We start from the raw sequence: 127193 nt of genomic DNA on the forward strand, positions 1-127193 counted from the left end.
TGGAGGCTCTAGTAGGCGTGCGTCTTTGTGGGGACAGGTGGGCGCTCCCCCCGTGACCTCCATCCCCGTGGCCCATCTCGGGGGCCTGGCTCCCAGGACACAGAGCGCCACACTCGGTGTCCTGTCAGCCCCGGCCCCAGCATGTCCGCAAGCGCCGGACGCCGACCACACCCGAGGGCAGCGCACCAGGCCGGGTCGATGGAAACACCCCTCCACCCATCCGACCATCCGAGGTGGCCGGGTCACTCTCTGAACACGGCCTCCGGGCGCCGGACGTGGGCGCTCCGTTGGGGACTGAGGGCTGGGCAGGTGCTACCTGCAGGGGGGCAGTGCGTGGTCCCTGCTGGCGTCTGGAAATGCAGGCTGCAGAGCAGTCGTCAGCCCCGCAGTCAGAAGCTCCACCCAAGGGGCTCCCCCAGAAGTCACCCCAGGGAGGCCATGGAGCACACGCTCATGGCCTCTGGGCAGAAAATGAATCACGTGATGAACCACGGCCCCCAGGGGCCTGTTTTTTTATTGAAAATACAGCCAGGGGGAGGTGCGATGGATGAACCTCAGCCCGGCCATCAGCGAAGGCAGGCAGGTGGCCTCGAAGACTCATGGGAGGGACCATCAGCTGGAGGAGGGGGCCACGCCCCCACGTGGATGGGCTGCAGCTGGCAGGAAAGGCCAGCTCTGACCTCTAGCATAGTCCTGGTAGAAAAACAAGACATTTCCCACAAGCAGCAGCTTCTGTGGGAGCCTGCAGGCCACCGGGAGGCCAGGTCATTTCAGAGTGACCGCGTTCTACCATGGAGGAGGTAACTCGTCTTCTCCTCTGAAGAGTTCCTGGTCGAGGAGTCAGGAGAGAGAGGCAGGCCCTCCGGGGTGCAGGACCCAGAAGACCCAGGGCCCTTGCCCTCGCTGGGGTCCACGGGGCCCAGGCGCCCCCGAGCTGCCCGCTAGGAGAGCAGCTGCAGCACCTGCCGGGCACGCTGGGTCCCCCCGGGCGGCAGGGCGCAGGCGCCCGCCTGGTCCAGCTCCCGCATCAGCGCCTCCGCCTTCTGCACGGTCAGCTCGCGGGCGCGGCCCCTGAGCCCCTCCAGGTAGGCCAGCAGGGCGGGGAAGTGCTCGTCAGGGACCTGGAAGGGGCGGGAAGGTGGTCAGGGTTGGTGGGTGGTGCGCGGAGACAGCGGGTGTCCAGGGCTCACCCCGAGGAGCTGCTCCCAGACGGCACCCCCGGCCCCCGCACAGGCTCTCCTTATGCTCCAGGGGCTGGCAGAAGTCGGCCCTCCTGAAACGCCGCGAACAGTAGGCAGATCGTTTTTAGAGAGAAGTCTCTTGGGACAAAGAGAATCCATGAAGAGGTGACAGTGTTCTGGGGCAGAGATGGATGAGAATGCCGGGTCTCAAGAAGGGGAAGCTCAGGCTGAGACCCGGGAGTCCTGCTCAGCCCCTCCCGACCCCCAGCCCCTCCTTCCGGGCTGGCTGCGCAGCCCTTCCAGAAGCAGGAGCAAGGGCCGGGCTGAAACAGGGGCTGGGGTCCAAGTCAGAAGTGGCTGGCGCCCTGCAGACTCCAGAACCTGAGAAGAGGCGGGTGCCCCGCGCGGCCCAGTGGGGAGGGCTGTGGGGAAGGGGCGCGGGCTGGCGTTTCCCGCCTCTGCGCCCCGCGTCCGGCCCCACAGCGCATGGCCTCCTCCACGGAAGAGCCCCCACCCTGTCCTGTGCACTCAGAGGAGGCCCTCGACGTCCCCACCGGGGGAGCCCCTCCTAACTGGGATGACTCTGACAATTGTCCCAATGGATATGACGGCCCCAAAGGAATGGATTACAGCCCGTCCAGGGAAACGGGCGAGTCTAGGCTGATGCGAAACTCGCAGTACACGGTAGGGCGGCAGCAGAAGGAAACAGAAAAGCCCCGGACAGGGTCACTGAGGCGCAGTGAGCGTGAGACAGGAGGCAGCTGCCCAACTCCAGGCGGCCCCCAGGCACGTGCTGGTCACTGAAGGAATCAGGAGTGACGTCACAGGAACAAACCTGACAGCCACCCGAGTCACACGACTGACATCAACGTCAAGCCTCTGCGAACCGGCCATGCCCAGCCCACCACGCCGGGCACACAGGAGCCACGCAACTGTCCTCTGAGCACGCCGGGCCGGGCGGGTCAGGTCAGAGAGGAGACAGGGCAGGTCCCCGGCAAGCGCGGTTCTGCACAGACCCCGCACAGACGGTGGAACCGTTGCCTGGTGGACGCCCCATCGTCAGAGAGGCGCACCGCCGGGTCTGACGGCGTCTCCCGGACACAGCGGAGGAGCCGTGGCGGGGCAGAGTGGGCAAGACCTCCAAGCACGTGGACGGTGGCTTTTCTGGAGTGGCGGCCCCAGAGCCGGGAGCCCCGTGGCTGAGTCCAGCCGCTGGGCAAAGCCGGCAGGGCTTCTGCTCCCTGACCCCCAGGGGCCCTCCCTCTGGGCCCAGTTTCATCTCTGGAAGACGGAGGGCTCAGTGGGGTTCTCCCACGCAGCCTCCATGAGCTCCATAATTCCTTGTCCTCCTAACACAGGCCACGAGGGGGAGGACTTCCCCGCCCCTGGAGGGAGGCCGAGTCCAGTGTGGCCCAAGCAGGCACTGCCAGCCGGTCCTTCCCCTCCATCATGAGGAGACCCGACCGCACCCTCTGCCACTCAAGTGTGCAGAGGCCTCCCCCCACCCCCCGAGTGTGCACAGTCGTGTCCCCCCACCCCCTGAGTGTGCAGACGTCCCCCCACCCCCCGAGTGTGCACAGACATGTCCCCCCACCCGAGTGTGCACAGACGTGTCCCCCCACCCCCCGTGTGTGCAGACGTGTCCCCCCAACCCCCGAGTGTGCACAGACGTGCCCCCCCACCCCCCCGAGTGTGCAGATGTCCCCCCACCCCCCGAGTGTGCACAGACGTGTCCCCCCACCCCCGAGTGTGCACAGACATGTCCCCCCACCCCCCGAGTGTGCACAGACGTGTCCCCCCACCCCCCGTGTGCACAGACGTGTCCCCCCACCCCCCGAGTGTGCAGACGTCCCCCCACCCCCCGAGTCTGCAGACGTGTTCCCCCCACCCCCCGAGTGTGCAGACGTGTCCCCCCACCCGAGTGTGCAGACGTCCCCCCATCCCCTAGTGTGCACAGACGTGTCCCCCCACCCCCCGAGTGTGCACAGATGTGTCCCCCCCACCCCCCGAGTGTGCACAGACGTGTCCCCCCACCCCCCGAGTGTGCAGACGTGTCCCCCCACCCCCCGAGTGTGCACAGACGTGTTCCCCCCACCCCCGAGTGTGCAGACGTGTCCCCCCACCCCCCGAGTGTGCACAGACGTGTCCCCCCACCCCCCGTGTGCACAGACGTGTCCCCCCACCCCCCGAGTGTGCAGACGTCCCCCCACCCCCCGTGTGCGCAGACGTGTCCCCCCACCCCCCGAGTGTGCACAGACGTCCCCCCACCTCCCAAGTGTGCACAGATGTGTCCCCCCCCCCAACATGTGCAAAGGCCTCCCTGCCCCAGGGGGAGGAGCCCCACCTGGTCACGGTCATACATGTGCAGTAGCAGCCAGGTCTGCCTCGTCTTCTGGAACCTCCAGTCCTCGTGCTTCTGGGCCCAGCTGGGGAACAAGGACAGGGGCTCAGGTCCCGGAGGGGAGGCGCAAGCGGTCTCTCCCTGATGAGGGCCAGGGCGTCTGCAGAGGATCCTTCCAGGGAGGGCGGCCCGGGTGGGGGGTCTCAGGGGTCTTCGCCAGGTCTCTGCTCGCCTGCTGGGGGCCCTCAGCCGGGACATCAGGCCCAGGGGGCACAAGGCCACTTTCTTCTAGCTCTTCGTAGCCACTCTTTGTGATTCTAACGGAAATACCCTTAATTTCACAAACTCGGTCCTTCCAGAAACACGATCAGGCAGGGTTACCTGATCGATCAGGCAGGGTTACCTGATCACCTGCAGGGGCAGGCACAGCCTTCCTGCCCTGGAGGATGGGGGAGGGGAGGCAGGGAGCGGCTAGGACCCCCGACCACGAGGGCCACGCAGGGGTCCCCGTGGCCTTGAATGTGCTGGCCCCCGGGTGACCAGGACACTGGGAGGAGCCCAGGCCAAGCAGGAGCCCAGTGGAGACCCCCACACTGGGATGGAGGCCGCGAGGCACACAGAGGTCTGGGCCCCGAGCTGCCGGCCGCGTGGGAGGGGCGGAGAGCGGCTCCGCGGCTGCAGGACGGCAGGAGGGCCTCCTCGGCTGAGCCGCCCGGCCTGTGACCTGGGTGCACGCGGGGCAGGGCCCCGCTCTGCCTTCCCCACCCTCAGGGGCGTACGGGTCCATCTGGGGCCTAGAAGCGGCCCAAGGAAGGGCCGCCAGGCCAGGGAGTCAGCGGTCCCCCGCCACCCCCTCGCGGAAGGCCCCTGTAGGCCACCCCGAGGGGCCCCCGCTGCCCTAGGACCTCTCCGATGGTGGTGATCAGGGAGCCACCTCATCATCCGCCTGGGCCAGTGGAGAACCCCTCCCCTGCACGTCCCTCCTGGGAGGACACAATCACCCAGAGACACGCGACTCTCGGATGGGGCTGCGGTCCCCGCGGCGTAGCGCCCCCTGGCGGGACGCCCGCGAACCGAAGGCTGCCCGCCCTCCCCGCGGGCCGCGCTCCCACTGACGGAGCCTAGCCTCTGGCATCCCCCGCTCTGCAGAGTCCTCCTCCAGGAGGGGTCTGGCTGCTGCTACAGCAGATCGGCCTTTACGAGAAGGAACACCCACCCTGTCCCCCACCTGTGGTTCCACCCCCATCGCACCCTGGCACATTAACCTCCCCTGAAAACTTCACTTCCCCCAGGGGCTCGGTCCCTCCTGAGAGGTCAGAGGGTTTGGGAAGGACGGACCACTTGGGGCGCTGCTCCCTCACTGCTGAGGAGGACGGGCAGGGCGTCTGCCCAAAGCAATGCCTCTTCCCTGACCCAGGGCTCCAATCAGGGTCAGCTCAATGCCCGTGTGGTCAGCGGGGACCCAGAGGTGGCTCCGGGGTCTGGGGGCTTTGAACTGGCTTCAGATGCCCTGCCCTTGGGGAGCAAGGGGTGCTGGGCGGGGCCTTGGGAGTGTGGGGCCCACAGACACACCAGGGGCGGCCCCCAGACACACCAGGACCAGGCGGACATTGCCCCAGTGACCCCGGGCCCCCGGCAGGGGAGAACCTGCAGAGGAAGGATCTGTGTGACTGCTGCAGTGAGCTCAGAGGTCAGCAGGGAGGCCGCGCGTGCGTGCGTGCGTGTGTGTGTGTTGGGGGGGCAGTGAGGGCTGAGCCCCATCCTCCAGAGGGGCTGCGGCTTGGTGAGCGACCCCCACGAGGATGCTTTCCTCCCAGACGGGGCGGAGAGGCCGGTTCAGGCGCTGCCACAGCTCCGGCGACCTCCGGAAGCTGGTCCCTCAGGGATCGAGGGTGGGTCCACCACCCACTCCCTGGGACCACCGTCTGCAGAGCTGCCCCCGAATGCCAGTGGGCCCCGAGTCTGTGGCCGCTGCTGCGGGTGGAAGCGCCTGGATGGGACCAGGTGTACACAAGGGGCCTCGGTCCCAATGGCACCCCACCCCGCAGAGAACCGCCCAGGGTCAGGGTCGGAGAGGCTGCTCCTCCAGGTGGCCTCCTGACCCCTGGGCTCCACACGGTCAAGGGCGGTCACTGCAGGTCGAGGACCTTCCTGTGAGGAGGAGGCACTGAACCGAAGGTGGATTTCCTACAGACAGTGGGCAGGTCTCAGTGGGGAGTGTGGCCCCGCCCCGCGAGGAATCCCGGCAGGGCCAAGGCCCCCCCCCCTCCCCCCGACACCGTCCTGCTCACAGCCTGTGCCCCCCACTTTGTGCCGAGCTCCGATGGGCTGGGGAGAAGGCAGCCCCCAGTCTGTCCCACAGGGCACGTGTGAGCCCTGCCAAGGCAGGGGAGAGGGGGGGAGGGGAGAAGCAGAACGGCTGCCCTGCAGCTGACTCACGGCTGCTCAGCCCTGTCCAGGAATCTGGAGGGTTCCGCTGTATACCAAGCCCCAGGGCGTCTGGGCAGGGGAGCTCCTTCCGAGAAAGCGCCAGAATCCCACCGTCTTCACCGCGCCCTTCCTGGCCGACCTTTGGGTTCACTCTGCACACGTACCCAGGCCTGTCTGCCCTCCCAGACCGCCCTGAGGGCCCCCAGCAGCCCTGCTCCTGAACCGGTTCCAGGCCGCCAACCCCAGTCCCTGGCTGGGTGTCCAGGATTCCAGGAAAGAACAGTTCCTGGAGGGAAGCCTCGAGTGCGCACGACGGTGGGGGCAGTAACGATGCTGAGGGTGGGAACACCAACTTCGAGAGGTGACGGGGGTGGGAGTGACAGGCTGATGGTGGCGCTGAGACGCCACTGCCACCGCCATCACGCGCCCATGAACCTTTCAAGGAAACCCTGAGGGTTAGGGTTAGGGCTCAGCTGATCTTCGTTTTCTTGATGAGATGGAGGCCCCGCTCACCTGCACAGGTATTCCAGGGCCAGCGCGGCCCCGGAGCGCTTGCTTGCCGGGCTTGGAGCCGCAGCGATGCCCGCCTCCCGCAGCCGCCTCCGCGCCTCTTTCTTCCGCTCCTTCTTCAGCTTCCTCTCCAGGACCCTCTGCTCCTCCGGGGACACGTACGCGGATGCGGACCCCTGGAAGCGCAGGAACCTCCGTGAGGGCGTCGGGAGGGGGCAGCATAGGAACTGGGACCCCCGGCCTGTGCCGGGCCCCTCTGCCCAGGACCTGGGGGAGTGGGGGGAGCTGCAAGGACCGTCCCCCAGGCCTGAGGGCAGCAGGAGGGGCCGGGGCGCCAGGGCTGTGATGCAACCCGCCTCGCCCCGCCCCGCCCCCAGGAAGCCAACCGAGAGTGGAGGCCAGCTAGCTGCTCCCGGACCTTCTCGGAAGCCGGACGAGGCGAATTCAGAAGGGTGCAGGCCGGCAGCCCTGGGCGCTGCCCCTGCACATCCCGTGTGCAGAGCCCGCACCCGGGAGAGCGAAGTACAGTGGGGCACCTGGCAGGCAGGTTCCTCCTAGATGCCAACCCCTGACGCCCTGACGCTCCCATGCCACACCCACTCCTCCCGGAATCTTCTAAAACGAGAGAGATGCTCTCCTCAGCTGCTCCAGCCTTCTCCTGAAACCAGCTGGGGTTTACCGCCTCGTGGAGCTTCAGGGCTGCACCCGGTGACACCCGGCAGCCCTGACGTGAACCGCACGGCCCACCCGCACAGAAGGCGCCTTCCCTGAGGTGGGACACGCGCCCCCACACGCACACAGCCCCGCGGGGCCGGGGTGGGGGCAGGGCCCAGAACAGCCGGGAGGGCAGGATGGCAGGGCCCCACGGACCAGACGGCTGCCCCAGGGCGTGTGCACGCTTTAAAGTCACACCAATGCCTAAAACACCAACACCAGTCACAGCCAGACTCCTGCTGACAGGGAATAAAGTCAGATTATGAAAGCAGCATATTCTTCCCTGGAGTGACACTGGCTCGAAACACGGCGTGAGCTCCTACTTCCGAGGACCTCATGGCGTGCATGTGTGCCTCCGCGCTAAGTTGCTCCAGTCGTGTCTGTCTCTGTGCAACCCTATGACCTGTATGCGGCCAGGCTCCTCTGTCCATGGGATTCTCTGGGCAAGAGTAATGGAGTGGGTTGCCATGCCCTCCTCCAGGAGATCTTCCAGACCCAGGGACTGGACCCTGGTCTTGTCTCACGCGCTGGCAGTTTGGTTCTTTCCCACTATCGCCGCCAGGGAAGCACTCACCACCAGCCCTCCCGCTGCAGTTGAGCCTCTTACCACCCCACCCTGCCCCTGCCTCCCTGCTCTGTAACCACCACCCTGTCCTCTGCATCCTCCTGTTTGCCTCCTTGTGCCGCAGATGCCACGTGTGTGAAATCACACAGTGACTGACTCCAGCACAACGCACTCGAGGTCCGTTTATGCTGTCACAGATCCCAAGCTCAGCAGGCTCGGGTCTAGGAGACCCCCCCCAACCCCCACCCCCGGCTCATGGAGAAGCCACACTGGACACAGGGAGCCCGGCCCCTGAGTCACTGGGAGGGCATCGCACTGGCCACCAAGCCCCAAGTCCCGGGGAAGGTCCTGGGGATGGGCCAACACTTACCCCCGAGGGAGGCCAGCAGGTTGGACAGGTCAGGGAAGGGACAGGAGGGGGTCTCCTAGGACATGGGTCCCAGCCACCCGTCTGATCTCACGGGGTGCTGGCTGCTGCCCCCAGGCCAGAGGAGAGGCCCTCATCAGAGACCTGGTGAGGGTGGAGCTGGGTGCCCACCCTGAGGGCTTGTGGGGGGCGCCGTGGGCCCCGTGATGGCCCAAGGTGCCGCTGTCCCCATGGAGGGGGCGCGGCAAGGGGGCTGGCGGGCGGGTTGGCCCCCACTGCAGAAGGGCAGCAGGAATGTGAGCCAGCGTGGGTCTGGGAGGGCGGGACATGGACCCAGGCACTCCCTGGAGGCCACGGGCGGTGGGCAGATCTGAAGGGCCTAACTGCCTCTGCATCAGGACACACGTAGGGCTGGCGCCCTGCCCACACTCAGGTGACCAAGGGTCTCCAATTACAAAGAGGCCTCTTTCAGCCACTCTTCCCTTCCCTCCGCCTCGGGGAGCAGAGTCATCAGCCACGAAAGGAGGCTGGCAGGCCCAGCACAGACCTGGGAGGGCACAGAGGGGTCTGCAAGCCGGGTCAGTGTCCCTTCTCTGGGGCTCTCCTGCACCCTGGCCCCGTGCCACGCTCTCAGGTGAGGCTCTCTTGCTCCATGTGCATGTGGAGATGGCCAGTTGGTGCAGCCCCCAGGGCTCAGGTCCCACCGTGTGGGGTGCCTGGACCACCTCAGCCTCCCAGACCACACACATGGGCTCCCAGTGGAGCCTGGAACTCCTGTCAGCTCCCACCCAGAGGCCCTGATGCTTGGGAAGGGGGCGGGGAGTCTGCCTCTCCACCCTGAGGGTCCCAGGTCTGGGGAGGGGCCAAGAAAGGCTCAGCTGGGACTGCCGAGTAGGGTCGTGCTGGGGGCCCTCACCATCTCGTGATGACGGGCTACACCACAGCTTTGGATCAGCACGGGCCTGGTGGGCTCTCCTCCCTCAGACCCCTGGGCCTGCCGGCTCAGGAGCAGAAGCGCTTGGAGACGGGCAAGTTCCAAGACCCTGAGCTAACCAGGCCCGCCTCTGGTCTCAGGCCACAACCCCGGCCTCACGGCGGCCCGAGGGTGGGATCTCTCCAGCAGCTCCCAGGAGCTGGGGGTTGCAGGGTGGGCTGACCCGGCGAGGGGAGGGCGGTGCCCATCACCCACATGGACCCCAGAAGCCTCCTGCTGTAAAGAGCATCCACCGCAGCCTAGGGGTACAGCTGCCCTCCCCCACCGTCACCTGCAGGTGCCTGGACTTGGCTGGGCCAGCAAGGCATGCCCCTGAAGTGGGATTCTGGGGTGAAGGGGGCTGCTCTTGGCTGATCGCTGATATATAGGGGCAGGGGAGGCTGGGGAGGCTGGGGATGGGGGTCAGCGAGCTGCAGGGCAGCACCCCACCCACCAGCCCATAACCCACCTGCTGTGTCAGGGTGAAACCTCTCAACCAACCCCACACAATCAGTAGACTAGAAAGGTGTGTGTTAAAAATCCTTGTAACATGTAAGCCTGAACCAGGCCTGAGCTGTCAGGTGTGACCTCACCCAGGTGTGAGGACTGGGGTCACGATCACAGTGACCCTGGGGTGTGTGTGTGGGCGGCACAGTCCAGGCCTCTGCTTGGCTGTCTGCGCACAGGCCAGACAGCACCCCAAAGGGCACAGCACCTCTCCAGAACTGCTCAGAGGCCACAGTGCTCCTCAACCACAGGTCTCTGTCCCAACAACCGCCAAGGTCCAGAGCTCTGCCTCCTCTCGCAGAGCTCAGGGCTGCAGGGCGGGTGCCTCCCCAGGCCATGCAGCCTACTCTTCCGGTCTAAAGCCAGGCGTCCTGGCAGGAAGCCCATTCCCTGCCTGCAGCTCCCAGGAGACGCTGCTCCACTGAGAACTAAACTTTCACCAGCTACGTTACTGCAATTATTCACACTCAAAAGGACGACTCTCGCTGTGGAGGGAAGAGCAGCCCTGAAACCCCGTGGACGGAGGAGCCTGGTGAGCCAGTCCGTGGGGTCGCAGAACTGGACAAGGCTCAGCGACCAAGCACGACTCCTCGCAGCAGCCAGTTACTTTTTCCCTTTCTGAAGATAAACAACAAAAGAGAGAATGTTTCCTAGATACTTTAATAAAACTTTGCATTTTGAAATTAACTAGATGCAACCTGGGAGGCAACATACAGATTCCATGAGCCCTCTGCCCAGCCTCCCTACACACTTGCAGCAGAAACAGAGAAGACACTGAGATTTAAGTTACCCCTAAACATACAAAATGCAGGTACAAACCGCTAGGTTCTTGAAGGGCTCGTTCCAGTGCATGATGCTGAGTGACCTTTGCCGATTCAGAAACAGAGCTGCCCGCCCTTTTGTTTGCAGGGCCCTGGTTGAAACAATTCCAAACAACTGAAGGGTGCACAGGTCGCAGGGGGCTGTGAGCAACCTCATGAGCAGCGGGGACACAGGGCTGCCGTGGGTCCTGGCCCTGCAGAGGCGCTGGTGCTGGCGGGAAGCAGACGCGGGCTCTGGCCTCGAGGAGCGCACGGCCGGACCAAGTGAGCTCCTGGAGGACAGGGACAGCGGCTGCCCCTGCTGGGTGGCCCTCGGAGCTGGGCCCTCCATCCGGACGCTGCAGAGCCTTCAGATGAGCGAACCAGGAAACCAGATCACGGCACACAGCCTCGAGTCATCAACCCACCGGGCGCAGAAACACGAGGGTACAGTGAGATGTCCCTGCACCCCCTGACCCCCAGGGCCACTCTCATCCACTGGCAACACGCACAGTGGAAGAGGGGCTAAAACCCAGTCAGCCCCCGAACTGGTGAGACGGAGCCCGCACTTGGACCCCACCAGGCCCAGCCCTACCACGTAGGGCCCCAGGCTCTCCCCAGGAAGGGTGTCCCTTTCCCGAGCCCACTTCCACCCTTCCAGTCCCTTCTTCGAGGGGCTCGGACAGTAAGACAAACATACCAGATCCTCTTTACACACACACACACGAATCCTACGTGAGACCAGCTCCTCAGTCACAGAGGAAGAGGAGAGGGTTTCAGGGGTTGTGGGGGGGTCTCACCATAGCCATGGGCTGATGGCCCTCCCAAACAAGCCAGGGCTCTGGGGAGGGTCTTTCACAGTAATCTCTTCAAACCCTGCGGCCTTGGCTGCAAGCAGGACCTGCCCTCCACCTGGGTGGGAGACACTGGCCCTTCTCAGAGACCAGCTTTGGAACCAAGGCTGAGCCTGGAGGCACTCAGCAGGCTGGGGGCACCAAGGACCAGAATTAACTTTCACCCTGCTTTTCCTGTGACCCAAGAATTAAAACGAACGTTTACATCTGTGCACGGGAAAAGCCAAAAGACACAGGATACACAGATCAGGGTGAAGCCAGGGAGACGGTGACCAGCCGGACAAGTCCTTCCAAGGCCCCGAGAGCTTCAGCCTGTACGACCGGGGCGGTGGAGACCTGCCAAGGCTGTGCTGGGACCAGCTTCTGACTTCCTCTGGCCAGGAGAGGTGCGGTGGTGCTGTCCCAGCCAGGGCAGACTGTGAGCCCTCACCCGTGTCCAGAAGGCCTGGTGCGAGCACCCTGAGACTGGAACCCTGTTTATGAAGATCAGATTATGAAGACCAGAAACAGCAAGTCCTGAGACGCTGCAAATGCTACTTCACTCCCTCTACCTTTTCAAAGGCCGTCCATCTGCTCCTGCCTTTGAACGGACAAGGGAGCAGAGTCATGCTAGAGCTTTCAGGGAGGGTGGGGAGGAAGGACACCCCGCACTGGGGAGGAGCCGTGGGGGATGGGGGAGCCCTCGGGGACTTGTGGTCACCAGAGAGCCAAGAGCAGTGAAAAGACAAACACGCCCCCCTCCCCCCAGTGGTCAGCCAGTGAGGGCAGTGAGCGCCACACCCGCTGGCAGGCACAGAGGCGGTCAGCAGCAGCCCACGAGGCCCAGGGTCTGGACACAGGGAACCTGGTGCACCCAGCACCTCCCCTCCAGGGCGCTGTGTGGACAGGCCTGCGCCTGGTGCCTCAGGGGACACAACAGAGCTGACGCAGGCCTATGGGGGGACGGCTCCGGGGTCTGGGGTGAGGAGCGCCCGGCTCGGGTGGACCGTGGGCGCCCCGCAGGCTGGGGGGACAGGGGCGCGGTGTGCAGTCCCACATGGTTCCTGAGTTTAGAGGTCTCACATGAGACCTCAGGACACACGGCAGAGGGGCCTGGGCGCACAGAACACAGGGCATGGGGAAGACTTCCAGCCCTCCAAGGCAGGGCTGACAGGAGGCCCCACCACCTACTCCAAGCCTGGGGGCAAATCCGCTTCCAGAGAGGCCATCGGCTCCCGGTGAGCTGGGTTCAGCGAGTCCTTAACCAGGGGTAGCGAGGAGCGGCTTGCGTCTCAACAGGGGAAACCTGGCTCCTCACCCAGTGTTCAGGGCCCTTTAAGGACAGGAAGGGGCTGCCTGACCCCTTCCTCCCCCAAAACGCCAAGCTCTCCCACCAGCAGGCACAGGTCACACGCCTGGGCCAAGAGGACCCCACAGCCCCTCCCAGCTACAGTGGGCACACATTGTCATGAACCCTCAAGACCTCATCGCTTCCCAGAACCTCGGCTAGGCTTCTAGGCTGATCTCACCCACATCCAGGGAGCAAACAGGTGTCAGCTGTCTTCTGCAGGGGCTTTGATGTCCATGAGGAGCACTGCCCCGCGGGCCTTCCTTGGGTTTTAGGAACGAAGGTGATGTACAACCCTCCCTGAAACCTTCACTACTAGGAGGCCCTCACAGGCTTGCGGCCCAGCTGCCCTCTGCTCAGTCAACAGCCTGACGTGGGCCATCCCAGCTCTGGGAAGGCAAAGGTCACCCGGGCTCCACGGCCAGTGTTCACAGAAGCTGCTGCGCAGGCCACGGCTACGGCCGCCTCCTCCCTAGAGCGCCCGCTGCCCTTTCACCTTTGTAGACGTGAGGCCTGGGAAGAGTTCAGGCTGCATTTTGCGTTTAACCTGGAAACACCGTTCCAGCTGCACACAGTCAGCACCGGTAGAGCTGAGTGAAAAGTCAAGTACAGGAACTGTGGGCCATGTTCAACATGCAGAAGGCATCATTCCCAGCAACTCCCGAAAAATTAGCCAAGTTGTTCCTAGTTTGGCAGTCCTGATCTTGCCGTTTAAAGGAAAATCAGAATCTTACTGTAAGAAACACGTACAAGACCTCTTTCCCCGCTCAGTCAAGGTGGGCCCGGGCCACCAGGTTTCCCACTCCAAAACTGCTTAGCTCAAAGCAAAGCCCCACATTTCTGCACAGGGTTTTCAATGACGTCTTGGCCCCGCGGCGACCCAGCAGGCTCTGGACTGTCCTCCTCAGCGGCTCCCGAGCCCCGGGCCTTTCGTACAGAAGCCTGCACGGCCGGGGCCGAGTGCTGACGCCTCCGCCCGGGCCTCTCGGGGGCCCGGCGGCCCTCCAGGCACCAGGCTGAAGACTGTTCAGGGGAAAAAGACAAACAAAGCACGTTACTACCCCATCACGTCGTTCGTCGTTAACTGTAATTTCCATAATCATTTCAGAACACTAGGGAACTACTGGTTGGCTTTTTCCCTCACTTCCAAGAAGTCTTGAGTGTAACAATGAATTTAAAAAAAGAAAGTCACAGAACCAAGTAACGAGTTACTCACACCCAAGCGATTTCGCAAGCAAAGCGGTAAATGCCCCGGCGGGTTCCGCCCCCAGGCCCTGACATTTAACGCTGCGGGGGTGGGCCTCGCGGGGCCGCGGAGGCCTCCGGTACGAAGGCCCGGGTGCGGGGCCCCACGAGGGGACAGCCCGGGGGGCGCGGTGCAGACGCCGCCCGCCGGCAGAGCGAGAAGACACGCGGGGGCCCGGAACTCTCGCGGGGGCGGCGAGCCCGAGGCCTCGGCGGCAGGGGAACGGGCCGAGGGGAATGGGCCGAGGCGCAGTTCGGGATCCGGGCCCGCGCCGCGGCGAGCGCGCCCAGGCCGGTCGGGCCTCCGCCCGGAGTCCGCGGTCTGCAGGGCGCCGCCCCCGCCCCGCGGGACGAGCCCCCGAGCCCCCCACGGCCCACTCCCGGCCGGGAGCACTGACCTCCGGGTCCCCTGCCGCCAGGTGTAGCCGAGAGCGCGGCGCCTCCTGGCCGCCGCAGCCCCCGCGCACTGCGCATGTCAGGCCGGCCGGGCTCGGCTAGAACCAGATCCAGCCGGCTGGGCGGTGACGCAGGCGCGGCGCGGCGCGTAGGAGGGGCTGCAAGCGGTCGGGGCGCGTGGGCGGTGACGCAAGCGCGGCGGGGCGCGTGGGCGGGGCAGGTCTGCGCCGGCGGGGGAGGCCGAGGGCCTCAGGCCCGGAGCAGAGGTCTAGAGGCCAGGACAGTTCCTCCAGCTCCCCTCAGTACACAGGGGCCCGGCACCCTGGCGGGGCGCACAGGGGAGCAGGAAGCCCACGCGTTGCAGTCACCTCCGACGCAAGCGCGCCGACCACAGGCTGGGTCCTGCCCGCGGACTGGAGCGCCACTGCAGCCCCCAGCTTCAGGGAGGCCTTCTTGCCTCGCCCACGAAACTAACCCTAGCGTCCTCTGATCAGTGTCTCGACCCCCAGACTGTGAGCTGCCCCGGGCTGGGGATGTGTTTGCCCACCACTGGGACTGACAAAAAGCAGGTGCTCAGTAGAGGCTCGAGGAATCGATGCATGCAGCAGCCCTGCCCCCGAGACAACACCGCAGGCCAGCGTTCCTAGTTGTCCGCGTGCGCTCTGGAGGCGGGGCTGGGTCCGGGGGCTGCTCGGGCCCCCCTGGCCTGAGGACGCGCTGGCCCTGGCTGCTGAGGGCTCTGGCAGCCTCTCTTCATTCCCCCGCTGTGCGCTGGCGTGCTGGCGGGTGTGAGCTTCCCGCTTTGGGCGTGGGTGTCTCAGCTTCCCGGCCGATAAGGATCTCCAAGGTCTGGAGCCAAGACTGCGTCTTTCTGTGCTTTTCCTCTTGGCCATTTCCCCACCGCCCAAGGCCAGTCCACACACACAGGAGGGCTTGGTGGTGCTGGTGGGGGCAGGATCGCAGAGGCCTGGGCCAGAGCTGGGTGGGGGGAGCCGAGTGAAGGACAGGACTCGCTGCTAGCCCAGCCTCGGTGTTAGGAGGTCTCACCTCTGTGATCCTGTTCAATTCCTGGATGCGGGCATCGGTGCTCTCACTTTACAGAGAAGGAAACTCGGAAATGTAAACAAACAGTTTTCACGATCTCCGATTTCGTGGAATGGACTCCACTTGGGGTCTTCTGCACTTCCTGTGTCAGTCCTCTGACCTGAGAACCCCTGATCTGGTCTCCTCCTCCCACGGTCTTGTCCTGGTGATGTGAATGGGCCACCGTGGGAGACTGGGACAAAGGCGAGAACAGGACGGGAAGCGCGGAGAGCTGGCCTGGGGTGGGGGAGGAGCGGGCTGAGGACACGGCACATGGGGACGTGCAGTCCAGGGGGGGGACCTTCCCCCCCCCCCACCTCCACTGTGCAGACGCGTCAAGGGTGTGACGTGGGCCACGTCTGCCTGCTCCCTGTCCAGCCCCTTCGCAGGCCCTCCTCTGCCCAGGGTCCCTGCAGGGCCTCGCACAGAGCAGGTGAAGCTCATCCCCAGCAGGTGCTCCTGGTCGAGCTGCCCCCGGTTGCCCACCCGGAGCCCATATCAGAGAGCACAGGCGTGGAAACACTCACCACTCAACACCCAGTGGGGCTCACTGTAGGAACCCCAAGAGAACAGGCACTTGGTCCAGCCCTGAGGGCCTGTGTGAACCAGGTCCAGCTGGTGGAGTGGGATGGCGTGGCCGAGAGGACTGCCTACCATGTGACTCAGCAGCACTGGGTCCACCCTGAGGGGCTCCAGAGACCCTAGAACCACCCCCCCCAACTTGGCCCAGCAGATCCCAGTCAGGAAGGGTGGGTACACGCAGGCCTGGAAGCATTCCACAAATACTTGTTAGGCAACATCTTCACAGCAGATAGTTAAGTGCTAAGCTTCCTGTGGGGACCAGATCAGATAAAAATGCCTGCTACCTCAGACCATGCTCCAGTGCCCCTGGAACTCCTATATTACACTCCTACCCACCCCCACCCCCTGTGCTGGCACTAGGAGGTGGGGCCTTTGGGGGGTGACAAGATCGTGAGGGGGGCCTCCCCCGACTCACCACTAGAGGACACAGCGAGGAGATCTGGGATGAGAACCCACCAGACACTAAACCTGCCAGTGCCCAGATCTCGGACCTCCAGCCTCCAGAAGTGTGAGAAATAAACCTGCTATCTCTGGGCCACCCAGCCTATGGTATTCTGTGACAGCGGCCCGAACCAAGACACCTGGTCGCAAGGAGGCTGCGTTGGAAGGCTATGACATTAAGGAGGAAAATTAGGTGCAACAGACAGGGAGCGGGTTTCTCTTCGTTCTGTAATTTAAAGCAGTTGTAGGAAGACACAGGTCAAGGAAAACTGCATCAGGAAGGTGACATGAAACTCGGAGGTGAGGACACAGCCCATGGATGCTGGGGGGGAGAGGTGGCCCCGGCCAGGGGTGCAGCAAGCCCATATCCTGGTGGGGCAGCGCACAGGGGCCCGTGGGAGGCAGAGAAGCCAGGGTGGCTGGGGCCTGGGGAGGGGGACAGAGCAACTCTGCCAACCTGGAGTTCTAGAAGCGTGAAGGTGCCACCAAACCCTTCCCTCAAGGCAGTGACAGTAAGCTTTCAAAACCGGGGTGCCAGCGCCCCAAGATCACGGGGCTCATTCTGAGTCATTGAGGAAAGAATAAATACATCCGACGCAGACATCATCAAGCAGACCGTCTGGCTGATCCGATCACGATTTCCCGGGCATGCTGCCTCACTGCCTCCCAGAACCAAGCCCTGGTGTAATTCACAGGAAGTGCTAAGGGGACGGGGCGGGGTTGGGGGGGGGGGTGGTTGGAACACCCGCTGGGACGCCCACAAGCTCCCGCAGGCACCCACCACTTCCCCTGCCCATCGTGCTAGCAGGCCTGCCTGGAGGCACTTGGCTGGTGGGAACTGTGAGTGTGGGTGTGAGGGGAGCCCCAGCCCCCAGCCAGGTGGGGGGAGGGGAGCAGAGTCTGTGAGAGGAGGAAGCAAAGTACTTCTGGAGGCTTCTGTGCGGCCGCCCACTAGCCCTGGCATTCACTAAAGTGACAAGTGATGGCAGGCCTGGCTCCAGAAACCTGTGTCCAAGCCTAGATGGTTTCCCTGGAATTCTATGAGATATTTAAAGAAGCGTTAACACCAATTACACAATCTCTTCCAGAAAATGGAAGCAAAGAAACCACTTCCCAATTTGCTCTATGAGGCCAATGTTACCTTGATACCAAATCAGACAAAAATAGTACCAAAAAAAGGAAAGAAAAATATAGATGAAAATCTCTCATAAATGCAAAAATCTTGTTCAGCAACGTATAAAAAGAATTATACACGCTGACCAAGTGGAGCTTATTCCAGAGATGCAAGGCTGGTTTAATATCCAAGAATCAATCTATAAAGCTAAAGAAGAAATATCACATGATTGTATCCACTGACATGGAAAACGCACTTGACAATTCGAAACCCACTCATGATATACGTTCTCAGAAAACTAGTAATAGAGGAGAGCTTCCTCAACCTGGTAAATAACACACAGATTGGCCCCCCTCCTCCAGCAGGTTGGAACAGGGTGAGGAGATCCACTCTCACTGGCACTATTCAACACAGCTCCACGAGTTCTAGCCAGTGCAATAAAGCAAGGGAGTAAAATCAAAGGCGCTCAGACTGGAAAGGAAGAAATTCAGCTGTCTGTCTACAGGCGGGATGATGGTCAACACAGAGGACCCCAAGGAGTCTGCACATCTTTTTCTCTGCAGTACCGTTTGTCGTAAAGACTCTCCACTGAATTTACTTTTCTTCTCCTTTAACTTACTCTTGTACCTCTGTCAAAAATCAAGTTGCTGATATGGGGTAGCTTCCGGGTCGCTATTCAAATATGTGTCTCTCCCTCCATCAAACCATACTGTCATTGGGTTTTTGTTTACCACTAATAAATATTTATTTGAAAATTTCTAAGCCTGCCAGAGTGGCACTTGCCAAGCCTTAGGGGCAACCTTAGGGGCACCGTCCCTACCAAGCTCCAAGGGGCCACAACAGCCCCCCACACCTTTCCCCGTCACCTCCCCCTGCCCCCCACCAAGCATGCATACCCACCCTTCTGACCCTGCCAGAGAACTAGGGGGCACTCTCCCTCTAGAAGGCATTACCCCTGAGCCCAAGAACCAGGCTGGCGGCCCTCTGGCCTCCCAGATGATGGCAGGCAGAGCTGCTTGCGTGGGATTAGGAAAGAGAATGAGGAGGAAGAGGCACCAAAGAGGGCTCCCTGAAAAACCCCAACGTTACCCCTGGACACAAGAGGTGGCTCCTGCATGGGAAAGTCTGTTCCGTGAATAGTGCAAGCGCCCCAATGATAGGGAAACCCAGCACAAGGCCGGCTGATAGGAATGGTACCACACTGACATGTTAAATGTCAGTTTCCGAGCATTCACGGCTAATGCACAGAAACACAGCTGACTTTGTATGTTGACCTTGTGTCCCGAAATCTAGCGCACAGCTCGGTGACAGCCGGCCGTCCATCACAGGCAGAAGGAGCAGGGCATGTGTGGGGAGCCAGCCTGCACAGATGCCCAGCACCCAGCCTCAGTCCTGAGCCGGTTTTCCTGTGCAGGGGAGTCTGCCAGCTCCCTTCCCCCTACCACCTTCATTTCAACAGGTCCTAGGGGGTAAAAACCAAGACCCTCACCCACTGTCCCCTGAGGCCTCGGTCAGGATCCTGGCATGGAGCAGACTGCCTTCCCCATGGGAAGCCAGGCTCTCTCCAGCAGGGTCCTTGTGGGGGCCCACCCACTGGGGGATGGTCCTCTGGACACGCAGACTGGGACACCTAAGAGCCAGAGAGGCCCCCCTCCCCCCACCCGACTGCCATCAGGCGGTCCAGGGGCTCCTTGGAGGGACCACGTCTTCCAGACCTAAGAAGTGCCACCAAGGCCATGCCAGGGTGCCCATCAGCCTCAGGCCAGACAGAGCACTGGGGCCAGGCGCCCCTGCTGACTCCCGGGCGCCCCCAGAGCCTCGGCTAGGTGCCTGCCTCGGGCCAGCCGGGGGCTCCCAGGGGCCGGGCCTGGTCAGTGCACTGACCTGTCAGAGCCACTGGTCTGCCCCAGGCCAGGGAAAGGCGCAGCACGGGCAGGGACCCTGCAGACGCCCACCCTCGGTACTCCCTGGGTTAGGAACGGGGAGATCTGCTTCCAGGGAGGACAGAAGAGGTGCTGGCAGAGGCCGAATGGGACTGGACTTGGGGGGGCGGCAGATCGTGCAGACCAAGGGCAGTGAGGCAGCTGCACCAAGAGGGGGATGACCCAGGACGGCCACGCAGACTCCGTGGGCCCAGCCGTTCACTCATGTTTACCCCCAGCCCCTCCAGGCTCCCCAGGCTTCCTCATCGAAGTCAACTACAATGACCCAGGCTTGAGCAAGAAGACATTACAGTAACAGAGCCACAGAGATGTCAAAACATGTGACCTTTCCATAAGCCACACTCAGAACTAACCGGTGAGCTTACACGCTCCTTGCTCTTGACTCACATGTCACAGAGAATCACACTTCCCCATCGGTGTGCCGTTTCTGAAAAGGTGCATCTTCAAAAGGAAGACCCTTCTGCCGTGACAGAGGGGGCGGCCCAGGCGGCAGGCGGCCCTCAAGCCCGAGCAGCAGCCTGGAGCCCCCGGGGTGCAGCACCCCCACCCCGGGGTCACTGCTGCTCCAGGGCAAGCGGGAGGGCTGGCCGCGCCTGCAGCCTGGTGAGCAGCCTCCCGCACCACAGCAGAGCGCCAGGCTGCAGTCTCCCTTCGTCCGCAGCGTGGCGCACCCTCAGGGCACCAGCCTGGTGAGCGTGGCCTGTGTGGCTGCAATGGTGGAGGCCTGGGGCCTAGGGGCACAGGACAACTCCTTGGGGGCTTCACCAGAAACAGTGGGGAGGCCGACTCCACGTAGTTCTCAGAAGTCAACCCTAGACATGCAGCTGGAAGCCCCGGGAGTGGGACCAGCTTCCTGCAGCTCTGCCTCCAAGATGGCGCGGCAGCCCAGGCAGCAGGTCGCAGAGCTGAAGGCCCACGGAGCGCGTTTACATTCCCGAGCTATAGGACGCTGATCTGCACCTGGCTGGAAGGTGGGTCCACTCTGAAGATCTCCGACACACACAAACTCTGCCATTCCCCCTGGCCAGGAGCCTGCGTGGTGGAGGAAGTCTTTCTCTCCAGATAAGGCAGTGGGGCGACCCAAGGCCTAGAGGGCCTGCTTTCCCGTTATGATTGCAGCTCTACCAGGTGCAGAGCACCCCCGGCATCCTAGGGTCTCTGACTAGGAATTCTGGGCTCCAAGGCTTTTCAGAAAAAGAGGTAATAACACTCCTTAAGCACATTGGTAGGATGACCCAAAGTCCTAAGAAAGCAAAGGCCACCTGGGTGCAAATTCTGTCTCCGCTCTGCTGTGTGACCTTGGGCACCCTGGCTAAGTTCTGAGCCTCAGTACAAGTTAAGAGGAGGAGGGTACTGTTTTCCATCAACAGTAAGGCATGGCTCCTCACTTTAGCAACTCTAAGATCAGCACACTTCTTATGATGGACAGCATCAGACTGTTTTCTTGTAATGGTCCATTAAGCTCTGATGTACGCAGCGCTGACGGAGTTTCAGACTTGATGAAAGGTGGCTCATACACCTTGAAAGGCTGCTGTGAGGGCCCAGAACAGAAACCTGCATGGAGCCTGTCCTCCTTCCCGGCCGGACGTCAGTGCCGGCTGACCACACCCCTGTCTTCCCCATGGCTGGATACCCACGGTCACAAGGACAGTGCTGGGGTGACAAGCAGGTTACTGTAATGACAACAGGGCCAAGTGGTGGGTGGGGGCCCTAGGGTTCTACAAGTGGCTGTGACAGAGAGGGAGAGGCAATCTGGTGCCCTAGCTGACCGCCAGCTTCCCTCTCTGATCCGTGGTCAGGAAGCTGTCCTGTGAAGCAGGGTAGCCTAAGGAGCCCTGAGCCCAGAGAGCAGGACCCTGACACCACCTAGGGCCAGCCTCGGCCGCGATGCTCATTTTTCTTGTTCCATCAGCCCCTGGTCCCACAGCAAACCTGCGTTAGTGCTGCAACCCGCACACCTGGGTTGTCAGAAAAGAATGTTCTTACTGCCGGAGTCAGAACGCGTTGCTAGGAGCACTGTTACAGCACAAGCCTTATAGCTGAGGAAACGACCTTGTTCTTGTCACTTTTCCAACACCTAATTAGAACAGCAGCTACGGAATTAATTAGGCTGCAAACAGTGCACTGTCTCTTTAAATGGTTTTCCTGTGGCCAGTTGTTTACAAAGAAATTCCTCAAGCCAGGAAGTGAGGGGTGAGCGTGGAGCCAGCAAACACACTTGGGGCAGAGGAGCAGGTGCGCCTGGCAGGCCCCGATTACAACCTTCGAGGGCGGGGTGTCTGTCCCCTGCAGATTAGAGCGCGTCTGACTCAGCGAGCCGGCCCGCCCGCGGACCTCGGCCAAGCGCGCCGGACAACCCGGCTGCCCTGGAGTCTGTCGGGGTAGGGGGACTCCGGGCGGGGCGGGGCGGAGCCACAGCCAGAGCCAGAGCGGAGCCCGGGGTGGGCAGGCTCGGGGGCGGGGCCACCGTGCCGGGGGCGAGGCCAGAGCGTAGCCTGGGGCGGGGCCGGGCGGGCTCGGGGGCGGGGCGGGTGCGGCGCGGTCACGTGTGTACACAGGCCCGCGCGGCGTGCGCGCCGTGAGCCCGCCGCTTCCCGGAGCCCTGAGCTGCCTACTCCCGCGGCGACTGCGCGGCCCGCGGCCCAGCGAGTCGGTGAGTGGGCGCCGAACGTGGGGTGGGGGCGGTGGGCACACTCGGGGGCTCGGCCCGCGCGGGGAGCGGCGCGGGAACGCGGCGGCCGGTGCTCCGCTCCGACTCCCGGGTCCCCTCGGCCCGCCCGGGCGCTGTCCCCTCCCGTGGCTGCCCTCCAGCCGCGCGGCGCCCGGCCGGTCGAGCTGCTGCCCTGCGGTCATTCACCTGTCCGGGCCGCTGAGAGCTGCTGGCCGCGTAGGCGGCTCGGCAGCACCACGGGCTCCTCACATGTCCTGCGGGGGGCTGACCGCCTGTTTCTGGGTCACGGTAGCTGTAACTTTCCTCTCTTTTATGATTACAAAATCTTGGGAAATTCTGGAACAGGATCTAAATGGAGATATCAAGTGTCCTAGGACACTTGATAAAAAGATAAAAACTCCTGGGGCTGGAGGCTCCTTCAAAACTTGAGAAGGCAGTGCCCCAGCCTCAGACCGCCCACTGACCTGGGACAAGAAACCCAACACCAAGCTAATGACAGGAGCATGGTGGCAGGGTTCTCTCAGTGGGACACTGGTCCCAGTCATCTAGTCAAGCTTTGGGGGAACGGAGGGTGAGTCGGGACCTGACGCACACTTGCTTGGCAGCCCTGGGCCATCTGCCAACAACCAGCTCCAAATCTTGGTGGAGCAGCGGCCCCCTCCTCCCCACGGTGTCTGCAGCACCTAGTGAGGCTGGCCTTGAGTTCCCAAGCAGTCAGCAGCCTGCTAGCCAGGCCTGTGCAAACACCAGTGTGTGGACTTGATGACTGACCACACTCCTGGGCTGCTCACACATGATAGGGACCCGACACTCTGCCGTCTCAGCAGGGTCTTCACTGGGGTCTTCGCTGGGGCACCAGTCACCACCGAGAGGAGAAAGAGGCTGTAGTAGTAACTATGCCCTGGGGACAGTCACATGCTCCCTGGCCTGCTGGGTCTGGTGCTCCAAACTGGAACCTCTGGTATCTCACTAAATGAAGAAAGCCTCTAGAGATAACAGGCTTTTTAAAATCATAGCTCCCATCTGGTGCATACATACTGTGCCGAGTCATGGACAGGAAGCTGGGGCCCTGCCCTTGACCACTGCTGTCCTGACGCCGTGGGGGTCACAGAAACATCTAGAGGAGAGATGAGCCCAGCGTTAGTTCTGCATTGACTTGGGGTCCCTGGAACTCAGAAGCCCCTGGCAGGTAGGTGACGGGAGAAAGGCACATTCGTGCCTGGACGTGAGTGGTGGGGTTTTAGATTAGAACGTAGCACTGCTTATCGTTGTAGTTTAGTCGCCAAGTTATATCCCACAGCCTGCCAGGCTCCTTCTGTCCATGGGATTTCCTAGGCAAGAATCCTGGAGTGGGTATCCATTTCCTTCTCCAGGAGATCTTCTCAAGCCAGGGATCAAACCTGCGTCTCCTGCATTGGGAGTCAGGTTCTTTACCGCTGAGCCGTCAGGAAAGCCCTAGAGCTGCTTAAACCTATTATATAGCGAAAGAGGGACAAACCTGACAAGGTTCCTGCCAGCAAATACGCATGCGTGATTCCAGGTGGGACGAGGGGCCAGCCATTTTCCAGGGCCTGAGAGGAAGGCGCTCCTTGGGGAGGCGGCAGCCACACCCTCCAGGCCCTGGGATGTCATCTGGAAACTTCAGCAAACAACTTGCCGCCTGGCCTTTCATGCCCCCGCGGCCCACTAGGGCCGTGTCCTGGGGGTGGGGCTGCCGTGCTCTGCCTGGGACAGAAGCGTGCTTCCTCCTTAAACGGCGTGTGCCGCCATCTCCCCTCGCTGGCCGCCGTCGCCGCCTCTCTCAAGGCTGCAGCCGCCCGCGCACCTGGGCGGCAGCAGGTGTCCGTGGGGTCTCACAGGTGTTGCAGGGCAGGGGAGCTCAGTGCAAGGAGTAGAAGTGAATTTTCGCTCTAATTTGAGATGCTAAAAATGCGATGCTGTCAAGGGGCAGGGTTCAGGTCCCTCCTCCGCCCCCCGGGGACCTGCGGACAGAGCCCCCTTCGAGTAAGCAGCAGGACAGGGTGCAAAGGGCCAGCGGCTCTGTGCTGCCCCACAGGGGTCTCCTCCCCCCACACGTGGTGGGAGGGTAGAGAGCACACAGGAGTTTCCCAGGTTTAATAAGAGTCTAGGAAGCAACTGTTACTATTAGACCAAGTGCAAGGAGCAGAAATAACTGCTGGTTCCTCCCTTGGAAAGAACCACAGGCAGCGATAAGATCTGCGGCTCTGCTCCCCGTGCTCCCCCAGGTAACAGCTCACCAGTGAGGGGCTGGGCAGGGGCCCGCCTGGGTGCCCGCGGAGACGGAAAGTTCTCAGTCTGTTTCCCCTGTTTGCTGGAAGGAGCGCTAACCTCAGAAAATTAGCCAGGAGACAAAAGAGAAAAAAGCCAAGGAATAGTGCTCCACAAGCAGGAGAACACGGGTCGGTATTCTTCCAGGGAGACCCTGGGGCGGGCCAGAACCCGGCCAGCTGCTCCCCCTGCCCGCAGCCCTTCCCAACTGGCGGGCGAGCCCATTCTCTTCCCGGGAGAACCAGAGACGCTGCCTGCTTCACACTCACTGCCCTCTAATTCTGAACCTTAAAAAGCAACAGGCTACAAAAACCAAGACACCCCAAGTGTATGATAAACCGTTGCTTATCGCAGCCCAGGAAGGCACAGCGTCTGTGATACCAATCAGTATGCGTAAGCTCTCTATGTTGAAAACCTATGAAAACATCAGCTTTTCCGGAGCGTCTGGCTCCTACCAGCTGGATGTTAATTGTAGCTAGAGCCTCTGCCCATTATTGCAAAAGGAAATAAACACTCAGGAGTCATTTTCAAAGCGTTTTGATGGCTCCAGAGCACTCAGTTGAAGTCCAGGCACAGAACACGGTGGGTCTCCAGGACATCAGCAGGCAGGCCGGCTGCTGCCCACCAGGACGCACTGCCCTGGCCTCGGGGCCCTGCGCCCACCTCCCGGTCCCTGCTCTGCCGGCCCTTCTGCTGGCGGGTCCTCGAGCTAGCCTTGGGGAAAGGCCTTTTGAGGCCATCTCGCAGGCTGCGGGACACGGGTCACGGAGCTCCCTCTCTGGGGTGCTCTGGGCAGGTGGGAACAGACGGGTGCAGTAGGATGAGGTCAGCGGCCTTGGGTGGGGGTTAGCTGTGCCTCGGTCTGGCAGGCTGTGTGTGCACAGGGTCACTGGGGAGCCCCTGCCCCTCACGGCCCCCGCCACCCTGCTCTGCTGCGCTCCTGGCACCCCTCTTTCCATGGAGGTCACCATGCACTGTAGCCTTGCGTTTGGGCAAAGCTTTTCATTGCCTGTGAACATTCACTTTTGAAAGGTTAGTTTATACAGTTCTAGGCTCTTTTTTTAAAAAAAGACCAAGAAGAAAAGATGCTGACATCTGGCCTCAAAATGCTTCCAGCAGCTAACCCAGGCGTGCAGTCCTTGCCAGCAGGGAATGAAAGAAGGGGTGTCTGTAAGCAGGGCGCCATTGGGGAGGACCCGGACCCCATGGGGCTGGGACCCCACCTCAGCAAGCGCGGCTCCAGAGACGAGCTGTCTGTTCCTACAGCAGCCCTGGGGCCCCGGGCCGCTGAGCTGTGGCAGGACCCCCCGCCCCCTGAGAATCTGCCCTTGGCCTGTGTCCCCTCACGCACTCTGCCCTCCCTCCCCACGCGGCAGCGTAAATGTGTGGGAGGCGAGGACCCGCTGTTCCACGCCCAGCACCAGGGAGGGCTGTGCTCACCGCCTCACCCCCTCACCCCATCCTCCCCACAGCCTGACCGGGGACCCAAGCCAGGCAGCTGCGGGCAGGGCGCCCAGGAGGCTGGTCCTCAACCATGCGGAGTCCTGTCCTCGGCCCGCGGCCGGGAGCCCCCACCAGGCAGTGTGCGCCCCTCCCAGGGGAGGTCTAAGTCGGTCCGGGGGGCGCGATCGAGCTGCTTCCCCAGAGGACTAGAGTGTAAGAGGCAGGCAGCCCTCAGTGCAGCGGGGCTTAGACACGCGCCCCCGGCCCAGTGTCTCCTTGAGTGCTGCGAGGCCTGGTCTGCCCAGCGCGCTGGCTCGGGTCAGCATGGCTGGCACCCGCCCAGGCGCCGAGGACGACACGTCCCGTCCCGGGAGCTCGTGCTCAGGCGCGGAGCGGAGCGGGGGCCGCCTCCCCGATGCCACAGCAGCGCCGCCACCCTGTGTTCACCTGAGCACACCTGTGTTCACCTGAGGGTCAGGTGCCCTCCCCGGGCAGGGCACCCTCTGCTCTGCCAAGCTGGCTGCTCTCCCCTCTCCAGTCCACTGCTGGCCCCAGGAGGGAACTGCCCTGGCCCAAGGCTGTGAAGACCTCTCCACTCCCTGGAACGAGACCAGCCGGAAGGCGGTTGCGTGGCAGTCCCCGGGGCCAGGCAGGGCCACTGCCCCAGGAACGCAATCAGAGGCGACAGACAGACACTCAGTGTGGGGATGCAAGTCGCCTTCAGGCACGTTCACCCTGTCGGGAGAGACAGGGCACGGTGACCACCGGGCCACCACGACGACCCGGGAGTGAACCAGGCTGCCCGAGCCCACCAGCCCTCCCCTGGGGCCGCGCGGCGCCAGGGCCGGCAGTCCTGCTGCTGGCCTTGCTGTGAGACCACGCCACACACCTGCACGCGCCAGGCACGCCCCTGCTCCGTGGACAAAGGCTGGCCACAGGCCTGGCTGGGCACGCCCGCCACAGAAGAGGGGCGCCCACGGGTGGGGGTCCGAGAGTGAGGGGATGACTCCCACCAGACGCGCACACCTGTATGTTCCCTGGGCCCGGCAGAGGGGGCAGAGGGCCTGGGGGAGGCACAGGCCCGGCCCGGCAGAGGCAGGGGTTCTGGGCAGAATCAGGCCCTGGCCAGGCTGGCAGCACGGGAGTCCTGGAGGGCCCTGGAGCAGGGCCCCTGTTGCCCTGTCGGATGAAGGGGCCGTGAAAAGCATCTTGCGCGGACGTGGCTGGTGGGGCCGCTGCCCAGGGAGGCCCCACCACGCACGGGAGGAAGGTGGCCAGGCCAACCGGGGCACCTGCAGGCAGGTCTGCAGAGGCACGGACAGGCCGCCGGGTGGGCAGTGGGCGGGGGTGCTGGTGGGAGGGGCAGGCGGGGAGCCGGGAGGCCCGCGCATCAGTGGGCAGCTCTGACCCGTGTTGTCAGGACAGCCCTGGAGCAGGGTGATAGGACCAGCCTGGACAAGGCAATGGGGCTCCTGGCCCCACCTGCCCCCCAGGGCCATCCTGACACCGGTCAGAGCTGCAGGCGGGTGACAGGCGGCCCAGGCGGTGTTGTCAGCCCTGCCGCGCGGGGACAGCGAGGGCCCGTGGCGCAAGCGAGGCCGGGGGGCAGGGCTCAGCCGCTGAGGGCCCACCTGGCCTTGCCTCCCGCCCCTGGGAGAGCCAGGACCACAGAGAGCCCTGCCTGGAATCCTGGTCTCTGGCTGCCGTCCAATTTCCCCTTTCTCAGGAAGGAAGTGAACCGAGAGCTGGTAACTGGAAAGACAGCCCAGCCCAGCCCAAGCCAGTGTGGCGGGCGGGGGCCACCATTGTTCTCAGGCCCCCTCCTCACAGGGCCTCGGGGGAGGGGAGCCTGTTCCCAGACTCCTGCACGTGCAGAGCCAGAGCACAAAGGGAAGTGGGGTGACTCGGAGGCGGGGGCGGGGATCCGCAGGGGCAGCACAGGGACCCCGGACACGGAGGGACGCCAGCTAGAGGCCTCGCGCTTTGACCAGCTGCTCCACAGCCAGGGTGGGCAGACACTCCCAAAGTGACCGCTGCTGATGGCAAGTCTGGGGGTGCTGGGGCGCAGCTGCTGTTCCGGGTCCCCGAGAGCCTGTGGGCGCCACCCTCCCAGCAAGTGTCTCAGTGCCTCGCCCCCTGCGTCGGCAGTCTGCCTCCTGCCCTTCTCACCCGTGCCCCCACGCGGTGAGGGGAAAAACGCCAGGCACCCCCGACAGGTGTACCCACCCTGGCCCTGCGTGGCACCTGGAGACAAAGGGTCTCCGGGAAGAACACGGGGACAAAAAGCGAAGACAGGCTGAAAGCAAAGGAAACTGGCACTCGTAGCTCGTGAAGTCAGCCGTGTCCCCGAGGTGGATACCGATGGGATGCGCAGTGCTGTCTGTAGTTTGTGGGCAGAGGTTCCAGGTTCTGTGTGTATGAGCTACCAGAAAATAGCAACTCGGGTGGGTTTTTGATTTAAAACCCAGCACTGACCACAGAGACACCACAGCCCCTCTCAGGCCAAGCAAGCTGGCCATTTAAGCATGTGAGCTCTTGAAAAGAGTTCTGAGCAGATTTGCTCCGCGTGACCGCCTCCCAAAAACTGCGCGGATCTCCAGCGGGGCAGGGCCCTGCCAGCATGACCCCCGCTTCCCTCATTCTGCCCACAGGCCTGTGGGGCCCTCTCCAGTGCCCACCCAGCATCGCAGAGGGCCTCCCCTGGCTGAGCCTGCCCTCCAGGTGGATGGAAACCCCCAGGAGGGGCCGGGCCACAGGGGAGCCCGTGGGCAGGGTGCCCATCCCATGTGCCGGACCTTCCCAACACGACCTTCAAGGTTCCAAACTGCCTGTAAACAGGAGGCGCAGCTGCACCTGCCTGGGGAGGAGGGGCACCGTGAGAACCAGGAGGTGGACGCGCGCACACCCACCCCTCGCGGAGGAGCACTCCACACTGGGAAACAGGATCCCACCGAGGCAGGAGGGGAGGGACTGAGGCCCGGGAGCCAGGCGAGGCGCCTGCGCGCGGGGGGCGGGCTGGTTAGGCACGGACAGGATGCTCTATGGACCAGCATCCAGGCCCAGCACCACCCAGGCCTCGGCTCAGCGCGCAGGAGCCTGCCTGCATTCGGGAGGGCAGCGGATCAGCCAGAAGCGGATGGACGAGGGCTCCGAGGACCCCTCAGGCCCGGCCCTGCCTGGGGCTCCTGCTGCACCCTGGACCCCAGGCCTGGGAAGAGGGACCCGAATCCCTGTGGTGGCTCAGAGTAGACGCCCTCCCTGGAGGTGATGAAGCCGGCAGGCGGCATGCGCTCAGCAGTCCAGCCCCGGCCTTCGGCGCTGCCGCAGCGGCTCATTAGGATACAGATGCCCCTGCCCTGTGAGGCTCCTGCCAGGCCCCTCTGTGTCTGGGGGGGGGGGGGGCGGCTCGCAGGCATACACCCTGCAGGCAGGCTCCTGCTCTGTCGCGGTGCCTGGCACACCACATGTGGACACCACATGTCATTCCCTCTGTGACCCCCCACGCCAGGCTCGCTCCCGCGGGGTGGGGGACTGGCCTCCCCTCGCCCCTGGACCTGGGAGGCCAGGGTCTTCCCCAGAGTGTTGCTGGCCTCGCTCTGAGAGTAGGAAGCCCAGTGGGCTCAGAAGACGTAGGATGGAGGGTTCCCCCATGCCCTGCCCCAGGACTCACGCATTTCTCAAGAAGGTCTGTTCTTCCCTTACCACCAAGGCGCCTCCACCCGCCAAGGCCCACCCAGATCTCAGTGTGCGCCCGCCCCGACCCCGCCAGGCTGGGAGGGAGGAAACGGTAAGGACGCCCTTCCCACCCGCCTTGCACCAGGCGCAGTGCAGACCACTTCGGGCCCCTCCCCAGGGCTCCAGCGGTAGCTGGGCTTCAAGACAGGGGTGCCGGTGCCCTGGCGCGGCCCACCGGCGCTGCCCAGGCGGCGCGAGGGAGGCGGGTTGCTGGGCACAGACGCAGGATTCGGCAGTCACCAAAAGGGAGGGAGGAAGGAAGGATAAGCCCAGCAGGGCTGCCGCAGCCTTAGAAAGGCTGAGGATCCCGCGAGGGGGTCTGCGGGGCCAGGCCTGGGGTCCACCCCCAGCACACCCTCTCCCCCTCACCCCCCCCCCCCCCGGCCTTTTTCACGTGGCCCAGGCGCCACAAGGTGGCAGCAGACGCCTTACGGCTCCAGGGCTGTGGGTTTCCCGCCAAACAGGGTCAAGGAAGCCCACTTGGCTGTTAGGGCCGTCACAGCTTCCAGCGATGGCGCCTTTGGTCGCAGAAAACATGCGCAGCCCCGTTTCCCGCCGGCCTCGGGGGCGGGGGCCGCTCTGTGCTCGCGAAGGACTCACGCGCTGCTCTTCCCACAGCCCGCCATGTGGAGCTGCCCGCTCAACGGCACGGGCGGCGACGACCCGCTGCCCTGCCTGCACGTCCAGCGGGCGCTGTCCGCGCTGTCGCTGCTCTACCTGCTGGGCGGCGTCCCCCTCGGCCTGGGCTACAATGCGCTGCTGCTGCTGGCCAACCTGCACGACCCGGGCGGCATGACCATGCCCGACGTCTACTTCGCCAACATGGCGGCGGCGGGGCTGCTGCTGTGCGCCCTGGCGCCCGCGCATCTGCTGGGCCCTGGCGCGGCCGGCGGGGCCACCTGGGACCTGGGCAGCGAGGTGCACGTCTCGCTGCTGGTGCTGTTCAACGTGGCGGCGCTGGTGACACTCTACTCCACGGCCCTGCTGGGCCTGGACTGCTATATCGAGCGCGCGCTGCCGCGCACCTATATGTCCAGTGTCTACAACACCCGGCACGTGTGCGGCTTCGTCTGGGGCGGCGCCCTGCTGGCCGGCTTCTCCTCCCTGCTCTTCTACATCTGCAGCCACGTGGCCGCCAAGCTGGTGGAGTGCTCGCGGATGCAGGACGCGGCAGCGGCCGACGCCATCATGCTGCTCGTCGGCTACCTGGTGCCAGGCCTGGCCGCACTCTACGCGCTCGTGCTCCTGGCGCGGGTCCGCAAAGAGGACACACCGCTCGACCGGGACGCCGGCCACCCGGACCCCTCGGCGCACAGGCTGCTGGTGGCCACCGTGTGCGCGCAGTTCGGGCTCTGGACGCCCCACTATCTGACGCTCCTGGGGCGCACGGTCTTGGCAGCGCGGGGGAAGCCACTGGATGGGCACCACATGGGGACGCTGCTCCTCGCCAAGGACCTGTCCAGGTTCCTGGCCTTCGCCAGCAGCACTGTGCTGCCGCTTTTGTACCGCCACCTCGACAGAAACTTCCCCGGCAAGCTCCGGAGACTGATGAAGAAGCTGCGCCGTGGGCACCAGAGCTGTTCCCCGGACCAAGCCGGGGCGCAGCCAGTGGCGGCATAGACCCAGCGGGGGCACCGCCGGTGACGGCATAGACGCTGCTCCAGGGGCACCGCCGGGGGCGGGGCGGGCCGCACTGGCCGGAAGCACAGCCCGCGGTGATCGGTCCCCTGTGCCCGAGGCTCGCTCCCTCCTCCCAGGTCAGGCGCCCAGGAGACTACGCTGACTCCAGCCCCTGCTCCCTCGCCCCCTGGAGACGAGGCAGAAGCAGGCGCAGCCCGTGGAGTTTCCCAGGCGCCCGGCGTGAGGATGAGCCGTGTCCTCGGTGTGGCCGCCCTCGGGTGTGCTCGTCTCCTGCTCGCACCTTTCAGGCCCGCGCCCGCAACAGCCTGCTTCCCCTCGGGCGCAAACAAAGTAATGAAAACCTAACGCCAGTATTTATACTTTATACTGTTAAAATACCACCCCCCCCCCTCTTGTTTTATGAGGAGACGTTTGATAGGAAAGTCAGAAGCTATTAAAATGAAGGAAGCTCAAACACACTCCGGTGGCGGGCCTCGCAGCCGCGGGGCAGGACAGGGCTGCAGGCTTCCCAGGGTGCGCGGGCCTGGCGGGAGGGGTCAGATGGGGCATCTGCGGCTGCCAGGTGTGCCCCCGCCAGCGCTGGTCCAGTGAGGGTCTGTCCTGCACGACTCCCCAAAGTGTGCACCAAAGTTGAGTGTCAATAAGGTGAAGGGAGGAAAACGCTGTTAGGATTTCTAACCCTGAAAACCAAGGGGCCTGGGCCTGCCCACAGGAAAGATGGATCTTGGCGGGCGGGCTCACGGGGCTGCAGGGCCCGGGACAGGTGGAAGATGCAGCCTAGATGACCCAACCAGCCTGGGGTGCAGAGCCCACCCACCACCCCTCGCCCTCTCCCGCACCCCGCCTTCTGTGTCAGCTGTAGGGGCGCGGGGGCGCCTCCCCTCCCCCTCCACACGTCTTCACGAAGAAATCACAGCCCCCCAACCCAACCCTGTTCTGAACCCAAAACGCCCTAAAAGCAAAGGTATGTTTCTCAAGGCTGCAGTCTGGGTAGGACACCTTTCAGTTCTGGAGGCCTGTGCAGAACTACGGACACACGCTGAACTCGGGCTGCAGTCAGCCTTGGGGGACAGAGCAGCAGGAACCGGTGAGGTCTCTGGATGCTCCTGGCGGTGATGAGCACAGATGCCGGCCGTCTGCTCCAGGGCCCCGGGGCCTGGTGGGAGCGCTCCTTAAATTCCAGGGCCTCAGGCGGATGCCTCCCGCTCTCCCAGCACATCCCCCCATGGGGACCCCGAGACAGCAGCAGCCATGCTGAGGGGGGCTGGGTGCCCTCTTCGCGGTCCCAGAGCCAGTGCCGCCTAGGGGGAGCAGGAGCCCATTAAGAAGCGGCTGTCCTCCCGCACCAGGGGCTCCCTGGAGAGGGTGAGCCCCAAGGGCCCAGATTCTGCCTGCAGCCCCACCCCCACCCCTCAGCCCATCTGGTTTCCCCCACACAGCGCAGGGGGCCTAAAATCACTTTATCAGTTTCTCAGTGGCTCTGGTTGCAAGCTGACTGGTCTCCCGGGGGGGGGGGGGGGGGGCGGTCACACGGTAGCAGCCACACATTTCTGTCCTGTGTCCGCCTCTACTTCTGACAGATGACGAGCCGGGGTCTCGGGTGCAGACCCTTCCACTGCTGCTGCTGCGTTCTGAACCCCCCTCTGCCCGCCAACTAGAGGAGCAAGCCCACCTTCGCCTCAGCCACTAGCATCTCAACAATCTACTTTCCATGGACGTTGGCTTGACAATCTCGTGCTGAATTCTGCATCACTTCTTGCTGCCCCAGCATGTTTGATTCCTAGTACTCCTGCCACAGTTGCTAAAAAATTGAATGAATTTTGAACCATTTTAATGAGATCAGGCAGATTTGGGGTTGTATAGCCGTACATAGACTTGAGGCATTTAGAAGAGAATAAGAGCTATTTGGAAAATGTCAAGGCAGACTGTGCACTCTGTCCTTTTTCTTTAAAAAAGAAAAAAAAAATCCATTAGTATGTATATATTTTGACTGTGTGGCATGTGGGATCTTAGTTTCTGACCAGGGATAGAACCCACAACACCTGCGTTGGAAGCACGGAGTCTTAACCACTGGACCACCAGAGAAGCCCTGACTGGCTTTAATGATCTTATTTTTGTCAACAGACAAACTCACCTACCTTACCATGCTTCATGACTCAGGATCCCCAAAGGTGAATTTAACCTTGGGTTTATTTTATGAAGGTTATAAAACTTACTGTAAGAAACTGGGTCTTTTGCTAATTATGGCAGATGTTATCAAGAAGTCAGGACTTCCCTGGTAGCGCAGTGGGTAGGAATCCTCTTGGCAATGCAGGGGACATGGGTTCGATCCCAGGTCCGGGAAGATCCCACGTGCTGCGGAGCCCCTGAGTCCATGGCCACACCACTGAGCACCTGCTTTGGAACTGGCAAGCCGGAATTACTGAGCCCTCGTGCTACGCCTACTGACGCCTGTGTGCCTGCAGCCTGTGCTCTGCAACGAGAGCAGCCCCCACGATGAGGGGCCCGTGTGCCACAACTGGGGAGTAGCCTGCTCACCAACACTAGGGAAAAACCTGTGTGTGGCAGAGAAGGCCCAGCGCAGCCAAGACTCAAATAATTTTTTTAAAAATTTAAAAAAGTCAAACATTTGTTTCTTTATATAAATGACCTGACAAAGGACAAAGCAGGAATAAGTCATTAAGATGCTAAGTTACACATCAAGTTCTAGAAGTTAAACTCAGTCGGGAAATGCCGGGGCCTCTCATTTCTAACCCATTATATCTGCCCAGACGGCTGGAGTTGCGGCAGGTGTGTCTGAGAAACTGGGGAAGAAAACCCACACGTTTGAAGATTAAATTACTTGATACTTATTAGCCAATTTCTGGATTCTAATGTGTGTGTTTCTTGGGATGTGTGACATGTCAGCTAAACAGCACACAGAGGTATCACAGGACAAGTCTTTCCCCTCATGAGGTAAACAAACTCCAGCGTTTTTGGTTACTCTGCGGCTCCTCTGTACTGGCAGGGCTGACCCTGCACCACGCGGGTCTTAAGTCCGACGCGGATAAGCCCCGAGCTGTCAGAGGGCCCACGTGTATCCATGGGCCTGGTGGTGGGTGGGTCCCACACAGCCGAGGGGGGCAGGGCTCCGGGAGGCGGGGGGGGCGGGGGCTGCTCACACGGCTGTGCCCTCCGTCAACACCGCTCGTTCGGGACACAGGACCGGGCACTTCCTTCCCGCGTGTGGGTTTCCCAGCTGTTCCACGGGTGGTGGAGGGAGGATCACTGCCAAACCGCCCGCCCCCGCCGCCCCGAGAGTCACCAGGCATGTTGCTGAAGGGATTCGGATTCCCAGCGGGCTGACGGGCGGCTCAGTGACCGCAAGCGCGGAGCGGGCGTGTTTGCGGGGCGCCCTCCGGTGGCCGCCGCGGCCCTCCCACCCTGCACGCAGGTAGCGGCTTACTAGCGCGCGGCGCCCCGCTGCTCAAGCGTCCCGTCCGGGGGTTTCCTTCAGAAGCCGAGCTGTGCGGACACCCTGGCCCAGGATCCTCGGGGCCTCGGAGGCCACAGCAAATCCCGCCTTTACAAGACAGGCCCCCAGGGCGTGCCGTGGAGGCGCCCTGCATGGCACCGGGCGCTGCAGGGCGCGCACACGCACGGCCCGGGGGCACCGAAACCACAGGCCGCTTCGCGGCTCTCAGGAGGCAGCCGGCTCCAGTCTCTGACCCCCCGTCGCCTCACTAACGCAGCGCACTGCCCCCTGGGCAGAGCAGCAGAGCCCGGCAGGAAGGCAACTGCGGGCGTCAACCCACCCAGGCGGGGCCTGCAGGGGCCGACCTGCAGGTGAGCACCGCCCCGCCCGTCCCCACCGCTTCCGCAGCCCCAGGGCCCGGCCCAGCCCGCCCGATGGATGCAGGGCCGCGTCCCCCGCGCTCTGCCGCCGTGCAGCTGGACAGGGACCTGCCTCACCCGGGACCTCGGCCCCCACAGGGGCCCGCAGTGGACACACCTGCAGGCAGCAAGGCCCTAAGAAGCCAGTTATGCCGGCGGGCACAAGAGGGGCAAGGGGCCGGCCGAGAGCAAAGGGCTAGGACGCCGGGTGCCCCCCACGCCAGCAGGCTGGTGGGACAGGCGCTGGGCTCAAGGCTACACCCCCGAGAGCTGAGGCCCGTCAGCACACACAGCCCGGGAGGGCGGTAGAATCTGAGCTGGCGGAGACCACAGGGCCGCGCCGTGACAAGCACCCGCAGGAGAGGGGCGCCCCCTATAGGCAGGTGGAGGAGACGCAGAACCACCCGGACAAGCGGCCCGCAAAGCGTCATGCTCGGGCGAAAGGCCAAAACCGAGACAAGAGCCCATCGGAGGGGTGGTGGGTAGCCAGCGCCCACAATGTCCGCAGGACTCTGGAAGCCGGGAAACCCGCAGACCTCGGCGGCGCCCCTGGCCGGACGCGGCTCTGGAAGGAAGCCGGGCAGGCCCCAAGGAGCTTGAAAAGACGCAGCAAGCCAGGACGCCGCCCACCCGAGCCCCACACAGACCACCGGCCTTCTAGCCCCAGGAAGCAGTCCTGGTGAGCTGGGCCAGCTTCCTAGACCGTCTCAGGAGTATTTCAGGAGCCGCGGCCGATAGCCATACAGGGAACACAACATCCTCATGGCCCGGGCTGCTGAAGCTCTCAGGGGACCCTGAGGCTGGACCTTGGCAGCCCTTTGGCAAGGCTGAGGGAGGGGCCCCAGAAGGCCCAGTCCTTGGCCTGAAACTGGCACCAGAATAAGCCAGGGGGGCCATCTCCCCAGGAAATTCCGAGCCTCACATGAGAGCCTCCAAGCAAGGGTTCAGGGAGGTGGGCCGGTGGACAGTCACGTGGGAGGGTGCTGGTGGCTTTACATGCTGACAATGCTACCCTGAGAACCAGCCAGCCTGCCCTTAAAAACTCACCTGAGAAGAGGAAACTCATGTTCAGGTGAAAAACCCACCTGCAGGTTCTGCTGGCAGCTCTGCCTCTAGAAAACTAACCCAACAGCACTCCAGCCAGCCACCATCCACACTGCGAATCCTGCGGGGCACGTCACCGGGCAGCCCGGATGCCCAGCATCTGAGGTGGGTCACGCTTACAGGGCGGATGCCCTCCGACCGTGGACCTCACCGCGGGCATGTCCTGAAACACCAGTGACCCGGCGCCGTCAGGGACTCCCAGCTCAGCACGGGGGGGTCAGGCCTGCGCCAGCGTGCAGCCAACTCAGTGAAAGCAAAAGTCGCTCAGTGGTTGGTGCCCGACTCTTTGAGACCCCATGGACTATACAGTCCATGAAATTCTCCAGCCAGAATACTGGAGTGGGTAGCCTCTCCCTCCTCCAGGGGATCTTCCCAACCCAGGCATCAACCCGGGATCTCCTCCATTGCAGGCGGACTCTTTTACCAGCTGAGCCACAGGGAAGCCCCCTCAGCTCAGAGCAAATCTATGGAGAAAGTGTGGCCAAGGTGTCTGCCTGCATGGGTGCCCAACTCCCGAGAGCCATGCCCCTTTCTGCCCCCCTTTTCCTCGGGGGTGGGGAGGGGAGCCCACCATGAATGCAGTGGAGCCCAGGCTGTGAGCGGGTGGGAGGGGGCGCAGGGAAATGTGGGCGGTTTCCTGAGAGCATCTCAGCGTCTCCTGTTACCTTTCTAAACTCTCACGGAAGTGGAGGTGAGGAGACAGCTGGTTGGCTTGCCCAACGAGGTGGCTGTCACCAGTAAGGTGTGTGCGCCAGGTTCCCACTGGGAGGGGGGCTCGAGGTCCCTGGACCTACCACTCTGCACCGGGCAGCCCCCCAGAGCAGGGACTGAGGGAGCGGGACACCGCACCCCAGGTGGACCCCACCCCTGGGTCTGCGGGTGGTTGAGGCCACAGACTCCCTGTCTGCTCACAAGCCTGAGGCCAGGAGGGAGCAGAGCACTGCCCTGCGGGCCAGAGGGACATGGGGCTCCGCACCCAGTGCCCACCCCAGGCAGGGGCTGTTCCTGCGTCCACCATGCAGATGGGGAGGCTGGGTCCTGAGTTCAGGGGACCTTGGCCACGCCAGGACACCAACTCCCATCTGCGGACCACACTGCCTCCCACCAGACAGCCCACCACGTGGGGAGAAACACGATGCGGTGAAGCCGGGGCTCCTCTAGTCCCAAGGAAGGCCCTGGCCTCGGACAGAAGCCCTGACGCAGGAAGAAGCAGTCCTCGGGCTGTCCCGTCAGGTCTGAGGCTGGAGGCCAGGAGACGCTGTGTGGCCAGGTTCCCCCGGGTGCCCTCCTCCCCGCCCTGCCCCAGGCTGCGTGACAGCTGACGGCCACAGCCGCAGGGCCCGGGGGCTGAAACACCGATTGCTGTGTGATCGGCCAGGATGGCCTGCTGATGCCGTCTTCCGACCTTGCCTTGATGGTCACGAGGTCTTTTCTCCAAGTTGCCTTAATTAAAGAGACAGGCCAACTCGCTTCCTCTCAGTCTGGCCATCCGTCTTAATTCTGACGTTCCTCAGTACCCGGGCAATCGCTCATGGCCTTGAGCATCGGCACATGGAAAACGTCACCGGGGCTCTCGAACCAAAGGAGCCAGACACGGCCCGGGAACCAGCAGGTCCAGACCACTGGCTCCCATGCGCGGGGCGCACAGCGGCATCGGGGCACGCCCAGTTCACTATGGGCCAGAATAAAGCCAGCAAGTCGACGCAAACACACACCACGCAACGTGCACGCAGGGCGTCGGCGTCACACACGCACGTACGGGCACGTGTGACAGGCACACGCATGAGCTACAGACAGCGAGGAGGAGAGCCACGGCAAATCCACGGGTGCAGAGGAGCAGGCGGTCCCGACGCACAGCCTGCGCCCGCCACACACGCAGCCTGCGGTCACCACGTGCCTCTGCCCAGTCTGCCTTTCGGCCTTCCGTGGAAACAGTTTCCAACTTTATTGCTTTAAATTTCCTCTGAACACACAGCAGTGTTCTCTCCCCACTTAAAGTTTGAGGAGCGGGGACATTTACATGGAAACAAGGTGATTTTCCGGCGGGCCGGTCTATGCCTTCGCAGTTATTTAAAGTCCTCCCTCCAGGACTCGAGCAGAGCCCCCACCCCGCAGAGAGGCCGCAAGGGTCAGAATTCTCTGGGTCCAAAGGTGGTGATACCCTGCCCCCAAGCCACTCGCGATGCGGCCGTCGGTCCCCAAAGGCAGATGCCCGGGTGAGACCAGCAGGACGCTCAAACGCCATCCTGGAAACCTTCTGGGGACCCCGCCCCGGCGCACACGAGGCAGGGCGGGACTCAAAGGCACTTGTCCGTACATCAGCGCGGTGGGCGGGGCGGGGTGGAGAAGATGCTGGTGGAGGCTGGGGTCCCTGTACCCACCCTGCTCCGGTGCCACCTGACCTGAGTCTTAACGGGACTCATCACTTCCCAGGCCCGCCCAGTCACCTCGAGAACCGGGTGGGGCCCAGGGGCCTCCCTAACTCGGGGCAGCCCGGCCCTCCCCTGCCCAGCGCGCGCACAGCATTCCATCCAGGGGCGTTCGGCCGTGCAGCTCTGCCCCCCTCCGTTGCAGTGGGTCGCCGGCGCCGTGAGCGCCAGGCAAGCACCCGCTCAAGGCTGGGTGTTCCGGTTACAAACGCTCCCCATGCCTCATAGGAGGCCTGCGCGCAGGAATACCGACGGGGCTCGACGGCCGATGCCTCTCACGCGGGGTGGGCCCTCACACTGGGCTGCAGCAGGAGGGGAGACGCCTACCCATTCGTGGGCACAGGAACAGGGGCCTGTGGCCCGGCGGCCCCAGTTCAGTCGGACGGAGAGCCCGAAGCCCCGGCCCACGGCCCCGTGAGCTCGGGACACACGGGGTGCCCTGCTCTGGTCGCGAAGCGGGGGCTGAAGGCTGTGTTCCCGCCAGGAGGGAGCGGCCGTGCAGCAGTGACGCGGCTCGGCTATTTCAGGGCCTGAATTTGTGCTTTATTTATTTAACTCGAGAGGAAATTGTACTTTCTCATGACTCATTTCTCTCAAGATGGCGTCTCCAGCATTTCTAGTGCGGAAACCATCCTGTGTGCAGCTAGCCAAAAATAGGTCTAAGATCAAATCAATCCCATGTATGTTATTGGGCCATCCTTTAGAAGGCGAGCCTATCGGAAGCACAGCTGGGAACGAACCCTGAATATCAGGATTTTTCCATAAAAAATTCAACACAGTATTCTGCTGAAAATAGGTGCGTGCCTGCCAAGTTGCTTCAGTCATTGTCTGACTCTGTGACCCGTGGATTATAGACCGTCAGGCTCCCCTGTCCATGAGATTCTCCAGGCAAGAACACTGGAATGGGTCACCATGCCCTCCTTCAGGGGATCTTCCTGACCCAGGAATCGAACCCACATCTACTGTATTGGCAGGCGGGTTCTTAACCATTAGTGCCACCTGGGAAGCCGCTGAAATAGGAACCTCTCCTAAGACATACACCTGAAGGATGTCAAGTTAGCATCACTCCAACACCTTTGAGCTCACTCACAGGATGCAGCACGTGGCGCCGGGCTGGGGACCCACCCACATCCACACTCCTGCCTGTCAACAGCCCTCCCATTGCGGGAAGCGCACACACCCAGGCTCACACTGCAGCAGTCTGCCTCATTTGCTCATCATCCAAAGACCACTCAGACTTCAGTCCCACAGCTTCAAAAAACCCCAAAACGTTAAAAAAAAAAAAAGGACAAGACACCAAGAAGAAGACAATATGGGTTAAAATGCACTGTTGCTGAAAAGCACAGAACTCACGCCTGCAGATCCTTGGCTCAGAGCTGCACACCCAGACGCGGGGGCGGCTCGGCCAGCCTCTCCCAGCTGCCGGCAGGTGGAGCACGTGCTCGGTCGGCACTGGGACAGGTCGCGCGGGAGATTCGTGGCAGGAAGAGGGGTCTTCCGCAGCAGTTGCAGAACGAGCCCTCCAGGGGCTTCGGGAGAAGGCTTGGGGGGGTGGGGTGGGCTGAGCTGGCTCCTCTCCAGTAGGAAACACTACCCAGGCTGGAACTCACTTGCCTGCTCACTGCTCGCTGGGTTTGCATTTCTGTCTACAAATGTCTTGTGAGGTTCGTAGGTTAAATTCTCTATGCATAATTCACACACTACTCTCTAAACTTAGGAAATTTAGTGGTTAGTCTTAAAGGCAGTCTCTTGCTAAAACAAGCAATAATACGTAAGCTTCGACAAATAATAATATTCTCTGAAAGATAAACAAGACCCACTTACAGTCCCTTCAAAGTTAAAAAGAAAAGTTTGTATCAGCAGATGAAGAAAAGCCAGTCAACTGTAAACTTCCAGGGAGACGCTTGGGGAGACCCAGCTCAGTGCCGCAGGGTGAGAAAAAGACCGGCACCAAAGGGGTTACGCCAGACTGGAGGGAGGTCGCCGGCAGCCTATAAAGCCTGCGGCCGCCAGGGGCAGACCTGCCCGAAGCAGGCGGGCGGGCTGGCCGAGGGCTGGGTGCCACGGCTTCCTGCTCCTCCCCACTCCTCTCTGGAGTCCTGCAAAGGTCCTGATTCCACCCCAAGTCCAGAGTCACTACTGTTCCCCAGCAGGGACACATCGGGAGGCTGGTTGAGCCCCGCTCCCCGGGACAGGACAGGTCTGCTCAGAGCAACACACGGCGGGTGGCCAGAGGCGGCACAGGTAAGGGGGTCCCAGGCGCCGGGATGGACAGGGGCCAGGCGGCTGGGTTGGGCGGGCTGCCTGGGGTGGTGAACAGCAGCCAGGCCGATGTGGACAATGAGGGCGCCCCCCCAGGCCTTCAATACGGAGGCTCAGCAGGAAGGTTCTTTTGTATCACAGGACAGCGGGGATGGTGAACGGTTTTTGTCCTCCGACGGCCAGCACTTTCCTTTCTCCTTCAGTGAGGATGCCCACCAGCCTGAGGTTACTTTAATACCTAGAATACATAGCTAATAGATCTCCCTGGAAAAGGAAATGGCAACCCACTCCAGTGTTCTTGCCTGGAAAATCCCATGAACAGAGGAGTCTGGCCGGCTACAGTTCATGGGGTCGCAAAGAGTCAGACACGACTGAGCGACTCAGCACAACAGATCTCACAAGAACGTGGCTCATTTTTTTAGACCTGGACAAGTGGTGGCAATCTGAAACAAGACAAGGCCCCACTGTTTAACAGTCACCTTTCTATCTGTAAATTCATGGCCAACCTTCATGAGGAAAGTGTATCAGCAGTTGACTCACGCCTGTCTTTTCTCAAGACTAGCACAGAAACAGCAACGACAGTCAGGGACGGGAGAGCACTTACTGGGGAAAGAAGAGCGGAGGAGAGCACATGGGAGGGCGGGTGTGCCCCAAGGCTCTGCTGGCCTGGGACTTCAGGAGAATCAGCGCAAAACTTTCCAAAATTCCCACATTAAAAGAGCAAAGCAAATACTCTAAGCAGCTTTTACAGAGAAATTTAAAAACAGAGGCTTTAAATATTACAGATGGGATCCGAGAACAATGGCGTTTATCTGGTTCAAATTGGGATTACCAACCAAAGACCAATAGAGAACACAGAACCAGCAGTAAGATCCAGTTTATCAACCCCAGAAGCAGAGGTTACTGAGTTTTTTAAAAGAACTGACACCAGGGTCCTGATTTCTCTCTTTCCTTTTCTTGTTTTTAACGGTGTTTTCAAGCGCTCGCTCAGGAAGTGCCTGTTGCTTTGGCAACACTTTGGAAACGATTCCCAACCATCTTGCAGGTGAAGCGGAAACTCTCCAGGCTGGGTTGCTAGGGCTCCTCCCTCCTGCCCCGCTGCCTAGCTGCCTGCCCCCCCCCCCCCAGCCCGGGACACCCCGATACCCCAGGCCCTGCCCCGAGGCCCAGGGAGCAGTGAGCAGAGCCCGTGTCCGTCTGGGCCCTGACGGCCACCAGGGCAGGACTGGCGGAAGCCGAGGTCCGGGAGGATTTCTCTCCCAGCCTCCAGGTCACAGCATTTCTAGGCTGCAAGGAGCAGCAAGGAGATACATTTGGTTTTACAATAACCGACAAAACAGTAAGACAAATTTTAGGTCCTGAAACAATGACCACTTTTTTTCATTTCACGTTATGAAAACAGCTTCGTGTTCAGCACCCGGACTCAGGATCAGCCAAAACGACCGGATTCCTTCCCCCTGTGCGGGTGTAGGAGCAGAGTGGGCTGCACCTTTGGTGCGTGCTGCGTCATCCCCTCTTGTCCTCCTGAGGCTCACCCCGCCCCCAGCCCTCACATCCCGCCTCGCTCCCTCCTGAGCTGTGTCTGGCGGGCCTCAGGCCCACGGCCCTGGAGCTTCGGGAGAACCCGAGTGTTTTCTGCGTGTGACTCTCCTGCTCCAGCTCAGGGCTGGCCACCTTCCAGGCCGAGGGAATACACCCAGCCGTCCCGCGCGCGTGTGCTCCCCCAAGCCGGCATGCCCTGGCGCCCGCTGACCCTCTGCTCTCCTTTCCCAGGTGCCACGGAGTGAGGGCGCAGGCTCAGCGCGGACAGGGACTGCAGCCTCCGGCTGCACAGGCGCCCGGAGACCTGCTCTGGCCTCACGGACGCCTGGCTCACTTCCAGGAGCGCCACCTCTCTTTCTCAAGATGCGTTTCCTGCTCTGCACGGGCTTCCGGGAGCCACGCAGCGCATCCTGAGAGCCTGGCCACCCCCGGCGTCCCTGGCTCGGCATGGAGCTGCCGCCGGGCGCCTACAACGACACAGCCGCGGGGCTGGAGCTGCCGCGCACGCTGGCCAACGGCTCCGCGGCGCTCTCAGAGCGGCAGCAGTACGCCATCGGGCTCTTCCTGTCCTGCCTGTACACCATCTTCCTCTTCCCCATCGGCTTCGTGGGCAACCTGCTCATCCTGGTGGTGAACATCCGCTTCCGGGAGAAGATGACCATCCCCGACCTGTACTTCATCAACCTGGCGGCCGCGGACCTCATCCTGGTGGCGGACTCGCTCATCGAAGTGTTCAACCTGGACGAGCAGTACTACGACATCGCTGCGCTCTGCACCTTCATGTCGCTCTTCCTGCAGGTCAACATGTACAGCAGCGTCTTCTTCCTCACCTGGATGAGCTTCGACCGCTACCTGGCCCTGGCCAAGGCCGTGCGCTGCAGCCCGTTCCGCACGAAGCCCTGCGCGCGACTGAGCTGCGGCCTCATCTGGATGGCCTCCGTGTCCGCCACGCTGGCGCCCTTCACGGCTGCCCACCTGCAGCGCAGTGAGGACGCGTGCTTCTGCTTCGCCGACGTCCGGGAGGTGCAGTGGCTAGAGGTCACGCTGGGCTTTGTGCTGCCCTTCGCCGTCATTGGCCTCTGCTACGCGCTCATCGTGCGCGTGCTGGTGAGCGCGCACCGGCACCGTGGCCTGCGTCCGCGGAGGCAGAAGGCACTGCGCATGATCCTGGCCGTGGTGCTGGTCTTCTTCGTGTGCTGGCTGCCCGAGAACGTCTTCATCAGCGTGCACCTGCTGCAGCGCGCGCCGCCGGGGGCCGCGCCCTGCCAGCGCTCCCCCCGCCACGCCCACCCGCTGGCCGGCCACGTGGTCAACCTGGCCGCCTTCTCCAACAGCTGCCTCAACCCGCTCATTTACAGCTTCCTCGGGGAGACCTTCCGCGACAAGCTGCGGCTCTACCTGGAGCAGAAAACCCGCCTGTCGGCCCTGAACCGCCTCTGCCACGCGGCCCTGAAGGCCGTGGTCCCGGACAGCGCGGAGCAGGCCGAGGTGAAGCTCAGCAGCACCGTGTAGGGGCCGCAGGGGAGGACGGCGCGCCCCGCACGGCCCTGGGGCGTCTGTCCACCGGTGGCTCCCACAGAACCGCCCACTGCCTCCGGCACATGCTGGGCCCGCGGCAGACGCTTCTGAAGCCCCCAAGGAGAGCAGAAAGGAGGGCGCCGGGATGAGGCAGCCTTGTTTCCAGGCGGACGTGCCGTGAACCAGCCATCTCAGGGATGGAAGGCGCAGGCCGAGGTGCGCTGGGGGCGTGGGGCGCACTCCACGGCGGGTGTGCACCAGGCCCCCGCGCCTCCCTCCACACCTGGGGGAAACCTCCTGAAGGGTGGGTCGCGGCAGGCGTGTGAAGAACCTGCCTCTGAAACACAGTGGTGACAGTGACAAGGTAGAGTCTTCCTGTTAAAATGTAAGAAAGAAACCTAACAAGTCCGGGGCTGTTCAACCTTTTGTCAATAAAACTGTTGCCAATGCCTCTGAATTCTCCATCTAAGTGCTTTCCTGCGGGAGAGGGGGGCACTCAGCCTCAGCCACAGAGCCACCCCTTCCTCACAAGAGAAACACCCCGTGTCAGGAGGCCACCTCCCTGGCCAGATGACGCTGTCTGAGCCCTGGATGCTCCCAGCATATGGAGGGCACCCCACGCACGTTGCACACTCTGGGTGGGCACCAGGATAAGCTTCTTGGAGGGGCCTTCCCAGGGGAACACTGGACAACGTTTAGGTGACAAACCCTTGAAAATCTTTAGGTGACAGGAGATGAGCCAGTTTTAGTTTTAACAGTTCTTCACGGTGCAAACCTCCAAGGAGTCTTTATCCCAAGCAAATACCTGCATTCACCAGGTGTCTCCAGTGACTTAGGCCCCACCGAGGCTCGCTTCCCCCGTGAACTCCCATCTGAGGAGGTGAGCGCTCTTATCAAGCCCCTTGACCCTGGCAAGTCCCTGTCACAGGAGGAACCCCGGCACGGGGTACTCACTCTCGTCTCAGCTGGGGGAGTGGTGGTGGGCAGGGGCAGGGAGACAGCGTGTTAGAGAACCAGGCCTGTCCCGGGCCCTCTGGCAAACCCAGGACGTGTGCAGGCAGCCCCGAGTCTGAAGGGCAGGTACAGGCAGAGGCCCCGACTTAACCACAGGGCTCTTCCCGGACCCGGTGCTCTCAAGCCCCTTTCACGCGAGAGCCTGGCACCCGGTCCAGAGGCAGAGCCACAATCTGCCCCCGCAGGCTCCGGGCCCGGAGCTCACACCCACCCTTCTCAGAGTGCTTGTCTGACAACGGAGGCTGATATAACCATTCTGGCAGGACAGGCACAGATAAAATCAAGGCGTTCGATGGCTTTGCTGTTTCCTGGTGCCCCGCCCTCCCAGGCAGTAAGGCTCCTCACGGCCCGCCAGGAGCCCAGCGGCAGGGAGCGGCTGGCACAGAGGACAACTCAGCACCAGGCGTGACCTCCCAGAGGCCTGGGGGCTCTGTGACCTGCCCCCAGCCAGGCCTGCGCCCCTGTGGTGGGAGGGCAGCACTCACGTCAGTAGAACCTGGGCTGTGCACCCACCCCATCGGCGGGAAGGCTGGGGCCTCAGCCACCTCCTGGCTGGCCCTTTGCCCCATGGTGTGGGGGCAACACCCCTGAGATGATCCTCAACCGTCAGGAATCGAGCACATTAGTGAAGCACTGATTCCCAAGGCAGAGCTGCCATGGCAGAAGCAGACACGGGGGTGGGAACTGGGGCTGGACTTTGGCCCAGCATCTGTGGCAGCAATGAGCTTGGGGTGTGTGGTGTGGTGTGCATGCTGGGTGTGGGCACCTGATGGGTGTGGTGTGATGTGTGTGCTAGGTGTGAGGACTCGGGTGTGGTGTGATGTGTGTGCTGGGTGTGAGGACTTGATGGGTGTAGTGTGATGTGCGTGCTGGGTGTGAGTACGGGGTGTGTGATGTGGAGTGTGTGTGTGTGTGCATGTGGGTGTGGGCACCTGATGGGTGTGGTATGATGTGTGTGCTGGGTGTGGGCACCTGATGGGTGTGGTGTGATGTGTGTGAGTACGGGGTGTGTGATGTGGAGTGTGTGTGTGCATGCACCTGATGGGTGTGGCAGCTGCACAGAAGTGCCTCCGCTCAGGTCTCTGAGGCCTCTGAACGCCGCATCAAGGACAGTGAGGGGGCAGGAGGAAGGCAGAGTCACCAGCCCGGCCCCGCTCCCCACCGAGTGCCCAGCAGCCTCTGGGTCAAGGGCGTGTGAGCCCCTCAGCCCACCGTGCCCTGTGGCACGCTCTAAGGCCTGCACCCACCAGCAAGCCTGCAGGGAAGGGCCGTGGGGCCAGAAGATGGAGAGGGGTGTCTCAAGGAAGCGGGGATACCAGCCATCAGAGCAGGACCCTCCCTGGCACCTCGACAGCAGCGCCAAGGCCAGCGCGGCTCCATGCAGCTGGAGAGCCTAGGAAAGGCCCTTCCGCCCAGGCGGCCCCCGCGCCCGTGGGCCCCGCGGCAGCCTCACCTGCAACACCCAGCTGAGTGCCGTCAGAAAGCCAGCTGCTCTGAGTGGGTCTGGAGTTTGCCATTGTCCAGAGGGTGGGGATCTCATCCGGGAACAAGGGTATTACAGGCTAAAGAAACATAGAACAAAAGTGGACCGAACCCTGACTGCACCTCTAAGCCTCGTCTGTGGGTGAAGTCACTCTAAAACTTATCACAAGAAATCTGCTGCAGGGAGTCCTGGAGAGAGTCCAGTCACTGCAAGGGCGCTGTCCCCGTCTGTCCAGGGACTGGTCCCCAGGTCCTCTGTCGCAGGCGGTGCTGCCACCCAGGACGCACGTGGGCCCCCGCCCCCAGGAGCCTCGGGCTCTCCCGGGGAGGGCACGACCAGCTCCCACAGCCACCCAGACAGGAGGTTCAGCCCTGCTCGGAACGCTCCTCCTGCAGCTGACGCGACAGTTTTCTCTGCTGACTCAACAGTGTAAGCCACCCAGACAGGAGGGAGACCACGGCGGCCACTGTCTCCACTCAGAGGTTTTACCCCCGCGCTGCCACCCGCTGAGCCTACTTCTCCACAGAGTCAGCAGGAGGGTCAAGAGCCCACACGGCTGAAGGAGTCAGTGAGGTCGCCCAGGAGGCCATCACCCCGCTGTCCGTCACCCTGCCACACAACTAGGGAACCTCTGCCTCAGGCAACACCTGCAAAAATCAGCCCCTCAAAAACAGGGAAAATCGGGAAGAACAGGCCTTCCAGACCAATTTCCTGGGAAGCCTGAGGGAGGGGAGGGGAGTGATGGAGTGGGATCCGCCAGGGTCCTCGTTAACCCGGGACTGGCTGGGAAACGCCCATGAATGGTTTTCTAAAAGCAGTGGTGGGAAGTGGAAGGAGACTTCCCTGGCCGTCCAGTGGTTAAGACTCTGTGCTCCCAAAGGGGGGCGGGGGTTCAGGTTCGATCCCTGGTTGGGGAATTATCACCCCGCATGCCTCGTGGCCAAAAATACAGAAGCATGAGCACCACTGTAACAAATCCAATACAGACCTATATATAAAGCGGCCCCCATCAAAAAATTATAAAAAAAAGCAGTGGCCGGGGGCGGGGCGGGGGAGAGAGAACTGGACGAAGATGTCAAAAGGCACCACCTTCCAGCCTGAGAGGCCAGGGGAGCCGGTCCCAAACAGGGCCAGGAAGCCACCGCTGGTGGCCTGGAGCTGGCACCGCTGCTGTGAGATCCCCTTCTATTTAAGGCTCTGTATTCTGGGGCCTCTGTCACAGCAGTGGGCCTGTACCCTGACACACACCTGTCTGTAAGCCTGTCTGTGTCCTGCATGCTGAGTCCTGGGCCCTGGCACCGAGACACACACCCCAGACCCAGGTACTCCCATCACGCACTTCTGCCCCTGCTCCACGCCAGGTGGGCCTGGCTCCAGCCGCCTTGCACTTCCAGGCCAGGAGCGCTGCTGGGTGGAGGTGTCCGGCTGTGGCGGCCACCGTGCTCAGCCCTGAAGAATGAGCAGGGCTCTGCCGGGCCAGCAGAGGCTTGGGACTCGAAGCCAAAGCCAAACCTGGTGATCACTGGGGAACCAAGCCCTCAATCCCACTTGTCTTTTAACATGTGGCTTCTGAGCAAAAACTCAGTGGGTCAACACCTGGAGACCGGGGCCTGTGGGCATGCAGGTGCGTTTCCCCCCCTCAGGTGTGCATCTGAGGGACAAGCTCCTCCAGGCGCGCTCCCCAGGGGCGGCCCAGCTCAGACCGGCCGGCCTCAGCCAGGAGCCCTCCACTGACACCAGACGCCGTCTCTGCCCCTCGCAGTGGGAGATGTGAGCCCTGTGCCTGGGAAAACTGTCTTCAAAGCAGCAACTGTTTTCCCAGCTGTGAGTGCTCCATCCTGGGAGTTCTTTTCATTCCACTGCAAAAATACTTTTGAAAGACTGAACAAATATTGGGCCTCATCTGTCCGTTCTGGCATTTCAGACCCCAAACTAGAGAACTTTCTCGAGTGCATCGTCCGATAAGCCACTGAGTAACGTTCTATAGTTAGGAGTGACCCTTCTAATGAAGCTAGCTTCCTGAAATAAACGTGGCGTCAGCTCTCGAGAACAATAAGCTGAGTGGCTCCCTACGAGCGGGGAAGGGGAGGTGGTCTCGGCAGAGACGACGGGACAGGGTGTTCCCCACGCCCACCTTCTGCTTCTGCACACACCGGGTGCAGGCACGGTGACACCCCACGTCCCAAGCAAGCACCCTCGAGCAACGCTCCCCTCAAGCTTCAAACCCCCAGTTCACACACAGCTGGGGGGTCACGGTGACGTCCAAGTTCAGGGAGCGACTGCGGCCCCCTCCCGAAGCCCGGGCCAGGCAGACCCCAGGAGATCAGGCCCCGGGGCGAGGGTGGGGGACAGGACAGGGCCTCCAGGAGCAGGGCACAAGGAGGGGCCCTCCTGAGCAGGGCGGCCGGGGCGCGCTCCACCACTCCTCACGGCATAAGCACCTGCACGGGGACAGGAGCGGGCCAGGCCCAGCGGGCCCACCGCACCTCTGCGCTGCTTTACAACACGTGTTTCTGCTTGATAAAGGCGGGGGGGGGAGGGGGGGCGGGGGGACGTTGCCTTTACAGGTTACATCAAGGGTGATGTCAGAAACGACAGGACACACAGCCTGTCAGATACGCCTCGGAGGGACCGAGAGGGGAAGCGTGGGGGCACAAGGGCAGAACGGGCCCTTTAAACTTCCCTTGATGATTCTGATGCTGTTTACCCAGAAGACAGACACACAGCCCCTCCCGGGACGAGGGGCTCTGCTCCCCACATCCCGAGATGCAGGGGTGGCAAGGGGGCAGTGGGCCCGCAGGGACGGACAGGGCCAGGTCCCAAGGCGCCTCTGAGCACCAGCGGGTGACCTGGACCAACTGGGAAGAGGCCCCCAGCCCCCGAGCCCCTCCGTGTCCCAGGTCTGCGCTGGGGGAGGGACGGCTCTGGGCCTGGTCCTGGCTGCCCGCGGCTGGAGGGGCAGCAGACGGAGGCTGGAGGCCTCCACACAGGCTCAGGCTGGGTTCTGCTCACACTGCAGGGAGCAGGGCCGGACCAGCGGATGGACCAAAGTCAGGTGCACATGGTCGGCAGGAAAGGTGGCGGATGCACAGGCTGGGCGGGAGTGGCCACGTCCAGGAGGCCCTCCACCATAGGGAAGAGGGTGCGGCAGCGGCAGAGAGGCTGCTCTGGGGAGAGGGGATGGGCCCAGAGACTGCGCTGCTCACCCAAATGCCCCTGCGAAGCCCCTCCAGGCAGCCCCCAGCCCGGTCTGCGGGAAGCTGGGTCCAGGGAACGGCGGTGGGGAGGAGCCGGGTCCCAGGCCACTGGAGGGGACGGAACAGGCCACGTTGCGATGAGCCGTTAGGGTGTAGTTGGAAGCTGCCCGGCGGCCCCCTGGGGTCGGGGTCCTCCAGGCCTTACAGCAAGTGAGCGGCCGGCGCTCACGGGAGCGCCCCCTGCCCACACTGACCCGTGCACCAGAGGGCCGGCACACGGCGGGGAGGCCGGGCAGCCGGCGCGGGGCTGTCTAAGGCCCAAACCACACAAATAACTCGGCTGGAAAAATATCTGAATTGCTAGGACAACGCACACTCAGCAGAGGTGTTTTCTCAAATCTACACGGAGACGGCGAGCTGTGCAGCAGAGCTAGAAAAACACCCAGGCAACTCGCAGGAAAGAAACCAGCAGCCGCTCGAGGCAGCAAGCAAAGAAACTGAAATGGCAACAATCACGCGGGACCTTTCCCTCTCATCGCACCAGGAAGCCTGGAAGGCGTGGAAACGCCCAGGGCTGGCGTGGCGCCTCACACTCGGAAAAGCCAGGGCATCCACGCAGGGCACTGTGCCAGCCCAAGTGCCAACCGCAGCTCTCGTGGGCTGGCAGGATCCCTCTGCCTGGCTACTTCTGTATGTTTCTATTTCCTTTTCTCTTTTTTATCCATTTGTCCATGTATAACTCAGGAAGAATAATAAACACTGCTTCTTTAAAATTACATTTTACTGAGCTTTTTTCTGCTGACCACAAGGAAGCAGAGCTCATACATGCAGTCCTGCTAATGGAGCGGTAACTCGAGCTTTAGACTCCGCACGGGGAGGGCTGGGGGACGAGGGCAGAGGGTCCAGGGCAGGGGGGCGCGCCGGGCGGCTTCCAGCTACACCCTAACGGCTCAAAGGCGACAAAGGACCGAGAAACCCCATTCAGAGACGCAGGCACACAGCTCACAGGCAGCCTACCAACAGACCGCGGGCCCTGGGGCACAGCTCTGAAGACGTCCTGGAAAAGGGCCCAGAGTCACACTGCAGGGAGGGCAAGGGCCGTGTCTAGCATGGACACAGCAGACGGCGCTGCCAGCAGGCCAGGAAGGTGCGCCACACACCTGCCCGGCAGTTCCCAGAGTTAATAAAGACAACAGCACACATATCTCCAAGGCTGGAAAAGCAAGAGTCTGCCCGTTCCCGGGGCAAGTCAGGCCGTCCTCACCAGTGTGAGCACCGCGAGACGCCAAACGCTGGAAGATGCAAAGAAGCCAGACGCCCCCCAGCCCCCCAACGATGGGCAACGGGCGTGGAGGGGGCAGCGGCCTCCTGCACATGCGTGAACGGTACAGCCAGCAGTCACATCCAGGCGTTTCCCGAGACAGGAACACACGTTTGTGGACACTCCCAGCACTGCAGACAGGCTTCCCTGTGGCCCTGGGAGCTGCTGGTCACAGCAGGGCTGGGTCATGACACCTGCGGTCAAACTGCGCAGAAAGACATGCACACGTACGTGCAAAACGAGAGGCGTCTGCGCGCTCTGGGCGGCACTGACGCCCCTCCTGGGTGTGACACCACAGCCCATCACCAATGGGGAGACGGCGCAGAGCACACGGGCCTCCCCTGGTTTCTGCAACTTCCGACGTGACCTCACGACAACAGCGAGGCACCAGTGCACAGCGGTCAGAGCGGCCACCATCGACAAGTCTAGAGGCAGGAACTGCTGGAGCGGGCGTGCACAAAAGGGAACCCTCCTACATGGCAGGAATGGAACCTGGTGCAACCCCCATGAACAGCGTGGAGGGTCCTTAAACTAAAGTAAGAGCTGTGGTATGATTCAGCAAGTCCACTCCTGGGCATGTGTCCGGAAGAAACTAATCTGAAAAGATACACGCACCCCGTTCACTGCAGCACTGTCTATAGTAGCCAAGACAAGGAGACGACTGTCACGTCCACCAGAAGACGAGTAGATAAAGACGACGTGGTACATACAACACACAGAACACTGCGGGCTCAGTCACTTCAGGCGCATCTGACTCTGCAACCCCATGGACTGCAGCCTACCAGGCTCCTCCATCCATGGGATTCTCCAGGCAAGAATACTGGAGTGGGTTGCCGCTTCCTTCTCCAGGGGACTTTCCCAACCCAGGGATTGAACCTGCATTGGCATAGCCATATGCATAGCCATAAAAAGAATGAAATAATGCCATTGGCAGTAACATAGATGGACTTAGAGATTATCACATTAAATAAAGTCCGAGAAAGACAAGTATCATATTGTCTCAGCCATAAAAAGAATGAAATAATGCCATTGGCAGTAACATAGATGGACTTAGAGATTATCACATTAAATAAAGTCCGAGAAAGACAAGTATCATATTGTATCACTCCCATGTGGAATCTAAAACATGACACAACCTTATCTATGAAACAGACAGACTCACAGACAAAAAGAACAGTCCTGCAGGCGCCAAGGGGCAGCGGGAGGCTGGGCTGGGAGCCTGGGTCCGCAGGCGCTAGCAGAGGTGGACAGACAACAAGGCCCTGCTGCGTGTGCAGTACGAGGGTCCCCAGTCACAGTCCTGTGATAAACCAGACGGGCAGGAAGGGAAAGAGGACACGTGTGCGTGCGGAACTGAACCATGTTCCTGTAAAGCAGAAACTAACACACTGCAGATCAACCACACTCAGTAAGGTTTAAAAATAAACGAATACGCAGTCTACTGTCAACACCCCAATAAAGCCGCTTAAAAAACCTACACACACAGTAAGAACAACTGTACCCACAAGACGGGCCAAGACTGAAAACACGGCGGACAACACCAAGTGCTGGCGAGCACGCAGCACTCTGAGACCTCCACACAACTGGCGGGCCGCACAGACTCGTAAACATACGCTTCCATAGATCCTTCCCAGTCCTATGAATCCACCAGAAGAAACAGAAGCACAGGCCCCTGCACACAGCACGCCCAGAACAGCCCCACACTGGCCACAGCCCAAGTGTCAAGACCTCGCTGCGAAGCGGCTACACAGGGTGCGGGTGAGTCCAGGGGCAAGGGGGGCCTGTGGCAGGGGCCGCCCTCAGGGTCCCAGGCCTGGGACCCTCTTAGCTCCGCAAGTCCATGGTTCGCAGCCCCCAGGGGCTGACCACCGAGCGCCCAGTGCTCACAAAGCAGGAAACAGGAACAGTGGAAGAGGGAGCTTCTGCTGAGAAAACAAGCCCGGCTCCCAGGGCGCTGTCCTTACAGACCAGCAACCCCTCACCCGCACTCGTTAACCACCAGATGTCCGCTGCCAGACCAGTGACATTTCTTAAGGCAAATACCACTGGTATGAAGTCACTTTACCGAGCAAATTCTCAAGGCCAAGAAGTTCACAGCCTCACTTGGCGGTTTTATGAAGCGCATGTGGGCTTCATGCCCACAGAATTCCTGTCTGATTCCTCCAGGTTAAAAGCAAGGAGCGTCCTTCCCCCCAAGCACATGGGAGGTCACAGGAGCCCCGTTGCCCCATCAACTGTCAGCAGGGCCCATGAAGACACAGGGGCCCACGGACCGTGCTGAGCACAGGCCAACAGGTTGACACGTGCCAGCTCGGCCTGCCTGACACCACCCGCACGGCGCTGCCCAGAGCGGCAGTTGGGGCAGTTGGGGACCCCCGAGGGCCTCTCCCCACCCCAGCCACCCGGGACCCCGGTGAGGACCTCTTCCCACCCCAGTCGCCCAGGGACTGTGCCCAGGACCCAGCCTCTCCGGCCAGCCCCTCTGTGAGGCCAGCAATGCCCCACACCTCGGCTCCCGAGAACCTGAGGTCAAGGTGCTTCTGTTGATGCAAACAGGCTTTGCAGACATAAGGAACTCTTCTCAGCGAAACCAGAGTGGAGGGCTGGGCTGCCGACCCGCTCAGCGCAGGCGCCCCGCCCCGGGTGGCAGAGCAGTGCTGGCTCCAGGGCGACAGCAGCTCTGGGGCATCGCCCCGCCGCGTGGGTCACTGTCTGCATTGCTATCTCCCCAGGGAGGGGGAGCCGTGGCCTGTAGACCCCTCACCTCCATGCACGTTTGCTGGCCCGACCCGTCCTCCTGCCTGTCAAGCTGGAGACCTGTCTGGAAGGGGCTATCCGCCCAGCTCACGGGGAGGGTTAAGAAGCTACGAGATGGGCAGATGGACCAACTCCAGGATCCGTGGTTCAAGCACCACCGTTGGAATAGAAAGACCTGCGAAGCATCTACATCACGAGCCCCTCCAGGAGGACCAGGAAGCAGCCGGGGCAGGCCTTCAAAGCAGCAGCTGGCTGGCCGCAGACCCAGCACGGGGGTGCGGGGGACTCGTGGCCATGGGCCCCGCTCCCGCACGATGCCAGCCTGAGGCCCCGTGGGTCAATATGGTGACCTGTGCCGACTGGGACTGAAAAGCGGACGGGTCCGGCTACAGAGACGTCATGCGCTGTGGACCGACACAGCAGGGTGGCAGGGACAGAGAGGGGACGCACTGGGGACAGCCCGCGCCAGGCGCCCCCCGGCCCTGCTGCAAGGCACCCCCCCCCCTCCCCGGGACCCTCAGCCCTCCTGGCAGGAGCTCAGAGCCCGTGCTGTGGGAAGTGACCGCACAGGCACCCGTGGGCCCTGGATGGCACTTCCAGGAGCACAGCGGCTCCTGGGGCTCCCGGCGGGGGCGGGCGGGGCAGTACTTTTTCACAGGCTCCTGCCACCCACCCCGAGAGGACAGAGGGGTCCCTCCTTTAAGAAGGCGGGGCCCAGCAGCTTCCCGGCTTCCCACGAGAACCAGAGGCCCAGCGGGTAAAGAAGCGTTTTGATGAGCAAAACCAGGATGTGGTCTCGAGGAAGTAGTATCCAGAGGACGACCCTGGAGACCAGCCCCGAGCAGGAGACACCCCCTCCCCAGCGCCACCGGGGGCCACGAGGAAGGGACCCTGCGATTGGCAGCTATGCGGCAAAGGCCGGGCAGCGGGACAGCTGGGAGGGAAATGCCAGCTTCTCCCCGCTTTTGTTTCCCAAATTTCTTTCAATCAACAAGCACTTAAATAACAAAAAAAAAGAGATCACTTTTTAAAAAATCGCCTGAATTTAAGAAGTATGACTGGTCTTAGGTAGAAAATTTAAACTGTGCCATACTTAGTGGCAAAGAACCTGCCTGCCAATACAGGAAATGTAAGAAATGCGGGTTTGAACCCTGGATGGGAAAGATCCCCTGGAGGAGGGCATGGCAACCCACTCCAGTATTCTTGCCTGGAGAATCCCATGGACAGAGAAGACTGGCGGTCTACAGCCCATGGGGTCTCAAAGAGTTGGACATGACTGAAGTGATTTAGCATGCATGCGCATTTATCACAAACCCAGGCTGTTCTGTGGGTCCTGCCAGTGACGAGCAGCCAGCAAGCAGAGACCACTAACAGCTGGAAATTTTAACAAAATCACGTGTCACCAGGGTGATGGTATGGCGTTCATTTCTAGAGAAAGCAGGGGCGTGTCCTGGAACAGGCCAGAGGAATCCACGTGCCCGGAGGCTCTGCAGGGATGCAGGGCCGGACCCTGAATGGGAGCTGGAACAGCTCTAGAAATCCAGTCTCCATCTGGGGTCTGGACACCAGACCGCTGACAAAACTGGGACCCAGGGGCAGGGAAGGCGAGGACGACAAGAACGGGCCCTGGGGACATGGGACTGGCCGCAAGCCCCAGCGGGAGCAGACGCAGGGCCAGGGGCACGGCCCGCCAGCTGAGCCCAGCCTGCGGTCAGCGGGGCGCCCTGGCCAGGTGGGCACCAGGGAGAAGGTGGGGAAGGGGCACCCCAGACGGCGGGGTGGCTTTCACCTTGACTCAGGGCAGGACAGCTGAGACGACCCTGACCCAGGCCCCTCCCTCCACACCTGTACCTGCCCACCCACTGTGGAGGGCGGGCGCGGGCGTGCCTCCCCAGGACACACAGCTGCCCAGAGGGCGGCGTCCTGGGGTCCCGACAGTCCTGCACGAGGCCTGCAGGCCAGGAGCCAGCCTCCGTGCTGCCCCACCCCAGCCCCCCACATGCGTCCCCGCCCCCACTGCACACGCAGAGTGGCTGCGTGTGCCCCGATTCCCAGCCCCCAACACGCATCCCGTCCCCGACTGCACATGCAGGGCGGCTGCGTGTACCCCGACTCCCAACCCCCCACACACGTCCTGTCCCCCACTGCACATGCAGAGCGGCTGCATGTACCCTGACTCCCAGCCCCCCACACGCGTCCCCGCCCCCACTGCACACACAGGGCGGCTGAGTGTACCCCAACTCCCAGCCCCCCACATGCGTCACCGCCCCCCACTGCACACGCAGGGAGGCTGCGTGTAACCTGACTCCCAGCCCCCCACACGCGTCCCCGCCCCCACTGCACACGCAGGGCGGCTGAGTGTACCCCAACTCCCAGCCCCCCACATGCGTCACCGCCCCCCACTGCACACGCAGGGAGGCTGCATGTAACCCGACTCCCAGCCCCCCACACGCGTCCCCGCCCCCACTGCACACGCAGGGCGGCTGAGTGTACCCCAACTCCCAGCCCCCCACATGCGTCACCGCCCCCCACTGCACACGCAGGGAGGCTGCGTGTAACCCGACTCCCAGCCCCCCACACGCGTCCCCGCCCCCACTGCACACACAGGGCAGCTGCGTGTACCCCAACTCCCAGCCTTGCACACGGCCCAGGCTTCAAACAAAGACAGAGCTGGAGACACAGCTGCCCAGAGCGAGCAAGCCCAGCAACCACACCCACCAGGTCCAGCTTCCATCGCATTCTCCCAGAAATACCAGACTAGGACCCAGTCAAATGGCTGACTGAGGGCAGATCCTCACAGCTAAGTCTGATCACGGCCCCAAACCACCCGATGCGTGGCGGCGCCGACGATGCTGCCCTCCCTGTGGTCCCTGGGCACTCAAGCGGGTGACCGAGGGCAGGAGGCTGCTCAGGCCCGCCCCGCCAGCACCTTCACCCACCACGCGGGTGAGAGAGAGGCGTGTCTATCAACTGTCACTTCCTGTCGAATGACTCCTCAGGACCTGTGACAACTGATGCCCTCTGATCAACGACACGCTGGATCAGAGCCAGCTCAGCATCGACGAAAAGTGACGCTCAGAACCTGGTGACAGCAGCAGCCGCTTCAGACGGAAACATTTCTGAGCGGATTCAGAACACGTTTTGACATAACCTCTGCACACACACAGAACCCCAGGCCAGGCCCCCTCTTCCATGTGAGGGGCTCAAGGCCCAGCTCCACGCAGCCTCATCACCTGGCACCCCACGTGGCCACTGAGGCCCCGCCGACGCCCCGAGGTCTGGAGGCTGAGAAAGGGCAGCCGTGCGGCTCTGACCCAGTTCCCTGCAGCTCTGATCTGCCCCACAGTTGTCGAGAAGGCACGGTGCATGTCCACGGGGACTGCCCACCCCGACACCAGCCGCGTGCCCGCCTCACCCACCTTGGCAGGGGCCGTCCCGGCGCTCGGTGGGGCTGTGGGTGCTGGGGGCATCTGTGCAGCTGGCACCTTCAGGTTTTTGCTCTTTTTCTCTGCCACTCTGCTCTCTTTTCTCTTCTGTTTTGCCATCTCGCAACAGACAAACTGTAAAGACACAGGAAGTAAAATTTCTCATTAACAGAGAAGGCAGGGTGTTATGGGAAATATACAGTCAATTTGACAAAGTCAAACCCCCTCTTTTCATCACCTGTGGACAACTTACAGTGTGGTGGATTCCAGTTTTTCCTGAGGACTTTATTTAACACAGCTACCATCACAACATGAATACAGACTTTTAAGAGCAAAAGAAGGGACTTCCCTGGTGGTCCAGTGGTTGAGATGCCATGCGTCCACTGTGGGGGCACAGGTTCGATTCCTGCTAGGGGAACTAAGAGCCCTCAAGCCATGCAGTGCCGCCCGCACTCCCAAAAGAGGACAAGAAATATCCTTTTCAGTGACAGTATCCAAATTTTCCAAAAATTGTGAACACTGGTCTATTCACTAACTAATGGCATTGGGGTTACTCTCATTTTCTACTATCAAGGATTAACCCACACTTCGCCACCAACGAGGGAAGCTGCCGCCTCACGGCGGTGACCATCGAGCAGTCCCTCGGGCCTCGGTCACCCACGGCTGGAGGTGGCCGGATGACTCAGGGGTGGTCTCCGTGGGGGTGGAAGCAGCCCCACCGGGCCTCTGTGAAGGACCGACATGGGTCCAAGAAGGTCTGTCTCCGTCTCATTGAGCACAGGGTTACCTCGAGCTCCTCATACGGACAGAAGGACGCCCGTGAACTCCAGAACCAGCTTCCCTTGTGGGACCAGATGCTGAGGGAGCCGAGGAAGACCAGGGAGGTGCCGGAGCCTGGGGGAGTGGGGCAGGCGCTAGGAGTGCCTCCCACCTGAGGGGCGCCGGCCGCGGGGACCTCCGAGGGATGGGGTCTGGAAGGCCATCTGCAGGGCCCAGCCCACCCGGGGGGAGACGCAGAAAATGACCCGCTCTTCCCACCCCCACCCCACCTGCTGCCCCTGCAGGTGGCGCTCAACAGGGGCTGGAAACAGGACGGTCTCCGAGTCTCAGCAGCGATGCCAAGAGCTGCTGCAGTGCAGGGTACATGGCGCTGGGGCGGAGGCCTCGGGCAGCTGGTGCAAACCACACACACACACAGACACACACACACACGCTCCTCACACGTTCATCAAGCAGGGATGAGTGTGTACATACACACACACACGCTCCTCACACGTTCATCAAGCAGGGAATGTGTGTACATAGACACACACACACGCTCCTTCTCACACGTTCATCAAGCTGGATGAGTGTGCACACAGACACACACACACGCTCCTCACACGTTCATCAAGCTGGATGAGTGTGCACACAGACACACACACACGCTCCTCCTCACACGCTGATCAAGCAGGGATGAGTGTGCACATACACACATACACGCTCCTCCTCACACGTTCATCAAGCAGGGATGAGTGTGTACATACACACACACACACGCTCCTCCTCACATGCTGATCAAGCAGGGGATTAGTGTGTACATACACACACACACGCTCCTCACACGTTCACCAAGCAGGGATGAGTGTGTACATACACACACACACACGCTCCTCCCCACACGCTGATCAAGCAGGGATGAGTGTGTACACACACACACACACGCTCCTCCTCACACGTTCATCAAGCAGGGGATGAGTGTGTACATACACACACAGACTCCTCTTCACACGTTCATCAAGCAGGGATGAGTGTGTACACACACACACACACACACGCTCCTCACACGTTCACTAAGCAGGGATGAGTGTGTACATACACACAACACACACACTTCTCACATGCTGATCAAGCAGGGGATGAGTGTGTACATACACACACACACATGCTCCTCCTCACATGTTCATCAAGCAGGGGATGAGTGTGTACATACACACACACACGTTCCTCCTCACACGTTCATCAAGCAGGGATGAGTATGTACATACACACACACACACACGCTCCTCCTCACACGTTCATCAAGCAGGGGATGAGTGTGTACATACACACACACACTCCTCCTCACATGCTGATCAAGCAGGGGATGAGTGTGTACATACATACATACACACACACACACACACGCTCCTCCTCACACACTGATCAAGCAGGGGATGAGTATGTACATACACACACACACACACGCTCCTCCTCACACGTTGATCAAGCAGGGGATGAATGTGTACACACACAGACACACATGCTCCTCCTCACATGTTCATGAAGCAGGGGATGAGTGTGTACATACACACACACACACACACGCTCCTCCTCACACGTTGATCAAACAGGGAGTGAGTAGGTCAGCAGAAACCAGGAGAGGGAATCCCTCCCAATAACTGAAACCCATTAGCAGTGTTACAAATGTAGGTGGGACAGAATGCTAGGATGGTCTACAGTTACATGTACAAAACAACAACAGAGAAAGCTACACACGGACTTACAGGCAAATGCCTGATGGATACAACGAAACTTTCACCTTTATACCTAGGGTGGGACTGCAAGGGACTCTCCCGGATCCTGCAGCTCAGTTTTATTTTGCTTTTTTATCAAGGTTTTACACTTGAAAAACTTCATTTTTAAGAAAATACTAGTCCTTTAAAACTCTATTTACAAGTCCTACTAGTATCAACTTTTATTCTAACAAATTACAAGAACGTATTTTGTATTATTTATCCTAAACTCATCCCCCTGGCTTCATTTATATCTTTATATGTGTATATAGGTTACTATATAGACACCTCTCTATAATAGAGGTGCTTTCATTTCGGACATCTATCTGCACGGGAATGGACACAGACCCAATGCCTTCTTCCTCGGACACCAGAATACACTTTGGACTCCAGCACGGAGGCTCAAACATGTAACTCACTCATTTCACAAGTGTTTATCGAGGGCCGGTTCTGTGCCAGGCACTGCTGGAGGCCGAACACAGAGCAAAGAGCAAGGGAAGTAAGAGCCTTGACCCGTGAAGCTTCCCTTCGAGTGTGAAGTCCAGGCTCATTGGAGTGACCAGGTCAATGCTTTTACAGAGACAAACGCTGCCAAGAAAGCACAGCGGGTGGGATGAGCAGGTTCCAGGAGGTGCAGCAGACACGGACGGCGGCAGGGGCCTCTCTGAGGGGCCACATGGACAGAGGGGGCGTGAGCAGTGTGCCAAGGCCCCAGGCCAGGTGCCATCCGAGGGGCCATCTGCCTGCCCTGCCCTGACCTCGGGGCCTCTCCCAAGGCGTCAGTCTCACTGAGGACTCAGTGCAACGCAGGTGAACAGACACCAGCAGGGAGGACCACGACGTCACCAGGGAGGACATGCCCAGCTCACCAGCAGCCCCCCAGGCAGGCACCGCCCCCCCACAGGTGCCGACCAGGTGCACGGGCCGCTCCAGACTGGACCACGCGGCCCAGAGGACCTGCTCCTGAGCGCTCACGTTCTGATGGGAGAGACACACAGGTCAGGAAATGAGGATGATGCGATGCAAACAAAAACAGGATGAAGGAAAGGGCTACGGAAAGTGGCGATTATGAAGACGGTGACTGTAACGGAAAGGACCCGAAATGCACTCTCTGTAAAAAAAAAATGCCAGAGCACCTTAAGATTCCCCATCTGGAGAGGAAAGTGGAACCACGGTACCAAGCTGCACCCACGGCCAAGCCAGACAGTCACAGGCCACAGGCGAGACAACACGGAGCCAGAGTGGCAGGCCCTCTGCCCCTCTAGGGTCCACGACGACTCCAGCACACCAGGAGAATCTCACCACCGTGCAATCGGAAAACTGCCGGTGCAAAATTCAGCCTTATCTTAAGAAAGTACCCCAAGCCAGAGGCTTCAGGGTCCAATCAGTGTAGTAAGAAATCTTGAAAGAATGAGACTGTTGACCCAGGGCTTTGAAAAGACAAAGGGCTCTGCAAGCCAATTACCTTGCTGGAGAAGCAAGAGAAGTTTAGCAAATATTTACACACCAGTTACCATGTAAGTTAAGTTAAATCTGTATTCATTCTGAGTTATCATTAAAAAGCTTAATCACTAAGTCTATTTGCTAAAAATGGGGAGAAAAGTCTTTTCCATACTATATAAAGGTTTCTTTTAATAGTCCCAAGAGATGGTGACACAGACCTTTGAGACAAGGAATATTTGCTGTAGGAAATGACATTTCCTTACATTTATGGTCAACAAGGGGCCACAATGATTCAGTGGGAAGAACAGTCTTTTCAACAAGTGGCACTGGGACTTCTGGACAGCCACATGTAGAATGGAACGGGACCCCTACCTCACGCCATAGAGAAATCACTACTCACAATGGGTCAGAACCCAAATGTAGAGCTGAAACTACAACACTCTCAGAAAATACAGAAGTAAAACTTCACAGGTGGCGCTAGTGGTAAAGAACCCACCTGCCAATGCAGGAGATGTGAGAGACACAGGTTCGATTACTGGGTCAGGAAGATCCCCTGGAGGAGGGCATAATAACCCATTCCAGTATTCTTGCCTGGAGAATTCACGGACAGAGGAACCTGGCGGGCTACAGTCCACGGGGTTGAAAAGAATCGGACACGACTGAAGTGACTTAGCACACACACACGCAAAAGTTCATGACCTTGGATTAGGCAACAGCTTCTTCATTATGACACCAAAAACACAAGCAGAAGAAAAAAGAAATTGAATGTGTCAGAATTGAAGATTCTGTGCTGTAAGTGATGTCAGCCACAAAGTAAAACGACAACCAACAGAACTGGAGATGTTTGCAATTCATATCTGACAGAAGACTTGTATCCAGAATGAATGAGGAGCTCATAACTCAATAAAAAAGGCTGACAACTCACTTTAAAAATGGACAAAAGATTTGAACAGACAGTTCCCCAAAGAAGAGATACAAATGGACAGGAAGCCATGAAGGAGTTCAGTACTGGTCCTCACTAGGGAAACCCAAATGAAATGACAGTGTTCCTAAGCACGAGGACAGCTGACATCAGACCGACTGTGGGAAGTGTCGGTGACGATGTGGAGACTGGCCCACTCGTCACTGCTGGCGGGCAGAAGGCGGTGTGGCCACTCTGTGCAACAGTCTTTCGGTTCCTCAGCAAGTCACACAGCCACATGGCCCCGGACGACATACAGACAGACGTACTCAGCGAAATGAGCAGATCCACGTGAACTCTGAGCACGGCTGTCCGCAGCAGCAAGTCACAGTATCCACAACGGGGAAGCATCCGAGATGGCCCACCACTGACGGATGAACGATTATTCAGTCAGAAAGGAAGCAGTGGCGCCTGCTATAACATGGACGAACAGTGAAAGGCTCGTGTGAGGGAAGCCTGTCGTGGAAAACCAGACGGCATAGTTCCATGTATATGAAGTGTTCAGGATAAGTGAATGACAGAGACAGAGACCCACGTGGGAGCCTGGGGCTGGCGAGGCGGGCAGGGCGGGTGAGCACTGGTACCAGGCTTCCTTGAAGAAGAAACATGTCCCAAAAGTAGGCTGTGGTCATGGTCACACCCCCGTGAATATACTTTAAAAAACGCGCTAATCCCAAGTTATTTGCTGTAAGTGAAAAGACATAAAGCCTCGGTGCTATTTGTAGGGGACTAAACGAAGGGGAAAATCCGTCTCCTCCCCCCACCACGCCAGCAAACACTGCTGCAGCGTCAAAGGCGCTCCTCGCGTCCCCCAGCCAGGTGGGGCCTCCCCGCCCTGACTGTCCACCGACCATCACGGGTGGCCTGGCATCGCGGTGTCACCGCAAAAAGACCCTTTACTGGGGTTCTTTCCTTACAGGCCTTTCTGCAAAAATCCCAGTGACTCAGATTAATTTCTACAAGCAACACCTACTTAAGATTTCCTGTACTTGGTGGTGGGGAGGCTCTGGAGGGGTGGGTAGTAAAGCTAACTGTCCTTGTGGTCGCCACTGAAACCAGCGCTGACCCAGAGCTTCCCGTGCGCCGGGCCATGTTGCAGGTGCCTCGTACTTCCTGTGACCGCGGGACAGGACGTGAGGACACTGAGGCCACCTCTCAGGGGGAATCAACAGACTGGGCCTAAAATCGGTGAATCAAAAGAAAAAGAAAGTCACCCAGTCTGCCTACTATGTAGAATATCCAGGAGAAACAGTGGGGAGACGACACTGCTCGCCTCTGAGGAGCAGCTGCCTGCTAGCTTATGTTAAGGTCCAAGACCACCGAGTTTCTGGGCCACACGCAAACATCACTGACTTAATCTGACAGATTAAATGTCTTTTACAAAGATTTTTTAAATTACGTTACTCAGCATTAGCCAGAGGATGATGAAAAGGACATGACCACGCCCTGCAGATGGGGAGTAAGTTGGTACAGCCATCCTCAAGGTAATATGAATCTTTTGTAACATGTAATCAAATGCTTTGGCCCAGTAATTCCACATGAAGGAACTCACCCTAATGAAATAATCATGGACAGAGATTTATGTAAGGATGATAATGACCTGATATAAAGGATGATACCACCTCTAACACTATAAAGTGGACAACATGGAAAATGTCCAGTGGCAGACTGTGAAACAGATGATGCTGGCAGCCAAGGAGCTCGCCCGTACACCCTCCAACACTTGTGATCCACTGCTTCCCCCTTGAGTGGGTGCTCACGACACAACACAGAGTGGAAGGATGGGCTATAAACCAGAGTACATACAACAGGACCCTCGTCTGTAGGGACAACTGTACAGAGATATGCACCAAAGAGAAAACCAGAAGGAAATACATTAAGACATTAGCATTTTAGGGGACAGAATTAAAAGAATTCTTTTTCCTTTTTATTTTCCAGCAATTTCTACAATAAAAGAAAAGACATTTTGGGGGAATTCCCTGGTGACCCATTGGTTAGCACTCTGCACTTTTGCCGCTGAGGGTCCGGGTTCAATCCCTGGTCAGAAAACTAAAATCCCACGAGACACTCAGTGTAGCCAAAAAGAGGACATTTTAAGACATCAGCTCAAAACTGTTCAGTGAAACAAGTGAATAACCCACCGACAGGAGGAGGACAGCAAAGTGCCGGGTGGGCCGCAGTCGCCTGTGAGGACCAGGCAGCGCCAACAGGCTGAGGCTGCCCGCTCTGCGCTGAAAAGAAAACCCACCGAACCTTAAAAAAAATAAATCTGCCTCAGGGCAAAAAGATCCTTTTCAAAATCTGAAAGCATCACTCGTAGCCCCTGAGGTCCCCTTTCACCTGACACATCTAAGTCACCTCTGATGGGAGCTGGCAGACCCAGGGAGGCCCTCTGGAAGGAATCCACAGGAACCAGCACCCAGAGCCCCAGCTCCTGCACTTGGGACACGACCGTGCTCCCATCCTCCTGACCCGGACCATGCTAAACCCCGCGCAGATGAACGGCCTCCAGCTTCTGCTCCCTGAACCCACGGCCCCCCTCCTGTGACTTAAAGCCTGTAACCCTGCATCCCCCCTGTAAGCCCACCTCGCATCTTGCCAGCCAGGCCCTCTGGGTGCCCTGGGGCTCAGGGACCCTCTAGCCTTGCCAGGACCTGTGGTCCGCTGCCTCCACACGTCCCCACACGTTCTAAGGCCCCTCACCTCTCTCATGCCCGTTCCTACCTCATTACAATCACGCCTCTCTAGACACACTTAGCTCCCTGCTCATTACCCCAACTCTAGTTCCTGCTCCTACCTGGCCAGAGATGCCCCAGGACCAAGGCCCCTCACCTCTCTCGTGCCCGCTCCTACCTCATTACAATCACGCCTCTCTAGACACGCTCAGCTCCCTGCTCATTACCCCAACTCTAGTTCCTGCTACTGCCTGGCCAGAGATGTCCCAGGACCAAGGCCCCTCACCTCTCTCGTGCCCGCTCCTACCTCATTACAATCACGCCTCTCTAGACACACTCAGCTCCCTGCTCATTACCCCAACTCTAGTTCCTGCTCCTGCCTGGCCAGAGATGCCCCAGGACCAAGCCGATCGGTCTCTCGTCACACCCGCCCCCAGGAATGCCCAGCAAAGCCTGCTTCCCGACTGCGGCCACACACCCAGCTCACCAGTTCATCCTCTCGCCTCACAGGCTCTCAGACCTCCAACACACCCTCCCCTCCTCTGCTGATACCTGATGGATCACTGGGCTTACAGAAGTGCCCCACGGACCCCTACAGTGGGAAGCCCGAGCCCCTATGGGCTCTGATTCCAGGGGCCTCCGTGGCACTAAGCAATTCCCTTCCCCCATGGGCTGACCTTCTCTTCTACAGAGTCAACCACGAGGTCCCACGTCTGAAAACTCTTGATTCCACATGCTCTCCACCCTGTTTCTGCTGTTTTCTACAAGAAAACCCTCGGGAGCTGCCCACTGGCACCGCTTCTTTCTCCTCCCAGCCACTCCCTCAGCAGGCGGCCACCTGACTTGGCCAGAAGGCTCTAACTGAGACCACTAATGACACCCATCTGCTAACAGCCTCTCCCGACCAAACCCTGCCTGGCCAGCCTCCTCTGAGCCCTCCCACGTCGGGCTTCAACCCAGGCCTGTAAAGACTTGAAAACAGTTTCTAGCAGCTCAAAGCAGCATCTTTACAGTGACTCTGTTCTGTTGTGCTTAGTCATGTCCGACTCTTTGCAACCCCACGGACTGTAGCCCGCCAGTCTCCTCTGTCCATGGAATTCTCCAGGAAAGAATACTGGCGTGGGTTGCCTTTCCCTTCTCCAGGGGATCTTCCCCACCCAGGGATCGAACACGGGTCTCCTGCATCACAGGTGGATTCTTACCAGCTGAGCCACCAGTGACTACTTACAGTGACTCTGGCCCCCCTAAAAAGCTCCTGCCTGAGAAAACTGAAGGCTACCAAGAGGGTCCTGCCAACATCTGAAGACAGGACCTCCGTGTGTCAGGGGGAGTAGGAGGGCAGGAATCTCCTCCCTCAGAAGGAGGCCCGAGTCTGCTCACTGCAATTCTCCAGCTCCATGCCTCTCTTCGGGGTGCCACCCCTGCACCCCCCACCCTCCCTTTAAAACACCCTCCCCCTGCACAAATCCAAGGCGAGTTTGCATGACTTTCCACCTGCCGCAATAGACACCGTCGATTAAAATGGGGCCTCACCGATTATGCCAAGTCCAGTGCGGCTTTGCTCATCCCTGACTGGATGCACTGACCTCACAGCAGTATCTGCCACAACCTGCCCCTCTTCCCAAGGGCCCTCTCCTTCCGTTTTCCAACCCCCCCCCCGCTTCTGGCCTTCCTCCCACCTCTTCACCTCCCTGCCCGCGGATGTTCAAGGGCCCCCAGCTCAGGCCTCCCTTATTCTCTATTGACTCTCACTCCCCCATCTCACCTAGCCCTGCGGCTTTAAATGCCAGCCAGGGGCCAATGACGCCCACGCTTCTCACTGAGCCGCACTACCACGCTGCCACCCTTGTGTATCACCGATACACACACTGTCTCACAGAAGACGTGTCAAATCCGCACTGCCCATCATCCTCCACAAACCTGATCTCCCTGGCAAAATCTGTCCCCTCGATCAAAGGCCATCTGGTAAAATTGCAGATTTCAGCTCAAGCCCAAAACCCTGGTGTCACCCCCAACTCCTCTTTCGCAAACCCCCGGCCGTCCCACGGTGAACCCCGCTGGCCCCACTCCCGAAGCACACCCAGAAGTGGACCTGCACCGCCCCTCCTTCCGAATCATTCAAAAGTCTCCGACCGTTCTCCGCCCCTGCCCCTCCAGGCCGTTTCCGACGCCTCCTTCGGCAGGGTGCGTGAAATACCTAGGCCGGGTTAGGCCCACCTCCGCGGGGACCCTCCCTGGGGCTTCCCTCCCCGCCTCGGCCCTGCCGCCCCACGTCTCCCCGCCGCGCTGCGCAGAGTCTTCTGTCCTCACAAGCACCGCCGTCCCGCCCGCCTCAGGCGACCTCGCTGGCTCCGAGCTGTTTCTGACTAGAGCCGCGCGGACACGCAGAACTCACCCAGGGGGATGCGGGGACCCCCGGCGCGACCGGCGCCCTGGTCCCCGCGCCCTCGGCAAGCCGCCGAAAGGAAGACTGCCAGGTCCCGGCGCACCCCCGACGGCCGCTCAGTCCCCGCGCCCACGCAGGGACCCCCTACCCCTCAGCACGCCACACTCGCCTACCTGCGCGTGGCCGTCGACGCTGGCTTCCGGCAGACGCGACGCCCAGGTAACGCGGTCCCGCCCCCCCGGGGCGGCGGCGCCTATTGGCCGAGGCACGCCTCCGTCTCCTCTCTGGCCAATGGAGAGGGGCGGCCGCGTGGGATGGGGTGGGGCCGATGGCGTCACTGTTGGGCGCCGGGAGCCGCCGGTTGCCCGGCAACCCTCCGCGTTCCGGCTTCGCTGGTGGCGACCGCAGGTTCCGCGGCTCAAAGCGGACAGCGCAGGTTGGTCCACGAGAATTAGTCTCAAGCAGGATGTAGATTTTAACTGCTGTCACTTAAAGTGGGCGCAGGATTGCGAGGTTGTCCCCCACCCTCGCCCGGGGTCCTGGTCTCCTGGGGTCTGCCATGCCCGGGCTTCGGGAGGGGGCCGCAGTCACTTCTTGAACTTGGACGTCACCGTGTGTAAACTGGGAGTTTTGAAGCTTGAGGGGAGCTTTGCTCGAGGGCGTTTGTTTGGGACGCGCTGCGTCACCGTGCCTGTGCCCGCTGTGTCCATAGAGCAGAACGTGGGCGCAGGGGGACACCCCGTCCTGTCCTTTCTGCTGAGACCACCTCCACTTCCCCGCTCACAGCGTTGCACCTGCTCACCAAGTTGTCGGTGCAGCGGTGTGTCTGCAGACACCTGTAAACCCAGGTTAGGTCGCCTGGAGAGAGGATAAAGGTGGATGCGGGCCCAACCGCCCGGGCATCTGAAGTCTGAGGCGGCACCACGCTGATGAAACCAACCACGAGTTAAATCATTTTTCGGCTCTTAGAAATATTAAACAGTCTCGCCCACCACTGGTTGGGCAGACTTCTAAGCTGGGGACAGTGAGGTGGGGACAGCTGGACAGGGTTGTGCCATCAAGGGGGCTTCTTGTGGTGGAAGATAGGGCAGCAAGCCAGGACTTTCTAGTTTCTCTTTCTACAGACAACTAACTTGTTTCTAATTGTATAAGACACCTTGCTTGCCTCTAATGCACATAAGGAGACTGGGCCACCAGTATAAGCATGTTCAAATTTACCGACTCCAGGAAGAACCATTCCGTTTTCAAGCTGCTCCAACTGACTTCATGATCACTGAAAAATGAAGTTCTCATCCACATACAAGCTTAAATAATATAGAGTATAAAATACAAATATGTTTATTGTGTATTGTAACCCAACAGGACCCTATGGAGCCTTCCTGGAAGGGAAGAGACTGCAGCCACTTACCCACCCCATGCCCTCCACCTGCTTCTTGTCTGTAGGAAAGCCTCAGCCTCCTAGGCCTGTCAGTGAGCAGGACCCTACGGGACATTCCTAGGACAGGACTCCCCCATTACATGTCCACTGCCTCCGTTTTGTCTGTAGAAAAACTTTAAAAATGAATAGCTTTAATCTGAGAAGTCAGAAAATGCAGAAAGGAAAACATTCAAGCAAGATGAAATAATAATAGTCATTAAACAAAGTTAAGGACCTTTAGTTCCCTTCAAAAGCTATAGGTAATATTCTGAGTCATGTCCTTTTAGCTATTTTGTAGCTGCTGAAAGCCCTGGCAGTTGAGGGAATTGAGCTGTGTGCTGCCCACAAGCACGCAGACCCAGATTGGTTGGGGTACTGGGGATGCTGAGTCCTGATTACGTCACCACCAACCAATCAGAAGAATGTCCACGAGCTGATCACCCACCCCACAACCCTCTCCCTCACTGTCTTTACAAACCTTTCGCTGAAAGCCTTCATGGAATTCCAGTCTTTTAAGCACCAGCTGCCTGGACTCCTTGCTTGGCGCCTGCAACAAATGCTGCATTTTCCTTCACCACAACCCAGTGTCAGTAGATTGGCTCTACTGCCACCCTAAGCAGTAGAGCTTGGTTGGGAAACTGAAGAGGTGATCCCCAGAAAGCCTCCCACTGAAAATAGCTGAAAAACACGGTTATATATATATATAGATGACATGAAGCCAAAAAATAAGGGGAAGAAGGGAAACCTAGAGAAGTAACCCTTCTGGTTGGAGCCATTTTTCACTCAGTTCCGGAAGAAACAAAACAGCTGAAAGGCTGAGAATGTGAACAAAGACTCTGTCAGCTTTGCAGGCTTAGGGCTGCCAAGAGGAAGGGTTCTTGTAAGCGTCCCATCTTTGGGTTGAAATCCTGAAAAGCTACACTGTAGGCATGAATATAAAGAGAGACCAACTCTTGCAGGCAATGCATAAAATCCACCTTGAATTCATCTCAATTTCTGAAACTGCATTTAAGTGATTCAGGATTTATTGTTGGTGCTGCTTGTGGGCTGAAAGAAGAAAAGGTCAAGTTTAGAAGACTATCAAGTCCCACACCCCAGATTGTAATTGCTCATATAGCATGACCACTAGTCAACAGAAAATAGCTACATACACAGGAGACAAACAGTGGGATAGAAAAGCAAGAAAAACCACCACCGTTAGCGTGCACTGGGTTGCTGACACACCCACCCAACAGAGCCCCGTGGATCTGAGGATGGACTGCTCCAACTACTGCCGGACCAGGCTCACTTTGCCGGAAGCACAGCTAGCCAATACGCTGAGGTCTGCAGGAAATCAGCCAAGCAAGGAGATGGAAGAACAAACCTCAGCTCCACCTCCATGAAGGCAAGGGGCCCAGGGTACTTATGGGATAAAGAAGCAGGGCGGCCTGAGGTTGAATGGATGGGGAGTGCGGGGAGACGTGATGGGAAAAAGCTGGGATAATCTCACTCCATGAAGGTGTTAACCTCGCCACAGGCCTCTGCATGTTCAAAAGTGGATGCACTTAGAGATCAAGGGTGAAGTTCTCAGCTCTGATGTCAAAGATCATGGACAGGAGATTCGTGCTTGCCCCCTGGAGGCTTGGAGGTCCCATCCACTATTCATAACCAGCTCAGCTGGAACCCGGCCCAGCTGACTCCAAGCTCCTAGAGAACAACTCAGCTGAGCATCTCATCGTCCAGGCTCCGTGAGGCCTCAAGGAAGAGAAAGTCTTCAAACGACTTTGATTAATGGAGCAGGTGAAATGGATCTGGCCCAGGGTCCCACAGTCACGGGCGAACACCGGTGAACCCGTCAGGGGCTTAGTCTGGTGTGTGATTCTCAGGTTTTCCAAGTTTCGTGACTCAAGTGCAGGACCATCTGTACTACAAACTGACCTCTTCCTTTGGGCCCCACTCAAAACCAGCGACTTCCAAGTCACCCTGTAAATGAGTGACGGCCCTGTTAAATGTGACCCATGCCGCCTCCCAACCCAAGGCACTGAGCGAGGGCGGCAAAGCTGCTTCTTCATGACCGGAGATGGTGGTGTTCTCTACTTCTGCACAACACATCAACACAATTTTGCAGCTGAAAACTGCAAACATTTATGATCTCACAGTATCTGCAGGGTGGGCACATGGGCGTGACATAGCTCTGTGCTCGGCCTCGGGGGCCCCACAAGCTGGGCCGAGATGGCACCAGGGCTGGAGTCCATGGGAAGGCTCGCCTGGGGCATGGTCACTTCCGAGCTCGCTCACCTGGCCACTGGGAGAACTGAAGACCAACCGCCTGCACATCCCACCCCCCGCGGCCCCCGCTCCCCTCGGCTCCTCCATGGCACCCACTCCCCTCGCACAGCACACCGCGGTGGCTGACCGCAGCCTTGCGATGAAATAAAGCAGTAAGTTGGCACTTACCCACAGACATTCACACCCGACCAAGCGGGAGAGTCAGACTCGCCTCGCTCCCGCCGCCTTCCCGACACCCCCGTCTCAGGGCAGCTGCAGTGCTGGGCCCAGGTCCACAGTCCTCACTGTGCAGCTTCAAACCTGGAAAACGGAGACCAGCTCAGAAACTCACTTCAGAACCCACCAGATTAGGCCGCAGCATTGCCGCGAAGAATGAATGTGGAAGCCTGGTCAAGGACAAAGACGGACACCAAGGGGGATGGGGTGGCGGCCAGGACTGCGAGGTGGGGGAGGACATGCACGCGCTCTCCACAGGACGTCTGACAGGCGGCTGATGCGAACCTCCTGCCCAGTGCGGGAAATGCCCCTGAGGGCCCTGTGGTAACCCAGCTGGGAGGGAAGTCCAGAAGAGAGGACATGTGTATACACAGAGCTGACTCACTTTACTGCACAGTAGAGACCCAACATTGTAAAGCAGGTAAATCCGATAAAAATTACTTTAAAAAATACACTTAAGCAAACCCCAATCCCTTTGGACACAGACGACCCACAAACACTGACCTGGGGCTGACGGACTGGTCGCGCCCCTCCTGGCGCCTGGACTTGGTTTCCTGCAGGAATGAAGGTCCCAGTTGCCCGCTCCCTGCTTCTCAGAGGCCCTCTGATGACACCTCGTGGGCATGTCTGATACGGCAGCCTTACACCAGCTGGGCCATAGGACTGGTCACTGGACACGGGGCGCTGGGCAGGCAGCCTGGCCCTGCCCACGGCGCTCACGGAGGCAGGACAGCGGCGGTGGCGGGGAGGGTGCGGCTGCACGTGGTAAAGACCCCAGGCGGCGGGAGAGCACACTCAGCTGCCCCAAGGCTCCTCCTTCCCCCACACGCTCCCGAGACACGTGGACTTGCTGAGAAGGCCGGCCTGACCCTCCTCCTGCAGCGGGGCGGTGGTGGGCCCAGCGCCGGGCACCGAGGCCCGGGCAGAGCCTGCACACCGGGCGAGCCCTGCGTCTCGGGCACCTCTGAGGCTGAGCGCCAGCCTCGCCCCATCCCAGGTGCAGAAACCACAGCCAACATCACAGCGTGCTCAAGGTCGCTCCCAGCAGCTGAGGCAGCCTTCTCTCAAAAACGCACGCAGACCTGTGACACTTAAAAAGGGGCCCTCAGAACTCTCTCAATACCAGCACTTCCTACAAAAATTTAAAATGCACTCGTGACTCCCCCATCCTTTGGGACATGGTCATGTCCACAAGGAATTCTCAGAACTAATGCTAAGCTCTGCTCATCAAGGCAGACCCGCTGACACCATGTTTGCATCACATGAACTGAACCCGTGAAATAGCTGCTGGGGGTGTGGGGAAACTGACGGGGAAGTTGGTGTGACATCCTGGGTGCCCCCTCGGGTCCTCTCACCGAGCTCTGAAACACGGCCCTCCCTAAGGAACCAAGCCTGGGGGCAGCGACATGCCCAGGCCCCGGGGGACCGTGACCTCTGTAAACGGCGACAGGGACTGCCTGGCAGATGTCTGCTTTCCTGGCCTTTACCCTTCTGTGCCATTCCAATGTTTCTTCACACGGGGCCTTCAGGAAAATGCTAACTTCTCAGAAAAGTCTTAAACACACTTAAACATTCCAATCACAGCTGAGAAACATGAGTGCACTCGTGTAAGTTGATAATCACTGATAATGTGGCATATTTTTGTCCTTTAGTTTGGATGATCAAGAATAGTGCTGAGAAATACGACGGAGCTCTACCTACTTTTAAAATTCCTAGTAGCCACAATTAAAACACAAAACAAGTAAATTCATTTTAACACTTTATTTAATCCATTGTATCCAAAATACTATTTCAACCTGTAAATATTTGTAACGAGATTTTTTTTCTTTTTTGGTATTGTCTTCAAAATCCAGCGCTACCGAGTCTCAGTTTGGACATTAACCTCTCCTGAGAAAGACCTGATCTGTGTATAGATGTCATGAACCTTGCAGTTGAGAAACACACACTCAAATTCCCGACACTCACCAGTGCTTCCGAACACCAGCTAGTGACCGCCAATGGACCTGGACCCCAGGAAGCGCTTCATGCACGTAGCCCCGAGACCCACTGTGTCAGGAACGCGGCGGGGGCAACCCTGGCACATCTGGGGAGCCAGCGGCCTAGACCTGCCACCACTAACCAGATGAGGCCACAAACAGCCGCATCACCCACCTGCGGACTGGGAACCCAACACACCGCCCCTCCATCATATCCTGAGGCTCTAGACCTAGAAAACAAGGAGTAGCTGCACGGGTTTTGTTTGGCATCCAGGCTGTGTGCCCCGTGGGTCATGATGGGGACCCAACCGGACGGCATTCTCTCCATCGGGTTTCCTGGCTCCCGAGGCCCCGCAAGATGAGGGCTCTCCTGGCGTCACCGCCAACACCTGCAGTCAGAGGGTCACGGCTGTCCTCCCAGTGCAGCAGGAGCGGTGGGCCACCTGGACAAGACCCCTACGGGGGAGGCGGTCCCCCTCCACCTGGGCTCGGATGGCCGATCACCACAGCAGCCACACGGGGAAGACGTCGTGTGACCCACTGTCGATGGTTTGAGTGACAGAAGCCCCTTGACTGACACCCAGGCCAGACCTGCTGGCGTGGGAAGCAGGGACCTGCTGGAGCATAAAGTTACCCGCAAATGCAGGTAACGAACGAGAACAGGCCAGTCTGGGCAGGATCAGTCAGGTCATGGCTTTACTTTGAATCTGAAAGAGAAGAAAACAGCGTATGTTTTTAGATTTGTCTGGATTAACTACAAACGGGTGATCACGTATAAAACATTCACCACACACAGGCCTTCAGACCGCAGCTGTGCAGTCTCTCTCAGGGTCACCCCGGGGCTGAGGAGCCTGCAGGTAGGCGTGCACCCCCTCCGCCGTCTAGCTGGGACGGGGCACGGAGCCCCAGCGGGCAGGCAGGAGCCGTGCCGTGAGCGCTCAGCGTGACCGTCCCCCCGGCCTGTCCCGGGCCGTACCTGAAGCGCCGGGCCAGCCAGCTGCCTGGCCCCTCGCGGGAAGCCCCCGATGGCCCGGAATCCGAGCACCTGTGGGGAAGGCTCAGGTCAGCGTTCCGCCAACTCCTCACCTCTAGCATGGAGGCCACACGCGCAGAGACAAGAGGACCCTCCGCCTGGCTCAGGCAGACAACACGGGAGACGGTCAGAGACGGCGGCAGGGGACCCGGCTTCCACTCCTCCTGCCGCAGGTGGGGGCGGATGCCCCGTGTTCCCGAGGGGCCCTGCCGCCATCACAAGGTGGCCGGAGCGCAGCAACCCCCAGGCCCACGGGGAGGGCAGGCGGCTGGCGGGGTGTGCAGCCGAGCTCACAGCGTGGGGGGTCACTGTCCGGCCCCACAGACTGCTGGGCTGCCACGGGGACACTCGGCGACCACCGCACAGAGACAACGCCGGGGGCCCCAGGGAGACGGGGACCACTCTCCACGAAGGGGGCGCCCAGGCAGACCCTCCCCGCGGCCCCGGAAAGGAGCCCGCCCCCGCCTGCACCACGAATGCAGCTTCTAGCTTCAGAACTGAGGTTCCAGCAAACGACGACTAGAATCCAGTTTCAATTCTGGGTCCACTTTTAATTTAGATCACATTCACCCAAACCCCACAGCGGATATTCCACCCCCATGGCCAAGCGTGGGGCCCAATTCCCGGTCCAGGTGGTCCCCACGCGGAGGCTGAGTGAGGCCGTCCTCACCCGGCTGAGCTGGCGGGGTGGCCTCCGCGGGCGCAGCCGTGGTCCAGAGGGTGTCTGTGCTGGAGGCAGAAGCTGCCGCGGCACTCCTCACACGCCACCCGCAGCATCTCCCTCCTCCTGCAGCCCTCTCTGGAGCAGCGGAACGTGAACACCTGTGAGAGCACAAGTCACTCCAATGCACCAACCGCCTCGCTGAGCGATCACTCAGCCAGCCCCAAGTAAGACCCTCAACACTCAAACCAGAGACAGTTCTAGCTAAACAGTACGAAGGCGCCGGGCTTTCACTGAGGTTTGTCAGGTAAACAGAAAAATACTGATTAAGGAAACTTTTAACAGATGACAGACACAAAACCAGCACTTTAAGCTGGGGACACACGTGGGATGCTTGGGGGTGCTCCCACTGAGAGAAACGAGATGGGGTGGGGGCAGACAGGGTCAGGGGGAGACGGCCACGCGCGCGGCCTGAGGGGAGCCAGGCGGGGGGGGGGGGGCCCGGGGACGGGGCGGCTGTGCTTCGTCGGGGGGCCGGTCTCTGGGTGCCATAAACTGCCAGGCACTCCCAACTGTGCGGCTGCCAACGGGGGCGGCAGGGTCGGCAGCCTGGGGGCGGCCCTCCGCCGGGGCAGGCAGTGACTGAGCACGGGACAGCAAGGAGCCGGCGGGCGGAGACCGAGCAGGCGCGGCCACCAGGAGGGGGGCCCGGCCACCGGGGGAAGAGCGTGGGCGGGCCGTGGTCTCGGGAAGGCAGGGAGGTTTTACAAGAGGCTCCAGAGGCTCACAAGGGCCCCAAACGGGGCAGCAGGACCAGTGGGGGGGCCAGAGCACACGGGGCTGTGGGGGCTCGGAGTGGGGTTCTTGGGGCCGGGGGCAGGGCTGAGGGCCGGGAGGTCACGGGGCGGCAGGGGGTCTGATCAGAGGGCCTGAGGTGAAGGCTCCGGGCGGGCTTCGCCTTCTGCTCCAGGTTATTTGTCCTAATTGTTTTTGTCCTGCACCGAACGTGGGAAGCAGGGAGCTGCTGGAGCAGAGACAGTGGAGGACTGGAGACGGTGACTCAGCCTCACGGGAGCAGGGCCCTGGAGACGCGCTGCAGGCTGAGAGCAGGGCGCCGCGCGGCCCGCAGCCCAGAGGACCACCCGAGCCGGCCCGGGGAGCGCGCAGCGCGGGGCTGGGCGCGGGGACGTGCGGGAGGCCCGTGAGCCTCCCATCTGAGCGCGGGACAGGCCACACCGTGCCATCTGCTGAGGCCGTGGCCAACCCGGGGCTCCTCAGACACGGAGGTGACCACAGAGGGCGGCTCCTACTCTGCCTGAAGTTCTAAAGTGACCACAAAGAGACGTTCTGAAAAGGGATGAACGCAAAACCGTGAAAGATAAAAGGGAACAACCACGACTTTAGGGAAAGCTCACGGACAAGCAGGACACGCTCAGCAGACATGAAACCCTGCGAGCCGGTGCGGAGGGCCAAGAGGCAGCCTGCTTGTGACACAGGCTCCCCAAAGGCTCAGAAACTGCAGCACTGGCGGCTCGGGGGGGCCAGGAGAGGCTGTGCCTCCAGGAGACCCCCTCCCCCACCCCCGACCCCCGGGACCCTGAGACTGATCAGGACCCAGGACAGAGCCCCCGCACGGGGGATACAGAGGCGGGAACCTGAGGGGGAAGGAGGCCGGTCTGGGAGGGCCAGCACGGCGGAGTGCGGTCCAGAGCAGGCGCGGGCCCAGGGCTCCCTGTCTGCGAGGCTGCCACACTGGGTCAAGGACAGCGGTCACTCACGGGCGCCCCCAGCAGTAGCAGAAGCGGGAAAACCGCCAACGCCCACGAGCACCTCTGGAGCAAGAGTGCCGGGGCTGGCAGCAACCCCCGCGGGACAGGCGCACACGGCACACAGCCTGGGCTCAGCCCACGGGGAACGCAGGCAGCACCCGCCTGCTCCAGACAGACAGACACGCGTGCTGGGGTCTGCGTGTCATCAGTATGTGTTACGCCGTCTCTTGGGGAGCTCAGAAAAAAGGCGCACGTGGGCAGCGATTCCCAGAAACCACGCTAACTTTCCACCTTAGGAGAAATAGTGAGATGCCTGTAACAAAAGTAGATCCTAATGTAGACCCCGATATTGAGGAAATATGCTGGTAGAACTGTGAAAACCTAAGTCGTTCACAATCCAGGAAAACACTGAACAATTGTTCAGTTCAGTTGCCCAGTCGTGTCCAACTCTTTGCCACCCCATGGACCACAGTACGCCAGGCCTCCCTGTCTGTCACTAACTATTGTTAGGGTTTAATTTTATGCAAAAACTATTGTAAGTAATTAGCCTGAGTGGATAACTGGGCTTCTCCCCCAGGAGGAAGCGGCGCCCGCAGCCCTGCCTCACCTTTGCCGTCTCCTGCCCGGGGGGACGCCGACATTCTCCATCCATGTGCGCACCGACAACCACATCGGGGATCTCCCCCTTCTTCACTGGGACGGGGCTGTTACAGAGTGGGCACACCGGGACCCGAACATCCTAAAATAACAAATGTAAGACGACAGGGCTCATCAGAGAACCGAGACGCACGCACACGACAGAAAGGGCCGGGGCGCAGTCACACGGGGACGGCACAGATGCTGGCCTCGCCATCACGGGAGGGCCGACGGCAGCCTGAGCCGCAGTCAGCCAGCTTGGGGGGACCCCAGGGGAACCGACGCACAACAGACTGTCGCCCGCCCGCAGAGACGACCCTGAGGGAGCTGGCAAGGCCACCCAGGAGGGAAGCAGTGAGCAGTCCGAAGGGCCGGTCTCGGGACGGCAGGGCTGTCTGTCCAGCAGTAGGGGTGAGTGGAGAAGTTTCCCTGATGCCTCCAGGGCGGGCGGGGCTGCTGGGGGGCAAACGCCAGCGGAGAGGAGCCCCGGCCCCCCGATGCACACAGGGCTTCCTCCATGCCCACACCTCAGACGTGGTCCCCCGCCAAGGCGCACGTGGCCCAGCTGAGCTCTCAGGCTCAGCACCACCCGCCGAGCCCAGGACAGGGGGCTCTGGAAGGAACCAGCAGGGCACCCAGCAGCGGAGCGCCTAGCATGGTTGGCATCCCTCAGGGCCAGGGCTGAGCTAGCTTCACTCAAGGAGCGCTCTGAGGTGACACTGACGTGGGCGAGTGACAGGTAGCCCCAGAGTGTCTGGAAGCCAAGCTGGAAAGCCACCCGGGGGTGCTCCCGCAGCTGGCCAGCGGGCGAGTTAAGCAAGCAAGCAGTGCTGAGTCATCTCTAGGCAGACTCACCCTGTCCAGGGAAACGGGAAGGTCACGTCAACAAAACCACAGTGTGGCCTGGTCCTTGGTGCCGGGCGAACATGAGTCAGTCACCCTCCCCCACCCCGCGAATCAGTGAAGGTCCAGACAACAGCCGACACCAGTCAAAGCCGGAAATGCCATCATCTGCACCTCTAAACTGCCACCTCAGGGAACCAGTAGAGTGCTGGCCAAAGGCCTCAGGAAACCACTCCCGGAAGCACCCAAAACAAGTGAGTTCACATTGGGACCTCCTGAAACGTCAACAACCCAGGTCTCACACCTCTGGACTTAGGCGCCTTAGTCGGCTTCCCTCAGCCATAGCCCAGTTTCCACCAGGTCCCGTATGAATCACCAAGGCAGGAGGCCAAGGCTGCGAAGTGACCCCGAAAGAGAGCATGCACAGTTCCTCCCAAACGGGTCCCATCAAGCCCCGCAGGAAGACAGAGCGGTTCTCCCTTGGTGTGTTGAATAAAAGGAACTAAACACTTTAACGTGTTAAGCGTCGAAGGTCTGGATACAACTGATTCCAGAAACCCCCGAGAATACCCTGTGGTTTTAGGGCTACGCAGCCCGAGCTTCCTGGGAAGGTGGACGCTCCTCCCTGCCCTGTCCACGCATGGTTACCGAGGGCCCGAAACGAGGCTGCTGTGACCAAGCAACGGACTTTACGGTTCCTTTCACACCAGCTGAGCTTCGACTATGGGGGGCTCGCGTCCACGATCTCGGGCAGCGCAGTTTTGGAGAGGGAGGATCAGAATCTTCAGAACGAAGTATGATCGATTACCTTGGTGAATGCAAGGGGACACTTATGTGCAGCGTAGGTAAAATGATCTTTACAGAAATCTTGTTTACACGCATCACATTTTAACGGAAGAAAATCTAAAAAAGAAAACAACAGTAAAGTGTTTTAAAGACTAGAACAAAAGAATCGTACGTCATATTAAACAAGTATTTACCTTCCCTGACTTCATGTTACGCCTATCAAATACATCCTCAAGGTATTATATGATAATAAAATAATTGGGACCCGTGAATTTCACAATGTCAGCAACACTGCAGGGCCGGTACAGCTACCCTTTCCAAAGGAATCCCAGCTCAGGTGGTACTATGAGGGTTTGAGCAGTGCTCTTCTGTCCACCCAGTGCTGGCGACCAGCCTCGTACCCGGCGGTACAGAACCTCAGCCTCAGGCCAGCATCTCATCGCTAAGAACCACGAAGGCCAAGACCCAAAGACCATCAGCTAACCTCAGGCCAGCATCTCGTCGCTAAGAACCACGAAGGCCAAGACCCAAAGACCATCAGCTAACCAAGACAATGGCCAGTTCTCCCGGCTAGCAGACAAAACGCCCATTTTCTGTTGAGGTTCTCTTAAAAGTGCTTACCTAGCTGCTTGCACGTTTTTTCTGAACAGTGCTTCCCCAAATCAGGGAACTCCATTGTAAGAACGTGTCCAAAACACAGACGGCAGAGTAAAATGTCACCTGCAAGAATTAGAAAAAATTAGGAGAAAAGCAACGATGTCCTGAATTTCAGCCACCAGGATTTATATCGTACAGGTGATCAAAGTAAACACACATTGTAAACACCCAAGTCAGCTGGGCCCCCACTGGGGACTGAAGCCTCACAAACTCTTGTCTTTTAGCAAAGAAAAAATGGGTGTCTTAGTCTTAAGTACCAGCTCCTTCATAATTAACCCCATTAAAAGGTTGTTTTTCAGTCCTTTTAATTTCTAGTTTATGAAGCTCAACCCGAATTTAGGTTTTCATTAGTCCATATTTTGATTCATATTGATAAGGACGCCTCATAATCAATTTACACAATCGCCAGAGAAAGTTACAGCTTTGGTGAACTTTAAATCCCAATTTCATCTACTGAATATACTTGTTGACATAAACAAAACTCCGTTACCAGGTGCTAAATCACATTAATTAACTGCACTAACCCGAAGAGATTCAATTCGGTCCCCTCCGGCTCCCTCTAACTCCCTGATGCATTGAGTCTTACTTAGAATTTACACCTTAATAACACTCAACCTGGAGTTGACCAGGGGGAAGGGCAAGAAGTTAACTCACCAATGGAAAACAGGTATAGAAAATGAGGTCACTGCACTTGAGAAAAAACTGAAGTCCCCGGGACGCCTCACAGGCTACCCTCCCATCAGGCACCCACTCTCGGAACTCTGGTCCCTCCCAGAGTCCACGTCCCCAGGGCATTCCCGGCTCGCCCGGCAGCTCTCTCCGCTCCTGGGGGCGTCCCGGTGCCTGGGACACTCTGGCCACGGCTCACACCCGCTCCTGCCCTCAGGCCTCGGGTTGGAGCGTCACTAACCCCCGCCTCACCTCGCCCGACCCTCATTTCCTCTATTCTAGAATTCCTTCCCCAGGACCCGCTCGCTCGGCTTCCCCCTGTAGCTTCGCACGCGCCTCTTGGCTCCAGGGGTCAGCGACACAGAGCGGGTGTGCGGGAACCGCTCCATCGAGGACCGGCCAGAGACCCACCTCAATTCCTCCGTGGTCGCGCTGTCGGCGCTGCGTCCGCGGAGCAAGAGCCCCGGTGTGCTGGGACACGGGCGCCCTGCCGTCCGAGATCTGCGGCCCGGCCGGAAGCCCGCCCGGCGTCCCCGGCCCGGCCCCTCCAAGAGGCTCGGGCAGCCGCCGAGGAGAGCGGAAGGCGGCGGAGGCCGAGAGCTTGAGCCTCCTGTCCTCGGCGAACAAGGCCAAAGAGACGCGGAGAACAGAACCCAAGCAACAACCGCGGCCGGCCCGAGCCCACCGAGGAGCAGCATCCCTGCGCCTGGCCTCCGGGCCATTTATCCGTAGCCGCCGGGCCCGACCGCTACCACCTTCCGGGCGTTCCCGGCGCGCCCCGACACGTCACCGCGGGTCAGCCAATCGCGCCCGGCCGCGGCGAGGCGTTCCTGGCGCGCGCCAACACGTCACCGCGGGCCGACCAATCGCGACCTTCGCTGCCCGCCCACGCCTCGCCTCTTCTCGAACAGTCGCGCGGCTTCTCGGAGCTGTCGAGTCACGGCGAAGCGCGTCAGCGCGGGCGCACTGGGTGCGGCGGGGGCGTTTCCCCGCGCGACGCACCTGGGCCTCAGAGCTGTGCGCACGGACCGCGGGAAGAGCACCCAGGCGATGATTTTGGAGTCACAGGTGAACTTGAGCAAGAGGGCAAGTTCACAAACGGGGAAGCCGCAGGGTCCCCTGCGCGCGTTTCCCCGTGTGTGCGCCGTCTCCCTTAGCCTTGCTCCGGACCACTGGAGATCCTGCACCTGGCGCCCGCGTGTTTTCCCTCCGTGACCGGTCCAGCCACCCAGGCTCGGAATCGGTGGCGACCCCCCACGTTAAGGTCCGACCCGCAGACCCCGCTTGGCTTTTTGTGGTGTCTCTTTCCTTTCTGCTCCAGGAGCTCATCTGCTGTTACACTTTCAGTCTCGTCCTGTCCCCGACGGTTTTATGAAAAGTCACAGACTCTCATTCGTATAACGTGACTCTCAGGACCGGAGTTAGGTCCTGGTTCCTTGGTGATGACACCACATGGATGGTGCTGTGCTCATCACTGGCGCGGGATCGCACCCCATCCGACCACGGGGATGTTCACTTTGACTGCCCCAGTCCTCACGTTTGCCAGGTTTTTCCACTCTTTCATCTGTGAACAGTTTCCCTTGTCCATTGATTTTTTAACGAATTCATCTCAGCCTCAGGGAAGGTCAGGAGAAGACGTGAGTGGACACCTGAGGGTGTAACAGGTGAGCATCTGGCCCACCTCCGTCCTTCCTGGCTCTGATCTGGCCAAGACCACACCACACTACCCTGAGAACAAGACCATCAAGTCAGTTTTTAGATGCAGCTTTTTGGTCATTAACTGAACATCTGCTTTGGTAAAAAGAGAGATGCTGGGCTTCCCTGGTGGCTCAGTGGTGAAGAATCCATCTGCCAGTAGAGGAGACACGAATTCCATTCCCGGTCCGGGGAGATCTCACATGCAATGGAACCGCTAAGCCTGTGCGCCACAGCTATTGAGCCTGTGCTCTCCTGAGCCCATGTGTCGTAACTACTGGAGCCCGCACGCCCGGGAGCCTGTGCTCCGCAACAAGTGAAGCCGCTGCAGTGAGAAGCCCGCACACCACAATAAAGAGTAGCCCCTGGTCACTGCACCTGGAACAAGCCCATGCGCTGCAATGGAAACCAAGTGCAGCCAAAAATAAAGTTTTTTAAAAAAATAGAGATGCCACCAAGGTAGGTTAGGTGATCACTCTATACTGGAGATAACTAACACAGCACGATTCAGGGCTTCCTGTGCTGTCCTCTGAGAACTGCTCTGCAGTCAGCTGGGGACGAAGGACCCTGCAGTGCTAGGACACGGCGGACGGGAGGGGAGGCAGACCTCGCAACCCTAGTTAGCAATCCTCAGGAAGTTCTAGTTGAGAGAAGAAGCCGGAGTGCATGTCTAGACACACCGCTGTCTATCAAGGGAGCAGTGTCCTTTGCCACCAGATCTCTCTTGTGGCCACTGTTTTATCTGCAAGGGGACAGGTGCAGAGCTGACAAGGGACAGACCCAGGAGCCAGGATTCAGACTCACCCTGGAGTTCACATTTCTGACCCCCCTGTGCTGCCTGCACCGGCTGGGGCTGAGGATGGAGGGGCAGCCGGGAGCCAGGTCATCAGGACCCCGAGGGTCATGAAAAGATTTCGGAGACTTTGAGTACAAAGAGGTAGTGCTGAAAAGTTTTAAACAAGACCTTGAGGTGTGTGCAGAGAACACTTGTAAAATATATACTTTATGCAATTGAATGAAAAATAGTTTCAACTTTCTTGATTTTCTAAAATTGAACTCCACTTTCCTTTGGAGCCCCAGACACCGGCCCCTGGCAGACCCGTTTCCTGTCCCATCACTGAGTGTCCAGTCTGTTCAGATCCAGTTCCTCTCGTGACCTCAGTCATTTTAAGGCTTCTTCCTGTAACCCCTCATTCTCCTCTCCTTCAGTGGCACCGGGGTTCAGGGAGGCGTGGATGACCCCATGGCAGTGCAGGGCAGGAAAACCTGGCCACAGCCTTTTCTCACGTGCTAGCACCCGCTGCTGGTATCAGGACTTCCGTCGTGACCTCTGATCAGGAGTTCAGTCCTGACTCCGGTTTCAGGTTCAGTGACCCTCTCTGCCCTCCACACTGGACTTTGCAGGGCTGGGGAGCGCCTGTAGCATGTGAGCAGGGGGCGTGGCTCTAGGGCCGCAGGGGAGGCCCTGTCCCTGCCCGGCCACGCCCCAGGCGTTCTGCGCGGGCGCAGAGGGGCGGGTCGCTCCCCGAGGGTCAGGTGGGAGGGCAGGCGTGGACCCCGCTTGCCTTCAGGTTATCCCCCCTCACCGAGCCATGTACCGTCTGAGGGCTGCAGGATGTGCGGGGGCGGGGTGGTTCTCAGGGGTCCAGGCAGCATCCTAAGCTCCGTGTCCTCCCTGTTGAAGCTTCCAGGGACTTGTCAGGTGCTCCAGTGGCGCCGCGGCTGCTGAGCCCACGGGCGGAAGCCTGTGCCCCACAGCGAGAAGCCGCGCGGCAACGAAGACCCAGTGCAGCCAAGATAGACTGGAAAGAAAAAGAAAAGTGAATCGGCGCTCCCCTAGCCCTGGCAGTAACGTCCTTATGCGGCGAGCGTTTCTCTCACGTCTTTGCCTTTGGTTTCTTGCTCTGCAGGTGAATCTCACAAGCTTCAGTTCACCATTCCGTTTCCTCTGCCTTGAAAGCCTCTCTTTTAAGGCTGTGGCTTGCTACAAGCTCTTAAAAAATTAGGTTAAAACTTAAATCTAAACAACTTTAAAAAATATTTTGTACTTTTATTTTTGGTTGTGTTGGGTCTTCATTTGAGTAGCGGCTTCTTATGGCTAGACAGATGCTTTCATGGAGCGTGACTGTCACCACAAATGATGGTGGAAAACTTCTCAGTGATGGAGGAGGGAAAAGACACTGACGTTGTGCATGCCGTGCACCTTGCACCTGGAAACGTGTGTTCGGTCGCAGTTTGTGGAAGACGGATGGAGGAGAGGCTGGGGCAGAAGCTGGGAGGGCAGCTGCGAGGCTGTGGCTGCGGCCCAGGCGACAGAGATGACGGTGACCACGGACACCTTGGGAACATGGTGCCTCACCCTCCACCACTCCCCTCATCGGCAGGGCGTGAGCATGTGGTCCAGGGGAGCGGCCTCTGGGAAAAGGTTTCTCCCTATTAAAAAAGAGACACTCATCAGGACACAGCCCGCTTCTACAAGATGTTTTTGTGATACTTGAAAGTAGTCTTCTCACCAACACATAGGGCAAAGCTTAAGGACCAAGCCAAGTGCTGGGGGTGGCCTCTGGCTGGAGAGACCCGGGTCAATGCTTACATTGTTGAGCAGACCATCAGTTTCCTTGCCTCTGGAAGAGACAGTGTACACCCTTATTATGCAAGGTGTCGCTCACATTGTTTTGTTTTTGTAGCCAAAGCAGTCTCACTGGAACATGGAAAAAATGTTTCAATCTAGGATGTATCTGCTATGTTGTGGGACCAGAGAGAAAAGTTGGCAAATAAGCACATGGATACGTGAGTCTGGAACTCCGAGAAGAGGTTCGTCGTGAAAAAAGAAGGCTGAAAATCGTCAGCGTACAGATGGCCGTTAAACCCACAAGTGCAAGTTGCCTCAGGAAAGGACACGCATGGAGGAGAGCGCCAGGCGCCCAGTGTTTAAACAGCGGAGAGAGACAGGCAGGCCAGGGCGAGAGGGAGTGAGAGGGAAGAGCCGGGGAGGAGGAGAGCCCGGGAGGGCCCGTGGGTCGCCTGCCTCCCGCGCTGGCGCTGTGACTCACCGTCCCTGCTGCCTTCAGAGGACGGGGCGGGAGGTGGGGGCAGTGGGGCGAAGGGCAGGGGCACGCGTGGCATCGGGAAAGGCCGGCGGGGTGCAGGCCGGAGAAGCCTTTGTGCCTGAGGAGGCAGTGAGACCTGCTGCCCCGCCCACCGGCCCGTCCAGCTGCTCACACGGGAGACTCTGGGCCGCCCCTTTCCCCCAGGACATGGTCTCCTCGGCCAGACACACAGTCAACATGATCCTGACGTTTATCATTCATATCCTCAGCAAATATCGATGGGATGCCTGCTGTGTGCCCAGCATCCTGTTTGGCTTAAAGAAAATAAAAGATTCAGCAGGGTCTCTGTCCCTTCCCAGGGGCTTAGAGTCAGGATCTTGGAGGAAAAAAGCTCCCGCACCCCACCCCGAGATAATGGGGCATCAAGTGTAAACACTGTGTGTGTGAACGTGCAGGCCAGAGGCTGTAATCACTGGGGTTCAGAGGACACCCTCCCAGAGCCAGCCTGGAAAGTTGGGCCGGGTGTCTAGCAAAGTCTCACGGGGGAGGTGGGGCCCACAGGGAGGGCAGGCTCCTGCAGGACCTGAAGACGGGTGGTGGGCTGGGGGCAGGGAGGGCTGCCCACACCGAGACTGTGTCAGCAGGAGTCGTGACTGTGGGTGACAGGAACCACCTCAAAACAGGGGCTCCCCAAAGGAGAGTGTCTTGGCTCCTGCCTGGAGATGTGCCGGGGTCCCGGGACTCAGGTGGAGCCCTCTGCTTTGTGAGGTGCGGTGGAGCTGCTTGGGGAGGAATTGCCAGCCCCCCAGCATCTGAGACAGAGGCAGAGGGGACGCTGATGTGCTTTCATGGGTAACACACAAGGTGAGGAATGTGACGCTGAGATGCTTCTAAGTGAAAACAGGCCACTGTTGGTAACTCTCTTGGGACAGCAGGCACACACAGGGACTCCGTCCGCGAAAGCCGGAGGCAAGGTCACCCTAGTCATGTACCTGTGGGGCTGCTTCCACCCCGGCAGACACCCCCCAGGCTCACACACAGCGGGGAGAGGTCCTCCCCAGAAAGGCAGGGGTCTTTCAGTCCCGAGTGCACACGGCCCTGGGCAGCGGCTCTGACCCCGCCCAAGTGTCTTCCCAGGGAGCCTGAGAGTCTGGGGGAAGGCTGCCACGAGGGCAGACTTGCCAACAGAACTCAGCCTCTGCAGCCCGGACGTGGTGTGGAGCACAGGGTCAGCGGGACAGAGCTTCAGCCTGGAAATTGACAACGCGATGGTCCGCACGAGTTGCCTCAAGACGCGTTTCTCAGAAAGCAGAAGCCCCGAGGAAGAGAAAGACACTCACGCAGGCTCCCAGGCGAGTGGGAAGCAGCTGCATGCAACAGAGATGACCTCACGTCTTCTCCTCCCAGCTCCTAATTTTGTGACGTGATGTTATCTCGCTTAGGGGAGCCCTCTGATGCTGGAATCTGGGTCATGTGACTCCTGCCTGCTCCAGTCTCTGACAATAAGCCCTTGCAAGCGCTTCAGTTCCAATATCCTCCGTGTATTGTCAGAAAGCCACCCCCACCCCCGGCCCGACAGAGCGCTGTGTTCACCGTCCGTCGAGTAAGGGGTGAGTGGCTGCTGGGTGGCAATTGTCTGTGTAAAGTTCTGTCTGTGCCTGGAGGTGCGGATGCCATGTTAGAAGAGAAAAGATGATGCAGTGTGAGCGTGGGGTCTTTTCTACATTTAAATTTTTTAAAATGTGTAAACATAAACAATGGTTATAAATATCTATAAGTATAAGCCTTTAAAAATATGATGTATTTCTTTTTAATTATTTACTTGACCGTGCTGGGTCTTAGTTCCTGCACGCAGCGTCCTCCTTGTGTCGTGCAGGGTCTTCCGTGGAGACGCACGGGCCCTCTAGGGGCGCGCTGGCTCCGGAGCGCGTGGGCTCGGTAGTTGCGGCTCTGGGGCTTAGTTGCTCTGCAGCAGGTGGCATCTCATTTCCCTGACCAGGGATAGAACCTGCGTCCCCTGCATTGCGAGGTTTGCAAGGTGGAGTCTTAACCACTGGACCACCACAGAAGTCCCTCTTCGTTTTCTTTTTGTGAGGACATTTTAAGCTTCCTTTCAGAGTCAGTCCTCCACTGACGGAGCGGTCAAGGCTGTGCGTGATCCCCTTCACCCTAGGGGTCCCATCCTCTGGGCTCCGTGGTCACTCACGTGATGGGAGTAGATCAAAATGCTCCTCCTCCCACCGAGAGGAGTCTTTGGCCCAGTCCCATCCCCCACAGACCCTGACGCGGGCTGTGTGTGTCTCCTCGACTCACTGCCGTGGAAAACAGACGGGGAGCCCCGGGCCGGCAACCTCAGTGGACTGTGGGACCCCAGATGGACCTGCCACGCCATCAGTAGTGTCACCAGCACTCCCCCCTGGGTTCCAGACATGCGGCTTCCGGGGAGCCGTGGGGGCTCGGGGTCCTCTGAGCCGTCCGGGCAACATTCCCGGGGTCTGCAATGATTTCAGTGTGAGACATTGAAAATGAAGCCAAGTCTGTCTGCAGACAACAAAACTTCGGCTTCTATTGCAAGCCTGCCTGTTGAAAAGGCAGGCCGGTTGCTATATCCTGGGCAGAGCAGGAGGGGCGGCCACCCTCTCTACTGGGTGGGAAGTGAAACTGTTTTCCCTCATGACTTCTGGGGGGGACATGAAAGCACCTTGTGAACTGTACACATTAACCCGAAACTCCAGCATTCTGCAACCTGTGTAACTGCTGCTAAAAACCTCTTGATCACAAATCTAGACAAGTACTGTTGTACTCTTGACGGTTTTACCCCCCCCCAAAAAAAAAACTTCATCTTCAAAAAGATTAATAGAAAGGACTTACTGATACAAGGATGTGCGTGCATGCTAAGTCGCTCAGTCGTGTCCGACTCTTTGTGACCCCGTGGACTCTAGGCCGCCAGGCGCCTCTGTCCGTGAGATTCTCCAGCAAGAAGACTGGAGTGGGTTAGCCATTTCCTCATCCAGGGGATCTTCCCAACCCAGGGATCAAACCTGCGTCTCTTATATCTCCCGCATTGGCAGGTGGGTTTTTTATTTTACCACTATTGACACTTGGGATGACCTTTTAACAAGTACAAATTTCCGATAACTTTCAGATCATATTGCTGAACTGGGTAAGAGATTAGAGAATTCTAATGGAAAATCTGATGACTTCATAAAACTGTTACTAGAAGATTAAAATCAAGAATTAGTCACATAGGACTGAATGAACTGATGAATATGGTTATAACTTTTTGGTGTTGGTGTGAAATATTTACTGGGTTTTAATCTATGTTTTCCAGCTATAAGAAAACCCTTCCCCTCAAGATAATTATGACTTAAAGCAATTTGGTGAATTACACCTTTGTACATAGAACTGACACATTTATCTTTTTAAATATTTTCTGCTTATTTATTTGCGTGCACCAGGTCTCAGCTGCAGTGAGAGCTAGTCTCTGGCCAGAGACTGAACCCAGGCCCCTGCACTGGGAGCACAGTCTTAGCTACTGGACTACCAGGGAAGCCCCAATAGTTCATTTAGGAAACAGGGAACTTTGGGAGTTCCCTGGCAGTCCAGGGGTTAGCAGTTGTGATTTCACTGCCATGGTCCAGGTTCAGTCCCAGGCCTCCAGGCGCAGCCAAAAAGAGAGAGGAATGCGGTCTCCTAAGGAGGCTAGTCAGTGCAGATTCACAGCTCACACTAAGGGGCGCGGGAGGTGGGCCCGAACGGGCCACGAAAATGTTCATTTCCGTTGTATTACTTAAAGCATTGATTTCATTAATTTCCCCTTTCTATCATTAATCTTTCAGTAGAAAACATAAGGTGATCAATTTAAATTAAAAAAAAAATTTTAGTTCTCTGACCAGGATTCCCCCGATTTTCCATTTCTTAAATCACTACTGGGGCTTCCCAGGTGGTTCAGTAGCTATGACTCCGTGCTCCCAGTGCAAGGGACCAGGTTTGACCCCGGATCAGGAAACTAGATCCTGCATGCCACAGTTAGGATCCCAGTTGCCACAACTCAGACCCGGTGCAGCCAAATAATTAAATATTTTCTAAAAACCTATTGATTAATTTATCATTGACAGTTGATAGCATTTCCGTATCAACAGTGTTCTTGTTTTTTAACTGTTGTTCTGATCTGAGCCACCTCCAGTCCCTCCAGCCTCCGGATCCCTGGCCTGAAATCCATGAGAACTCAGGGCCAACAGCAACGATGAAAAGCTATCCTTTCGTCTCCCCTCGTGTTGGTTCCTGAGGGGGCTCTGAGTCACTGGCGATCAGCCTGGCTTCCCAGTGACGCGGCATTCCTTCCCAGGCTGGCCCCTCGGCTGTCCCCAAATCACCACCTTAAATATTAAAGCCACCTGCACCCTGGCAGCTCCATTCTGAGGAAGGGTTTAGTGTGTGTGGCTGGCTGGCTACTACATTTGTTCATTATTTAATCCATGCATACTGGCTAGGACTGCAGCACTGTTTCTTTAATCTGCAGACATTAGCCTGAAATTGAGAGGGACCCAGTTTCCCACTGCAACCTGGAGGAAAAGGAGGGTTGTCCATTGTTCTGGTTATCATGCCTCAGGGAGGTCTGTGCCTCACCCTTTCATCTAGGGGGTATTCAGGCCACCTAGCCAGGGGTCTGATGAAGACTTGATCAAACAACATGCTTTGCTGGGTGCTGTTGTGGGGGGAGCATACAATTTGAGTTTGTAACTTCAGGGAGAGTGAAAACATGTACACTAAAAAATAAAAAGAGGACTTCCCTGGTGACTCAGTGGTGAAGAATCAGCCTGGCAATGCAGGAGACAGGGGTTTGATCCCTGATCTGGGAAGATCCCACAAGCCGCAGAGCAGCTAAGCCCGCGAGCCTGTGCTCTAGAGCCCGGGAACCTCGACTGCGGAAGCTCATGCACCCTAGAGCCCCTGCTCTGCAACCAGAGAAGAGGCTGTGCAGCAGTGAAGACACAGCACAGCCAAAAACAAATACATAATTTTTTTAAAGGAGTCCAACCCAGAGCAGCACCTGGGCAGAGAGTGAATGACGCGAGCCCAGTGACCTGGGTGACCCTCCAGGGGAGCAGTCCCTGGCCGGAGCTGTCCCAGGAGCTGCCATGGGAGCTGGCGGGCCAGGGCGAGCCTTGGAGAGGGCCGCAGGACGCTGATGAAGGTGCGGGGAAGGAGGGGTCACTGCTGTGGATGCGCATGGGTGGCAGGAGAGGGGGGACCTCTCAGGGCACCCCTCCCCTCGTGCAAGACTCCTGGGGCAGAGCTCAGCAGCGCCAGCCGTCAGTGGCCACTGCCTGCAGGTCTGTCTGCCCCGGCGTCACAGGGTGTGAGGGAAAGTTGTCAGGGATCTGGGATCTGAAGGAAGGTCCCAACCCTCAAGGTCTCCCCCAGAGGGACTCAGGTTCAAACCCAGTGTTACTTACATGTGAAGACTTTGTCTTTTGAGATCAGGAATCGTCCTGTTATTGACGGCCAAGCCCGCGCTGAGCCGAGTCCCATTGATTTGGCCGTTTCATGATGCTGTGGTGCGGTTGAGAGTTCTGCTGGAGGGGGAGAGCGATGAGGCTCGGGCAAGCGCGTGCGCTCGGGAGGGGGGCAGGGGAAGCAGGTGCAGACCCCCTGGGCAGCAGACCCTGCCAGCCCCAAGCCCCAGAAGCACCAGCAAACCCCGGATGTTCCTTTGGAAAGGGCTCCTGTGCGTCTCTGCCAGCAGCTGAAGCTGTAAACACACGCTGATTGTAGCGGTAAATTACCAGGCGTTTCCTCCACCGTCAGGTGATGGGCCTCCGGACACGACTGTGGGCCCCCACGGCTGCCACAGGCCCTCCTCTGCGGCGCTGCCGGGGGGCCTGTGTCAGCAGCTCAGACAGTGGTGCCAAGGCTCTGCTGTGGGACAGGACCCCCACCGGGAACACGCATGCAGCCCCTCCCGGAGGCCAGCGGGCAGCCTCTTGGAGGAGACGTGGGGTCAGGGCCCCGTGGGGAGCAGACGCGTCCGGCTCAGCTGTGGGAAGGAGCCCGTGCCAGCAGCCCCACGTGTTCCACCGCGAGCCCCCAGCCTCCAGGCTGCTCTGCTCCTAGCGGTGGATGCCGTCTGGGGGGACCGTTGGGACCTGCATCTGAGCCCTCCTCCCGCAGTCTGTCCACGTGCCTCTGCACAGACCTTGACCTGGCCCTCCAGTCCCCTTCAGCCCCTGAGAGCACAGCCACGTCACTGACCTCTGCCCAGAGGCTGCTGTCCTTCACCCCGTGGATGCTGGTGACCCCAAAGACAGCTATGCTATCTGAGGCTCTGGCTATGGAGAGATCTCCCCACCTTTCCGGACCACCCATGGTCCCCCAAAGTTTACCACTGTTAGGAATTGTCTTTTTAAATTACAGATTTCATTTTCCAACACAGTTTTAGGTTCCCCCTCCCGTGGTACAATTTCCCCGATTATTACCATCTGGCCTTAGCAAGGTGGATTTGCTACAATTGATGAACCAATATCCATACACCAGTATTCACTAAAACCCATAGTTTATGTTCAAGCTCTCTCCTTGTGTGGCTCGGTTCTGTGGGTTTTAACAAATGGACAACCTCTTGCGTCCACCAGTAAGTTATCATTCAGAGCCGCTTCACTGCCCAGAACCCCTGTGCACATCTGTTCACCCTTCCCGCCAAGCACTTTTTCACTGTCTCTGTAGTTCCACCTTCTCCGGAGGGTCATAGAGTTGGAATCACATAGTCTGTAGCCTTTTCAGACTGGCTTCTTCCCTCAGGGACGGGCATTCAGGGCTCCTCCATGTCTGATAGCTCATTACTTTTCAGCACTGAATGATCTTTCACTGTTTGCACGGACCACAGTTTGTTTATCCGTCGCCTGCTGAAGGACACCTGGGTCACTTTCACGTTTTGCAATAATGAATAGAGCTGCTGCAAATATTCACGTGCAGGTGTCTGTGTGGGCATGTGTTGTCCGTTCAGGTGGGTGGATACTGAGGCGTGGGACTGCTGGATCGAGTGGTGGGTGTACATTTACTTTTGTGAGAAGACCACCCCCCGCCTCTTCCAGCAGCACTCACGGGAGTTCCTGTTGCCCCCTGTCGTCAGCAGCGTTTGGTGCTGCCGTGTTGTGGATTTTCGCCTTTCTGATAGGTGTGTAGAGGTATCACATGGTTGTCTGAACTTCCATTTCCCTAATCCTATACCAGGAGCATCTCATCACACACTCACTTGCCATATGCGTATCTTCCTGGTGAAGTCTGTTCAGATTTTTCACCCAGTTTTAAGTTGGGTTTGCTGTCTTCCTGTTGCTCTTTAGGAATTCTGTGCGGGTGCAAATCCCTCTTCAACATTATTATTTACTCCTGGCTGTGCGGGGCCGCACTCGTTGTGAAGCCCGGGCTCCAGGCACAGGGCTCAGTAGCTGCCGCCCCTCGGCTCTGGAGCACGGGCTCGGTGGCTGAGGGCAGAGGCTTAACTGCTCCAAGACATGTGGGATCCCAGACCAGCGGCCGAACCCAAGTCCCCTGCGTTGGTAGGTGGGCTCTTTACCACTGAGCCGCCAGGGAAGCCCTTGCATGCAAATTTTATCAGACAACACTGCTTTCTGAACATCTTCTTCCAGTCTGACTTGTCTTTTCATATCTTTAGTATGTTTTTCACAGAGCACAAATTTTAATTTTAATAAAGCCCAGTGTATCAATTTTTTTGTTCATAGGTCAGGTTTTTGGTGTTGTATTTAAACACCAACAAAAACGGAGACATAGAAAAACAAAACAGAATAGAGAGCCCAGGAATAACACACCTGTGGGCAATTAGTCTTCGACAAAAGAGGCAAGACTATACAATGGAGAAAAGACAGTCTCTTCAGCAAGCATTGTTTGGAAAGCTAGACAGTTACATTAAATCAATGAAGTTAGAACATACCCTCCCTCCATACATAAAAATAAACTCAAAATGGCTTAAAGATCCAAATATAAAACATGACATCACAAAACTCCTAGAAGAGAATACAGGCAAAACATTTGTGGCCATAAAACCAGAGTAATGTTTCCTTAGATCAGTCTCCCAAGGCAACAGAAATAAAAGCAGGGGCTCCCCTGGTGGCCCAGAGGCTAAGACTCGGCCCCTCCACTCAGGAGGCACGGGTTCGATCCCTGGCCCAGAACTAAGATCTCTCGTGCCGTGATGTGACCAAGGAAGGAAAGGAAGAGAAGTCCACAGACAGCGAATGTTGGGGGCGGCAAAGAAGAGGGGGCCTCCTGCGCTGCTGATGGGCCTGCGAGCTCGTGCCGTTGCTTTGGGGAACAGCATGAAGTCTCCCTGAAGAACTAGAGCTGCCACGTGATCCAGCAGTTCCTCTCCTGGGCATGTGTCAGGGGGAAACTGTAACTGGGAGGGACGCACACACCCCAGGGCTCACAGCAGCCTCGCTCACAGGGAAGCAGCCTCGACGTCCGTGACCGTTACAGATGAATGGATGGAGATGTGGTATGATACACACATGTGTTTCTCAGCCATATAAAAGAATGAAATAATGCCATTTGCAGCGACATAGAGGACCTAGAGATTATCATACCAAGTGAAGTAAGTAAATCAGAGCAAGAAAGACAAATGTATGATATTGCTTATATGTGGAATCTAAAAAAATACAAATGAATTTATTTGCAAAACAGAAACAGACATACAGACACAGAAAACAAACTTATGGTTAGTAAAAGTGAAATGAGGCAGGGGAGAGAAAAACTAGACTGTGCGATTAATACATACACACACGGCTAAATAAAGACAGACAAACAGCAAGGACTTACTCTATAGCACAGGGAACCATATTCAGTACCTCACAATAAAACATAACGGAGAAGAGCCTGGAGTTGTGCACCTGAAACCAACACAATATTATAAATCAACTATAGTTAAAATAAAATAAAACTTCATCATCACCAGACCAGAGTCATCTAGATTTTGCCATTCTATTCTAGAAGTTTCTAGTGTTGCATTTTACAATTACGTGGTTTTAAGTGGTGACTGACTTTGCTCATTTTGTGAAAGACATAAAGCCTATGCCTAGCTTCTTTTTTTCTTTTTTTTTTTGCATGTGGATATCCAACTGCTCCAGCTGCATTTGTTGAGAAAACCATCTCCACCATTAAACTGCCTTCACTCCTTTGTCAAAGGTCAGTCGACTATACTTGTCTGGGGTTATTTTGGGTTCTTGTTCTGTTCCATTGATCTGTTTGTCTAATGTTGCCAATACCACACTGTCATGATTTCTGGAGCTTTGCAGTGAGTCTTGAAGGCAGACAGCATTAAGAACTTGAACAGCTGTCTCCCTGGACACACCAGGGATGCTCAGAGTTCACCCACGACCTTCAATGCAAGGTCCTCGTCACCACCCACACTGCAGGCCATCTGGCTCCAAAGGACCACTGTACTTTTAAAATATTTATCTATTTGGCTGTACTGGGCTTCCCAGGTGGTGCCAGTGGCAAAGAACCCATCTATCAGTGCAGAAGACATATGAGATGTGGTTTTGATCTCTGGGTCGGCAAGATCCCTTGGAGAAGGGAAAGGCAACCCACTCCAGTATTCCTGCCTGGAGAATCCCATGGACAGAGGAGCCTGGTGGGCTACAGTCCACGGGGTCACGAAGAGTCGGACACAACTGAAACGACACAGCATGTATGGGTCTTAGTTGTGGCATGTGGAATTGGGATCTAGTTCCCTGACCAGGGCTTGAACCTGGGCCCCTGCACTGTGATCTCAGAGTCTCAGACACTGAATCACCAGGGGAGTCTCCAGAAGCCCTCTCTGTTTACAGGTGAGGCTGGAGCCTGTGTGGTTCGCCCAGACCACCTGCTGTTAGAAGCACTTTAAAGACAATAACAAAATCTGAACACCCTTATCTGCACGGTGAAGGGGGTAACAGTGGAGAACTGAAAAGTAATTTTTATTTAAAAATATTAACCGAGCAATTAGGGTAGGGATTGTGATTTCTTGCCCAAGGAGGGAAAGTGAAAGGGAGGAAAAAATACAGAAGAGTTACCTGAAGAGCTCTCTGCTGCTAAGCTGGTCTCAGGACCTCTGTTTGCAAGGATACCTTCTTGCCTGGCGTTCAGTCAGACTTGATCATATTGTCAATAATCAAATTGTCAGGAAAAGATTAGAATTGCTTAATCAAGTAAGGACAAAGGCTAGGAAATGAACTGTCCATCTGTCAATAGGAATAGAAGCAAGGATTAGAAATTAGTGGGTGGCTTAAACTGATATTTTTAGAATCCCACTTGAAAGGGATAAGGATTCTAAAAACAGGAAAATGGTAAATGCTTCATAAGTCACTAAAGGCTCACAGCCAGTCTCATGTCCTTTGTAAAGAAACTGTTACGAATGACTTGGGAGGATTTAGCTGTGAAATTGCTTGAGAAGTGGAATTTGACCTGAGACAGGCAGCCTACATTCATGGGAGGAAACACGCCCATAGTTGTGATGGAGATTTTAAAAGATACTGTATTCACAGCAGACAACGAGGTTGCTCTGTACGGTCTGCTTCTGTTGCAGGAAGGGGGACCCCCTTCCAGGGCCCGAAACTGGGCTCTTATCTAACACTCGGAAATGAATTGTCTGAGGAGACACATGCTGACAAAGCAAGAGATTTTATTGGGAAAGGGCACCCGGGTGGAGAGCAGTAGGTAAGGGAACCCAGGAGAACTGCTCTGCCGCGTGGCTCGCAGTCTGGGGTTTTATGGTGGCGGGATTTGTTTCCGGGTGGTCTTTGGCCAATCATTCTAATTCAGAGTCTTTCCTGGTGACGCACGCATTGCTCAGCCAAGGTGGATGCTAGCGAGAGGGATTCTGGGAAGTGGACGGACAGGCAGTGTCTCCTCTCGACCTTTCCCGAACTCTTCCGGCTGGTGGTGGCTTATTAGTTCCGTATTCCTTATCAGGATCTCCTGTCATAAAACAACTCATGCAGATGGTCACTATGGTGCCTGGCCAGGGTGGGCGGTTTCAGTCAGTGTGCTTCCCCTAACAGCTCCCCGCTGAGAGACTTCATACTCAAGATGCTTCTTGGGAATTGGGGCGGAGGTCTCTTTCCTCTGTAACTTCTTCCTGCTGTGCATGGGCGTAGGCCTGCCTAGCAGAGCAGAAGTCTCTCTATACCTGACCTAAGTTGGGGTGTTCCATATCTAAAACCAGCTTTCACTCTTGTAATTACAGCAATTTAGTTTGAAACTGTTGGTGCCTCTCAGAGATGAAATAGACAGGGGCCAAACAGGAGACCTAACAGGATGGTCATCACTGGTCCCCAGATTAACAGGAGGCAACATTTGTGGTGAGGGCTGCAGGGTTTGTGACTTTGTTTGATTGGCTGGTGGTGAAGCAACAGAGCTGTGCTCCAGGAATCTTGTGTTTAGTCTGAAGTTACCATCCTCCACCTGGGTGGGGGCTCCAGTTCTGTAGAAAAACTCAAAAGACATTGTTATGCATATTTCTTTGAGTAGGAACCAGGACCCTCTCAAGGCTGTACCACCATTTGATTGTTTCTCCCCTGTTTCTGTATTCCCTCCCTTCCCTGATTAGCAATTGTTTGAATCCACCCTTTGGAACTCAGGGAAGGTCAAGGAGGCTGAATGAAGCCTATATCCTACAGATAAGAAATGGGGAACACACAGATCTGTACTCCAGAGTCGCCACCCCACAGAGTCCTGTTCAGTTTTAATATATGGAACAGGGCAACTATGACTGTGATAACTTCCTGTCAAAATGGAGCATAGGACTGCCTCAGCTTGGAGAAGAGACACTGAATTAGAAGTATTCCTGAGTTCCAAGTCCTAGATCTGAACCTTGTATGATTAAAATCTCAATCCCTTGGTCTGCCATTTTGTTGTAACATACCCAATTAGTAGTAGCTGGAGGAGGGATAACTGGAATTTTAATAGACAAAATAAATCTCTTTTTTTTTTTTTTTTTTTTAGAATAGGCCTGAAACCCAGTCTGGGCCTGGCAGTTCGGGGAGACTTATAGCCAGGTGGCCAGTTGCCTAGTTTTATAAAAAGTAAGGTATAAGTTACTGTTATGCCCGATGTCCGAATCCCCGAGCGGGAAGAGAGAAGGCTTCCAAGACAATGCAACTCGCAAAAAGGGAAGTTTATTACTGACTCGAGCCAGGGCCTTCTGCCCCACCCATCACAGTGGTGCAGGGTCAGAAAAAGCCCTGAGCCCAAGCTGTTACGCAAATTTATAAGATATGCATAAGCAATTAGTAGTTGGCTTAAGCGGATTGGTTACATGTTTGCAAAGCAATTCTATTGGTACAGACTTTCGCGGGCTTTTTCAAACCTGGGCGTTTGCAGGCTTTTTCAGCTCTCCCTTTGTTTCTTACTGGGCGCATATTGATTGGCTGGCTCCAGGTTACCTGATGGGGGTAGGGAATCTTACCATTTCGGGGGAAGCTAAAACTTAGGTCCAGGCTGCCTGTCATGGTATTAACCCTGGCAGCCTCGCAGTTACTAGCTTCCAGCAAACATTGTTTTGAGAATGGTGGCATTTAAGCCTGACAGGACTCAGAAAACTCAAATGTTTATCAATGCAACGTCTAATCTGAAATTACACCCATAGTAACACCTGATTATTTCCTAGGATGTCCGAACCATAGCTGAGTACTCTATTTTGACTTTTAATTGTAAAATTTTCCTTAATAGCCAAAGCAGATGTCACCATTAATGACGTCAGTGTTTCTCTAGGTATGAGAAGATGCAAGAATTGGGACTCATAACATCTCCTGAAAAGATCTAACTATCTGAAGGCCTGTTCTGCCAGTTTTTTTCAGAGCACAGAGTGCCTCATTCCTGATTTTCACCCTGAGCTCCTTTCAGGGCTGTTGAAAGTCAGCAGTTGCAGTGGCCATGATTTATTCTCTGTAGATGCAGATGGCAAGTGTCAATCTTCAGTTGGCAGAGCCCCTTTTTGCTCATAAACTTGACCATAATTTTGAGGGGGGCATTTCATGACCATTTTATCCCGTGGTGCTGAGAATGTCCATTCTCAGCTTTGGCAAAGATTTTGTTGACCGGCCACTCAATGTGCTGTTACTGGACTAGGCCATAAAACAGTATCCGAAATTCTCTGGACCACCTGTCTTACTAGCCTCTTGGTCCAGGAAAACATTCCCTCCTGTTGCTTTTTCTCATATCTAGAGTTACACTGTCATCATCATCGATCTCATAGGGAACTACATATTATTTTATCAGAGGCCTCAGTCACACATTTGGCACTGTAAGAAATAGCAATTCTGTAAAACAGGTGAAATACAAAGAACATAGCCAGCAGTATTAGTGAAGTCACAAGTAAGACTTAAGAGCTTCCATTAGATGTAGCCCAGTATATCCCAGGTCGTCTGACTTAGTCTACTCTGTACGAATCTTTATCTTTCAGGGAAATTATACATTGGCACCACCATCTATAAGGCACATAGCCCAGTTTTCTAGTGTTACTAGACTGATTATCTTTAGTATGATTTAATTGTTTTTAACACAGAGGAGACTTTAAACCTAAATTACCATAGCGTGGTGTTATCTATATATGGTGTTATCCATCTTATAACTATGGGAGATTTTTTTCCTTTGTTGAAACTTCTTTTTGTTGCTCTGATTGAGCTTGAGGAATAGAAAAAGGCTCAAATTTATGGCCAGAGTCAGAGTAGGCATTATTAATTGGCCCAATGAGGGGATCTCGTCTGGTAGTATCACAGTGACCTGAATATGACTAAAATTTTTTTTTAAGTAAATTTCCTCAGGACCAACCAGTTAGAGTCTTGTAGTGGAGAAATTTACCAAGGTAACCCAGAACTAGATACAGGTAATTGGCCACAAACCCAACAATTGGATTGATTTCTAAAACTGACACAGACTCGGGCCTATGATAGAAAAGCATTTGATTGATATGCAAAGGTCTAAGAAGTCAAGAAAACATTATAAATGATCATACGAAGCAGATCCAGCATCTTGGGCAAGCTGTCTACCTCTGATGTTGCTGTCTTCTCATCCTGGTGTACTGTAGTTTCTCCTGTTTGAGTATCATTTTAAGGTGAGATCAGGTCAGCTGTCTTCTCTATACCAATCTAGTGTAGGGGCCTTTGGAAGTGGGAATTAATCTAAGAGTTAATTTCTCTTCAGTTTCATTGTGCATGAGCTAGTTAAGGGTACCTGATAAAAAGTCCTTCCATCCAGGTTGGAGACAGTCCCTTAAATTATGTCTTTTTCCAGTCCTGGTTGCAGGTCATGAGGCATCTGATCTTCATCCAAAGATAGATTACTGAGATAAGCTTCAGAAACAAACTTTCACATTAATATCACATAACAGCAAAGAACTATCCAAGAAATGAGTCTTACTACATGCAGACCTCCATTAACAAGCTGGGATTTAACATTTTTGAAATATCTTTTTCTCTCTAAAGTTACCCTCATTTTTATCAAATATAACCAAATTAAGGCTAGTTTGTTTGCAAAGTAGGTCTGTTCTCACTAATTTTGGTCTGATGATTTATATAACCATAATTGATTATAGATTTTTTATTTTGCTGACACACTTATAGAATCTCAAACTGAACTTTTAATATAAAACAGGCGGGGAAACTCACACCAAAGGCTTATCACAGATTTTGCCTAACAAATCTAGGTGAACTCTTTTTTTTTTAAGGTCTCAAAAATTCCTTGAGATTTTTGTACCTGTTAGTGAGATAACCTTTTTAGCTCATTTGATAAGCTTACTGGAAACTTAAGAGTTTCAAATTTCTGGAGGAGTCAGATAGAAAATATAATTGTTTTGTTTATAACGTGTAATTTTACCAAATTATTTTTATAATTAGTTTGAGAGGAAGGTTTTCCCTACTCCCGGAAAACACACGATCCAAACCTTTAATTTCTCATATAGAAACCATAAAAGTTATAAGCATGTTCGCTGGTTCATTCAGTCCTTTGTTAACTTTTGTGAAGTCATCAGGTTTCTCATTAGAATACCAAGACATATCAAAATGTTAAGAACTCCATATAATTTCTAGGATATCTGTATTAGTAATTTTACCATACATTATAACCTGGGTGAATTTATTACTCATTTGATAATCTTTTTCATGTAATTTAACCAACCAAATAAACACAGTTTAATATCTCTCTTTGGGATGTTTCAGGGGCCCTCTGAAACACCCCAAAGTTAGCTAGAGGTCAAAGGAACTTCAAAAGAATTCGACTTAGGAAGTTTTATCGAACAGATCAATTAAAAGCGTTTAGAACATTTGGTCAGATTTAGTCAATGTTGATAGCTATATCATTTAGCTTGTTGATATGTCACAATGGGCGTAAATACCAAGGCTCAAGGTCTAGTGAAAGTCAGCTCAGCCATCCTGGACCTAATTGGCTCTAACCAGTTTTCTTATGACCATGTCATTCCTAACAAAATCCATTTATCTAACTAATTGTAATCCAATTTTAGAAAATCCTGATCATGCATAACTCTTTTTAGTATTTTTTCATACCATTTTTTTTTTACTGAAAGCACACTTCCTGCTTTCCTTTAGCAACCAAGAGCTAACTTTTATATTAGCATTTTATAGATTGGTGAGCATAAATACCAGTGATAATTTCTAAAACCCTTGCTTTCTTAAAACATTTTAGGATGGCATCGAACATTATTCATTTATAGTCCCAAATCTCTTTAGTTTCTCTGTAAAAGGAAATCAGTGTTTAGTAGTAAATGTTTCAAAATCTTATTTTATTTGGAAATGACCTAATTATTCAATAGACTTCCAATACTTGTTTAGCACAACCCTTAGAAATTTAAGTTACGCGACTATTGTAGACAGATATTTCTAAAGAATAATTATTCTTAATAGTTTATATACAAACTCATATCTCATTTACATTTTTTAGAAGTTTCCTCACTAGAGGTAATTTCCTTGTTGACAAACTTGTAACAGATATAATATTTAACTTATATTAAGCCTATGTACAATGAAAATATTCTAATTGATGTTAATTACTCTAAGACATGTTATATTAGGTCAACAAACAAACATTAATATCAGGGTTTTTTTTTTAATTTTTTTAAACATTTATTTATTTATTTGGCTCTGCCAGGTCTTAACTGCGGCATGTGGGAACTAGTTCCCTGACCAGGGATCAAACCCAGGACTCCAGAACTGAGAGCATGGAGTCTTTGCCACTGGGCCACCAGGGAAAGCCCAATATCAGGTATTTAATACTGACTATTTCCCAGTTCACCTGAACCTGGAATTTATTGTTTAATTTAGAATTATTTGATTTGTAAGCGCTTACCTTTCTTTAAGCCAATTAAATAGAGCTCATTTACAAATTAACCTAAAAAATATTACCCAGAGACAAAGACATACCAAGACATATTTAGACAGACACAGTGCGAGATATCTAGCTTCATTTTCTAAGTTTAGTCATGAATTAGATATTACAATATAAAATTTACTAGTTTATTTAAAAAGTTGAAATAAATAAAAATTTTAAAGGCTTTTTCCCTTTTCCCCTCAGTCTCAGGAGTTAGAGGTGGTCTAGATAGGTGTTCCTGAGAGCCCTGGTCTCAAGGCACAGGGAAAGAAAATCAAGTTCTAACAAAAAGCAAAATGGCCATCATAAATCACAACACAGAACAGAGTTAAAACACACACACATAAACCTGGCAGTCCTTATCAGACATTCCCTTAAATACAGGAATACAGTCTCTCAGAAAACCTTCTATAGAGACACAAAACTTCAGATGTCTTCAAAGATTTCAAAAGGAGGAAAGGAAGCCAGATTGAAAGAGGAAGGAGGAGGAGGCAGGAAAGGGGGGCAAAAGGGGTGGCCTTACAGACGTCTCCTGCCACCTGCAGACACCCAGGCGTTATGGGACTTTTCCCTGGGCTTCCAGAAAAGGGAGGGCTGGAATCCGGCCCTACCAGAAACCAGACCAGAAAATTCGAGTTCTCTGCCAAGAGGAGGTGATCGGTCTCCAATCCTCAGCTCAAGCTGAGGCCCTTCAACCAGATTCCTGCATCCAGGACCCAGGGACTAGAAAAACGGGAAGGATAGGTAGGGCTAAGGAGGGAAAGAGAGAGGGAAGGGGAGAGAGGTCAATAAAGTCTCTTGTTCCTTACTGGTCGGGGCACCCTGGCCAGTTGTCCGCACCAGGAGGAGACCAGGGACGAAAGGGTCCCAGTTGCGGCCGCAGGGTCTGGTCCATTGGCAGGCAAGCTGGCCCCTGAGTACCCCAAGTGGTCAGGATGTCAGTCTCAGCGAAGAAGAGTCCCACCAGAGTCGCCATTTGTTGCAGGAAGGGGGACCCCCTTCCAGGGCCTGAAACTGGGTTCTTGTCTAACACTCGGAAATGAATTGTCCGAGGAGACACGTGCTGACAAAGCAAGATATTTTATTGGGAAAAGGCACCCAGGTGGAGAGCAGGAGGGTGACGGAACCCAGGAGAACTGCTCTGCCGCGTGGCTTGAAGTTTCGGGTTTTATGGTGATGGGATTAGTTTCCAGATGGTCTTTGGCCAATCATTCTAATTCAGAGTCTTTCCTGGTGACGCACGCATCGCTCAGCCAAGATGGATGCTAGCGAGAGGGATTCTGGGAAGTGGACAGACACGTGGTGTCTTCTTTTTAACCTTTCCTGAACTCCTGTTGGTGGTGGCTTATTAGTTCCGTATTCCTTATCAGGATCTCCTGTCATAAAACAACTCATGCAAATGGTTACTATGGTGCCTGGCCAGGGTGGGCGGTTTCAATCAGTGTGCTTCCCCTAACACTTCTGTTTAAAGATTTATTCTGAAGGTGAGAAGTGGGAGAAGACATGAGAAGCAATATTGCGTCTTGAGAACCCCACATCTTCATGCGGACGCTCACGCCTGCCCCACTGGCGGCAAAGTTGAGACAACTCATAGCTTGTCCCCCTGGCGCGCACGAAGCCTCGCCTGGATCGGGGCCTTGCTCGTGGGTTAATATGTGCACAGGCTGACGGACGACTCCCCAGTCACCCACACCCATTTCAGCAGGAAGTCTAAGCAGTGAGGAAGGACTCCTCTGTGCTGCTAAAACCAGCCTCCTTCTGCTTCCTTTTTTCTTTCTTTGTCGTTGCTTGCGGGGGCTTTCTCTATGCAGTGCTCCGGCTCCTCACCGCGGCGGCTCTTCTTGTCGTGGAGTACCGGCTCTCAGGTGCACAGCCTTCAGTACTTGTGGGTCCCAGGCCCCGGGGCACAGGTTCGGGAGCTGTCGTGCACGGGCTCAGCTGCTCCGCGGCATGTGGGATCTTCCTGGATCAGAGGTCGAACCTGTGTCTCCTGCACTGGCAGGTGGGTTCTTTACCACTGAGCCACCAGGAAAGCCTCCTTCCCCTTCCTTTTCACTGGAAAGAGCAAGTGCTTCTTTCCGTGAAGGGAGCCAGCTTCAGAGTCCCTGGTGAGGCCTTTCCCTGAGGACGAGATGGCTGGTGAATGCTCCCTGGGCAGACAGAGGTGCTGATGGGCAATGGGAAGCATGATCAAAGGCACAAAGAGAAAAAGAAAAAACAGACCAATTGGACTTCATGAAAATTAACATTTTGTGCACCAAAAAACAGTATCAGCAAACTAAGAAGTTAACTCAGAGAATGGGAGAAAACGTTTGCAAACCACGTATCTGATAAGGGATTAATATCTGGGATATATAGAGAACTAAAACTCAATAAGAAAAAAAAAAAAAAAAAAGACCTGATTCTAAAATGGGCAAAGGACCTGAATAGACATTTCTCCAAAGAGAATATGAGTGGCCCGTAAGCACATGGAAAGATGCTTGAATCACTAACCATCAGGGAAATGCAAATGAAAACTACAACGAGCTCCCACCTCACACCTATCAGAACGGTTACTGTTTACAAAGGGAAAAGAATGGGATTTCCCTTATGGCCCAGTGGTTAGGAATCAGGGCTTTCACTGCTGGCTCCTGGGTTTGAGCCTTGGTTGGGAATTAAGATCCTGCAAGCCGCAGATTAAAAAAAAGATCCTGTATGTTGCAGCAGAGGTCAAAGATCCCAAGTGCTGCCATTAAGACCCTGTGCAGCCCAATAAGTAAACAAACACGTCTGCGTACTGCGCGCTAAGTCGCTTCACTCATGTCTGTTTTAACTATAAATAAATAAAATAATACAATTTAAAATAAAAACTTAAAAAACAGCTCAGTTGAAATATGTCACATGCCATGCAATCCACCTGTTTAAACTGTGTAATTTAAAATGTGTAATTCAGTGATTTTTAGTATATTCACATGGTTGTACAACTGTCACCACTAAGTCCAGAACATCTTATTATTTCAAAAAGAAACCCCCTCCCTTGGAGGACCCCCCCACGTCCTCCAGCCCGAGGCAACCAGGAATCTGTTTCCCATCTCTGTACATTCACATAAACGGAATCACACGGTGCAATCATGCAGTCCTTTGGCTTCTTTTATGAGGTATCATACTTTCGAAGTTCTCTCATGTAGCTCCTGCCAGTACTTTTCTTCTTCCTCACGTTGCCGTTTGGTTCTGGACACCATTTTTTACCCAGGTCAGCTCAAATCTCACCTCCTTGGGTAGTCTTTTCAGACTTAAGCTCCAAAATCCGGGGGTCCCATGCAGAACTACGTTGCTATTTCAGAAATCGACGCTGGCCTGCCGACCGCTCTCTCAGTAAACCGCAGGGACTGAACGCCTCACTCTCTTGGACACACACTCCTAGTTTTCTTTTACTAAGGATGCTTTTCCATCTGACTTCTGGATGACGCCGGGGAAGCCCTGGACGTCACACCTGTCTCACTCCTGCCGCCATGCGGTCAGAGGCGGGCATGACACCTACTTGAACAGGACCAGACCCAAGAACTTCGCAGCAGCAGCCCCAAGAAGCCAAGTCGCTCAGGCTCTGTTCTGAGCTAAGTGCAGGACTTTGCCTCTTCTCCAGAGTGTGGCCGACCCCCTGTCCCTGAGGATACCTCAAGGCCCAGAGCTGGGCTTTCTACGTGCTTGGTTAGAGGTGGTCTCCACTACGTACAGCCCAGGCTAGTCATCGGAGACACCTGCACTCGGTTTGCAATCAGAGCTGCCAGCGCCCCATCTCGGCCTGTAGAATCAGAATCTTCGGGGTTGCGATTGTGTTTTAAGAATCCCAGGGTAAGAACCATCGTGCTGACCATGAACACTGGCTCACATCTGTTGTGCCTGCTCCTGCCTGCCCAGCACGTGTGGAATACACTAGGGTGAGAGTGGACGAGTGAGTGGTCGAATACAGTAAAGGCCTTTATAAAGCTGTTCTTTAAATTGGCATGCAATGCACATAACAAAATCAGCATTTTAAAGAGAGCAATTTGGCGGTATTTAGCACACTCACAATGTTAGGCATCCACCACTTTTACGTGGCCGCTCCAAAACATTTCCGTCACCCCCAAAGGAGACCCCCATCATTCCAGGCACTGCCCATTGCACCCCCCACCCCCCACGCCCCGCAGCCCCGGGCACCCAGTCATCTTCCGTCTGTCTCTGGGATTCGCCTGTTTTGGACGTTTCTGAGAGATGGAATCATACACCGAGTGTCCCTCCACGGGGCTTCTCTCACCGAGCGCCGTGTTTCCGAGGCTCGCAGGCCCCGCAGCTGCGTCAGCTTTGTGTGGCGGAGGCGTGATCCGCTCTGCGGGTGGGCCTCCTGAGTCTACTGGTCCGTCGGTGACTGCGGGCGCTTTGCACGCAGACTGCTTCTTCACAGTCGGCTGACGGAGGACTCGCCGCCCATTCCGCACTCTGCACAATGGACTTAGGGGTGCACCCGAGGGGCCCTGAGCCGCACCTCCCCGCGACACTGTGCCTTCAAGATTCGTGGGTCTGTCTCGTCGTCCGTACAGGGTCCCCTGTGCCGACTCTCAGGTTCCTCGCTGGCTCTCTGCAGCCCCTGTCCGGGTCGTCTCCACGCCGACTCCCGAGGCGCTGCTCTGGCCGCGCTCCTGTTGGCTGTCCTCTCATTCCCGTGGGGGGCATGACGGGTGGGGCGGCCCTGGGCCGCGTGATCGGGTACTGCGCCCACGGGCACCCCCCTTCCTCGAGACTCACGGGGAACAGGTGCAGGTCAGCGCAGATGGGAACTCTCGTTGTAGTTGCAGAAGTCGCGGCCGAGGTCATGGGGTGCCCTCGGAGCACCACTTTCACCTCTGGCTCCCTCCTGCCACCTGTCGGCGTGGCCACCCACCAGCATGGTGCCTTTGCCGAGGTGACCCCACCTCGGCAGTGTTTTGGAGGGCAGTGTCACCAGCCCCGAACCCCCACAGCCCTGCGGGCCGGGGGCCTTGACTCTGCCCACTGTCCTCAGCCCCGCGTAGCTGCAGGAGGCACCAGAGCCAACAGCAAGCGGGACGATCCACAGGGAGCCCGGGCGAGGGGCAGAGGCAGCCCAGGTCTCAGTGCTGGGGTCTCCCGTGGGTGAGCCAGCCAGGCGGGGTAGGAATGAGACGGAGGGACCGGATGCTTGGGGGCCCACCAGAGACCCCAGGGTGGAGCCCCGAGTCCTCAGGGAGACACTGGTGTCCCCGTGAGCCTGGGGTCCCTTCAGTCTGCGGGGGCACCGACTTGACCGTGTTTGTTGTCAGGCCCTGACCTTCAGAGGTCAGCTGGCGCTTCTGCTGCGTCTAATTTGCCTCCTCGGAAACCCTCCTTTTCCCTCTGACTCTTTATGTTTCAGTCTGTAATTTCTTTCTTTAGAATCACCTTCTCCAAATTAAGTCACCCAAATTCCCGAGTAAGCTGAAAAGCCATTTTTCTTGCAAATCTTATATGAAGATAATTTAATATAAGGAATAAACCAATAAACTAAAGACCATATATTACAGCAATAGCACAGTGAAAATCAAGCCACTGTAAGAGACAAATGAACAGTATTTTAGCCAAGGGAGAAAGAAAACGAAGTAGAAACAAGATGCAAGTTATACTCTGTGCATAAATAACTTTAAAGGGAAATAGTAAAGATGACTTCTATAACTTTAATGTATTTGGGGAGACATTATTTAATTGCAGTAAAATAAGAGGTGCTAAGTCTAGCTGAGGTTTTGCAGGATCAGGATTATATGAGTTTCCTGAGAAGACAGGAGGGGGAGTATTGATTTATAGGATATTTAAGATTCTGGAAGTGAAAGTGAAAAGCGTGAGTCGCTTCAGTCGCATCCAACTCTGTGCGACCCCATGGACTCAGCCCGCCAGGCTCCTCTGTCCATGGGCTTCTCCAGGCAAGAATAATGGAGTGGGTTGCCATTTCCTCCTCCAGGGGATCTTCCTGACTCAGGGACTGAACCCAGATCTCCTGCATTGCAGGTGGATTCTTCAGTATCTGAGCCTCCAGAGAGATACACAAAATTTCTCTCCATTTGAGTGCCACTGACTTCAGCTGGGCAAATATCCTAGCTCTGAGAGGTGGTCAATAGTCTTTAAAACTCCTTTCAAAATCTCATCAAACACAGAATTTAGCAATAAAAAACAGCACAATAATTGTGGCATAGCAACTTGGATGAATCTCCAGAGGATTAAACTTGAGTGCAAGAAGAGCCAATCCCCAAAGGTTACACATTGCATGAGTCCATTTACAGAACATTCTTGAAGTGGAAAATTACGGAGATGGGGAGCAGGTGAGCGGTTACCAGGTGTTAGGGATGGTGGGAGGGAGGTGGGCGTGGCTGTAAGAGGGGGTCCCCGTGGGGCTGTGACTGTGGTGGTGATACTGGGGCCTGCACATCGGGCAAAACCCACGGGTCTAAACTTGCACACGCCAGGAACACGTGAGGAGACACAGCCAGGGAACCCAGCCCTCGTGGGCACCTGTGTGGGTCAGCTGTCCCGGGTGGGACGGGGGTGAGACGCATCCCAGGTTCCACCCCTAGTGCACACGGCGGGGTCCCGAGGACACCGCTGTCCCTCGTGTGGCAGGAGACAAGCAGTGCTCCTCACGTGGGGGGTGCGCTGAGTGCAACATTCCAGGTTTAAATTCCATTTTTAAACCTGTTTGTTTGGCTGCGCTGGGCCCTTGTTGCGGCACGCGAGATCTCTGTTGCTCCATGCAGGCCTCCTGCTGCAGCGAGCGCATGGACTCGCATGGACTCCATGGTGGGGCGGGTCGGCTTAGTTGCTCTGTGGCACCTGGGATCACGGATCCCCCGACAGGGATCAAACCCGTATCTCCTGCACTGCAAAGCGGATTCTGAACCACTGGACCACTGGGGAAGTCCTTGCATATTCTGCCAATCCCCCATCTCCCAGTTAACACCACGGTGTGAACACTGCTCCGTGGCCAAGCTAGGAAGAACGTATCTAATTCATGGTGTCGTGGATGTGGCTGCACCCAGCCACCCCCGCCGCCTGGCCGTCCGGGTTTCTGCCACTTGATTTCAGAACCAGGCACTCCTGAGGGCATCACCAGAGTAAGTGCCGCTCAGAGACCTCCTTTTCTAAGCAGCACGGGGTTAGGAAGGAAAATTGCCCATGGCACCTGCTTGCTTCCCAAGCACAGGACTGAACTCGCCATGAGTCAGCTGGACCCCTCCTGCCGCTGGGCTCGGCTTGATGCAGTGAAGCTGGGGGTCTGCAGGGGGAGGAAGGCCTTGCATCTGAACTGCACCTGCTTTGGAAAGGTATTTCTTCACCGTCTCGGCGTGTGTCTCACCCAATGCCTCAGAGTCTGCCCAAGACTCTGTGCTGCTTCCAACTGTCAGGAGAGGCCATGGGCCCCACGGTGGGCCACACCAGCCCACACCCTCCCACCTGCACCCCAAGGACGCGGACCAAGCACGTCATGGTGTGGGGGGACGTGGGGGAGGGCAGGACGGAGACCATTTTTACCTCAGAGATATGCTACTTTGGGTAAAAATACGGGAGAAGATGCCTTCAGTTCAGTCTAGGAAGGCACAGAATAAAGTTTAATTTACAGAAGGTTAGCAAGACTCCTACTTCTTCCTCTTCTGTGCAAAAGAAGTGTGTTAGACTGTTTGCCAGGGATGCTTCTGGTCCTGGGGGCCTGGACTGGTCTTCTGACCCCTCACCTGTCCATGGGGAGGAGTGGCCCGCTGGCTGGCTGTTCTCTGTGATCCAGGAGGAACACCAAACATCCTGCTCCCAAATCCGAGAGGCAAGAAGTTAGTGGGTAGAATGCATGAAATGTGAGTTTTCCCCAGAGTGGCTGTACCCCCATCCTGTTGCCCATGGGGGCGAGCCTCTGAGACATCAACCCTGCCGGTCTCTGCCGCGTTCCACATCTCTGCCTGCACATCAGGCTGAGCACACAGACTTATCAACTTTATTTCTGTCCAGCTAAAATGTGGTTTCTTGAAATATTATCATTTTTAAGTGCAGAAAATGATATGCATATAAGATAGGAGTCTCCTCTGCCTGTAAAACTGTTCTGGGTACCAGAGGGAATAAAACATACCTGTAGTTCTAGGTGTTCAACAAAATCACCATGACTCCCAAACACTCTGATATTCACCGGAGACTGGCTGCCTGCTCTGCGTGCCTGCCCTGAGTAGCTTTCCTGCAGTGATGCAGAGGGTGAGCCTTTTGGGAGGACGGCTTCTTCCATGACCGTCAGAAGTGCATCTCACAGTGGGGTCAACCTGAGTCCCAGACAAAGTTGGGAAGGTTGCCTCCAGTGGTCCTGCCCCTTGGGCATCAGTAACTGAATAGCCAGCTGCTAGAATTCTCGATCTTCCTCCTGAAAGCTGCCCCTTTCCGTTCTTAATTGTCTTAGTCAATGGCAGCCCATTTCCCCACCTGCTCTGGCCAATACCCCGGAGACATCGATGCCTCGATTTTCCCCACCAACCTCCAATTCTATCCATCAGCATGTCCTACTGACAATATTCCAGACCTGCTGGCCACTCTCCATCTCTGTCACCATGGTAACACCCTAGCCCAGGCCACCATCCTCTCTCCCAAGCCGTCTAACTAGACCTCCTGCTGTACTTAGTAAACCAGAAAGAAGAGCATGTCACTCGCCTGTTTAAAACTTTCTAGTGATTTTACATCAGTCTGGGTCTAAGCAAACAGATTCAACGTGTGAATAACCAAGGGATTTAAAGTAGGGAGTTGATTACACAGAGGTGAGGCAACCTAGAGGCAATGTTGCTAACATCACCGGAATCCAATGCCGCTTCTACACCAGCGGGACGAGGGCGGGGACACTGCGGTCAATGCAAACTCCCTGCTGTGGCCACATCAGCCTGGGGACGGGGAGCAGTGCCCGGCGTGCTGGCACTCGGTATATGGTCTATGGGATGGACGGACGAGGGAGGGAAATGGGCCTTCCCACTGGGCACCCCCTTCCAGACTTCTGCATCCATTCTGGAGGCACCAGCAGCAGCACTGGCTGCCCCGCCAGGACCTCTGCCCAGTAAAGTGCAGCCTCCACGTCAGAGCCTGGCCTCCCATGTCAGACGCGCTCTGACTCCGCATCCCTGTCAGCAGGGGGACCCTAACACGACAGCTGCCTGGTAGGGGGAGTGAGGGGCCCCAAGGGGCACAGTCTCAGGGCTGTGCAGCAGGGGTGGAGGAGGGGCGCCTCCCCAGAGGACAACTCAGCCTGCAATGCTCTGGGGACAGTGCCTTAGAGCTGGGTGGCGTGTTTCCGAGCCTGGCCATGGGGTGGCGCTGCTCGCTAGCCATTGGCCTGGGTGGCTCTGCTCCACCTGGATGCAGGCCCTCCTCTGCCAAGGGCGGCTCTGCCCAGGGCGGTCAGCACAGACTTTCACACTTACAGTGCACACTGCCATGGGTTGCCCACAGAAGGGGGAATTCTTCCAGGAGCTGGACAGGAGATCCTCTGGAAGTCTTTGCTGATATGGATTTTGGAAACTTGGAGAAGGGTGAGACCAGGACTTCCTGGACCAGGTTCCAGACACGGCTCCCTGTGGAGGATGACAGTCCAACACCTGGACGGCCAGCTCCCCACACCTCCTGCCAAGCCTGCAGACACAGGGTCGGCGCGCCCTAACTCTGGAGCTCAGGGGTTCAGCCTGAGTACCCAGTCTTTATGTTAACTACATTGTGGGATGGAATCTGAATGTGGAACTGCTGACACATGTGTAGTAACTATTCCTTCCATTAAACATCCACTCACTGCTTCTCCCAAGCTTCCAGTCCCTCACCCCCACCAGCCTCCACGAGCCTCAGCAGCGTGACTGGTTGGTGCCGGGGCTGAGCGCTGGCCCGAGGAGTCTGGTCCAGAAGTGTTGGAGTCAGAACCCCACGTGGGGGTCAGAGCGGGGGCAGCCCTGAGGCTGGTCCTCCAATGGCCCGGTGGACCCAGAGGTCCCGTCCCCAGAGGGAACTGTCTGCCTGCCTGCCACCCCACCCCTCCCACTGCAGGCTGGCCCTCCTGCTTGTCACCAAGCTGTGGCCCGCCTTGTTCTGAGGCGGCCTCTCCTGGGCTGTCTGTGTGTGCGCACGTGCATGTGTCTCGGGCTCAACTGCTCTGCAACGGGGGGTACCCTTAGCTCTCTGACCAGGGACTGAGCCTGCAGTGCGTCCCCTGCACCGGAAGGCGGATTCCTAACCACTGGACCACCAGAGAAGTTTGGGATCCCTTTCCTAAAATGCTAAGTTTCATGTGATCAGAAACATGGTTCTAATCCTCAAGCCAACAGGAAGCTGTCCAATGAACTATTAGAGGAGCTGCTCTCAGATCCCTGGTGAAAAACACAGGGAAGGCCTCATGTCTTGCAAAGAAGAGCAGAGACACTTTAAAGAAAGGGCTAAAATTCCTGCGCACTGAGACTCCTTTCATGATGTGGCAGCCCTATGTGGCCAATAGATTGCTTCGTCTGACAAGTCAGATCTGCAGCCAGTTCGGATGGAGCTAGAAACCCTGAACTTTCTTAAACAAACCTCAGCAGCAGAGAAAGGCTGTCTACTGGCCTGAGTCAGACACCTGGCTGCCTGCGGGCAGGAGGCTTCGGCAGCCCCGGGTTCCTCGGCCTGGGGCGGGCTTCCTGAGGGCGAGAAATGCTCGCTGGTAACATGGCCTGTAAGCCCAGCTCCGGCAGGAAATCCTTGGGATGAGGATTACAGGTCCCACAAATATTTATGGAGCAACAGCAGCTTCTTAGGCGGTGTGCACAGGACATCTGCCACCGAGGCCAAAACACAGTCTGGATGTTTCCATGCGTCGACTCAAACAATGTGCTGCTTTTTTACAAAGTGAAATCGTAGTTTCCAAGTGAAGTTTTGGTCAAGGGGCTTACTTCCTTCTAAATTCCTCATCCACCGAAACTGCCTGCCTCCAAGTTCTCAGAAGCAGCTCCCACCCCCGGATTCTGACCCCCTTGCTGTCTCCTACCAGGAGACCACCTCAGTGTCCCCCCACCCTGTCCTGGGGAGGATGCGGGGTGTCCACACCGGCTCCTCCGCGGCCTGCAGCCCTGGGCAGGCAGGCGTCTGGCTGGCGGTTTGCCCGCTTGCCCCAGAGTCCCTGTGAGGAGCCTGGCCCGCCTCCTGTTGTTTTGGGTTGTTGTCTCCACAGCGTTACCGTACATATGGCACGTGGAAGCAATTAAAGTGGAGCTGCAGAGCGGCCAGGCCCCCAGGGCTGTGAGCTGCCAGGCTCCCTGCCCAGGGAGGCGCCCACGCTCTCCGGAGTCGGTCTGTGTTGTTACTTTTCAAGGCTGAATTTCAACATCAGCCGGCAAAATAACAGAAGCGCTTCTGTGCGAAGATGAAGCAGATTTGCAGCTGCTACTGGCAGAGGCTACGTTTGCCACGGCTCGTCGGGAAACTGCCATGGACCATGGGCCGTCCCGTCTGTGGGTGTGTCTGTACGGCTGCCAAAGCCACGCACGGGAGACCTCGGGGCACAAAGGTCACGAAGCCGTGTGCCTCAGCCTGTCCGCCCGTGTGTCACTGGAGCAGACGCCGCGTGGCACGCGGACTCCACTGGCACTTGCAGCAGCTGACGTGCCGCCCGCCACCAGGACAGGAGTGCAGGCGTGGCTGCCAGGCGGGCTCTGGGGCCAGAAGGTAACAAGTTCTGGTCTCCTTTGCCCCCAGATGATGCGTGTGTATGATCAGTCACATCTGACTTTGTGTGACCCCATGGACTACAACCTGCCAGGCTCTGTCCATGGGATTCTCCAGACAAGAATACTGGAGAGGGCAGCCATTCTCTTCTCCAAGGGATCTTCCCAACCCAGGGACTGAACCTGGGTCTCCTGCATTGGCAGGCGGGTTCCTTTCCACTGAGCCACCAGGGGAGTTCCCCCAAATCATGCAAAACAGAACAGGGATCCCTAGTTTTCTTTCTCTCAGCCCTGACAAGAAAAGACCCAAACTTCCTAAGTGTGAGTTTGTGGAAAGAGGCGGGGGACAGTTTACATCATCACTTATCAAAGTCGAATGGCCTCCATTAACTGACAGTCGACTCGATAGGCTCCCGCATATGGTTAATTAACATGTGACATTTAACCCGGACATACTTGTGCAGAAGGGGTTACACCCCAGGAAGGAGCCAGAGTCTACCCGACCGAAAGCAGGCAGCAATTCATTCTGAGTGTGAACGCACATTCTTCACCCTCACGGGGGTGGAGGGGCCATGAGCCTGAGTATGTGAGTTATGGCAGCAAACAGCAGAGGCACAGAAAAGAATGCCAATTTCAGGCCTTAGCGACGCCTACCAACTCTTTACGGCGGTACGGAATGGAGGGGAGACAGCAGGGGATGAAACTTCAATAGTGATTTAGGCTGACTGAACGATGACACATTCACTTCAATATTCAGGACTAGTCAAGTAGTTTGCTCTGAACTTCCAAATAACACTTCACTTTACTTCCAAACTGAAGTAAATGGCATCAGGCTGGCCAGAGGCTGAGTAGGGGGTAGTAGTCTCACCCAGAGCAGGGGCTCTGCTGTTCTGCGTCTCACCCCTGCCTTCGTGGCAAGGACGGTTGGACAAATGGTCTGGAGACAACACATGCGTGTTTCACTCCCAACCTGGCCGCCACTGGGTCGTGTATGTGTGTCTGAAAGAGAGAAACATCCTGGCTGGGCAAGTCAGAGGACCATGAGTCTCCTTGTAACTCTGCTGCGAAGACAGAAGCTGCTTGCAGGCAGGGAGCAAGCTGTTTCTCTGGGCGGTGTGATGAGCTCGGGGTTTATTTCTACAGGTCAGAAGTAGCCAGGGCTCTCATGAATTCCGAGGTAGCGCCGGGCTCAGCTGGGCTGTGCAGGAGCCCCAAGGTTCTGGCCCCCCTGGCCTGTGCTCACTGGAAGAGATGATTTGCAGCATCAATTAAAGGACAGCATGGAAGCAGAGGTACTCAGCTCTGCACTCTGATTTAAGGAGATAAGGTGGTCTCTGGGAGGAAAGACAGTAACTTTACCTTAAATATGCCCACACACACAGGTAGAAAACAAATGTATGGACACTAAGGGGGGGAAAGAGCAGGGTGGGATGAACTGGGAGACTGGGATTCAGGGATATACACTATTGATAGAATCTGTCTCCAAGACAGGAGACAAAGGAGACATGGATTTGATCCCTGGGTCGGGAAGATCCCCATGGAGGAGGGTTTAACAACCCACTCCAGTATTCTTGCCAGGAAGATCCCATGGACAGAGGATCTTGGTGGGCCATAGTCCATAGGGTCGCAAAGAGTGGGCAACGACTGAGCCACTGAACACAGCTCACATAAGACAGACAACTAATGAGAAGCTACGTACAGCACAGGGCGCCCTCGCCAGTGCTCTGTGATGACCTGCGCGGGGAATAACCTGACAAAAGAGTGGATTTGAGTGTCTGCACCACAGACTCACTTTGCCGTATGCCTGAAACTAACGCAGCATTAATCAACTTCGCTCCACAAAAATTAATAAAAATTACGTGCCCAGAGATTTCACTGAGTACTTGGAAGAGAATCTGGGTATTCATAGCACCAGTGGACCCAGGGTTCAAGGGTGGCACATTAAAAAAGCCCGAACCCTTGAATGGGGACGTTTTCAGTGTTTTTCTCCAGTGAACCCAGCTCCGTCACAGACCCCCGGCAGCAGCGCTCCCGGGCCACCTCCACTGCAGCAACCGCATGCTCAGCTCGCCTGTCCCGCCATCAACTACAACTGTCTTATGTTTCTCTAAACCAACTTTTTTTAGCTTAATTTAAATTGAGACTAGATATCACTGCCACAGGGGCAGCAGAGGATGAGACAGTTCCATGGAATCGCCAACTCAATGGATGTGAATCTGAGCAAACGCTGGGGGACAAACATGGCATGCTGCAGTCCGTGGAGTCCCAGAGAATCGGACACGGCAGCGACTGAACGGCAACAAATCACTAAATAAAATTACACTTCAGACTTTGAGGAGTTCTCCACTTCTAACACACATGCATTAACAAAGTAAAATTAATCAGAATCTTCATCCTCCTTTTGACTGAGCCAGGACCCAAAACTGCATGCCCTGAGATGAGGTGTCTGTGTTACCTGTTACCATCACCCAGAATCTGTTTTCATCTTGTGTTTAAACCCCTCACGAGCCCTTTTATGATTATATGTTGTGCAGTCAATGCAGTTTATTGAGGTTTACTCATGTTTGCCTTTTTAAAGAAATCCCACTGGGGCATCTTGCATGTCATTCTTCCTCCTGGATTTTCCTTATTTCCTTAGTAGTTCTTTCAGCCAGGGTCTGTGTGAACACGTCTTTCTGGCGTTATTTCACCTACGATGACTTAGGAGTGAACAGTCCTGCACGGAAGTGCACATTCTCCCAGCAACGTGAAGGTGTCGTTCCACTGTAGCGTGGACTCCGTCCTGCAGCTGTGAGGGTGTCGTCCCACTGCAGCGTGGACTCCGTCCTGCAGTTGTGAAGGTGTCGTTCCACTGTACCGTGGACTCCATCCTGCAGATGAGAAGCCTGCCACCTACACCACTCGTCTGCAGTGGTGGTTTCCCTTGCTCACCCCTCCTAAGATCATCCCTCTGCCTTTGGTAACTGTGATTTCGCAGTAGAGATTGGGATACGGATTTCTTTTTAAGTATCCTGCTTGGGACTTAAGTCTTCTGAATCCATGAAGGTATTTCTTTCATCACTTCTGTGAAATCCGCAGGCACTCCCTCTGTTCCACCTCCCCACCCTCTCCTGGGAGGCCTGCTGGGTGGGTGGGGGTCTCCTAGGTGGTCTCATTCTTTCGTCTTCTTCATGTGATCCTGTCACCAGCCTCCTGGTCCCTCTGCCCTCCTCCTGCCCCCCTGGTCTCCATTTGGGTTCCATGCACAGAAATCACTGGAACTTCATTTCTACTCCCAGTCCCTTCTGTTCCTTTATTGCTCTCAGAACACCTCACTAATCACAGAGGTGCAGTAAACACTTGGTGATCTGACTGAGTTTTCAGAAACATCAGGAACAAACACCCAGAATTCTGGGGAAAAAAAGGTTTCCCCTGGGAACCTCATAAAACAAACAGTCACATTTATAGACTTTCTCTTAGACGTCCTGTATTTTCCTGGCAGGAGCCCCATCTCGTTCAGGCTGGCCTCATTTATTTTGGTCCCACACACATGAGTCAGCGCTTATTTTGATAAGTGCACTAATGCTCCCACACTCTGACAGGCGCGTCATCACCCCGGCTCCCTAGTGGTCACCAGCGTCCACCACCTCCTGCGAGGTAGACCCCGCTGCCCACGGGCTCGGGTCTGTTCTCTGTGATCAGTTCTCCAGCAGTTGAGCCTCTCAGGATGGTTCCCTCCAGAGAGAGAAAGCTTCACGTGGAGTGTGTGAACACCCTTCCTAAAGCCCACGCTCCCCTCTAAGCAGGACGACAAGGCTATCCTTGGCCTCTGCAGGTGTCCGGGGAGGGACCCCGGCTTTCAGCTTCCGCACCAGCCGGCAGGCCCCTCCTGTCTGGCCTTGTCTGCGGCCAGAGGGGGGCTTCTGTCCCAGAGTGTGGGAACGTGCCCAGAGCTGGGAGAAGCTGCTCTACATAGCGCTCCCAGGAAGCCCCCACCTTCACTGGGTTTGGATTTCCCTGAGTCTGGACACCTCTCACGTCCAGATGGTCTAATTAGGCAACACGCTGGCTTTCAAAGCACTGGGAGCTTCAGCTCTGAGCTTCCCAGCCCTTCGTCCTGAAGATTCCAGTCAGAAAAGAGGGCGGCCAGTGGAGGGCAGGTCAAGGACTGAGCACGAAACCTCAGGATCCAGACAGAAGTCCATTTGTCCCTGGGCTTCCCCCTCCAAAGGCAATGACCCCAGAGTGTTCCTGGGATAACACTGAGGGTGGGGAGGTCAGGGGAGGGGAGTGGGAATCCTTGCTGGCTGGCCGGATGCCAGAATGAAACCCAAACACCTGGGCACCAGATGTGCCTTGGGCTTGAGTCCCACTGTTGACCAGCAGCTGCACTTTCCTCCCAGAGCTGAGCCACCCAGACGCTGAGGACGGGCGTCCGAAGCCAGCACCTTCCTGCCGTCCCCCTTCTCTCCCACCTCCAGGCTGCGGCTCCCGGCTCGCCTGTGGACCACGGTGGACTTCAGCCTGGACGCCCAACACCGGAGCTTGGTGCTCATTTCGCTGACTCACCTCTTGTATCTGTGAAATCTCACTGGAGGGGACGCACTGCTGAGTCTACTAGGACGGTGGTCCACACCACGGGCATGTAGAGGTCAGGTGAGAAGCGACAGGCGGGCCACGCTGCCCTAACCAACGGCCGTTTCTGAAAAGTCAGGAGCGCCATGGTAGCGTCCGCTGCGCTAGAGTTCCGGCCAGGGTGACACAGAAGCTGAAGGCCACCTCAGATCTGCTCTGGCTCGGGGAGCGGCTGGCTCCATGCGAGCGGGGGAGGTTCTTCCTTCCCTCCTGGCGGGGTCTGTGCCTGGCTGTCTCCCTCTTGGGGTAACAGGTTTGGAGGAAAGGCAGGCTGAGTTCATGCCTGCTCTTCCGCCTTTGCTAGCTCCGGGCACGTCCTCTAATCTCTATTTGTGAGGATGACAGACGGCAACCCAGTCTTTCCAGGGCCCAGAGCATTGGGAAAGCAGGGTCCAGCACACTCCCTCGCCTGTCCTCACCTCTAGGGTCCCCGTGGCCTGTCCCCTTGCAGGGGTTTTCTCTCTGGTTGAAGTGTTGGAAGATTTTAACATACTTCAGTTTAAAATGAGCAAGTTTAGGGTGGAAAATGGATGTGGCTGACAGTAATAGTCATACTCTGCCAGAAAACATCACAGCGGCCTGACGCCCCTTCTGGGACGTGCATGTCAGGAAAATGGAGGCACGTGACGACCCACAAGGAATCTCCCAACTCCTTCCCCAAAGGTGCTCCACAGCGAGCAGTCCCGCCAAGGCAGGTGGCTGTTCCCAGCATCCTCCTGCACATCGCGTCTATGGCCCATCCCCGGGACGGGGAGGAGGAGACCCACTGTGTAAAAGTGAGAGAGCAGGAAACACAGAGGGCGACCAACCGGTGAGCACTCCTCTCCCAGGCCTGCACCCGCAGGACTGGAGATGAGGCCTCAAACACACACGCCCACACGTGTTCACAGCAGCCATGCAAAGACAGTCAAACGTGGAAAGCAATGTCCACAACAGGTGACGGAAAAACGGGCTGACTATACACACCCTGGATGGTGACTCGGCCAGAAAAAGGAGTGAAGCTCTAACACATACACAGCCATGAACCCTGAAAACACGATGCTCCGTGAAAGCAGCCAAAAACACAAGGCCCCACGGTGAGCGATTCCATTTATGTGAAACGGCCAGAACAGGCAAATCCACAGAGGCAGAAAGATCAGTGGCCGCCAGGGATTGGGAGACGGGGAATCGAGAGTGACCACTGTGACCACTAACGGGTCTGGGGTTTCCTTGGGGACAAGGAAAGAGGTCTGGGTAGAGGTGGTGGTTGCAGGATATTGTGATGGTATTAACGATGTTCACTTTAAGATGGTGAATTTCATATTATATAAATTTCACCTCGAGAAAGCCACTTCAGGGACTTCCCTGGTGGCCAGTGGTTAAAACTGCAAACTTTCAATGCAGGGCGCATGAGTTTGATCCCTGGTCAGGGAACTAAGATCCTACATGCCAAGTATCAAGGCCAAAAACAAACAAACAAACAAAAAACAAAGAAACCACTTCATAGAATTATGCATCTACTCCAAAGACAAAACAATTCCCCCACTACGTGAAAGAGCAGATCTGTGTGTCTCTCTGTGAGAATCACCTCAGACAGAACAAAGCAGAACTTTGCCTGAATCCCCCCAGATGAAGACAACCCACCTGGCAAGCTACCTGTCGACTGTAAACTTCTTCCTGGTCTTAACCAGCGAGATCTCTCTTGCTGAACTGCTCTTTTTCTGATTTTGCTTGTTTCACATTTGAAATAACTTGGGATCAGCTCTAATATTTTTTGCTTTAGAAAAGTAGTAAAAATTAATTAATCTACAACTGTACTGATAGCAAAAGTTAATAGAAATTTTAATAAAAATACCACCTCAATAAGCTTCCCTATTGTTCTAATAAATGAAATAGTAGTTTAGAACTGTAGATAAAAAAATTAATAAAACAGTGGAGACTCGGGACCACAAAGCTCAAATAACGGGACGCAGCCTCTGCTCAGCCCCTGCAGCCGGAGCGCTGAGGGGCGCCCTCCGCGTGCAGCTCTCGTTTCATGCTGCGTATTGGAAATGTTCCCCAATGTTTAACGAATGTGCCTTGTCTGGGGGCTTATTTTGAATTATTCAGAGACGTTTACCCAAGACCAAAGAGGCTTGGTGACAACTTTAGCAGCCGAGGATCCAGACAGTGGTGATACATTCACAGAGAAAGTAGGTAAGGAGAGTTTTTTAGGAAAACCCAGACTCTCAACCAGGAGCATAGGGAGAGCTGGGCTTTAAATGCCGGGGAGGCCAAGTCTCCGGGTGGTTTCCTAGGAGGAAGGAAAGGGTGTTTGTCTGACCGGGTTTTCTTTCCAGCACTGTGACCGGAACTTAAGGATGGAGGAAACCACTGACCCCAGGCAAACAAAAACAGGCCTCGTTTTCCGGGGCAGGGGCCTCTGGGTGCAAAATCAAACGGGAATGTTTCAACTCGGGTGGAACATTTTAAAAGGTGAGGGAGGAGTGGAAATGAAAGTTGTAGAAGAGGAAAACCTTTTGTTAGTTGGCTTTAACGGAGACAGCTTTCTTTGCTAAATGCCAGCACCAGAACTTACGTGAATTTAAATGTTTAAACATAGGGGTGTTCGCTGTGCTGAGCGCAGAGAGAGAGGAGGCAAAGCGTGACCTCAAGGCCCATGAAGAAGCAGAGGGCAGAAACCAAGCCTTCCCGAGGGAACGTCCACACCTGCAGGACTGCCCCCAGCCCGCCCAGCGCCCCCCAGGAGGGTGAGTGGGGCCCTCCTCTGCAGCAGAGGTGTTGCTGAAACGGGATCCCTGGGCCCCTCCTGGGCCACCTTTACTCCGTCCCCAGAGCGGGGGGCCAGAGAACCAGAAGGGCTTCTTTGGAAATAACCACATTCGAAGGAACACAGAAAGCCATAAGAAAGCCTCTACGGGCTTCCGTACATGCACAAACTCTGAGACCCCAAGCCTAGAGGCCAGCCCTCCTGGAGGAAACCTGAGAAATCTTTTTAAAATTATGGAAAATTTCAACTATGAACGAAAGTGGAGAGACTTAATAGCATGAATCCCCATGTACCCACCACAAGTGCATTCTCTCTCCTCTCTCCTCTTTTTTCCCTCTATTGCAGGGAAAATATACAAAGCATAGAATTTACCATTTTAGTATTTTTCAGTGTGCAGTTCAGGAGCATTAAGCATATTCATGCTGTTATGCAGCCATCACTACCATCATCTCCAGAACCTTCTCATCTTCCCCGACTGAGACTCTGTCCCCGTTTAACACCGAGCCCCCCTCCCCCAGCCACCGCCCCCACCCCCTACATCCTGTCTCCACGACCCTGACTCCTCTGGGGACCTCACAGAAGTGGGGGTCACACAGTGTCTGTCCTTCTGTGTCTGGCTGATCTGAGTATCATATTCTCAAGCGTCATCAACCCCTCCACTGTTTTTAGGCTCAAGGAACCCTGAATCCCAGAAAAACACAATCCTCAGTTCAAGCTGCAACCGCCTTTCATTTAGAACAATGACAACACTTTCCCAAACTCTCTCCCAGTATAAGTCCACCCAGTCCTCACGGCCAGCTCACTCTGCAGCAGAGCTGGGCACGTGGGGCTCAGGGAGGCCCAGGGGCTCCTCCCGCATCGCTCATGCAGCGGTGGCTGGACGCGGAGGGCTCCTGCCTGGGTTCCTGGGCAGGCTCTGTCCCAGGGCCCTTGTTGCCTCCCACGGAAGGACGGTTTCACTTCTGCAGAATCCGTCATTAGGTCATCTAGTCTAGGACTTTCCCACACGGAGGACAGCGGGCTCCTGGGGCCTGCAAGATGACCACGGGGGCACACAAACAGGCAGTCTTTAATAACCCTCACTTATCTCAACCGTCACTTATCTCTGTATGAGAGAAAGCAGCGGGCATGCTGAACTTGGGATTTCACAGACTTGGTCGAGGATGAGGCTGAATTAAAAAGCAATTCTGGGGAACTCACCTGCGGGCTAGCTGTTAGGACTGACCACTTCTACTGCCAAGGACCCGGGTTCAAAGCCTGGTGAGGGAACTAGATTCTACATGTTGCAACTAAGAGTTCATATGCCATGACTAAAAATCCCATATGCCACTACTAAGACCTGGGGCAGTCAAATAAAAATACTTTTTAAAAAAGCAATTCTGGGATATTCCCTGGTGGTCCGACAGTTAGGACCTGGGTTCAATCCCTGGTTGGGGAACTGAGATCCTGCAAGCTTCAAGGTGCAGCTAAAAAAGTTAATTAATTTAAAAAAAAAGCAATTCTACTTCAAGTACATTTAAAGAGAAACAGAAAAATACACCGTGGTGTGTGGATACACTACAGAAGACTTCAGTAACTGACATTTGGGAGTTACTGACTCCAGAGGGCCGCCTTCTCCGGAGAGTGAATGAAAACAAGCCCCCGCCATCCAGGACGGCCCCCCAGGAGTCCCACGCTGTCCCAAAGCAGCAGCCCCAGACAAAGCCGCCCTCTGGGGAGCAACGGGGGGGACACGCCTCACCGCGTCCACCACAGACCAGACGGAACCGCTGTCTGAGCCACAGGGGAGGGGCCTCCTCTCCAGGCGGAGACACCCGGCCGCGTCTCCCAGTCTGAGAGTTCACTAGGTCACCCTGTTACAGAAGGACCCTGCTGCCGACCGCCCCGGCTCAGAGCCAGGCGGCGCCCCGGGCCTACTTCAGCCCCTCTGAGGCCCGCAGCCCACTTTCGTACCCGGCCTTCCACCCCTCATCCCTCGACTCCCAGCGCACCCTCTCCCTCCGGCCACGAGCTCTGCACCCCACCTGCAAGCTGGGTCCAAGCTGGGTCCTGCTGGCCTCGTCCAAGAGCAGGGCGGCTGGGACAGGTCTCCGCCTGGCGCCCCGAACGCCAGGCCTGGCCAAGCGCGCCCCCAGGCCTTCCGGCGTCTCCGGGCGGCGGCCCCACCACTTCCGGTTGGCGCCCCTGGACTTCCGGTTCCTCCTCTGGGCAGTTCCTGTCTGGTCAGTTGTAGGCGTTGAGTCGCGATCATCTTCGTCTCAAGGCCTGTCGCTCGTCACCTGTCACACACAGCCTCCCCGGCTCCACAAGGCCGTTCTCGGTGACTTTGAGGGGAAGCTTCGTAATCGATGTGAAGCTCCCCATAGCTGGGGGGTGGGCGTCAGCTGGACACTCCCCACCCCCCCAAACTCGGTCAGGCCCGAGCTTTTATTCAGTTGTGTTTTTGAAAGCAAAGGCGGGCTCTTTAGTAATGAAGACGCGTTGAGAGTGGGCGCGGTTCAGCCGCTACACAGAACACACTGGACACCTGAGCCTGGACCCTGGGCCCATCTGACTGGTCAGAGGAGGAGGGGTGAGTGCTTCTGACCACACCCCCCACCCACCCCCACTTGCCCTTGTCCGTAGGTCCAACAATCAAATAGGTCATGTGTCCTGGAATCAGACTGGCCAAGGTAAAGCGTCCAGGACTTGGCCTCCTCCTGCCCCCAGAGTGGCCTGCAGGGGAGCGTGTGCCAGTCATTCCCGGGGCCAGGAAGCACAATGAGGGCCTGGAGTGAGTCTGAGGAAGGGCGCCTCTACCCCCACCAGCTTCTGGGACCAAAATCCTCTTCCCAGGGTCTCCCAGGCTCTCTCTTTGCCTGCCACTGCTGTGTCCCTGGGATGGAAGGCTTTCTTCTAAGGAGGACAACAGGGAGCCACTGAGAGCAGCCTCTTGTTCCCGCAGGGGGCCTGGGGATAAGCACAGTGGCCGTGTGGGAAGACAGGACCAGAAAGCCCACGGTGAATTGAATTGTAAACCTGGGCGTCTCTCTGTTGTCTCCGCTGCTATCTGCTAGGGCAGGGCTGAGTCCTAACTAGTGCCCATGACCCCACCGGGCATGTGGTTCCTTCTTGTGAACCTGCGGCCTCTCTGCCTGGATTACTACTCCGGCAGCTTGCGACTCACGGTGTCTGCAGCCTTTAACTTTGAGTTAATTCAGGCTGTCAAGTAGTTCTCCGTTTTCTCCTGGTGGGTGGAATAAAACTGACGTCTGACTCTCTAGCCAAGTCAGAGACCATACACTCTGCCTTTGTTTATGAATTTCTTCAGAGCCATTTAGACATTCCCCGCCCCTTGACTGCTGCCATAAATCAGAAATTTCTGGGCAGAAATGAGCTCAGACTGGGGTGGGCAGGGGGGCTGAGTAGTCAGGAGCCCGTGGACTGAGGGAGGAGGCCACCTGAGTCTGTGCTGTCCTGCAGACTTCCCGTTCTGTCGCCTCCAGTGCCTGCCTCAGTTTCTCGTGTGCAGAATAGCTGGATGGGCTCTGCTGAGAATTAATTAACAAATGTCCATTAAACGTTCGTAGGGCGAGCGCTCTGCAGCTGCTAAGTGGTATTAAATAATTACAACCTCAAATGAGGAGCTATTGTGTTGTCGATCCGATGCATGAAAATGTTGTGCTGTGTCTTTTCACAACGCCTTTATTTAACGAGAGTTGATCTTGGCAATTTGGTTTATTTTCTCAGCCCTTTTAATTTCAGACTCAGGGGTTATTAGCAGATAACTGCTCATTTCTGCTGTAAATCAAGAAAATGCTCATTAGAAACCCAATGCTGTGATTGCTAGGAGTTTGGGCTCATAAAGAATAGGATGATGACAAGATTTGGTGCTAAAAATGGGTTACATTAAAAAAAATTTTGTTGTTGTTGTTGTTCAGGGAAAACTAAATGGCCTTTTCTGAAGTGAACAACTTCTTAATTGCTTTGAAATCCAAATCATAGTTGATGAAGCTCCATGGACATTGAGGATTACACTGACCTCAGGGCTGGGGAGGATGGAGTCAGGGATGTCTGTGAGGAGCCTCTGCATGGCCACTCTGGGTGCCCAGACGGCTCCGCTGGCATTAGCATCTCACTGATGGGATGGAAAGGTGTGGTTTCCACCAGGCTGGAGCCAGCTGGCACCCACAGAAGCAGATAGAAAACAGAGGGGGCCAGAAGTGATCTTAAGACCATGTCTATAACTCACAGACGTGAGGTTGCCAGGGATGAGGGTATTGCCAGGGAAATATGGGGAGTTTGGGGCTGGCAGATGCAAACTGGTGAAACAGGATGGATTAACAACCAAGTCCGGCTGTGGAGAACAGGGAACGCTATTCAGTATCTCGTGACAGAGGATGATGGGGAAGAACACACACATGTATGTATGACTCAGTGACTGCTGCACAGTAGAAACGAACACACAACACTGTAAATTATACTTCAACAAAATAAAAAAAATCTGTAAACTGAAAAAAAAAAAAAAAGTGCTGATGTTTAAAAGAGATGTCCCAGGTGGGGACAAGCAGCCATGTTGATCCACAGAGAGAGTTTTCAGGCCTGACCCCCACATTCCTCATTTATACAGTCCTTCCCAGACTGGTAGAATTTCTTTTTGCAAAATTATCCTTGTCTAATCCATAGAGACGAAAGTGGATTAGTGGTTGCCAGGGGCTGAGGGGGGAGGGGCAGAAGATGGGGAGTGACTGCTAATGGGTATGGGATTCTTTGGGGGGCGATGACAGTGTTCTGGAATTAGTGACGATGGCTGCTCGGCTCTGTGAATTCACTGAAAACGCGGCACGGTACAGTCTAAAAGGGTGCATTTGGTGGTGTGGCAGTGACATCTCAATAAAGCTATTATTTAAGAAGTACCCTTGCCTCTCGCTGGCCTGAGTCCAGCTCCTGGACCTCTGGTCCCCAGCTACGGCGGCAGGCTCCCAGGAGGTGACTCTGCCAGTCCTGCCGGCTGCACTGGACTCTGTCTGACGACAGAGCCTTTGCTTCTGCCCAAACACTTGCAGAAGTTGTCACGTGCGGAGCACTCGAGGACCAAGGTCGGGTCAGAATTCCGAGCTGCACCTGAAGCGTAGAGGACCTGGACTTGTGCTGCATCGTGACACTGATGTGCAAAGTCCCTCCCTGTAGGAGCAAAACCAGAGTGGGCTGTGGGCTCCAGGCAACGGGGCGGAAGGAGACAAGGGGCCTTGTCTTCTTTCTGGACTCTTGACAACCACTGGACCCTCTGGAAGGAATCATGGTTACCCGGTCATTAGGTCAGCAGGGAGACGGCAGAGCTGCCCAGAACCAGGCCTCAGGTCCCCCAGCACCAGGTCTGGGGCGTGGACAGTGACAGGCCAGTCAGCAAGTTCCTGCTGAAAGGTGCCGTGGGTGCCTTGGGCAACCCTACCGTGTTCATTTTTCTTTCTTTTGCCATCCCTTTATTTTAAATGTTTAATGAATTTTAAAAAACTAGTGGTCTAGACAGACTTAGAAACAGGAACTCCTTTCTCCTAGCCTCGACATGGGATGTCTCCAGGGGACATGTCAGTGTCTTGAGGACAGGTGTGCAGAGGGCCACCACTAGGCCCTGGGAGTGGCATTGCGGGATAGAAAATGAAAGCAGGCAGGATCTGGATGTAAAACATGGGGGTCGCCAAGACCACACTGCTCATCAGTGTCCTCCTGCAGCTCCGCTCTGCCTGGGCCCATCTGCCTCCTGCTGGCAGCACAACACCCGCTGTAGAGAAAGGCGACCTTCTGATGCCCTTGGGCCACGAGCCACCTTCCTCCTGTCTCACTGGTAAAAAAGGAGCCCTGGGCCAGACAGGGGTCTCCAGAAGAGACCACGGCTGCGGATCCACCCAGGGCACAGCCCAGCCCACGGCCCAGGAGCATCCCGTAGATTCCAGCGAAAGCTCCTCGGCTCTGCGCAGCACCTCCTGGACTTAGCACCCTGCTCGGGAAGAACATCTTGCCTCCGGATTGTGCTGGGAGGTCCCGGTTAGCCGCAGGCACTGCAGCCGCACCGGAGGATTTCCCGGATCAAGTCGGCGGGGCCTGCTCTCCTTCCCCCGGCAGGACCGGAACCGGGAACCGGAGGCCGGCAGCCCCGCTCAGCAACACTTCTCTTTGTTTACCAGGCAGGCCACGCGGCGGGCCTGCTCTCTCCCCAGCCGCGCTCTCTGCCAGCTTCACGTCCAGCGAGGGACAAAGGGGCCTGCGGCGGATTAGCTGCCCGGCGGGCGGGCCCGCGGTTCCCGCGGCCGCAGCTGCTCGCCGGCCTTGCCAAGGCGGCCGTCCCGGGCCGGGCCCTGTTCACTGAGGGCGGAGCTCGGCCCGGGCAGGACGCCTCCTCTGTTTATCTGCAAGGCCGGCCCCGTTCCCGCCCCGTCGGGCCGGTCAGGCCAGGCCGGGGGCCGCGGGGTCAGCGGCGGACAATGGGCAGGCGCGCGCGCGCGTCCGCCCGACTCCGGGCCTTTGTTGCGGGAGCCTCGTGCCGATGGGTTAATGGGGCAGAAGCGATCGGTGAAGGGCGACAGAAGTGGGCTTTGAAAGAGGGTGTCAGCGCAGGGCGGCGAGACAAAGGCCAGAACACACACGGGCGGAGAGGGACAGATGGGGACGGGCGACGGAGACAATTAGGTGCCGGGCGCGGGGCGGGCGCAGCTCCATCGTTCTGCGGTTAACCAGGTCCGGCGCGCCGCCCCTTCGCCCCTGCGCCCAGGAGGGAGGGACTGGGGGACGGGAGGACGGGGGGCGGGGCGGGGTATCCCCTCCCCATAAACAGCCGCAGAGCAGGTCCTGGGCAGCCTGCCGGTCACCCCTGGTTTCCTGCCTGAAGGCCTGCAGCCAGCGTCCCCGGGCCGGCTCGCGGAACCAGCGCGAGGACCGGTCGGTCCGCGTGATGCGAGTCGGGCCCGCCAGGCGGCGCTGCTTCCCGCCCGGCCGCGGCCGGCTCTGCAGCCCGATGCTGTTTAATTAACG

At 57.1% G+C, this 127193-nt stretch overlaps 4 protein-coding genes and 1 long non-coding RNA gene across 17 annotated transcripts; 2 read left to right on the forward strand and 3 right to left on the reverse strand.

The window, feature by feature from the left end:
• Positions 1-484: 484 nt before the first annotated feature.
• Positions 485-67325, reverse strand: C2H7orf50 (chromosome 2 C7orf50 homolog). 5 transcript variants are annotated; one of them, XM_065923659.1, is made up of 5 exons: positions 67250-67325; positions 57072-57212; positions 6466-6638; positions 3526-3607; positions 485-1121 (listed from the first exon to the last, which is right to left on the reverse strand). In XM_065923659.1, exons 2-5 carry the CDS (start codon positions 57195-57197, stop codon positions 942-944), a joined length of 561 nt encoding a protein of 186 aa, XP_065779731.1. In that variant the 5' UTR covers positions 57198-57212; positions 67250-67325; the 3' UTR covers positions 485-941. The 5 variants fall into 5 exon arrangements, with proteins under 5 accessions (XP_065779731.1, XP_065779732.1, XP_065779733.1 ...); XM_065923660.1 differs by lacking the exon at positions 67250-67325 and adding an exon at positions 67086-67240; XM_065923661.1 differs by lacking the exon at positions 67250-67325 and adding an exon at positions 65368-65409.
• Positions 21582-34006, forward strand: GPR146 (G protein-coupled receptor 146). 5 transcript variants are annotated; one of them, XM_065923657.1, is made up of 3 exons: positions 21582-21608; positions 29486-29563; positions 30130-34006. In XM_065923657.1, the coding sequence occupies exon 3, from the start codon at positions 30136-30138 to the stop codon at positions 31129-31131; it is 996 nt and encodes a 331-aa protein (XP_065779729.1). In that variant the 5' UTR covers positions 21582-21608; positions 29486-29563; positions 30130-30135; the 3' UTR covers positions 31132-34006. The 5 variants fall into 5 exon arrangements, 4 of the variants coding, with proteins under 4 accessions (XP_065779729.1, XP_065779728.1, XP_065779727.1 ...); XM_065923656.1 differs by lacking the exons at positions 21582-21608; positions 29486-29563 and adding exons at positions 21890-22026; positions 23061-23233; XR_010661587.1 differs by lacking the exon at positions 21582-21608 and having other exon boundaries at positions 23252-29563; positions 30130-31482; positions 32733-34006.
• Positions 40600-44286, forward strand: GPER1 (G protein-coupled estrogen receptor 1). Its single transcript, XM_065920182.1, has 2 exons — positions 40600-40802; positions 42594-44286. Exon 2 carries the CDS (start codon positions 42810-42812, stop codon positions 43872-43874), a length of 1065 nt encoding a protein of 354 aa, XP_065776254.1. The 5' UTR covers positions 40600-40802; positions 42594-42809; the 3' UTR covers positions 43875-44286.
• A 5412-nt stretch (positions 67326-72737) lies between the features above and the next one.
• ZFAND2A (zinc finger AN1-type containing 2A) lies at positions 72738-80784 on the reverse strand. 3 transcript variants are annotated; one of them, XM_065923664.1, is made up of 7 exons: positions 80419-80782; positions 79303-79401; positions 78704-78798; positions 77024-77155; positions 74657-74808; positions 73930-73998; positions 72738-73660 (listed from the first exon to the last, which is right to left on the reverse strand). In XM_065923664.1, exons 2-7 carry the CDS (start codon positions 79355-79357, stop codon positions 73642-73644), a joined length of 522 nt encoding a protein of 173 aa, XP_065779736.1. In that variant the 5' UTR covers positions 79358-79401; positions 80419-80782; the 3' UTR covers positions 72738-73641. The 3 variants fall into 3 exon arrangements, with proteins under 3 accessions (XP_065779736.1, XP_065779735.1, XP_065779737.1); XM_065923663.1 differs by having other exon boundaries at positions 72738-73998; positions 80419-80784; XM_065923665.1 differs by lacking the exon at positions 73930-73998 and having other exon boundaries at positions 80419-80781.
• Positions 80785-83755: 2971 nt separating this feature from the next.
• Positions 83756-122333, reverse strand: LOC136160255 (uncharacterized). 3 transcript variants are annotated; one of them, XR_010661589.1, is made up of 6 exons: positions 122210-122333; positions 101936-103293; positions 94820-99097; positions 93585-93655; positions 90212-93336; positions 83756-84135 (listed from the first exon to the last, which is right to left on the reverse strand). It is a non-coding gene; the product is annotated as an uncharacterized lncRNA (long non-coding RNA). The 3 variants fall into 3 exon arrangements; XR_010661590.1 differs by lacking the exon at positions 83756-84135 and adding an exon at positions 86543-87247 and having other exon boundaries at positions 94820-98906; XR_010661588.1 differs by lacking the exon at positions 83756-84135 and adding an exon at positions 86543-87247.
• Between the last annotated feature and the right edge of the window lie 4860 nt (positions 122334-127193).

Source organism: Muntiacus reevesi, chromosome 2 (genome assembly GCF_963930625.1).
Source record: "Muntiacus reevesi chromosome 2, mMunRee1.1, whole genome shotgun sequence".
NCBI lineage: Eukaryota > Metazoa > Chordata > Mammalia > Artiodactyla > Cervidae > Muntiacus > Muntiacus reevesi.

Coding starts and splice junctions, on each gene's coding strand:
- C2H7orf50 (XM_065923658.1), bottom strand. CDS start 7,051: ATGGGAGCGTCAGGGCGTCAGGGGTTGGCATCTAGGAGGAACCTGCCT. Junction 6,639..6,880: donor CTCGTCCGGCTTCCGAGAAG/GTCCGGGAGCAG, acceptor CTGCGCTTCCAG/GGGTCCGCATCCGCGTACGT. Junction 3,608..6,465: donor GCCCTGGAATACCTGTGCAG/GTGAGCGGGGCC, acceptor CTTGTTCCCCAG/CTGGGCCCAGAAGCACGAGG.
- GPR146 (XM_065923653.1), top strand. CDS start 29,411: ATGGAGGGTTCCCCCATGCCCTGCCCCAGGACTCACGCATTTCTCAAG. Junction 29,564..30,129: donor AGGCTGGGAGGGAGGAAACG/GTAAGGACGCCC, acceptor CTCTTCCCACAG/CCCGCCATGTGGAGCTGCCC.
- ZFAND2A (XM_065923663.1), bottom strand. CDS start 79,357: ATGGAGTTCCCTGATTTGGGGAAGCACTGTTCAGAAAAAACGTGCAAG. Junction 77,156..78,703: donor GTCCCCTTGCATTCACCAAG/GTAATCGATCAT, acceptor TTGTTATTTTAG/GATGTTCGGGTCCCGGTGTG. Junction 73,999..74,656: donor CACCCCGCCAGCTCAGCCGG/GTGAGGACGGCC, acceptor CCTTCCCCACAG/GTGCTCGGATTCCGGGCCAT.
- GPER1 (XM_065920182.1), top strand. CDS start 42,810: ATGGAGCTGCCGCCGGGCGCCTACAACGACACAGCCGCGGGGCTGGAG.